The sequence below is a fragment of the Pleurodeles waltl genome, chromosome 6 (genome assembly GCF_031143425.1).
Source record: "Pleurodeles waltl isolate 20211129_DDA chromosome 6, aPleWal1.hap1.20221129, whole genome shotgun sequence".
NCBI classification, from domain to species: domain Eukaryota; kingdom Metazoa; phylum Chordata; class Amphibia; order Caudata; family Salamandridae; genus Pleurodeles; species Pleurodeles waltl.
The window spans coordinates 77106035-77239407 of NC_090445.1; the positions used below are offsets into that span (position 1 = coordinate 77106035).

General features: G+C 46.2%; 1 protein-coding gene across 1 annotated transcript; it reads right to left on the reverse strand.

The window, feature by feature from the left end:
* Positions 1-5351: 5351 nt before the first annotated feature.
* LOC138299239 (E3 ubiquitin-protein ligase TRIM39-like) lies at positions 5352-120429 on the reverse strand. The gene is made up of 8 exons (XM_069237366.1): positions 119924-120429; positions 84500-84595; positions 62022-62252; positions 51599-51621; positions 45890-46002; positions 41944-41970; positions 29422-29994; positions 5352-5517 (listed from the first exon to the last, which is right to left on the reverse strand). The coding sequence occupies exons 1-7, from the start codon at positions 120335-120337 to the stop codon at positions 29450-29452; spliced, it is 1449 nt and encodes a 482-aa protein (XP_069093467.1). The 5' UTR covers positions 120338-120429; the 3' UTR covers positions 5352-5517; positions 29422-29449.
* Between the last annotated feature and the right edge of the window lie 12944 nt (positions 120430-133373).

Sequence of the window (133373 nt, forward strand, 5' to 3'; positions counted from 1 at the left end):
AAAATATACTGCTTGCATAAAGTGTTTAACAGGTCTTCTAAGCCTACTGATGATAGTCATCTCGGATGAGGCATCAGTTGTTACTTTGGTCTGGGATAACGAGCCCTTTCATCCACCAATTTTTATGAAGCCTGTCTCAATTCTCCTGTCTGCTCTAAATTCTAAAAGCTATTGATCAGCTACTGAAGTTTAATGGCTGCAGGTATTTCTTTGATCTTTCCCATGACCCTTACTGAAGTATATATAATGACCTATCCTATTTTGAAAGTGTCCAGAAAGATGAATTTTCTGAGAAAGGCATTGACTGTTTTTACTAGTGACAATTTTGAGATGTAGTGTGATTCCTTCAACTATGAGGATATAATGTTCCTAAGAGGATACTCTTTCTTTTTGACACAGAGGATGTCGTCACGGTGTGTAACTAGGAACATCTTAAAAGAGGGTTGTTTGAATATGTTGGTTTTTGGGCTTGTTGTATGGTGGTCAGTTGTTTTATTTTGTCTTATAGATCTTTAGGAATACATTTGCTTGTACTGTATTTGTAAACACTCAATGCGTTTTTACAACTACTTCTACTGCCACTAGCCTTTTCATTTATTCTATACTATTTCAAGTTTATGTTTGTGTTGCATACGTAATCTGATATGGTATGATACAGTATGATACAAAGGTGAGTACAGATGCCCTTGACTGGTCCAGCAGTTTGACAAGGGAGCAACAGGAGGCAAGAGATCTGGCTATCATGTTGTGAAAGGCTCTTTTCAGGGAGGGCTTGGTTGCCACATCCTGTGTGTTCTGTGTATCTTGTGTGGGTACCATTTACTCTTTGCTATGGCCCCATCCAGGCTTAGAGGGCTATTGTGGCATTTTGTGACACATTACACCTTTGGTGCATCCAGCATTTAGTACTTTCTGTATTTGTATTGTACCCAGGCTAGATTCTTAGGCCCTGATTTATACTTTCTTTGCGCTGCATTAGCATAATTTTTTGACCCAAAAGCGACGTAAACGTACAAAATACAACTGTATTTTGTACGTTTGTGCCACTTTTGCGTCAAAAAATGACGCTAATGCGGCGTAAAAAAAGTTTAAATCAGGGCCTTAGTGCTGGATTTTTCTTCTCTTTTCCCGCATTGTGGAAGGCCGACAGTGCAAACACCCATAACTGCATCTGGTAATCCCGAGAACTTGCAAAATTAAAAAGAGATCCTCGAGTCACGTGGGTGACAGCGGCCATCTTATGTACTGTCCATATAAACCGCACATAAGCCCTCCCTTGTCTTTCTTTCTAGTTAGTGATACAGTGCCTTTGACTGAAGTCCTCCTATCTTGTTGACGACTTCAAGTCAAAGGGCAACAATGCTTTTAAGCAGCATGCACACATATGAGAAAACAAAATTCAAAACCTTTTGTACGTTTTCCCCACAAAACAAAAACCTGTTTTCAGAGGGGAACTCAAGTTTACTGAGACAAACAATATTACAATAATATTGTTTTAAAGAAGATTTGAATAGAAGGTGGACTTCTAAAAACCTAATAGGAGGGCTTAATGTTGTTTAGAATCAAGCTGTTGTGAAATTCAAGTCTCTCAGCTACTCAATACTGTGATATTTAAAATGTCAAGCAAATTAGTAGCTAACAGAAAAGTTAGATGTGATTGTGAATGGTTGAAAATAGTGCGAATTGGACATATTTGATATGTGTCCATATGTAGATATTGCTGAAGTTTGAGCAATCCATTTGTAGAGTTTAAGAGACCAACCCCCATTGTGAAGACAATAAGGCAACAAAGAAGAACTTCACATGAATGAAAGAATGAATGAATGGGAGGACTTTACATCATTCATTACTGACCTTGCAGAGGGATCCTGGCTCTCAGATATTGCACTAGAGAACAGTAGAATGGTTCCTCCCCCCAAAAAAAGTCTCAAAATGAGGCAGGGAATTCTAAATTTTCAGACCAATGGAAGTAAATGATCTGCCACCATCTGTGACCATTTGAAGCATAATATTGTCAATAGATCAGCATCAGATGATTTCAGAGTATGAGATTATCTAAAAGGTTCCAGGCATTCACAAGAGAACATAGGCCATGAAGTAGGCTTTTTGGGATATACATAGGATCTTAAAAGTATTACACTTTGGTATGTGGAGCATATGCAGGGTATTCAAATGTTGAGAAATGCGCTCAAGAAAGGAAGCCCTGATTTCAGGCGAAGAGCCAGATTTTGGATTTGCTGTAGTTGATTGATCGAATATAGAGGAAAACCTATAGGCAGGTTTTGAAGAGAGAGAAGTGCTAGGACTACCAGAATACAACACATCATCGGGAAGCAATGGGTTGCACAAAACAAAAGGAGGCTAATTTAGAGATATGGGACTGAATGGAAAGGCTTTTATCAAACAAAATAACCAATTTGCAAGCCTGGGTGACCACAGAAGGCAGACCTTTCATACAAGTAGGCATAAGGAGATGAATTGCCCTGAAAGCAGTGCTTAATTTGAGCTTGTTGTTCAAATGAGGATCACCAGCACTTATTTTTGAGGGTCGGCACTTATTTTTCTGCCTCAAGGATTTACTACAAGCAAAAGACGCATATGGGAAAGATGGAGGAAGAGAAAAACGAAAAAGCGTCACGTAGGGAGAAAGAAGAAAGCTGCAAGAGTGAGCTGAAGGGGCAGGGAGTGACTTTAAAGGATTAAAGAGGACCCAGATGGCTTCAGGATTACGCTGCTTCAGTATTCTGTGTTCGCACATTTGATTGCAGCAGCCGCATGTTTAAGGGGAGGGCTTTAGGCACTGGCATGTTTTTATTTACAAATGAAGCACTGCCTGAAAGAGGATCTCAGTTGTATCTGATTGGTTCCCAGCTATGGAAAAATATTTGAAATGTATTGGTTGAGGCAAGAGATGAAATGTCCAAGAACTTTCTAAAAGAAAAGAACAGTTGGGAGTCCTTGGCATTATAACTGAAACCCACGCTGCGCTTTCTAACGAGGTAAGTCGGGTGGGGAGGAGCCTAGCTATAAATTAAATAGGGTGGGACTCAAAGTGTATCCCTGTGTGGGATACTATAGGGAACTGGGCAAAAACATTATTTAAAAGGCAGGAAAGCCACTCCTTGAGTTCGTCGTAAAAAAGATATGAACCAATTCAGCGCACATTGTCTCACCCCAACTTGGGAGATGGTGTTGAATTCAGCATACAGTCTCTCATCTTGACATGAGATCAGGTGTTGAATGATGCCTAGAGGTCAAGGTAAAGTAATACTACGGATTTGTCTCTGTTGAGAAGACCATGGAGGTCTTTAGGAGCTGTAAGCAGGATGGATTCAGAGACATTGGTCTGGAATCTACTGTACCAAGCCTAGCAGGTTGTTAATTTCCAATACAGAGGACATTTGTTCTTTTACTGTAGCTTTAGTCTTTTTTAAAAAAAAAATAGAAGGAGTGGATTAGGATGGTAGTTGGTGAGATCTTGAGAGACAGAGGGCCTGATTTAAAGTTTGGGGGATGTGGTTACTCCGTCACCAACGTGACAGATATTGCTTCCGCTGTATTAAGATCCCATTGTATCCTATGGGAATTGTAATACTGCGGAAGGGATATCCGTCATGTTTGTGAATGAGGCCCAGAGTTTCCACCCAGAGGTAACACTGTCACATCTGTTATAGGAATTCTAAATGTTCAAGAAACGGGGGGAAATAATGTTTTTAAATGTCTGAAAATGTTTGGGAAGTCATGGGTTAAGAGGAGAACCGGAAGTGAATAAGGAATTTGTTGCCAAGAGTGCATCCATGCTCAAACTGTGCTATAGTGATTACCACCTTGGAGGACAGAGCGATGGTGGCTTAAATTAAGTTTGCATCCATTGAGGGTTGAATAGAAGTTATAAATGGTTTCGGTTTTACTTGGCTAGCTAATCACACAGAGCAGTGGCTGCAAGGATGACCCCTTGTAGACACTTAGGTTGTAAAAGCTCACTGAATATTCTGTACTTTTCTGTGTTAGTGTTTGAGCAGGAGTGATGCAGTCAGAGTAGAAAGTCAAGTCTAGCTTTTTGAATGGTAACATTATATTGTTTACAATCTGGAACATAAGGCATTCTGTTCCCTGGGATCATGTGGTCCCTTCAATGATATTCTTGTTGTCTACAGATGGGTTTAATACTGGTTGTCTAAGTGATATACCACAGCACCTGTTTTTTTGTCTATTTTCAAGGTTTTCTACTTTCTATTCTATTTGATCTAAAGCTTAACTCCTTTGGCAGGAGATCTTCATCTTCTTAAACTCCCTTATCCCACCAAAGGCTTTTAGCGCCTTGATCGTACGCAGATTTTGACAATGTAGACAAGAAAAGGGTCTGTGAGATTTCACGTCATCTCCACAGCTTCCGGGTCAAGTAGTGCCAGTCAGGGCATTGATATGGGTTAAGGTGGAAGTGCTCTGTAAAGTCAGCAGCTTCTGTGTTTTTTTTTTTTTAATAACACACTTGTATTGGTTTTGTAGATATAATATAATTACAGACCAAAAATACAGAAAATAAGAGTGAGTCATCTTGCCCTCCCACCCCAAAACAAAAAACAAAATGTGTTCCAGCAACAGTCCACAATGAACACATAATTGAGCATTTCTGTAAGAAAGATCCTCACGCTCAAAATTTGTAAACTACAGGGCTGTTCAAAGAGGCTTTTCCACTTCGAACAGTCCATTGATTGACAGATAATGTCATGTAGTATCCTATGCTGTCAGTAAAGCAGATCAAACTGTAACAGGTAGAGGTAAAGTGATGTGATGTGCTCTAATCCTAAACGGGTGTGCAAGTAACCAACCAGCCATTGGCTGGTTGAGGCCCCCTTACCTGCCAAGCGACAGGGTACCCTGCGGGTGATAGTGTGCTCTACAAATACACATAACAGATTCGAGAACAGGTCGAGATGTTGAGAACTTTCAGTATTTCATCTAATCACATTTGTATTAGGAGTTCACTCTTGGTTTTACAACCAGCAGCTCTTGAGCTCTTCTCCAACATTTCAGATCTTACTCAACACTTCTGTAATGCATATAGCTCCAATGCTAATTGAGTGAAATAATATCCTTATTCCAAAATTGGAAATGGAAATTGCTTCTTTCTGACTTCCCCTTTATCACCGATCCCTGGGTGTGATTGTCGAAATCTGATATGGCAAAACTAAGCTGGACACACACTTTTGACAGATTCATCAAAGTTATTAGCAAATCAGACCATTCTTTTAAATGGAAAGTACGAAATAACCATAACCACAGAGTGGTGCACTTATGATTATGAATTTGTTAAAGCAACAGAACACGGGGTACGCTCCAGCCAAATACCTCATTGCTTGGTATTTATTTTCATCAGTGGCAATCATTTATTTATGGAAAAGAGAATCTACAGTCTTTAGCAGATGTACTCTCTTCGGATTGCTCCTCTTTCAGGCGTCTGCTTATGTGCATAGAAGCCTGCCAGTACACACCAGTTCCGATAGATGCCACTTTCTGAAAAATATGAAATACACAGTACACTGAGGTGAGAATCAGTAATGCACTTAATGGAACACAGCTTCTTTTATTTTTGTCCTTATCTTTCTAACATTTAGATAATTTCTACATTCCATTCCAAACTCTCTGCTCAGCATAAAGGGACTTTCTTGTATCATAATGTACTGACTTGTATTAGACCATCAGAATGTTGGGCGCTCCATTAAAGCAGAGAGGACACAACTGGATGTGGATCTGCATTTATTTATATAGATTTATTTAGCGATATTAAAATTAATATCCTACTAAGGCCTGCATTGTGAGTTAAACAGATTTTGGGGTTGGGGAATGTTAAAGCACTAGTGTTCCTGATGCTAGCTCATATTCCCGCACCAAAAGTCGCCACTTAACTTTTTTTACAAGAATGTGTAGCAACCGCACAATCCTGGAGATAGCATCATATTGAGCTGCTGTCAACACCGACTCTATACTCTTCAATGATACTTAGGGGCAGATTTAAGAGTCTGTAGCGCCTCCTTGTGCCACAGTAATGTTCCCCCCGTTAGGGGGGTGGAAAAAATGGCACAAAGAAATCTAAGAGATTTCTTTGCATCATTTTTTTGGGCACTTTTAACGCCTGCTCAGAGCGGGTGTTAAAATCAGGCACACCATTGATTAAAATGGGCCTCAATGGGCTTTGCAGGATTAGTGTCAACATTTTTGACACTAATCCTGCAAAGCTCCGAACTAGCATACATAGCTACCGTCATGGTGTGCTGTATCTTAGATACGGTGCACACATGGTGGCATTAGGGAGGTGCTAAGGGGTTCAAATATATTTTATGGTTTCCACAACACATTTCACAATCATAAGTGAGAATGGAGTATTGTCTGTTTCACTAAGCCTCGGTTAAGATGGGTACCACTGTTAAATCGTGCTGTAAGCTTAGATCTGCCACCCCACCACCGATACACTTGCTGCCCTGTGTTGGTTGGAAATGGAGAGGTAGCTCGACCACAAGGAAACTCCTGGCTATCAGTTGTTCAGCAAGCACTAAGTAACCTACATTTGGACAATGCCTGGAATCTAAATTTTGATTTAGCCACCTTTAAAAGGCGGTCAAACTCCATTCTTGGACCATTGACAATGCAGAAATTGTCCTCAAAAGGGATGGATGGGCAGTGCTTTATTCTTATAACACTTGGAGCAAACAAAGGTACCTTACAAACCATATTGCAGCACCTATCCAACACTCACTCCTTTTATTCTGCACGGGGTCTTTCCATCAAATAATCAGGGGCCAGATGTACAAACCATTTAACTGGCTGCAAACAGCCGATTGGGTCATTTGCAACTGGTAAAATGCATTTTGCCATGCACAAAAGGAAAAATGCGACTTGGTAACTTGTTACCGAATCGCATTTTGCTTTTGCGATTCAGTATTAGAAAGGGCGTGTTTAGAGCGTCCCTTCCTAATACCGACTAGCACTGGCATGTATGAATGTTTTGCGACCGGAATGCGGTTGAAAAGCATTTGTATTTTACCAACTCCGTAGAGGAGGGTGTAACCTATGCGCAAACTGAAGGGATCCCCAAGGGACCCCTTCTCTTTGTGACTGTGGGTGAAAACATTTTTTAAGAGCAGGCAGTGATCCCAGACCTGCCTGCTTTTAAAAATTGAAATGAAAACTTTTCATTTTTCTTTTTGTAATGCATCCCAAAAAAAAATAGTTTTGTTGAAAAAGCAATCACAGACATGCGGCTCAGCAGACTACCATCCCTGTGTTTGTAGCCATTCACAATGGGTTGCAAATTGCGACCTGCCTCACGAATACTGATGGAGCAGGTCCATTTCCTACCCACTGTGAATCGCTAACAGTGTTAACCACACTGCTGTACATCTCAGTCTGTGATTTCCTAATAGCAAATCACTAAAATGTGCTAGTAGGAAAACGCAAATGATATTTTGTACATCTGTCCCCAGGTTCCTGCTTGGAAGCAATTGTGGTTGTACCCCCCCAATGCTGCTTGGAAGCAATCCTGGTCAATTCCCCCAATGCCGGGTATGGGGATACACTTCCTGTGTATTTGTCCTGCTGTAACTCACTTTAGACAGAAATTATGTCCTCACGGCTGGACTGGGAACCTAAAGCAGCCCTGGCAATTTTGTCAGACCAGCCCCAAAATCTGATTTGATGTGGGCAGAGACCTAGAACTTACCCAAATGTGCCTTTTAAGTGGGGGTGACTTCAAAGAAGGGTCTTTAAAGTTCACAAGTATCCTTTCTTCCTCAGCCCTGGGTCCAGACTATCAGTAAGGGTAATCAGCCCTTTGGGGACAGGCAGTGTCTATTCAGATGTGTCATCCCCTCTCGCCCTTCCTCTGCAGGAAGAGCAATCAGAATGCAGATGTGCACTCAGACTCACCTACCCTTCCTGTGTTTGTGGCTGTCTAGAGGGGATACACACAGTGTAGCTGTCACTCACACCAGGTGTATATTGGAGACAGGCTGCAGGCACATTACCAGTAAAGAAGATTTCATTACCATTCCAAAGATATGAAACATGAGACAGCTATTCCTCTGTAATCAGGAATTACAACTTAAACGTGTATTAATGAATTCCTAATGTTAAGCTTTGAGAAGAGTAGGCCTCACTGCAGAGAAAAACAACTTTGGGAGTTTTTCACTACCAGGACATGTAAAACTTAAAAGTCCATGTCCTACCTTTGTAGTTACATAGCACCCTGCCCTATGAGGGGATGTATAATAAAAGGAGAGTTTCAGGGGCAAGGAAGTTATAAATGACAAGTCGAAGTGGCTTTCATACTGCACACAGAGGCTCTACAGTGACAGACCTGAGACATGTTTAAAGGGCTACTTCATTGGGTGGCACAATCATTGCTACAGGCCCACTAGTAGCATTTAATATATAGGCCCTGATTATATGGCACACCAATTTTCAAGGGATGTACAAGAAAATTAAGCATGCTAATTATGTATAAACCAATGTTACCATGTTTAAGGGACATGCACTGTAGCATTGGTCATTAGTTGTAAAGTGCTCAAAGTCCTAAGGCCAACAGAAATAATCAGCAAAGATATGAGGCAAGCAGGCAAAAGGTTTGGGGGAAGTCCCCTCTAAGGATGATAGGTCAAACACGGCCTATAAAACAAAACTGTAAAATAATGCAATATGCTGTTAGGTTCTAAAGAAAACCCAAGATTGGTCAAAAATGCCACTGAAGACATTTAGCAGCTAAATTCTTGTTTGAAAGTCCTCAACATACTTGTTCACTCTTTAACCCTCCTTCCTAAATAAGTAACAGTAGATCAGAATGCCAGGCACATTTTAAGACGTTCATCAAACTTTCTTCAGAGTTTGTGAGGGAAGAGGACCTCTGGGCACCTGAACAGAGTCTCTGTGCTTCAGAAGCAGGATTATTTGTTTTTTCTCAACTGCTTCTGGCAGAGCACATAAAGTGTGTTCTAGCAGCTGCCTGCTTTCCTCGACGCACCTTTTGAGTGGTTCATAAAGAAGAACCAGGCCAAATGCAGAGTTCTTTTATAAGGTTATGGAACTGCAAGGAGGCTTACAATATTTGTATCATGTATGGCAGGGGGTACTTTATTCCTTATAACACATGGTCGCACCATCACCTTTCCCACAAACCACCAAAATCTGTTATGCGTAGCGCTTTTATAGTGTGCAACATGAGGACATAGTTTAAATACACAAAGAAATACACAAAGGTGAGACAGCACACTTGCAAAGATGAAGAATTAAAATAGAATCTCTAGTGAAAAATTAAACACATTCAAAAAGTTTTTTGATATGTTTCACAAAAATATTACAATCAGTTTAATACACGTCAGTTGTTTTTAAGAAAAGGCACAGTTAAACTGAATGTGTAGAAACATGCAGAAGTATTCGAACTGTTCTACAATTATGTAATGAGTGCAAAAAACGAAACATGTTGCCATAACTTTCTCCTTTCTGCTTGTCACTGTACAGTTAAAAATTACAGCAGGAGAAAGAAAAGCTGTGTTTCGTTTCCGTTCTTTAAACTGATGCTTTAATTATGCTGCCTGACCAGTTTTTCCACTCGACTGCTTTTGTGGCAGCAGGCATTTTAACGTCAGGACTTAGGGGGTCATTCTGACCTCGGCGGTAAAAGGCGCTTACCGCCGGTCAGAAGACCGCCATAACACCGCCGCGGTCGCGGTAAACCGCCACGGTCATTCTGACCCGCAACTGGCAAACCGCCAAAAACCCGACATCCACAAAAGTCCGCCACACCAAAGGTCAGCGAAAAAATGGCGATGACCAAACCTCCACCGCCACGCCAACAGCTATACGCCCATGCCATTCCGACCCACGAATCCACGCGGCGGTCTTTCAACCGCGGTATTCCATTGGCGGTACACACCGCTGCGCTCAAAATACACACACCCTTACAAAACACCACCACATTGGACAATTTGAAATACACACACCTGATACACATACACACACCACTCCCACACACCCAATACAATATAAAACACACACCCACCTCACCCACAAACCCTTACGACCACAATTGCGAATCAAGGACAGAGAGAGACTGCACAGCTTAGAGTAGACCATCACACAGAGGCTAATCACAACATCACCCACACAATTACAATGCACAAAACACCATACAACACCGCACACATCACACTCCACAACACATACAACATCCCTCACCTCATCCACACCACCCCATGGCACCCCAAAGACACCCCAGGTTTTCTGACGCATAACTCAGGGTCATGGTGGAGGAAATAGTACGCGTAGAGCCCCAGCTATTCGGGGCACAGGTGCAGCACACCACAATTGCTAGGAAGATGGAGCTATGGCAAAGGATAGTCGACAGGGTCAACGCGGTGGGACAGCATCCACGCAATCGGGACGACATCAGGAAGAGATGGAACGACCTACGGGGGAAGGTGCGTTCCATGGTATCAAGGCACAACATTGCGGTGCAGAAGACTGGCGGCGGACCCCCACCTACTCCCCCAGAATTCACAGCATGGGAGGAGGAAGTCTTGCACATCCTGCATCCTGAGGGCCTCGCAGGAGTAGGCGGAGGAATGGACTCTGGTAAGGCAAATCGTAACTACTACTTCCCACCCCCACCCCACCTGCATGCCAGCACATACCCCCACCCTCACCCCCACCCCATCACACCAACTCCTTGCAAATGTCCCACCATCACAACCCACCGATCCCAACACCTAGACCTGCATGCGGCCACAAAGCATGGACACCCATCACCAAAGCATGCCCACTGCACACACACATCACCCCCACAAGCCACCCTCACAAAAGCCCCCACACGGGAATGCCTGCACTTGGGTACACGGACACCCACCCATCACACGAAATGCCACACACAGAACCAATAACCATACCCTTATACCCCTGCAGGACCCGAACGCCACCACACCGCCACGGAGGGTACAGAGATGTCCATCCCACCCCCAGAAGAGGCCCCCAGCGATGACAGCAGCTCTGTCGACCTGGACCCAGATGACCAGTCCGGCCCATCGGGGACCTCTGGACAGTCGGTTCCCCAAACACAGCCACAGGCTACAGCAGACCTAACCCCCTCTGGGAACACCAGCACAGCTCCCACCCAGCGGGCCCATGCCTCTGTCTCCAGGACACGTCAATCAGCGGTGTGTCCGCCACTACAGGGCACCCAGGTTGACCCACCACCCCAACAACAACAGGGACCTGGGGGCAGTGGTAGTGGGCACACCGTCCAGGGGACAGAGGCCCAGGGAAACAGGGGAACTGGGAGGGCTGCTGTGCGACAGGGGGGGGGACAGGCCCAGGGAACCCACTCTCCAAGAGGCCCTCACCACCATCATGGGAGCATACCACCACTCCCAGGAGACAATGGCGACGGTACTGGCCAGGTTCCAGGAGATCCAGGCACAGCAGGAGGAACGGTACATGGGGTTCAGAGAGGAACTCAGGAACATCGGTTCCGCAATGGGGACCATAGTCCTGGCCCTTAACCAGATAGTCACCACATTGCGGGACCATGTGGCACCCCAAAGGGCCCCCGTCACTAGCCTGGACCAGGAACAGCCTACCACCTCCGCCGGTGCTAGTGGACAGGAGGCCCCCACACAACGACAGGCCACCAGTACCCCACCTCCTGCTGAAGAACAACCACCCCGCAAGCGGAACCTGAGATCACACAAGAAGACAGAGTAGGATTGCAAGACCCCCGCCAGCATAAGATACCCCCTGATGTCATCCCACTGTCCCACATTGTCACCCTGTCCAACCTTAAACTGCCCCTGCTCCATCCTTCCACAGGCATATGGACAATGCACCTGTGCGTCTGAGAACTGGACTCTGCCATGGACATTACTCCACCCCCACCCATCACCGTTTTACTATCATGTACCTATATGTAGCACTTGAAATAAATCACTTATTGCACGTACAATAACAGGAGTCTGCTTATATTTTACTATAATGTATCGCACATAACGGTGCTATGATGTTCTGTGACATTGTGATGACAACATACCAATGACAACAAGGTGTAGTCCATGGGCAAACAAAGCAGAAGTCACGCAGTTGGTCAAACAGCTCTGAAAAGTGAATGGAAAGTCACAATTCAGTTAAAAGGAAATGGTGGGGTACACAGAAAGTAGAGACGCAGGAGGCCTGAAGTAAATGTAAAATGGCGTGGGTGATTCTTACCTGTGTGCTACTGAAAATACTGTTGTATAACTGTGTCCCTGTTGTCCGTGTCGTCCCCGTCGTCTTCCTCCTCTTCAGGCTCCACAGCTGCTACAACACCACCATCTGGACCATCCTCCTGCAGGAAAGGCACCTGGCGTCGCAATGCAAGATTGTGAAGCATACAGCAGGCCACGATGATATGGCACACCTTCTTTGGTGAGTACATTAGGGATCCACCTGTCATATGCAGGCACCTAAACCTGGCCTTCAGGACCCCAAAGGTCCTTTCTATTATCCTCCTAGTTCGCCCATGGGCCTCATTGTACCGTTCCTCTGCCCTGGTCCGGGGATTCCTCACTGGGGTCAGTAGCCACGACAGGTTGGGGTAACCAGAGTCACCTAATAACCACACACGGTGTCTCTGTAGCTGTTCCATCACATAGGGGATGCTGCTATTTCGCATGACATACGCGTCATGCACTGACCCAGGGAACTTGGCATTTACATGGGAGATGTACTGGTCTGCCAAACAGACCACCTGGACATTCATCGAATGATAACTTTTTCTATTTCTGTACACCTGCTCACTGCCTTTGGGGGGTACCAAAGCCACATGGGTCCCATCAATGGCACCAATGATGTTTGGGATATGTCCAAGGGCATAGAAATCACCCTTCACTGTAGCCAATTCATCCTCCTCAGGGAAAACAATGTAGCTCCGCATGTATTTCATCAGGGCAGACAACACTCTGGACAAAACCTTAGAAAACATAGGCTGAGACATCCCTGATGACATGGCCACTGTTGTCTGAAAAGACCCACTTGCCAAAAAATTGAGTACTGACAGAACCTGCACCAGAGGGGGAATCCCTGTGGGTTGGCGGATGGGGGACATCAGGTCTGGCTCCAGCTGGGCACACAGTTCATGTATAGTGGCTCTGTCAAGTCTGTATCGAAGTATAATATGTCGTTCTTCCATTGTCGACAGGTCCACCAGCAGTCGGTACACGGGAGGATTCATCCTTCTCCTCGCAAGTCCCAGCGGACGGTGCCTAGGAAGGACAACATGGAGCACAAAGTCAAGCAACCCACAGGTACGTTCACACAGCTTGCACAGTAATTGAATCGCAATGCAGTGAAAGGCCTGTATGAGTAGCAATGCAAGGCCTAGGCCTGTGTGACGCAGTAGACATTAGGCCATGTGGGCCCTTGAAATGGCGGCTGCCTGACCTGAGAAGTGTGACAGTGGGATGTGAGGTCAATGCGCTGGCGTGGCACACCGTGGCGGTAGGCGGTCAAAGACCGCGGTGCGAAGCCGCATTGGCTAACATTGAACCCTATGGGTATCAGGAGCCAATGACGATGTGCGCCGGCGGTACGCACCGCCGCAGTACGCACCGCCGCGGGCGTGACCGCCATTTTCTAGCTGCTTAATCACTCGAGACCTGATCATCCACAGGAGAGGACCTATACTGCAAGTGCTGCTGTGACCTCGGTCTGGAAGAGACAATGGCTGCTGCGACTGGGGAAAGGGCCCCTGCCTTCACTTCTGAAGAGTTGGAGAAACTTGTGGATGGGGTCCTCCCTCAGTATGCGCTACTCTACGGTCCTCCAGACCATCAGGTAAGTACACTGGGTGCACGTTGAATGGGCTATGCCTGTGTTGAGTGGGGTGGATGTAAGATGGTGGGGAGGGGAGCGAATGAGGAGTGCAACGCACGACAGATGAGAGCATGTGCCACATGGCAAGGTTGGGGAGGGGGGGCCAATCACATCTAACATGCAGAAAAGTGATGATATTTCCTTTCCCACCCTGTACATGTCAAATAGGTCAGCGCCCATCAGAAAGTCGACATTTGGCGTGCCATCGCCAAGGACGTCCGGGCCCTGGGGGTCCACAACAGACGGGGCACCCACTGCCGAAAGAGGTGGGAGGACATCCGCTGAGTCTCTGCTGGGGATGGCCTCCCAACGTAGGAGGGGTGCAAGTCGTACCTTGACCCCCCTGATGTCCCGGATCCTGGCGGTGGCCTACCCCGATTTGGATGGGCGCGTGAGGACATCACGGCAGACACAAGGGGGTGAGTATCAGCACATTCTGCTATCTTTGCGCGCAGTGGAGGTGTCTGGGTTGGGGAGGAGGGCTGTGGGTGACTTTAGGCCAGGGCGCTTTCTGTAGGATAGTCCCCTCCTTTAGGCATGGCCCTGTGCCCCCGGCCGCCACCTTTGTAGGGTGCCAAGTACAGCTATCCATGGTCCAGCATCACCCATGTGTGCATTTGTTGTCCATAGACCTGTAGGCCTAGTCACAAGTACTGAGTAGTGTACCCCGATTGCGCGGCGTAGTGCAGGAGGCTCCTGTGTCTGTCCTCTCCGACAACGGTGTTGACAATGCATGCACTCAACCTGTCTTTATTTCTCCCCCCACCCTTTTTCTTTATCTTCTTGTGCATGTGTGCATTAGCATCATCAGGCGGAGGAGAATTGGCATCGGAGCACGAGGGAGCTGCAACTCACATGGCCCCGGTGGGCCATGCTACAGACACCGAGTACACCAGTGATACGGAGGGCGAGGGGAGCTCCACAACGGGGACCCGTGGAGACGTCAGCGACACCGACACGTCCTCGGAAGGGAGCTCCCTTGCGGTGGCGGCAACATCCGTGCCCACCGCCACAACAGGTACAGCCGCCACCCAGCGCACCAGCCCTGCCCTCCCAGCAGCCCCTCAGCCTTCGCTCCGTGCCCGCTCGCCCAGGAAGGCGGGCATCTCCTTCGCCCCAGGCACCTCAGGCCCTGCCCCAGTTACCCCTGCCTCCCTCAGTGAGGAGGTCATTGACCTCCTGAGGACACTCATTGTTGGGCAGTCTACCCTCTTGAATGCCATCCAGGGTGTAGAAAGGGAGGTGCATCGGAGCAATGCATACCTGGAGGGCATTCATTTGGGTCAGGCTGCCCATCAACGATCGTTCAATGCTCTGGCTTCAGCACTGACGGCAGCCATTGTCCCTGTTTCCTGCCTCCCTCTTCTAACTGCCTCTACCCAGTCCCAGTCTCCTGTTCCTCAGCCTATCCCATCCACACCATCAGACCAGCCTGCACACACCTCAACACCCAAGGGCAGCTCATCCAGACATAAGCACCACAGATCCCACAAGCATTCACCCAAGCAACATCCAGATGCAGACATGGCAACAGTCACTACCACCTCTGTGTCCCCCTCCTCCTCGTCTCCCTCCTCCCTCCCTGTGACGTCTCCACTCACACCTGCATGCACACCACCATCAGCCAGTACTTCCATCACCAGCACACCCTCCAGTACAGTCCGCACACGTGCAGTCACCACCCCCACTGCCATTTACACGTCCCCTGTGTCCTCTCCCACTGTGTCTGTCACCCCCTCTTCCAAAACACACAAACGCAGGCAGCCACCCACCCAACAGCCATCCACCTCACCAAAGCCTACGTCACAAGCACCTGCACCCAAAGACAGCACACCTGACTCTCCTACAACCACATCCTCTTCCTCCACTCCCATAACCACTACACCTACCCGTCCCTGTCTTTCCAAATTGATTTTCCTTTCCAACCTTGACCTCTTTCCAACCACTGACCCACCCCCTCCATCTGGTAAGAGTCCTAAGAGCACCTCAGCCACCACCAGCCCAGCATCGAAGGCGACCATTGTGCACGGGTATTGGAGTCCACCTTTTCCTAGTGCAGATACATCGGCCAGCAGCAAGGGGACAGCCAGCCCATCCCCTGGGTGGAGAGAACCCGAAAAACAAAGGGCCGGCGCGAGAAGGCTGACACGGCTGCCACCAAGGAGCAAAGTCGTGGCCCGTCACCTGCCACAACATCAAGGGGAGGCAAGGGCCGGAGAGCCTCATCGAAGGAGGGCAAGGGCAGCAGGGCGGAGAAGTCAGCCAGCAGGCGCGCGGACCAGGAGGGCCCCACCAGCCCCATACCGGGTGTGACGGAGGACACCCACGGGCCCAGGACTCCATCACAGGAGGGGCCAGCAACCGCACGGTCGGAGGGCGACTAAGCGGGAAGTCCTGGCCAGGTCTGGCTCCCTTGAAAGACAGGACAAGCACCGCTGAACAGGGCCCGCCGTGAAGAGCACCGCTGAACAGGGCCCCGCCGTGAAGACAGGCACCGCTGAACAAAGCCCCGCCGTGAAGACAAGCACCGCTGAACAGGGCCCCGCCGTGAAGACAGGCACCGCTGAACAGGGCCCCGCCGTGAAGACAGGCACCGCTGAACAGGGCCCGCCGTGAAGACAGGCCCCGCTGAACAGGGCCCCGCCGTGAAGGGCACCGCCGAACAGGGCCCCGCCGTGAAGACAGGCACCGCTGAACAGGGCCCCGCCGTGAAGACAAGCACCGCTGAACAGGGCCCCGCCGTGAAGAGCACCGCTGAACAGGGCCCCGCCGTGAAGAGCACCGCTGAACAGGGCCCCGGCGTGAAGACAGGCACCGCTGAACAGGGCCCCGCCGTAAAGACAGGCCCCGCTGAACAGGGCTCCGCCGTGAAGACAGGCACCGCTGAACAGGGCCCCGCCGTGAAGACAGGCACCGCTGAACAGGGCCCCACTGTGAAGACAGGCACCGCTGAACAGGGCCCCGCCGTGAAGAGCACCGCTGAACAGGGCCCCGCCGTGAAGAGCACCGCTGAACAGGGCCCCGCCGTGAAGACAGGCACCGCCGAACAGGGCCTGCCGTGAAGAGCACAGCTGAACAGGGCCCCGCCGTGAAGACAGGCACCGCTGAACAGGGCCCCGCCGTGAAGACAGGCACCGCTGAACAGGGCCCCGCCGTGAAGACAGGCACCGCTGAACAGGGCCCCGCCGTGAAGACAGGCACCGCTGAACAGGGCCCCGCCGTGAAGACAGGCACCGCTGAACAGGGCCCCGCCGTGAAGAGCACCGCTGAACAGGGCCCCGCCGTGAAGACAGGCACCGCCGAACAGGGCCCCGCCGTGAAGACAGGCCCCGCCGAACAGGGCCCCGCCGTGAAGACAGGCACCGCCGAACAGGGCCCCGCCGTGAAGACAGGCACCGCCGAACAGGGCCCCGCCGTGAAGAGAGGCACCGCCGAACAGGGCCCTGCCGTGAACAGCACCGCTGAACAGGGCCCCGCCGTGAAGACAGACACCGCCGAACAGGGTCCCGCCGTGAAGAGCACCGCTGAACAGGGCCCCACCGTGAAGAGCACCGCTGAACAGGGCCCCGCCGTGAAGACAGGCACCGCTGAACAGGGCCCCGCCGTGAAGACGGGCACCGCTGAACAGGGCCCCGCCGTGAAGAGCACCGCTGAACAGGGCCCCGCCGTGAAGACAGGCACCGCTGAACAGAGCCCCGCCGTGAAGACAAGCACCGCTAAACAGGGCCCCGCCGTGAAGACAAGCACCGCTGAACAGGGCCCCGCGTGAAGAGCACCCCTGAACAGGGCCCCGCCGTGAAGAGCACCGCTGAACAGGGCCCCGGCGTGAAGACAGGCACCGCTGAACAGGGCCCTGCCGTAAAGACAGGCACCGCTGAACAGGGCTCCACCGTGAAGACAGGCACCGCTGAACAGGGCCCCGCCGTGAAGACAGGCACCGCTGAACAGGGCCCCACTGTGAAGACAGGCACCGCTGAACAGGGCCCCGCCGTGAAGAGCACCGCTGAACAGGGCCCCGCCGTGAAGACAGGCACCGCCGAACAGGGCCTGCCGTGAAGAGCACAGCTGAACAGGGCCCCGCCGTGAAGACAGGCACCGCTGAACAGGGCCCCGCTGTGAAGACAGGCACCGCTGAACAGGGCCCCGCCGTGAAGACAGGCACCGCTGAACAGGGCCCCGCCGTGAAGAGCACCGCTGAACAGGGCCCCGCCGTGAAGACAGGCACCGCCGAACAGGGCCCCGCCGTGAAGACAGGCACCGCCGAACAGGGCCCCGCCGTGAAGAGAGGCACCGCCGAACAGGGCCCCGCCGTGAAGAGAGGCACCGCCGAACAGGGCCCCGCCGTGAAGAGAGGCACCGCCGAACAGGGCCCCGCCGTGAACAGCACCGCTGAACAGGGCCCCGCCGTGAAGACAGACACCGCCGAACAGGGTCCCTCCGTGAAGAGCACCGCTGAACAGGGCCCCACCGTGAAGAGCACCGCTGAACAGGGCCCCGCCGTGAAGACAGGCACCGCTGAACCGGGCCCTGCCGTGAAGACAGGCACCGCTGAACCGGGCCCCGCCGTGAAGACAGGCACCGCTGAACCGGGCCCCGCCGTGAAGACAGGCACCGCTGAACAGGGCCCCGCCGTGAAGACAGGCACCGCTGAACAGGGCCCCGCCGTGAAGACAGGCACCGCTGAACAGGGCCCCGCCGTGAAGAGCACCGCTGAACAGGGCCCCGCCGTGAAGAGCACCGCTGAACAGGGCCCCGCCGTGAAGACAGGCACCGCTGAACAGAGCCCCGCCGTGAAGACAAGCACCGCTGAACAGGGCCCCGCCGTGAAGACAGGCACCGCTGAACAGGGCCCCGCCGTGAAGACAGGCACCGCTGAACAGGGCCCGCCGTGAAGACAGGCACCGCTGAACAGGGCCCCGCCGTGAAGAGCATCGCCGAACAGGGCCCCGCCGGGAAGACAGGCACCGCTGAACAGGGCCCCGCCGTGAAGACAAGCACCGCTGAACAGGGCCCCGCGTGAAGAGCACCCCTGAACAGGGCCCCGGCCGTGAAGAGCACCCCTGAACAGGGCCCCGCCGTGAAGAGCACCGCTGAACAGGGCCCCGCCGTGAAGACAGGCACCGCTGAACAGGGCCCCGCCGTGAAGACAGGCACCGCTGAACAGGGCCCCGCCGTGAAGAGCACCGCCGAACAGGGCCTGCCGTGAAGACAGGCACCGCTGAACAGGGCCCCGCCGTGAAGACAGGCACCGCTGAACAGGGCCCCGCCGTGAAGAGCACCGCTGAACAGGGCCCCGCCGTGAAGACAGGCACCGCCGAACAGGGCCCCGCCGTGAAGGGCGGCACCGCCGAACAGGGCCCCGCCGTGAAGGGAGGCACCGCCGAACAGGGCCCCGCCGCGAAGAGCACCGCTGAACAGGGCCCCGCCGTGAAGAGCACCGCTGAACAGGGCCCCGCCGTGAAGACAGGCACCGCTGAACAGGGCCCCGCCGTGAAGAGCACCGCTGAACAGGGCCCCGCCGTGAAGAGCACCGCTGAAAAGGGCCCCGCCGTGAAGAGCACCGCCGAACAGGGCCCCGCCGTGAAGAGCACCGCTGAACAGGGCCCCGCCGTGAAGAGCACCGCTGAACAGGGCCCCGCCGTGAAGACAGGCACCGCCGAACAGGGCCCGCCGTGAAGAGCACAGCTGAACAGGGCCCCGCCGTGAAGACAGGCACCGCTGAACAGGGCCCCGCCGTGAAGACAGGCACCGCCGAACAGGGCCCCGCCGTGAAGACAGGCACCGCCGAACAGGGCCCCGCCGTGAAGACAGGCACCGCCGAACAGGGCCCCGCCGCGAAGAGCACTGCTGAACAGGGCCCCGCCGTGAAGAGCACCGCTGAACAGGGCCCCGCCGTGAAGACAGGCACCGCTGAATAGGGCCCCCCCGTGAAGAAAGGCACCGCTGAACAGGGCCCCGCCGTGAAGAGCACCGCTGAACAGGGCCCCGCCGTGAAGACAGGCACCGCCGAACAGGGCCCCGCCGTGAAGAGCACAGCTGAACAGGGCCCCGCCGTGAAGAGCACCGCTGAACAGGGTCCCGCCGTGAAGACAGGCACCGCTGAATAGGGCCCCGCCGTGAAGAGCACCGCTGAACAGGGCCCCGCCGTGAAGACAGGCACTGCTGAACAGGGCCCCGCCGTGAAGAGCACCGCTGAACAGGGCCCCGCCGTGAAGAGCACCGCTGAACAGGGCCCACCGTGAAGACAGGCACCGCCGAACAGGGCCTTGCCGTGAAAAGCACCGCTGAACAGGGCCCCGCCGTGAAGAGCACCGCTGAACAGGGCCCCGCCGTGAAGACAGGCACCGCCGAACAGGGCCCCACCGTGAAGAGCACCGCTGAACAGGGCCCCGCCGTGAAGACAGGCACCGCTGAACAGGGCCCCGCCGTGAAGACAGGCACCGCTGAACAGGGCCCGCCGTGAAGACTGGCACCGCTGAACAGGGCCCCGCCGTCTCAAGCACCGCTCCGCTGGGCCCCGCCGTCTCAAGCACCGCTCCGCTGGGCCCCGCCGTCTCAAGCACCGCTCCGCTGGGCCCCGCCGTCTCAAGCACCGCTCCGCTGGGCCCCGCCGTCTCAAGCACCGCTGCGCTGGGCCCTTCCTGTCAAGTACCGCTCCGCTGGGCCCCGCAGTCTCAAGCACCGCTCCGCTGGGCCCCGCCGTCTCAAGCACCGCTCCGCTGGGCCCCGCCGTCTCAAGCACCGCTCCGCTGGGCCCCGCCGTCTCAAGCACCGCTCCGCTGGGCCCTTCCTGTCAAGCACCGCTCCGCTGGGCCCTACCGTCTCAAGCACCGCTCCGCTGGGCCCTTCCTGTCAAGCACCGCTCCGCTGGGCCCCGCCGTCTCAAGCACCGCTCCGCTCCGCTGGGCCCTTCCTGTCAAGCACCGCTCCGCTGGGCCCTTCCTGTCAAGCACCGCTCCGCTGGGCCCCGCCGTCTCAAGCACCGCTCCGCTGGGCCCTTCCTGTCAAGCACCGCTCCGCTGGGCCCTTCCTGTCAAGCACCGCTCCGCTGGGCCCCGCCGTCTCAAGCACCGCTCCGCTGGGCCCCGCCACCTCAAGCACCGCTGGCCCATTGACAGTGCCGGTTCTGTGTCGAGCTGGTGTTCACGCTGCACTCTGGGCACCCTGCCTCCTCCAATACCAGTGGAGTCGGGTATCCATCTGATGGACTGTGGCTTTGCACTCCCCAGGATGTAACAGTGGGCAACCCACCCACTGTAGAGACTTGTGAGACTGTGGCTTTGCACTCCCCAGGATGGCACAGTGGGCAACCCACCCACTGTAGAGACTTGTGAGACTGTGGCTTTGCACTCCCCAGGATGGCACAGTGGGCAAGCCACCCACTGTAGAGACTTGAGAGACTGTGGCTTTGCACTCCCCAGGATGGTACAGTGGGCATGGAGGCCCCTCGTGGATCTGGCGTCGTGGACTCATGTGGCTGAGGTGCCCCCCCTTCCCTTCCCCCTGAGGTGCCTGTAGTTTTCTCATCTGATGCCCCTGCAGTGTTCTCTCCAACGGAATCTGGTCTCCTGTGTGGGCTTTGCCCATGTGTTTGTGGACATTGGCCCACGGACTGTGGAACTTTGACAAACTGAGCAGGACTTCTTGCCTATGTATATAGATTTCGCACTGTTCAATTTTTTTTTTTTTAATTTCATATACATTATTTTCCATGACTTCAATGAACCTATTTTATACATAAATTTAAATTTTCATTTTAATTATGTCTTTGCATTTTTCCGGGGGGTTTGGGGGATGTCACTCTGAGTTGTTGCTCTGCATTGGTGTGTAGATAGTTGGGGGGGGGGGGGGGGGGTCGCGTATGTGTGTGCCCGTAACCTTTTCTCCTTCCCCCTCCCCTGTGTCGTAGGTGCAGTACTCACCGTTGTCGTCTGCGCCGGCGTTCGTACTCGTGGTAGATGAGCAGGTAGACAATAGCTGGTAGGATGTTCAATTCGGGTTCCATGCTGTCCTCCGTCCTCGTGGAGTGTGTAGAGGTAAGCGTTTTCCCGTTCGTAGTCTGTTTCCGCCGTGTTTTTATCGGCGGGGCTCCCGCCCCGGAAAAGGTGCCGGATTGGTGAGTTGTGATAGGGTGGGCGGTACTTTGTCTGCCGCCTGCCTGTTGGCGGTGACCGCTGCGCTGTTTGTCTGTCCCGCCGTGGCGGTCGGAGTGTTAAAGTGGCGGGCTGTGTTGGCGGTTCCCGCCAGGGTCAGAATTCATTTTTTTTTACCGCCTGCCTGTTGGCGGGTTGGACGCCGCTTTATCACCGACCGCCAGTGTTGGAATCACCCCCTCTGTGTTGAACAGCTAGGTCATTTCTTGCATCACAAGTCGCCTACTGTAAATAAATTGGAGACTGTTTTTTATGTAGGGATTGAAGGGACCTATGCATTATACAGGTGATATAGCAACCCCTTCCATACATTATAAGGATACCGTAAGTCAACAAGGAGTTCCATGACATATTGATTGACCTCTATAAGGTCATAGAACCTGGAGTTGACATGCAACATCATTATAATGTATAGTGGGGAGGGGGCTTATCCCATGTAATACTATGTTTACTTTTTCTCAGAAACCTATTTATTTGTAAAAATTAAGCGTTTCAGATTAGGAGGTGAAAAATAAATATATGTGGTTACTATAGAAACCGTGATAACAACTGCCCCTTTCATTTTATTCATCAATCAATCCTTTGTCTTGGCAAACAGCCACACAACAGTTTCAGATACATGAAAAATAAAATAGCAGTCACTACAGAGAGAAAGCAGTGTTTCTTTAAAAAAAAAAAGTAAAACAGTGTTCTACCACAGGCTTTTCTCTACGTAAATTGTCACGATGCCTAGGGCTCGCCCTTATTTATTAACTCCCCTTTGCATGTCGTGGCCAGAACCATTTCTGTGTCCATGCATATTGTTTTCCAACATAACATCCCTCCCATTAGTAGTACAGTGCGACCCTCCCGGTCTCAACATAGCATTCCTCCTTAACTCCGAGAGAACAAAAAAAAAAAACAATGAAAACGTCCCAGACAAAACAGTATGGAAAAGACGAACAAACAAACATTAAACAGAGAACACAGTGAGGACAGCAAAACAATAGTCACAAAATTCACACTCAGTTCGAGTTGTTGGCTAGCGACAGGTCTTCGGGATCAGTTCAACACGCAGTCCTTGAATCTTGTGGATCTGCTGAATGTGGTCTGAAATGATACCTCGCCGTCCCCTTCCCATGGATCACCAGACTGTTCCAACCCAGCTCTCCCAGTTGTGGGATGGGTGTTTCATCTGCACCCTCACCTACACCACCTCCAGTGCTGTTCTCCTGATGGTTAGGTGACTGGCAGACTGAATCATGAATGTCAGACTTTCTCACCTGCTCTGTGGAACCTTCTGTGGGACGTCTTGGAGAATACAACAATATGTCTTCCTCAAGTCCAGTGTCACACTCCTGGGACTGCAGAGGGTTAACACCCATTGCATGACCTTGTGGCGTGTACGTTTGAAGAAGACCACATTCCTGGTACTGCATCATCACCTTTCCTTGCTGCGATCATCGTCCCGCTGCCTTTCCATTGATCAGCTTCAAATGGTACCTGAAATCTGCTCCATAGATGTCGATCTTGGATGACTACCATCAGGGTCGGCTTTAGCGCTGGTGGTGCCCTGTGCGACAGTCTTTTTTGTGTGCCCCCCACCCTATGACCACCTCCCCAGATCCCTTACTACCACCCTGCAAATGTGCCACTCATCTCTCCATAGCCCCCTTTTCACATACATTCATTTATTTTAGAGTGCTTGTAAAGGCTGGCTTTACTAGTTTACTTAAGCTATCCACACAAAATATAATTCTGTTCTGTGCAGCAGGCATATTAACCCTCTACTCTACTTTATGGTGAGTCAAAGCTGCCGTTAGACAAACTTCCGATCTCTCTCTCTAGCAAGAACATTAATAACAAGAGGTATCTTGACATTATAATTGCTTCATGAAGGCTGGCTGCACAAGAAACATATCAGCAGGTGCTTTTAAATCGCAAGTTTAGTAAGTTATTGCTAAACAGAGTGCCCCCCTGAGGTCAGCACCCGGACCTGACTACCCTCCCGCCCACTAGTAGATTCCTCTGCCGGGCCTTCTGCTTCACAAACATTTTGTAGTTTCAAACATTGCGCTGGTGCAGGGCATTCACCACTCCATACTTAACCGCTGAGGACCCCACGATGTGAGGGACAGAGTCACCACCATCGTGTTCATGCATAATGTGCTGGGATTCACTTTTGTTATGGCATATGGTGTAAGAGTGTATTCTCCCTGGAATGACTACAAGGCACATACCAGATTTTGGTTGTCATCTAACCCAATTCTTATCACTTTATTTAGTGTCCTCATGAAGTGTTCGGCTTCTCCGTTGGCCTTAGGCCACCTTGGACTGATCTTCTGATGGATAATGCTTCAGAATCACAAGTATTCTGCAAACTCCTGATTGGACAACGGCAGCCCTTTGTCAGTACAGCGTTAACTCAACAAGCCATGAGTAGCCATAATCTTTTCCAATCAGAGTACAATCTGGTTGGCACTTAAAGAGTCCAGAATCTCTACTTCAGGATATTTCAAAAGTCATCAATTACAACCAGCATGTGTCGACCATCAGGTAAACTTCCCAAATCAGCGCTTGCTCTGTGCCATGGAAGATGAGCAATATCTTCCGTAATTATGGGTGCAGGTGAATATGCTGGTCCAACTGCCTAGTACAGTGGGCAGTGCTGGACCGTCTGCTCAACCCGGTCATTCATCCCAGGAAACCAAACCTTGCCCAGAAGCCTGGATTTGGCCTTAACCAGACCTTGATTGGCAGTATGAGATAGATCCACTTCTTGTTGCAAATGTCCAGGAATCACCAAACTTGGTCTCTTCAACTTATGATAAACATGATACAATGAGAGCAAAGTCTGCCATTCCTCAGCAGTTTGATGGGACAAATCTTGCGTTAACATCTTCCTATTTGCGAAAGTCACAGTCAATAGGGCCAATAGGAGACATTCATTCGTTCTTGTGGCATCCGCGATGTTTTCCAGGGAAATGTGTAATGGACGGGAATGTTCAACTACAAACTTTACATACTCTTTAATTTCTGCTGCCTCAGATTCCTCACCAGAAGTGACTGGCCTTGCATGATGTGATAGACAGTCCACTGGATTCTGCGCCCCTCGTCGAAAAACAGTATTCGTGGTACAGAAAAACAGTATTCGTGTAACTGGAGAATCAATTTTTTTATTCTTAGAGGCAGCATGGTGGAGGACTGGTGAATAGAGGAATAAGGAGTTTCTGGTTAGTTTGTAACACAAAAGGGTGTCTGTAGAGATAGAAAATGGCAGCACCCCCAATGAATAGCTATGGCCTCCTCAATATGGGAGTAGCGCAGCCCTGTATCCGTCAGAGCACGATTGGCACAGGCTATAGGGGCCCATTCTTCACTGTCTTGTTTTTGAGACAGAACTGCCCCAAGACCAGTGGGGCTGGAATCAACTGATAGTTTTAATTCATGGCGAGGATCGAAATATGCTAAGGTAGTATGTTCAGAAAGGGCCAGTTTAGTTGCTTGAAAAGCCTGTTCTTGGTCAGGGTCCCATGCCCGCACAGCATGTGCTTTTGTCAACTCCCTGAGTGGGCCAGTGACACTGGTGAGGTCCTGGATAAAAACAACCGCAGTAGGTCACCATTCTTAGAAAAAACTGTATTTCTGTGAAATTGGTGGGGGCAGAGGCTGACTGAATATCATTGACTTTCACAAGATCAAGCATGACTCCTTTCTCACTGAAACAGTATGCAAAGACGCATACCTCTTGCTGAAGTTATGCACACTTTTCACAGTGAAGACTGATCTCATTCTCTGACAGCTGCCGGAATGTAGCTTCTCAAGGTGTTCAAGTGTGTGTTCAAGTGTGGAGGTGGCACCAAGATGTCATCGCTGGCATTAAGAACACCCAGAAGTCCTGCTCTCACTCCCTCAATTGTGTCCTGGAATACTTCCTTTGCACTGGATGCCCCAAAGCTGAGGCGTTTACACCTTCACAAACCCACACAGGTGGAAAAAATGGTGATTAAACTGGATTTGGGCGCTAGCATTTGATGATGTTATCCAGCTTTGAGGTCCATGTTGGAGAACCGTATTGATCTAGTAACCTCTGCCATGATATCATCTACCATGGGTGCCAAATGTCTTTCATGTCGGATTGCCCTGTTAGGCAATCGTTTGTCCATGCACATTTTTACCTCACCCGGATGTTGGAGGTTTCTGGGCCACAACTGTCAGGGACATCGATGGAGTACGGCCATCAACCTTCTCAATGATGTTGGCTTGTTCAAGCTTTTGGAGCTCTTCCTCCACCCTGGGGCATAGGTGGAAGGCTACACAGCTGTGTTTCAAGGCGACTGAGTGAGTGTTATTGTCTATGTGAAGATAAATCATGCAATCTTTAAGGCAACCAGTGCCATTAAACAACAGTCCAAACTCATTCACCAGAGCTTCAACGTCGAACGAGTGCACATGAAATGTGAAAGAAACTAGTTAGAAGCGTTCTGCCGTCTGGCAGCTGATCAGCATTCCAGAATCTCCTTTAGTGATGTACACCTTAGATTGTGTTCGTGCCCCAAGGGTAATGTCCATTGTAAACACCCCAGCCAGCGGGACAGGCAGGGTTGAGCCAAAAGCATACCCCTTGGCCGACGTGGGGTTTAGTACAGGTTTTTGCGTGAGCATCTGCAGGACGGTTTGCACCAGGATGTTTATGGACGCACCCAAATCCATCAGAGCCAGACTTGGGTGACCAACAATGGTAAACATGCAGTGAGGTATACACCTTCTGTAAGATTCTGCAGGTTGCATGTCATGTATGAAATGCACTGCACCGTTAAGGTAATCATCGTCCATGTCCTCTTCATCTTCCTGGGGCACCAGAATGTCCATGTCATTCAACGATTTGGACTTCCGCCCTGTTTGGGATGTGGTGGGAGCAGCACAGTTTGGAAAAACGGTTGAGTTTATTGCATGTAGAGCACCTTTTCCCTTTCAATGGACAATCACCTCCATAACAGTGCCACATCTTTGGAGTGGCTGCTGACTTGGGTAGTCTTTTTCTTGTGCAGGCTACCGTTCATGACTGAGTTGACTGGTTCAGATATGGTGGGCTGTTGGAGGGCTGCCTTCACGTGCACAGGATTTCTAGAGCAGCCCTGAATGAATCTTGCCTTGATCTGGTCATATAAATCTGGCAAGGTACAGGTACTGGCCAGGTCTTTTACTTGGGCATAAAATGACTTCATCGGCTTCTCAGGCAGCTGTTTTGCTTTTCATAAAGGAAATAGCACATAATCTGGATTTGAAAGTGGTTCAAAACGGTGTGTTAGGGCTTGTTTTAGGGTAGTGTATGTGAGGATGGGCCAACTTCCACTACTGTTTTTGCAATCTTGTGAAGGCAGCTCCTGTCAGTGGTAGGAGCCTGGGGCATTTTCTGTCATTGTCCAACCCTATTGTGGCAAAATAAGTTTCCAGATGGTCCACCCATGCTTTATATTTACCTGCCTGAGAAGATGGAAACCATTCTACCACAAACAGCTCAAGGGTTAGAATAGATGCCATAGGTACCCCTTATGCCACTCACTAGAGGAGCAACAAGATCTGGCAGCCTGGGCAGGACAGCAGGGGCAAAGAGCCAGTCCAAACACAGTTAAAAATTCACTGCGTAAGCCTGACTACCCACAGGTGCAGAAGGAAACCAAGAAAAGTGATAGAAGTGTAGGCAGCACCATGACTCACTTAATCTCGATGAGCAGGAGTCGCCAGAAAGAGCCTTGTGTGGTGACAACTCCCCCTGACTCTGCTGTAAGGGAAGGAGCCAGCTGCAGCTGGGGTTAGGCTTGGATACACTCGGCCTGAGATCCCCTGGGACTGGCAGAGAAGGGTGGGGCCAGCAGGGGCGGCTCCTCCACAATGGCGGAGGAGTGTCGCCCCACTGGCTAAGAGCCAGCAGCAATACTCGAATATCGTTTTATTTTTCTGCTGCTGGCTCAGCCAGCATGTGAAGAGAGGGGCTGGGCCACGGAAGGTGGGATGAGGAATTGCGTGCACTAAGTGTGCATGTGCGTTTGGACGGCCTAAGACAGCCTTCCAAACACACATGCGCACTTAGGTTTCTCCAGTCCGGCTGTGCACACAGCCGGACTGGAGAACCTGCACAGGCCCCAGTGGTGTGTCTGAGTGGCAGTCACTGCTGCTCAGACCAATCCTGGAGCAGCTTTCATGTTAGCTTTAGCATGAAAGCAGCACAGGGATTGCTGGGGAGCCTGTTCTTGTGTCCCAGCGAATGTCGGGATACCAGAACAGGAAAAAAGGACGAGCGAGGTGGCAGGAGAGGATGGCAGCAACAGCAGAGAAGGGTAAGTCTTTTTTTTTAAATGTATTTCTTCCCCTCCCCCATAGTCATCCCATCCCCCACCCCTCCCCTTGATATTTGCAGCAGCTGGTGCTGGGGGCCAGATGCTGCCAGACCATCGACATGTGGCAACCTACACACAGTGTGGAGGCTGTGGTGGGGTTGGGATGGGCGTCTCCAACTGCCAGCCCGGGGCCGAGATGACATGAGGGGATGGGGCCCTTGCACAGCCTACACATGGGCATATGGCTATTCCACTCGACCCGAGGCTCCATAGTGAGCTCACAAAGGGTGGGCCTAACAGCCAGAGAGCTGTGGAAGCCCAAAACCAATCCTCTGAGCTGAAGAAGTGTGCCCGCACAGCACTGGCATCAGCAGCAGGGTGAGGGAGAGGCCGCAGAGTGAAGATGGAAGTCGAGATGGCCGGGAAGCCAAACAAAAAGCATGTCTGCCCTGACCAGCTGCCATCGCGACAAGGCAGCAGAATGCCGCGGTGTGGTAGGCACAGTGGCCACAGGGATCCAAATACTCCCATCATCGCCAATTTGTTGTGGTCTTGCCCGGCCTGTGGTTAAGGTATGACACAACACGAAATAAACCACACAACTGTCATTGCATGTGTGATGCAAAGACCACGTGGTCTGGGCCTCTCCCTTATTTATTAACTCTTCGCTGCATGTGATGGCCAGAATCACTACCATGTCTGTGCAGTGTGGTTTTCAACAAAACTCCTCTACCATTAGTAGTATAAAGGGACCCTCCCGGTCCCAACATAACAGGGTTCTCGGTCTCTCCGCTTATTTGGGTGAACAAATAGATATTTTTTTAAGCTTTGACGCCTTGTTGTTTTCTTCACAACAGTCAGAAGAAGATGGTGCTGTGCCTACTTCTGGAGGGTGACGTCAGAAGTCGCAGATTAAAAGTTATAACAAGGGACCTCTGATTTTTTTTGTTTATTACAGGTGTGTTCTGATGTCAGAATGCATGTGTACTACAGAAGAGCGGTTCGCTTTATAACGCTACTACAATACAGTATAATGATATTATACACAGTCCTACCTTGTGTTTCAGACAGCCTCTGTTGGTCTCAGTCCCATCCTTTCACAGGCAGTATATGTAGTGCTCCTGCATTTTTCCCTCGATCGTTGAGTCCTGGACTGAAGTAGGGCCGCAGGGTTTGGGGGAAGGAGGCTCCGGAAAAGGTGAAGAGCAGAGACCGGTCATCCACATTGTACACTGAGAGCCTGCCCGCCTCATAGTCCAGAAAGAGACCTACAGTCCTGGGGGCCACACAGAGGGTCAGAAGGGTGGGAGGAGAGGTGCGAGCTTCACATTTACCATGTCTGAGCCAAACTGTCCAGAATCCAAGTTCAGGTGATAGTGGTGGAACGTTTTCTCTGCTAACAGACTCGTCACACACCCCTAGGCTCCAGCCCGTCTTGCACCCGACCTCTACCTCCCAGTAATGCTTCCCTTCACTTAGCTTCTCTTTCCCTAGGACAGCAACAAGAGTTTTAAATCTATTGGGCATTTCTGGAAGATCCTGAGCTCTGTCTCTAGGTCTTACTCTCTTTCCATCTTCAGACAGCGTGAGCCATTGATTCACAGTGTCAGGATCCAGAGTCACCTCGGCTGCAAAACAAAGCGATCACAACTCAGTAAAGAGCCAATAGCAAAGAGTAGTTACACCTCATCCAACCACAGAGCATTCACAACTATTTCTGGGGAGAAAGACTACTAGCAGACTAGCTGTGGTGCTGGACTGTCAGGGTCTGCGATACTTGGTTCTGGGTGCTCGAGTCTAGACCGCCAGTTCTAAGTCATAACATCGGGGGCAGGGCAACCATAACAGAATACTAAATTCAAATAAATGCGAACAGGTCCTCAACATAAACTTCATAAATACAAATACTAATATGTCAGTAAATTTAAGTTTTTTTTCTATTAGAAAAAACATTTTAGTGTTTTTGGATATACATACAGATTTATGTCATACATTTTTATCACACCTTTCTTATCAATGTTCTGTGCATTTCCTTATAACCAACCATATATAATAAAGATCACATTTAATCCCCTTACACCCTGTCAACTGGTGCAAAGACTACTGTTCACTTCTTAGGCTAGCGTTTTGGTCTTTTCTCATTATTATGTTAGTCTTATAATAAGCTTCAAATGTTCTCCCATTTGAAGGAGCATATCAATGTCATTTACATCCAGTTTTCTACATTCATGCAACACTGTAGATTTTGGGCCCAGGGATTCATGGTGGGTACCTTCTTTCCCACACAGTTTCTTGCATTATTTTTTCTGGCCACCATCATTTGCAGGTCACAGAAGATGTGGAGGTACGCGGAAATTGTACAATCTTGTCACATTCCCAACAGTGCCATCTCCACTGGCTTATCAAATTCCATTCCAATAACATTTTGTATTTGCCTTTTGACTCTTTCCCAGAATGCTTGTAACTTAAGGCATCCCCACCAGATGTCCTAGAATGCACCAACCCAATGTCACCCTTTCACCCCTTCACCCAGTTACTATCATGGATTCCACTAAATTTCATCAGTTGTACTCTGGTGTAGTAGGTTGGATGTACTATTTTAAGTTGAACCATTCTAAAACCAGTCATAATGGTCACTTCTAGTTGGTATACGCATGCTTCATTTCGGTCCTCCTCATCCAATATTCCTGTGTCTTTGGCCCACTTTATCCTAATTTGAGAGAGCGATGCTTGCAGGTTGTTCAATAAGGATTTATACAGGTAGGGTAGCACACAACTGTGCAGTGGAGCAGAGGGCACCCTGTAACTAAATGTGGATTTCTCATGCATATAGGTAGTGTTTTTTGCAGCACATGTTTCTTCTGATGAAATTTATACTGTTAGGAATCTGATAATTCATACTCTTCTTTCAGCACATTTAACATTTTGAGGTGTTCCAATCCCCACACATTCTTTAAATTGGACATACCAAACAGGTCTTGTTTTCGAAATCCCTCCAGAGTCCCCGTTTCACCCAGTCCTACAAACAACCATAATGAGTGCTCCCAGGCACGCGCACCTTCCCATTCCATCTTATGATTTGGCAGCCGCAAAACAGTTATCACTGTGGCCCTAAGTTGCAGCTATTTGGAGGGTGACCTCCTATTGTACAGTGCCCTTAACTAGCCTCTCATCCCATTGACCTTGTATCTGCCATTGTCAATAGCTCCTATGGGACACCATAAACCCAATCATTAACAAATACTAGTTGAGAGACCCAGTAATATTTCATAAGCTCTGACAGTGCTATCTCTCACCACAAGCACCTCTCCAAATTGTCATAATACCTGTTCTAGAATGGTTACAGTCCAGGAGTGGGATGCATTGGGCACTGCCTACTTTCTGGAATTATTTTTCTAGTACCATTTATGAGGTGTTATGGGCAACATATAGCGGTTGCATCACCAATATTGTTTTAAAATGGGACACTGTGCCTAAAATGCAGATTGGAAAGGCTGCAAATGGGTTCCACCCATTTAGTCCGTCAAGATGTTTTTGCTTTTGATCATCCGGTTCTTGGACCTTTAATGTGAGTGAGTCTCACTACCCAAGTTTCACTCCCAGTAATTTCACAATAACTGGACTCTGCCTTTTACAATAAGGCTGTTACAGCACAGCTATGGTAAGAGGCATAGGCTGGTTACATATGAACCAGTGTGCACATAAGTGAGCGGATTGCAGGTGAGAGTCTACCGTCACGTGCAACCCAGTATTTGCTCACAGGTATCCTTGCACAGAATGTACTCTGCAAGGACAGGTGCAGTTGACCTGGGGTAGACATTTTAATATTAGTGGGCAGTCATACAGTGGTGGCAAAAAGCATTGGAGGGGCGTAAAGAACACACCAAAAGCTACACATAAATATAATATATTAAATAATATATATACAACTAATATTTTAAAAAATTCACTTACCTTACTGCACATCCTTCGAGGTTGAAGCCTAAAGTCAACTTACTCATCCAATCAAGATGCTGTTTTTATGCAGTTAAGCAGCATGAAAACAGCATCTTGATTGGCTGGAGAGGGATGGCTCCATGCTCCAAAAAGGCACTGTAGGCCTGTGCCTACTCTCCAACTCAGCTGTCCAACACAGCCGGGTTAGAGAGGTTTGAATTGCGCATGTCGGTTTGGCTTTAGCAAGGTAGCAGACCAAACCAACATGAACACTTCAAACAGAAGTGGCCACTCCTCACTGCTACAAGTCAGTGGCAGCAGTGACACACTGGTCCCGCCCTGCTTTGCACTCAGTTTGGTGGCTGAAAGCATCAAAAATAAAATGGTAATAAAATGATTTTATTTTTTATGCTTTCTGCACAGCAGTGTGTGGGGGGGGGGGGGGTGATGCACCTCTGCTGCAACATAGGAACTGACACTACTTTCACACATAGGTCAAGAGGGTTTACTGCTAAACCTGTATTATGCATGCAGGTGAAATATGCCTAAGAGTGCACGTTCACTCTACTTAGGGTTACACAGTCCAGCAGAGTGTCAAACTGGGGTAAACATGCATACATGATGATTTTACCGGTTCCAGGAACGCGCATTAATATCGTATTTGTCGTATTTATCTAGCTCAGCTCCTAATCAGATACCTGGCCATGTCCAACATGGTGGACCAAGTTAATTATACTGCTCAGTAAAAGACGGAACAAAGGCCTCCCCACAGAAACTATCAGTGACTGACCCGTTTCCTGGGAAAGGGAAGGGGCCGCTGTCACACTCCACCTGGTCTGGGTCCGCACAGGCCTACTGAACAAAGGATAAAGCTCAGACATCTGCTGCTGACACAAGAGGGGTTCTCCTTTAAAGTTTTGGTGGGAAGGGATCTGGCAGTGATGTCAGCTATGGGAGGAACCGAGGCCCTCAGAGGAGCTCTTTACAGAGAAATCTTGATGGGTCCATTTTGGATTGTCCCAGAATGCTGTGTAGGAAAGGGGTGGAGGGATGATATGGCATCCTAGGATTGGCCAGGGATGCCTGGCATCCAGAACTTTCCACCCAAATTCATATTCCCCTGCACAAGTGGGAGATAAAGAAAAGGACCCTGGACCTAGAAGTCAACGACAGCAGAATCATGGATAGCAGAAGGAGAAGACACTTGATGCCTGAAAAGATGGACTAAGGACTAGAACAAAAGTTACAACACGGCACAAAGACACAGTAAAAAGAAGCAAAGCAGCTCAGCCAACAATTAAATATGCACAGAAAGGCAGAGGAGATCCTCATAATGCCTGTGTGGGCTTTGGTTTGCCTAGTTTATCTTTTTCTGATGCCCTAAGGAGGGAGAGGGGCACAACCAATGTTTTTGCAATGTCTTGTAGGGGCTGCAGGAGGTGAAGTAGCTTTTCCCTAGGGTTGTCTTGTGAAACTTGGAATAAGGCTATGGGGGTGGGGGTTAAAAGCATAATCCACAGAATAGGTTATTAATCATTTAAGCACGCTGAACCGGAGCTTTGCATTTTAGCTCTGGAGTGCAGGGGGTTTGTGGTTTGTCTTATGGTTACATTATGCAGATTGAGGACTGTGAAAAAAGACTATGATTTAATATTTGAAAAGGTTTTGTTGACATTGATTACTTACGAAAGTGTTGGATCATGCTTGTTGATTTTAATGGGAAATTATAACATGGGATGACTGAAATAGTCATGTGGTAACACATTGACAGATCTAGTAGGGTTGCTTTATATTTTATTGTGGTGACCCCTTAACAAAGCCAATAGGCCTAAGATATTATATATATATATATATATATATATATATATATATATATATATATATATATATATATATATATATATTTTTTTTTGTTGTTGTTGTTATTATTACCTACTGGTGGTCGCTAGTAGGTAGTTATAGTTAGGACCATGTTTCCATAGAAAAAATATTTTTTTACTTGCCTATATCCTTGGCACTTTTTCACAAATCTTAAAGACATTTTTCAAAAAAGGTTGTGCCAGTGATTCTTGTTGCGCACGGAAAGTTTCGGGGTGACCCGTCAAGCGGGGTCCAACAAAAAAACGGGGGGTTGTAAAAAACAACTCTGTTTCCCATGTTAATTACCATAGGACCTTTGAACACGACTACAGCCCGAACCACTTGCCTGAATTACAAAAAAGTTGGCAGAAAGCTAGCTTTCGGTTCGCAGATTGTGCTTGTGGTGTGAATCAGTTCAGTAGTTTTTGAGGTATTAAATGAGAAATACATTTGTATATCTAGGGCCGCAGATCTATTGTAACGTTTTCACCATTATCGCAGCAAATTTGCAAATGCATGCCATAATAAGAATGTTGTGATTTGCTGCCTACAATCTGACCTGACATTTGCGGCTGCTATTTTGAGTAATGGGACACAGACCCCAGGACTAAAAAATAAAATTAAAAGTGACACAAGGTGTCAGGGTGGCAGTACACTGACCCCAGAGATGTGATACAGTGCTGTTTGAGGGGTATACCATGTGTGGTATTTGCCAATATTCAAAAATATTTGCGAACATTCACGAATATTCTCACATATTCGAGGACATTCAAATAATTGCACTTGTTGCTCAGTTTCTTCAACTTTGGCAGAACTTACATTCCCAATTATACTCAACGTATAAAACCACTCTGATTTAATCCGTCCCGATTTTTCAAGCAAACATTGGACAGTAGAACACACATGCATCCTTGAAGGATTGCGGCAAGACATGCTAGAAGCACAACACTTACACACATGTGACAACAAAACAAATTTTGTCATCAGAATAATTGCTGGTGCTATCGGGTTCACCTTTGTCACTTTCAATGAGGGTGACATGGTACAATAGCATACAAATGACATTTGTACTTCAACGTAGAACAACGTTTTGCACCCACAGAAAAAAATCAGACTGCTGTACAGATGGCTATCTTTAAAAAGAGAGCACTTGCCAAAGGGAAACGCATCAAATTTAGCATTTCCAATGCTAAAGCATTACATCCATGCTGGATTGAGTGGGCAACCTCCCTGACTTACATTTTTGATCCAAAATTACAAACACAAGAATTTCTCCAATACGAACAGGAGTACCCTGCACCTACTAACATACTGCCACTTGACAGATATCAATCTGTCATTTACACTAATTGTTCAGCACAACCAGCTGTAGGGACAAAGTACCAATACTAAGCTGTATGCGCAGCTGTGAGTGGTCTGATGAGGGATGGTGTTTTCCCCCCTTCAAATACCTACACGCAAACCCTAGGGGACTGCACATCACAACTGGCCGAGCTTAAAGCTCATATCTTGGCACAGGAACATACGGATGTAGAAGAGCTCACACTAATTGTATGTGATTCATACTACTGTGCCCAGTCCTACAATGATTGTCTAAATCATTGGCGGTTAAACGGGTTCAGATATTCAAAAGGGAACACCATAAAACACAGAACTCTGTGGGGAAGGGTATCTGATCTTAAGGACAGACTACCAGATGCTCGTGTAGTACATACATTGGGCTGTCAACGTGTAGGAGTGCATATTGTAGGAAACACTTTGGCTGATGAAGCTGCCAAATCTGCAGTAGCTACGGCTTCTGTTGCTGCAGTGACTCGTTCTCATACGAGAAAGGATAATGAGACGCTGGCTGCCATGAAAACTTTGGCTGAGGGCAAGCCTCTTCCAAAAGCATACCCTGCAAAATATTCCTATCATATCAGTGCACAAAATGTTGCTTTTGCGACAATTCCAGGGGTGAGTGATCCCCAAACAACATCAGAGATTAGATCTCATCAAAGCAGCGCATGAGGGTGTCGCTTCTGCACATGCTGGTGTGGCGGCCACAACATCACTCTTACAGAAACACTTCTGGTAGCCCGAGCCATACAAACAAACCACGGAATATGTCTTTTGTTGTTATATTTGCCAGCAAATAAAGGGCTGTAATATCAAACACCCTCCGCAGACATCCCTCTCAGTGTCAAACAGGTCACTGCAATGTGTGTACCTGGACCATTGCGGTCCCTTACAACATGATGGTTCATACAAATAAATCTTAGTCGCTGTAGATTTTTGGTCTAGATTCCTATGGGTATGGCCACAGCGGTCGGCTGATGCTCGAACTGTTATTAAAGACTTGCTTATCTTTATCGGTACATATGCGGTTGCAACATTCCATTCAGACCAGAGCCCTGCTTTTTTCCTCTAGGGCATTCAGGGTTACCATGGGAACAATAGGTGTTGAACTCCATTACTCCTCACCGTACCATCCAGAGGGTAACTCTGTTGTGGAGAGGAGGAATCATGATCTAAAGCAATCCTTATCAGCTAGAGTATTAGGTTCAGGCTGCAATTGGCTGCATCACCTAAATGGGGTCCAAACAGCACTGAAGAATCTGCCAAGACGGTCCTTGGAGGACGCACTCCTTATGTCTTCTTTGGGATACCAATGTATGTCCCAGATCTAGATGGCTCTGGTACGGTGGCGGCAGACACACAATTTGACACAAATTAATGTCTTACTGTCTTACAGGAGCTTCAACAATTTCATGATGACCATTCACCCTCCAGTGCTGCCACCTTAGGAATAAGGGATTTATCAACAACATCCACAGGCTGGACTCCTAGAGTTGGGGATCTGGTTTGTGAGAAGATTGCTGTGAAAAAGGAATTCAGAATATCCTACAGAGCACCTGTTAAAGTCCTGGGGATTCAAAGTTCCAGAACTGTCATTCTACCACCGTTGCCAGGTTCCAAAGCAAAAAGATTTGTCTCAATTGACAACATCAAATTGCATCATGTGGCCAATCCTGGATAGTAGACCCTGAGGTCCCTTGGACAGTTCCCGCTCCCCTCTCACTACCCAACAGGATATACCTCATCAAAGAAGAAATGATGCTTCTGAATATACAAGCATGTACAATAACGCTACAAATGCCCCCTCGAGCACGGGGAGGTTAGAAAATGAGAATGGGCGTCTGCTGATTCCTGTCACCACCTCACTGACAAGAACTGTCCAAGATGTGGCTGTTTATTACTCCAGAAGATACCTTCTACTATAAACCTCCATGAGAAATTGATCCATCCACCAGTGCTGCACCGGCTCCTGTGTTTGCACAAACTGCATTAGGTTATTTCATGGACATTGATGACTTCTCTTCGTCATCATCTACATCTTCAACTGAACCTTGTTCAAAGACACGTAAGCCGTATATATGGCTTTAAAATAACGATCTGTTTTTTCCATGGCATTATCTGTGGATTCTACTGACATTGCTTGCCTTTCTGTTATGGACTGGTTTTGTAACTGTTTTCTTTCTACTAATGGTCATTATCTTCCTGAATGCCGTGCCGGTGGATGAAGTCTTAACACCATATCTTTCCTCATATAAGGTCTGAAGAGATTTGTGCCTCGTGAACATTTCAGCAGTCCAGAATCCTGATGGGATTGTTTGGGATAAAGTACCACTTGATATACATGGGCCTACTGAGGTTATCCAAATTCCATACGTATTTAAGATTTCAATGATTGTTGTAATTACACCTAGTGTTGTTTCTGATGACTGGGATGTTAAACCAGTTCTATGCTTGCTGAGCTGCAGAATTACACTGCCTTTGAAAGTGATGATGTGTATATAAACACAGCAAATTAGGGGGAAATGTTCCGTTATCATCACTGGGGACATTACTTTCTGCACCAAGCTGCTAGACCTAGATCAGAATTGAATTACACACAGTGGGAACATTGTTCAACACCACCTGTGGGGAGTTCCAAAACATATGTAGACAAATTTACATATTTCTCTGGGCAATTACCATCTTCCAAATTGAGGAACATTCTGCTAACTGACACAAAATTTATCTATTCAGATTCCTTTGTTTCCCAGCTTGTTGTTGGAAGAGCACTATTGATGTAAAAAGTATGGGGAACACAAGATTGGCAAATTCAGGGAAGGGACGCTTTGTTTAGAGCATGCTTTATTCCTGTACAAATTATATTTTTTAATTTAAAATGGCACAGTTCAACAAACATCCTGCCTTGGGTTAGCAAAAGTAGCCAAATATCGATCGATAGTGTATCAATTATATGATACGACTGACTTCAAGGCAGGCCTAGTCCTCACACTTTGATTCATGTGACCAAGTATTTGTAAGAGACTGATGTCATATCTTAGACCCCACTGGATATTAATCACACAACATCAGATGATTTTGGTTCTAAAATGCAAGCAGTGTACATCTGAGATAGCAAAGCAGAAGTGGAGTGCTTTACTATTAGGTGGTAAATAATCTGGGTTGTGGAGTCCAGAAAAATACAGGACACCTGAATGTAATGGGGTTGCTTCAGCCCATAAGAGAATACACCAATCAGAGGTTGATGCTGTGCTCACACTTGGGGAGCATGTGTAAAGAAAAGCAGGGGGTGCAGGCCTTTAAATGGCATTGAGGACTGTGCAAGGCTGAGGGATGTATAAAGATTACGCTGTGTTCAGCTCAGAATGAGAGATGAGTAGATAGCGAAGAACATGCAACAGTGCAGACAGTTCTGCTGTGTGTAGAGGATCCAGAAGTGTGTTGAGGGCTGTGAAGAATCATTGATGCTGTGTAGAGTGTGGGGCTTGTGCACTGAAGGAGAAGTGTGCAGAGGTTTAAGGACTGGGCAGAATGTACTGCTTTATAAATAGTGAAGGAATGTGCAAAGCGGAAATCTATGCAGAGCGGTGGGTTGGTGGGAGTGCAGAGGACTTTGCAGCTGGCAGAGCAGCACAAAGAGTGAAGGTGTGTGTGTGAGTGGATGCTTCCTATGAAGAAATGAGGATAGCACTACAATCAGAGATATGAAGTGGCTAGGGGATGATACAGAAAACAGACAGCAGTGCCCTGGTTAGAAGATGGTGCAAATTATGCAATGCTAAGTAGAAGTTGTGTCAGGTGAAATGAAGGGCTAGGTACATGCATTAGATTAACAGACCATGAAAAAGTAGGAGAAACTGTGCATGATTCGTAATTTGAACTTGGCAGGTTTTGTGCAGATCCACCAATGGGTCAACCTTTTCAGAGGGGTGGGCTGAGCAGAAAATGTGTGTTGGGGGTGTGGTGCCTCTATGCACATGGAGCGGGGTGATGAGCAAGGAGTTCTGCTGTGCAGAGTTTGAAGGCTGTGCAGTGTAATGGCTCTGCAGAGGGTGGGTGGACGCTCACCGAGCAGGGGAGTTGAAATCTCGGAAAGAGTGTGATATGTGCAGTAAGTTGGGGCTTTGCTCATAGAGAAAGGCTGGAAGAGAGCCATGGTTATGCAGTGAGTGAAGAAAACGCAGGTTGGAAAATGTGCTTCAACTCAAGGGCTGTACAAATAGTAGAGGGTTGAGCCAAAGTGCAGAGACTGGAAGGGTAAGCCAAGTGGAAGACTTTACAGAGCCCACACTCTCGAGACACACATCTCTACAGAGTTGAGGTGTGTGCTGAGTGAAGTGCTGTACAGCAAACTGAGCAAGGGCGACTTGAGTGGTATCGGTGGAGAACTAGACTGAGTGGAGGATTGTGCTTTAGGTGCTGCCCTGTGCAGTGAGTGTGGGCTGTGAAGGATTGTGCAGATGTAGGGGAGCAAGCACCACTTGAAAAGATGAGCACAGAGTGACATACAGTTTGGAGAGTGGAGGTACACCAATAGTGTACAGCTATTTTGGTAGTGAAGTGCTGGATGGAATGTGATATTGCGCAAAGTGCAGCATTACACAGTGGCCGTGTAAAGGTGTGAGCCCTGTGCAGTTGGTGTTCAGGGAGTGGTGGCTTTGCTGGGAGTTGACAGCTATTTAGGGTATATGTTTGTATAAACAGTGTGCTGGGTGTGAAGAGTGTGAACTGTTCTGAAGGTGGTGAGCTGCGTAGAGTTGAGAGCTGTGCAGAGTGGCCTCCACACTAGTGGAGAGAGTTCTGTGGGTGGAGAAGTGCATGGCTGTGTGGAAGGCTGTGCAGAGTGGAAACTATTCTTGTGTTCACATAGTAAAGGCCTCGTCTTCAGTAGACATTGCTGATTAGTGATTGGCTCTACAGAGAAGGAGTGCGGTGGTGGGGTTAAGAGCTGGCTCCGCTGGTCAGTGAAAGGCTGTGCAGATACCACAGGACTGCAACTGTAGAGTGGAGGACCGTGCAGAGAAAGGAGCTCAAGAGGGAGTGTCAAAGTGTAGGACTGAGATGAAAGAGAATCTCTAGACGAATTTAGAGTGGAAGGCTGTGCAGAGAGAAGGGGGCTGTATCTCCTAAAACTAGCTTTGCATATACTAATTTAAGAGCCTCTCTACCACAGGTTTGGGTCGACTGGTGGTTTACATAGTCAAAGATCCGGAGCAACACTATTTTGCTACGTCAGATGGGGGTAAGTACTTGCTTATTAAAAGAACCACTTATGTCGCTTTTTGCTGGAAATATTGCAGTGACTGTTGGCCAATCTAGTAAACAACAGAATAAAGCACATTACCATAAACAAAGCAATTTAACAGAGGAACAATACAACAAAGAAATCAAAGCAGAGTGCAACACAATAAACACTAAACAATACTTTGCATTAATGCAGCACAAAAATAAGAGTAAACAGAACCACCACAACTGAATGCCACATAGCAAATAGTCATACACATTCTTGTCACACATAACCACCTCTAGAATCCTGTTTTTATAATACAGCGGTAAAAGATGTTTGCACCAAACACTGGATTGACTTACCATCAAGGGCATGAAATAGCACCAGTCACAAGGGCTTTGTGACCTACAAAGTAATAGTCTGTGCTTTTACATACACTGCATGGCTGTGTTGGAAGCTTCTAGTCTAGGAGATCAGTTGAAAAGTCACCAAAGACCCAGCAGCACTAGTGACCCCAGCATCAGTGCAGGCCCCAGCAGCACCACTGATCCCTAGCAGTGCAGACATCCGCAGCAGTGAACGCCCCAGAAGGGCTGAAAAGCCGAACAGCACAGCAGACCACAGAAGCACTACAGACTCCAGCAGTTGTGCCGACCCCAGCAGCCATGCAGACATCAGCAGTGCTACTGGACTCAGCAGTGCTGCAAATCCCACTGTTGCTGCAGACATCAGGAGTGCTACAGACTCCAGCATCAATCAGATCCCAGCATCACTGTAGCCGCCAGAAGTAATACAGACTCCATCATCGGTGCAGACTCCAGCAGTGCTGCAGATCCCAGCAACATGTGAAGGCCCCAGCAGTGCATGGACTGCAGCAGGTAACAGCAGTTCCGCAGGCACCAGGAGACACCAGCAACGGTGCAGATCACAACATGCCGCAGACCCCAGCAGTGGGACGGATTGCCCATTCTCTCCCAAAGAACTAAGTTATACTGAGCTCTATTGCCACAGCGTGGAAAATAACAGAAGAGGGAAAAAAGTGCAGCTGACTAACAGCAGTGAGTCTCTGACATGCAGTACATTGTTAATATAGGAACGATATCAAGAGAATGCACATATAGACTTTTGTATGCACCTCACTGCAAATACTCACATAACACAAAGAAATGAATGAGAATTAAGAAGGGAAGGATCAAAAGAAAAGACAAACTTCATTTACCTGCAAATCTGCGGGCCCATCTCCACTCTACAAAAAAATACAGGAAGGGGTAAACATAAAGAGAAAAAACACAAATTTAGATCTACAATCACGATTTACCATTAAAAAGATATATTGTAAGGGAAAATGTTATAAAATTTAATTCGCTGAAAAAGGATTTACCCCGAACCCATAATAAAGCCCCAACTCTAACTGCTTATTATCCCTTATTCAAATCCTAACCCGAATTTATCTGTAACATAGCCTTCTTATAACTCACCCTACACCCAGTATTTACCACAAACGTAACCTCGTCCCTTACGATAACCATCAACTTAAACCATTCCTTGATCTTAACCACAACTCTAGTCTTTAACCCCAACCACTACTCTTACCTCGCCCCGTCCCATAACCTAAAACCAACTCTTCACCTAGCCCATAACATATCCACAGTCCACTGAAAACAGTCACTTGTATTTAATTTTTAGGCCGAGACTATCTAGCAGCGTGAGTTATTTGGTTGCATGAGACATACAGTGGGCGCATCAAGAACAGCATTGGCTGCCTTTATTGTCACTCATTTCAGTGGTTTTCCTTGTCCCAGCTTGTCCATCTGGTGTTTGTCCCTCCCCTCTGCCACATAGCATATTTACCATCTCTCCAAAGGCCTGGCTTCTCTCCCTTCCACTGCTCACTTTTAGGAAACTTTGTTTTGCTTGTTGTTAAGTACTCAAGTGTGTGTATGGTCTTTCCCTCTCTGCCCCATGTGCTGTGGCAGATGCCGGCACGTGCTCCATGTTTCTATTGTACACCCCCCTCATCTCATTTTGTGGCATTTTTGCCCTCATGTGCTGATATATTCACAGAGATGTGGTGCTCCACGCTTACAGGACATTGACAGACCCCTGAATGGTCGGGGCTGTGAGATGATTAGCTCACGAAGCACATGTGGTGCAAAATGCTTTCCACAGGCCAGCAATATTGAACTAAATTTCCCAAGAGATTGGACATGTACCAGAAATTGTCCACGTGGTTTTTGTCATAGCGATACTTGTATGTGAGACATTTCTCCTCCTTTACGCTTCCCTTTGCACTCACTCGCCAAGCTACCAGATTATTAAGCACAGGTTTACTTTGTGACTTTTGTGCTTCACCCTGACAAGGTTTGTGATTGTTACTTGAGTATTATCACCCCCCCACCACCATTAAGCCAATTTCTAACAGCTCTGAAAATCTCTTTTGACCGCGAGAATTAAATGTAACTATGTACTAATTATTTTAGTGAAAGAGTGTCATAATGCTGTGTGTTACTTTTTGGATATGTTACAGCTGACACTGTACATTCCAATCCGAAGGGTGGATCCCATGTCTAATGTTCTTGGAGTGGAACCCTTGGTCTTTGATCATTTCAGTTAGAAACCAAGTCTGGGTAGTTCTGACTGCTAGAGTTTCCTCAATTGTAAATAGTTGGGTTCAGATCTCAAGGAAGGGGGGGAGGGTATTCCACAATCTGATCTCTTGATGACTGTTCAAGGATAAGGTGAGCTGATAACAAGTGGAAGTTTCAGACTGGGGGTGGTATGTGTGACCAATTTATGTAGGTATTCTGGACCTTTGCATGAGCACGTCTTGAGGATAGTGCCTCATTACAGAAGCTTTAACCTTATTGCTTCTCTGAAGAGTGCTCGTAAGTGTATACTACACAGACAAAAAGAAGAAAAAAAAATGAAGTAAATTGTTTTAATGTTGTTCTCAGAGAGGAGGCATATTCCTTAGATATTGTAATGGATTTCCCAAGTGCAGTCCCAGGAGGGCAGGAATAGCCACACAGTGCCTTTGCCCACTACACCGGTGTGTGCAGATACATGTTATTACATTATCTGTCCTAGTCTGGGTGGCATTCAACAATTCACCCCAATGTCAGGATATGCAAGGCAAAGCAGATGCTGCCAGACCTCCATCAGGACAACCCACCACCAACACTGACCTGATGGCATGGAGCCATATAAGGGACATTCAGTGGGTCTGCCCAGATCTTTAACTGAAGGACTTTCAAACTCAAATGCCCATATCATTGTGTCTGTCACTGATGTATTCATTATCCTATGGGTAACGACACAATAAATATGTTGTAAATATATATTACTTACTTAATTACTTATACCTTTTTGTTGTGTATTATGGCTCACTGTACTGCACGTGGGGCATCAACGTTTGATTGTATTTTGATGATCAGTTTATAACCTTGCGATTCATTGTTGAAATGCAAATCAACCATCATCATTTATTGGAGAATTGTCTTTCTACTTGACATACTATCTTATATGTTGAGATTTACCCATTGGAAGACACATTGCTCTAACCAATTCCTGGCAGAACACTTTTACATATGTACTTAAATACCCTTGTTATTGGGAATACAGGGTGCCCCAGTTTTTGGTGTAAATGAAGAGAGAAAGCAAGCAGGCTTCCCATCCAACCCCAGTACTGGCAGGCAGGAAGTCGATCCAGATTGACACATGATAGATTTTTAGTGACCCAAACAGCAGTAGCAGCAAACAAGGAAGAAACTTAACCTGAGTGACACACCCCTGAACAAATGGTTGAGGTCAGTAAATGGATCAAAAGTTAACCAAATGGAACGAAAGCATAATGGAAGGATCAATACAGTTTTGCTGGACCTTTTGTGATTAAGAAGTTTGGAACAATGGAGTGATGGGATTAAATGGAGATGTTTGTAGTACGTCCAGACTGACTAGACGGAATGTGTTGGATACCACTGAATCCAGAATCATCACGAAACTGTTTGATGACCTTGCAGGAGACATTTGGATGAAAGATTACACATGATTACTATTTTTACTATGTTTTTGCAATTTAATTTGTATTTAAAAGTTGTATACTTTTGTAGGTGCAGATGTTCATTCCTCTGCAAATATTATGCTTTCTTTCACTGTTTTTCCTGTTAACTTTCTGGTTATTAGTGTAAGGTGTTCTGGTACAATGTTGGAAATGTTGTGGCTAGGAAATGCTGGGTCACAGAACAGTGTGAGGTTATGAGGGAATATTGGAGGAGCTACGAGTCAGTTGAGAGAAATCAGCTGCCCTGCCCTGCTTGGATCATGGTGTAGGGTTTGCGACCTAAATAAACCTCTTCATTTGATCTCCCTTGTTGTTGCCTCATTAATTACATGAATTAATAAAGCTTTTGCATGTAGAAATAATGTACCAAAGATATGACAAAGCCAATTAAGAACTGAAGACATACAGGCAGATCTGAGAGGGCTAGGTAGGTGTTCCTTAATAACATGATTTGTGTACTGTTATTTATGATTTAAATACAAGTGTTAACATCTGAGCTGTCAGGAAAAACACGGGTGAAATTGGTGTTGGGGGCCTAAAATAGGACTCCATGGGGTCTGACCAAAGGTGTTCCCTACCTAGGTCATAAAAACATTTGAGAGATACAGTACAATGTACTTAATATTTAAAACAACTGATATCACTTGGCATATAAGCCAACATATAACTAACATTGCCTTTTATTATGGATTCATGTCGACTATATAGGTTGGGTTGTAAGATGAAAGCAGAGGGGGTAAAGTCATTCACAGAGTTATCTGTGTTTAACATGTCACCGGTCAAATCACAGCAGGTCCACTCAGCATATTTTTCTTATGATGTTGATGCTATGAACACCACAACATTAGTTGCATAAATATGCAGGTATGTTAGAGAATTTACAAGCTGCAGGTCTGCTATCCAAAGCTGTCTTTAATTACTGCATTAATTTTATTATCAGCTTTGATCCACTGAAACTCTTTTATAGTTTGGGATTTAAGCCTGTTAGAAACAACATACACAAATATGTGCCAACGAAATACTTTTCTGATCTGATAAATGAGGGCATTTACGGTTTACTGGACACTGTTTATAGTAACACTAGGACAAGTTTGTAGTTTCTCACCTAGTGACTCAATTATCTTCATCTGTAAATCCACTTCCTCCTCCTTGTCTGTCTTCTCTTCTTCACCCTTAAATGTATCATAAGCTGCATGCTGATCCTTCATATTTTCATACCTTCAAAAGAAATATAAGGGGATGTTGTCAAATCCCATCTGCTCAGAAGGTAAGCGTGGTTGAGGAATACTGTATTGTCTCACAAAAATGAGAGGAAGAGGAGTAGAGGGCAGGGGGCATCTACTCTGGAATCAACGAGGAATGGACAACTAGTGTATAAACAAAAATGGAGCCTGCACAGTGAGACATCTAACTAATAATATACTTCTCATTGATAAGGAACGGAATGGTATCGCTACTGTGAGATAAGGAATATAAGACTTATGAATACAAGGGATTGGACAAGGGGAGCACCTAGGTAAATAAACAGAGTAATTTCCTAAAGGGAAGTGTTTGACTGGGTATCTGTGTTGTCAAATAAATAAATGTTGCTCACATCAAAGATAGGAATAGGACAAAAAAAACATATACATTGAGGAAAACCAAACTCTCAATTCTACTTTACAATTCAAAATATATGAATTGTTTAAATAATATTATTTACTGTCATGTAATTAAATAAAAAGTACAGTTTTGAAAACTGACTAATATTAAGAACAACTTGTTTTGATAAAGCTCTTTATACCACACTACTACCGTTTCTAAATGTTGTAAATAATTAGCACCATAACCCACTTTGAAGGTATGTTAGTAATCAACATCAGAAGGATACAAGACTAAGGCCCTCATTTCAACCTCGGTGGTCTTTCAGCAAGACCGCCGAGGTACCGGCGTGTTGAAGACGGGCAGTGGAGGCGGTTTTCTGCACAGCACATCATGACTGCTGGCAGCCCTCTGCCCTTTTTTGGACAGAGAACCGCCAGCAGCCACACTGGTGGTCGGCGGGGAAGTGGAGGCAGCTCCACCTCCACTGCCAAGTCATCAGAACACTGCCCACCGAATCATGTCCCATGATTTGGTGTATCGATGTTCTGGTGACGGGGAGCTGGCGGCAGAGCAGCCCCCATGGATCCCGTTCCCTCCCGGAGGATCACCGGGCCAGGTAAGGTGATCGTCCGTTAGGGGAGGAGGGTGTTGTGTGCGTGCATGGGGGTGTGCGTGTGAGTGTGTAGAGGGGGTGTGTGAGTGCGTGTATGCATGCGGGGGGGTGTTGTGTGTTTGGACAATGTGTGCGTGTCTGTGTGCATGTCTGTGTGTATGTCTGTGTGTATGTGTGAGTGTATGTGTAGTTGTAGTGTAAGTGTGCGTGTAGGGGGGTGTGTGTGTGTGCCAATGTGGGGAGGGTGGAGTTGGGGAGGGGGGGTCCTGCCACCTTTGGGGAGTGGTAGGGAGGTCGTGGGTTTGGGGGGAGGACTCTGGGGAGGTGGGGTGGTGGAGACCCCGATCAGTGACAGGGAAGGAATTCCCTGGCACTGATACTGCCTACCGCCATGGATTTCGTGGCAGTACAGAACCCCACGAAATCCATGGCGGTATGCGGGGTCGTGATGCCGCCGGCGGTGTAGTAACGCCCGCCGGGCTGGAGACCGAAGTCTCCAGCCCTGCGGTCTTTACCACCCTGGCGGTCGGAGTGGAGAAGTGACGGTTTTGCATGGCGGTCACTGCCATGCTTGCAATTCCAATGTTTTTACTGCCGGCTTGTTTGCTGTATTACCGCCACTTCTCCACCGACCGCCAGAGTTGTAATGAGGGCCTAAGTCTGGGATCAAACTTGTGACAAATGTTAAATTCAGCTATACTGTGCCAATGAATATAAAAACTGCTTTATAAAATAACATTTGCACATTACGGGCCTTATTACGACCTTGGCGGAGGCGATAACTCCATCCCAAATATGACGGATATCCCTCCCACCGTGCTACAAGTTCCATTATGTCAAATGGAACTTGTAACATGGCGGACGGGATATCCATCCCATTTGGGACGGAGTAATCCCCTTCGGCAAGGTCGTAATCAGGCCCTAAGATGAAAACAGATACCAAGAAAGGGATATTGGCAGAGAGAAAACCAAACGAAATAAAATGTTAAAGAAAAAATCAAAGGGAAATGATAGGCAAGAAACAAATAAAAAGAGAAGGGTAAAAGTAAAGAGCAAAAGAAAATTAAATAACAAACAATATAAACAGGTCCACTGGAATCACATGGCATAAGAGGTCCTAATTATGCACCAAGATTAACTAAACTATGTGACAAGAAAAAGCACATTATATGGCATAATGCACTGTTTCACTTTTTGGGCATTTTTACACACATTAACCATATCTAGGCAAAGGTCTCATGTCATTAGGGCCAGACTGATACCTAAATAAATCAATAAGCAACAGAAATGATGGCCTATCAGACTTTGCACAGGGCCTTCCACTGTGCAGCTACACATGTTCCTTATAGTAGTAATTTTTAATCCAAGAAAGAAACAAATGGATTTGTTAAAATCCACAGATCATGCAGCACGTGATGAATTATGTGGCTAACTGATAATTATGCGTAAAGCGCTGCACAACATCGGCTTGGTAACAACTTAAAATAGGCCCCAACTGTAGTGTTCCCTGCCTGAAGACACTGGGCAGCGGAAAACCTGTTCTTGGTCACTCCAGAAAGTCTTTCAAATTAGTGCACACTGAACGGAGAGAGGACGCATTAAGGCAGGACCATAGCAGCCCACAAATGAAGATCACTGCCAGAGAATAGGGGGGCGGCAATGCTGTGAGAGGAGGAGGCTGTAAACCACAGCTGAGAAGAGCATGTCCGCAATCCCCTCGGCGTAGTTGTGTGTGGCAGGGTAGCCCAAAGAGGCCTGAACTGCGAAGTGAAGTGAGGGAGGGGCACAGTGGAAGCAGTGGTGAGCGATATGGACTCCTTAAATATATTGGGGTGCCAACAAATACTTAGAAGCTTTAAAGAGGTCATGGGTGGTAGACATCAATCCATGGCATAGTGAAGAATAGTGTCACTTGCATTCCCCGATTGAGTACAAGAAGATGTGGACAAATGTGGACAAGAGCGGATATCTTCCATTTTTAATGCTCCTGGAACTCTGCAAAGTGCAAATGAGCCAGAAGCCTTCAAGAGGGAGCAACAGGTACTTAGCCAGCCTGCACAACAGTGGCCCTAACGAAATCTGAACTATTAGACAAACTGCACACCTTTCAACAGGAATCACAAAAGGAACTATGCAGTGATATAGAGAACAGTCTGCAGAAAATGCATTCAGACCTGGGCAAGAAAAATCTGAGAATTAAGGCAGGATGAGTATGTTGTGGGCTGTGTGTTGGATGTAGTTTCGAGAATGGCAACATATGAAATGACACACAAAAACAAGGGAGACGCACTGTGTGGGCCAATCCCAATGGCAACACAACTAAAGGCCAAGGGACATAGTTGAGAATTTCTATTACTTTAGAAAGAAAAAGGAAGTCCTCTTGGAGTCTAAGAAGAGAAAAGAAATTGCATTACAGTGGACTCGTCTGATTTTCAAGCTATCTTTCAGGCTACGTTGCAGCAGCACTGATCTTTTTGTCCCATTTCTGACAAATTGAGAAAAGACAACATCAGGTAGAGACGTACACATCTATTTGTTCTGGCCTTTACAATTCAATGGCAAAGTCCGTCCGGTTTTGGACAGAATGGAAGGGACAAACATCTGGGGGTTGGAATTAAAAGAAAGTGAAGATGCCCCCTAAAAATCACTTCAGAATTACAAATAGCGCTTGGGAAAAGTGAAGGGAAGTCAGGCATGTGTCACACTCTGAGCTGAAGAAAGGGTAAGATTGTGGTGAGAAGATACAGAAGAAAAATGGACAGTTAAGAGTTCCATAAGACTTATTGAAGAGGGTGTGGCACAATGAACAGAAGGTAACAGCGTTTGAGAGGGAAATCTACAAAATTGTAAGACTAACACCTAATACCAGATTGAAGAAGATTGCTGCTCAACTAAATAAAGGGTATCTGACATAATGGACAACAACTAAATGAACTAATAGGCGGGAGATGGGGTAGACCACAAGATACATTTAGGGGTTAGAGAAAGATTTAGTTAAAAGCAGACTTGGCTAAAATAAATGGCAGAGATGGAAGCAAGGGAAGCTGGAGAGGGTGGAGCTGAGATGCGTCACCACAGAAATCAGTGACATCAGATGCCTGAGGACTGATGTGCCCCGGGATACGCAGGAGGGTCGACAGCCATCTCTCTCAAATCCCAGACTGTGGATTTTACTACCCAGAGGGATTGGGTGGGAAAGCAGAGAATGGGTCGATGCCCCATTGAAAAGAGCAGTACGTTCGGAAAATATATACATTTTCTTCAGCCAGACAATATGGGCCTCATTACGCTGTGGTGGCAGTCAGACACCCACAATTATGAGCGTGGCGGTTGCGCCTCAGTCGGACTCACAGCACCGACACTTCTTCTCCGCTGGAGGGGCCCTAATTCGCCAGGGCAGCTCTGCGAGCAGAGCAGCCCTGGGAATTATGACCCCCTCTCTGCCAGCTTTTACATGGTGGTAGCACCGCCATTTAAAGGCTGGCAGAGACGGGGTGCAGGAAGCCTCTTGGGGACCCCTGCACTGCCCATGCGACAGTGAAAAGTGCGACGGGTGACAATGCACTGTACGCAAGGCAACATTGCCGCTGGATCAATTATAAGCCGGTGTCAATATTGTGGGCTGTTTCCCGCTGGGCCAGCGGGCGGAAACTTTGTTTCTGCCCGCTGACCCAGCAGGAATCTCGTAAAAGGGGCTGCGGGAAGGGGACAGCAGTGGTGGAATCCTGACCATGGGACTTCGGCGGACGGCCTTTTCCGTCTCCCAAAGTCTTAATTAGGGCCAATATGTCTCCATGAAACACACTTAAGGAAAATGGATGAAAGATTGAACACACCCTAATACATACTATTCATAATCGTTTATAATATTCAAGTCAACATCAATTAAGAGATGCCACTGGCATTCTAGAAGAGAAATTATGGTGGCAGTCAATTTGACAGTTCTGAATAATAAAACTGAAAGACTGTGAGACTGCTACATATTATTTTCCTCAGTTAAAGAGGACTTGACTAGGTGGGCACAAATGTTTATCTCTCGGCTAGAACGAATAAGTGTCATAAAAATGAATATTTTACTGAGATTCCTGTAACTTTTGTAAACTCTGTCCATTCCATTAGAAAGTGCATTCCTAGAACAAATATAGAAACAACTAACAATGTTCATATGGAACAAAACCGGGATTATTAATTCTACAAAATTGTTGCAACAAGCCAGGCTCAATAGGAGTATGGCACACACTAAGGCATGTACTATGAGGCCACCTAACTCCGGGTGATAACAGAATGGTTGAAGTGGGGCTCAGATACAATTTGGATACACATGGATCACGCAATGACTGATAGAGCCCCTGGCTGCGAAATCACATAGACTAACACTGCCCTCTTTCACTCACATTTAATCTTCTCCACATATCTATAACAAAACAGGCACCTATCCTGGAACCAAGTCTGGAAAAGCTATGCTATAAGCACATTATTAGAAGCTGGTGAACCATCAAAAAACTGGCTCCCCCAAGAGATACAGATAACCAAATAAAACTGTAGTGAGAAATCAGAAAGCATAATGTTTCCTCAGTTTTTTGTATCTGGTGTTCATTTAATGGAAAATATACATACCTTCTCAAGGTGGTCTTCACATCCTGGGGAGAGAAACACAAGCAGATCAAAATGGACTAACTTTATGTTCACAGTAAAATTCATATTTAAAAAAAATAACTCACAAGTACACACATATAAACAAATATGTTCATTAATACACACCTTTTTATCACGGAACGTCATAAGTAAAATATTAGAAACAGATTTACATGATTAAATTATGAATGTGTTAATGTAAAAGGAGTCTACAACCATAAAATATGACATTAACAAAAGTAATGTATATATTTTCTTGATAATACGATTAGTTCCGAAAAAGAAATCATTGTATGGAAGTGAAATAAATTACGCTTGCTGTGTAATGGGCTACTCCCAAGGCCCTTGGGCTCAGCACGGAGTTTTAGGAGCAGTTGCCTACCTCCTTCCTGAGAAACCGTGACCATGCATGCATGATGTCTGTAACCCCTCCAGCACCGCTCCCAGTGGCCCACCAGGGGTCAGCACCCGCCTGCGCATTACTCAGGATTTGTGCTCCACCGGCTAGAAGGGTAAACCACTGAACTATACAAATGGTATATGTGACGGGCACATGAGTAACTCTCAATACATGGGGGGGGGGAGCTTGAGAGTATGAACACCTTTATGGACGCAATTGCGTTACTCTACATGTATATAAAGCCAATATCACCTCTGTAATCAGATCTAGAAGAACACAAGGTAAAATGGCACTCGGCAGTAATCACCAGGTCACAAAATAAACAAAGTATTTAAATGTAACATATGAATGTTACTCTCAGGTATAAGACTAATGGGTTGGCATTTTTAAAAACAGACATCTGGTAGGGGAAGAACAAAATCAATGGAGGGTGAGGGGATTTTTTGTTGGTACCACAAATCTTTTATTAATTAATTAATTATAGCTTCTCAGTTTATGAAAAAAAATATGTACAGAAGCTGGCTTGTATTAATGAATACTTTCACTTTTAAATCTGTGACAGAAAAGGGTGATATTAAGGCCATTAGGCACAAGTGGCCTGACAGGAGTGACTGTCTAGTCTCTGTTCTAGGTCGCTGGCTGCTCTCAGTGATGTGCACGATTGTGCTTGTCCCACATCCACTCAGCATGAAGTATGCAACAATAAGAAGTGCTGCTTGTCTGTGCCCTTCTGATAGATTTTGATGTTGAGGGCTTCCTAGGTCTCAGTCACCACGGAGTCAGACTCACAAGAGCTGCGTGCACTGCTCCTCTGCTTCCGGACATAAAAATCTCTCCTTGTCTTTCTTCTCTCTCACATGGTTCCGTGTGGGCCAACCTCTTTCAACCTAGGATCTTTCTCACTCCTGGAACAACCACAGCACACCATAAAGTGATCGGTTTTTGGCAGATCCAATCATTCGGTCAGGCTCAGGTTGCCTGTTACCCATTCTCATTCCCTGGTTAACACAAGGTAAAATATTCAAATTCCTGGAAGTACCTAATATGACCAACCCACCCTGGAACTATGAAGGGCTAGGGAAATCATCGGCCCAAAAAACTGACATGATTCATGTTCAGACTGTGAAACCTGGAGCTTTGTAATCAACAATTTTTGATGTAGATATATATTTGTTGACATGTCAACTTGGTATTTGTTTTCCTGTTGGAAGAGCCCCACAATCACCAATCGCAATAGTTTTCAACTAAATTCTCAATGCTCTTAGGCATTGTTTCAATCACTGCAGTTGCTGCGATTGGTGCACTCTGTCACAGTCTGATGTCCTTGAGGAAGTAATGTTCCAAAGTAAAAACTGGCTTTTCGCAGGAAAGTACCAATGCAGGTACAAGGCTCAAGCTCTTCCCTTAAGATCTACTTGGAATCCCTGCTCCAGATAGCTTTTAGAGGCCACATCACTAAAGGACTTCACTAATGGAGCCCTTAAATAAGGGGTTCTCCACCTTTGCTTCTTTCTTCTGGAGCTTCATGACTGTTTAGAACTAGATCTACATAAAAGAGCAAAATTGAAAACGGAATATTTTAAAATGTTCTGGAAATGTGCAGGAGGTTGATATTGTAGGTTAAAAATGAAATAGGTATCCCTTTGCTGATTCGTGGGAGTTAAGCAAATATAATAGAATTTAGTATGACAGATTGGTGGCCTTAATTAAAGCAACTGGTGCACTCTGAGCAAGCATTAACAGTAAAATTCATAAAACGATGATCTACAGTTTAGCATATCAGTGCATCTCTTACGAATAAAGGTACATTCTGAAAAGCTTTCATCTCCCTATTAAAATTAATTTTTTGACTTTTGTATAATTCATTGTCAATTAAATACAATATTTTATAATTAGTCTAATGCATACATGTTTCTGTATTTTATATATCGTTTTGAGGTTCGATCCGTAAAAATATCTTAAGCCTGTATCCCCAGTTTCCAGTAGTGATTGTGTGGTAGTACACAAAAGTTGAAAGGTGAAGAACTGCTTCACTAGGTGATTGTCAAGGCTACGGGGGTCAAAGGAGTCTGCTTCAATGCTTAGGATCCAAAAAATGCATAGAACAACTCCTCATTCTAGCAAGTCTGGTTATGATCATGGATACAAGCAACATCAGTTTCCCGTTATAGCGTAGGCAGTGAGAACTTCTGGGTATCACAAAGCTTTCCTTCAGAAATTATTTTTAGTCTAAAACACACATCCTATGCATAAGGCAAGGGCTTTATAACGTACACTTTTTAGTCAGCATGTCATATATAGTTGAATGTCTGCAGTCCTGGTACCATCCTTACTACATAATCCAAACAAATCCAGATCAATTACAATAATCACCCTGCGAGAGGGCACACATCATAATAATGTTTTCATGTGCTTCTTTTGTGATGACTGGCCTTGCCTGCCATTCCCAAGGTGTGAAAGTAGGATGTGGTAACAGCAGTAAGGGGGGTGTCACAGCATACATTTTCATAAATCCACACCTCAGGAGATTTAACCTAGGCTGGGTAGAACAGCCCATTTCCAGCAACGAGACACAAATGGAATTATGCCAGCTTAGTTTATTACTGTGGAAGTGCCAGGTGGAGAAGCAGGGAAGGGCTTCAAGCCCCACTAAACCTGTAGCGAGGAATGTGGGCATTTGAATTGCGCTAGTAGGGCGCTCCAAAAGGTGGAATCTGCAGTGGTATTGAGCAGATACTGGGAGGACGTGGGAGGGGGGTTCTAACCCCTGCATTTTTTCTGGTGACCTAGAAATTATTGCAGACAACACATGGTATACAAGCAAGGATTCTGTGCAATGATCTGCGACAAAAAAGAAGAAAGGCAATATGTGACAGGTAAAACCTGGACTTAGGAAAACACCTTTGGTTACCAAGATGCCAACTAAATCAGCGAATAATACATTGTCAAATGAGAGCCATTTAATTACTGGTTCATCCCAGCAACAAGTCATAAATCCAGCCAGTACAAAAGTTAAGATCTCCAGTGACAAACACATTGAAGGTGTGCTCTAGGCACTGCTTAATCCTGTACTTTCCCTACTTAAGGACATAAAGTCGGTTTTGAAGGAGCTTCTAACAAAGGTATCACATTCAGCTATTGGCTATGCAGGGTCTGAGTGCCCAGGGATAATTCAAGGCTACATTAATAGCAAAGTTGTTACTAGAATTGTATGGGGACAGCAGGGAGCTATAAACAGAACAGAAGGGTGGACTATGCAACTAAACAACTTAAGATAAGATGACCAAAGTTATCAGGGAGAGGGTCTTCCACCCACCCAAGACTTTGAAACGAATTAATTTAGGAATATTAAGCCTGTTTGTGCAAGTGACAGTCAGAGTCCCAATGCCTGGGACTTACCTCCTGAAGCCATACCACTTGTGGTTGTGCTAACAATGTGCCAGTTGTACACCCAAACTAAATAGAGGATAATCTTCGGTTAAGAACAAAGCTACTCATTGGCTCAACGCTCAGGAACCCTATCTTTGATGTTCTCTTTAAAGATATAATTGCCAGTCACCGAGTGTTCTGGGTAGGCTATAGCCTCAAAAGAGACGAAGGGGACTGTTTAGTCATCACTTTTAGAGACTCGCAGTTGCTGGGTTTCTTGTTGCAGATTGTCTTGTTTTGGGTCATCCAACAGTAATAATCAGGCAGTTCCCCTAGGCTACTTCTAGAAGCCAAATCCTGCTGTGTCTCATAATCCTGTTTTACGGATACCTCCCTTGTTAAGACCATTCACCATTCTGACCTATAATAGTTTTTCTCTTTTAGCGCAGGTTGAGTTGGATGTAACAAAGGCCCTCATTATGACATCAGCGGTATTCTTAGAATACTGTCGATGCCACGGCCGCCAGAACACTGCCAGTGCTGGCGGTCTTCCTCCCGCCATATTATGGCAACTGCCGGATTTCCGCCACACTGTGGGTGGAAATCCGGCAGTAGCCATGCTGGCGGGTGGTGGCGTCCTGGCGGTGGTACCACCTGCACACCCCACCAGTAGGACACCGGCAGCCGTATTATGACCTTTAATACGGCTTAGTGGTGTCCTGCTGGTGGGGTGCTGCCGGTGGTAGCAGCGCCCCTTCCCGTTCCCGGCCGGATGAACCCCTCGCCGGACAAGGTAAATCGGGTGTCCGACAGAGGAGGAAGGTTGGAGGGTGGGAGATGTTTTGTGCGAATGCGTGTTGTCTGCGTGTGTGTATGAATGTGTGTGTGAATGTGAGTGTTGTGGTTGTATGCGTGTGAATGAATGAATGTATGAATGTTGAAGTGAGTGCGTGTCCGCATGTCTGTGTGAATGCATGTTTGGATGTCAGTGTGTATGTGTGGTCACTGTGACTGTGGGAGGGTGGGGGTGATGTGAGTGTGTGTGGCTGTGTGCGTGTATGGCTGTGGAGGGTGGGAGCAGTTGTGTGGTGGGTGCATGTCTGCGTGTGTATGAATGGGTGTTGTGACTGAGTGTGTGCGTGTCTACGAGTGCATGCATGTATGGGGACTGGGGGTGTATGTAAATGGATCGGGGTGGGGGTGAATGGATGGGGGGTGGGGGTATGTGTGAATGGATGGGGGGGTGAGGTAGGATCGGGGGGTTAGATGCTTGGGTGGGAAGCCATCTACCGGTGACAGGGATTCCCTGACACCGGTAGGCCCTACCGCCATGGTTTTCGTGGCATTGCTACCGCTGAGGAAACCATGGTGGTAGGCCGGCTCATAATACCACAGATGGTACTCTGTGGGCCACCAGATCGGAGATGAACATCTCCAGACCAGCGGTTCATACCACCATGGCGGTATGAGTGGTGATGTGGCAGGTTGGCAGAGGCCAACCCCCCACACTTAAAATGTGGCAGATACCGCTTATTCCGCCACATTAATCTTGGCGATCAAAAGACTGCCATGGTCAAAATGAGGGCGAAACTATCAGTTGGAGCAGGAAATCGGATACTGAATGCTCTGGATCACAGCGAAAACCGAGAAAGGCTAAAGGGGCCCAGTGGCCATAGTCTCCAATTTTTTGGCAAGCTGCTCCCATACAAAGTTTGGCACAACCTCATGAGGTACTAACCAGTCACCACAGACACAAGACAATATCTACATTGACGATATCAGGAGGACATCTAAAAATTAAATTTGAACTGAACTACAAACCCCTACTCATTCAGACTAGATAGGATTAGCTCGAAGTCCTAAAACATGCACTATGCCCCGTGTCAGATTTCACTTTGCTCTTCTGGAATGTTGTTGGCAGTGAAAGCAAGCTGAACAAAGCTAACTGGATTAACATGATTATAAGTCATGATATCGAATGTCTACAAGGAGACATGGTGCACGTCAACGGATTGTGGAAACACTTCAATAGTGGATTCACTTTATTCAGTGCTTAATATGGTGCTTGACGGCTTAAAGGGGGGGTTTGTTGTAATATGAGGAGCGGATTTTAATTGTCCACTATGTACTACTTCTAATAATGCCATCTGTGTCTTACAGGAGAATGATATTGTGGACTATTTGCATTTTGAACACAACCCATGTGGTAGACAGAACCTGGTTTTTACCTTGGATATAGCCCAGGCTACAGTTACTAACCAAGTTACCTTTACGGGGAAGGGTTCTGGCAGCTTTATTGATTTTATTGCTATATCAAGAAAGTGGGGCAAAAAGGTTCCTAACATGAAAATCGCCCAGAGCTGTCAGAGTGATCACAACCCTTTAGTTTTGGCTTTATCTATAGGTCTCCTTCAACCACAACAAACCTATGTTGTTCCCCCAATTAAGGCTACTAAGATTAGAGGTATCTGCCACAAATGGTCTGATACTGGTCCTGGGGACCTTTTGATAGCCCTGGCTGTTAGAATGGGGACAGTTAATGGCTTGTTTGGAGTACAAATCCTGTTAAGCACCTTGGGGGCTTATAATGAAATCTGTAAACTTGTAACAGTTTTCTTAATGTCATTACAACCTCGTGGGGAGCCAAAGCAAAGAAAATGGTTTGATAGGTCCTGTTTACAAGTGCATGGGGCCTAATTAGTGCCATTCAAAAGCCACCAATGGATCAAAAGGAATTAAGTCTGTCCAGATCACGCTAAAAGAATGCGATCAAGGTGAGGAAAGAAACCATAATACAGGAGGCATAGGAACATCTATGTATGGCAAGCGGCATTAATGATATCTCTTTACTTCGGAGAATTGTAAATTCTTCTTCTTTTGAGAATGCTCATAATACTAGCCTTGATGTGATCACACCACCACATCTATGGGTGATACACTTTACCAAGGTCTATAAATCTAATGCAGTGGCAGATACGGCCAGTAACACAGTGATAAGAATCACAAGTCCAGGGAAAGGAGGCCTCTCACCAATTACCGTAAAAAAGGTTATCTTGGCAATCGAACATAGTCCGAGTAATAAGGCACCTGACCTGACCGAGATAGAGCTCCTATTGATCTCTTTAAAAACAATCTCAATCTCTGCGCCCCACTTTTAATAAACGTATTGCATAGCACAAGAAGTGATGAGTAGAATCTTGATAGATTGATTTGAGTCTTGGGCCATTGAGACTTTATCAGAAGTGCAGTATGGGTTTAGCCAGGGCTTAGGAACCGTAGATCAGTGCTGGAACCTCCACCTCTTTATTAGTAAATATACCAAGACAAAGGGAGGATGACTACATCATGCCTTTAAGGACCTTAGCTCTACGTTTCTTAACGTTGATAAAGGGAAGTTGTTGGTGATAGGAGTGGATCCTCAGATTGTGCACTTACTTATCAAACTCAAAGAGGATTTAAAGGCTTGCATTAGATATGGCCCGAATGGAAAGTGCACTCCTCCCATTAGGATCAGGTCGGACGTTAGACAAGGTTGCGTCCTGGCCCTCTTCCAATTCAGCCTTTATATCAATGATTTTGAGTCATACTTGCTGGAAATAGAGGCAGATGCACTAAAGTTGGGAAACAAGCATTGGGGTACTTAGGTATGCAGATGATTGTATTTTATTATCTAGGACGGGGTTGGGCCTGCAAAACTACTGGACAATTTTGTAGTGATCATGGATTAATCCAAATCATTTACTATGGTTTGCGGCCGGCCATTGAGTAAGTTGAGGACATCCCTTGTTAGTGGCACCAAATTGCTGTGTGTACCGTCTTTTACACCCCTAGGGATACCCTTTGAAAATAAAGGTACCGGGAAACATTTGGTAAGAGTAAGGAGATCTCAATTTGAACAGTCAATGGCTGCAACATTTAAGTTTGCTGCTAGTGAAAGTGATAATTAAAATCTCTAGGTCAAGATGTATATCGGTCGCTACATACGGTGCAGGTATTTGGGGACCCTCTGATATTGCCCAGCTATGGATTGGTGAAAATATATTTTTGTGTAGGCTGTTTTGAGATCCTATGAGTATATCCACCTCCATATGTCACAAGGATTTGGGATTACATTATGTAGAAGATATTATAAAGATTGCACCCTCCATGTTGTGGTTTTTGATTTGGCACGACCAGAAGTGTCACAAGTGGTGACTGGTGACTGCATTAAAAAAGACAAAGCCTCTAACTTATGTGAAGGCCCAATTCTATCTAATAGGACAACTGGAACTCTTTGATAAACCCTAGAGTATCAGTCCATCAGCCAGAGCTTCTGCCAAAATTGTTCTTCTGCCCTTAATGTTGAAAAAAAGAGTAGCATCTGAGTATGACAAGAAAATGCTAATGGCCCACACTCCACCAACTGCTACCAACTATATGAAACCATACTTGTATCCAAGATATTAAAGGTACTATTTGGTAAGGTTCCATCCATCTGCTGGTCTCTTATCCAAAAGAAGCCTACTATGAAAAGGGCATTGGCCTCTGTTCTTGTGACTCAGAATCCACAAAAGCCACTCTGGGGGTTATTCCAACTTTGGAGGAGGTGTTAATCCGTCCCAAAAGTGACGGAAAAGTGACGGATTTACCACCAGCCGTATTACGAGTCCATTATATCCTATGGAACTCGTAATACGGCTGGTGGTATATCCGTCACTTTACCGTCACTTTTGGGACGGATTAACACTCCTCCAAAGTTGGAATAACCCCCTTTATGTCCAAATAGCAAGGTTACATAATGTTGCTATCGGTTGCTGCTTTTGAGTATTTGCACACAGATTGCTGGTAGAATATTTTCATATGTCAAATAGCTTTTCACGGTTTTAACTTTACTGAGACATATATACTGCAGTATTTTACTTGAATGAATTATACTGTATTCTTTCATGGTTTTTTAACCAGATAAAGTTTTATTGGCTGACTGACTTCTGGTTACTGAAAAGGAGCTCGGTTTCTGCCCTTTCATCCCGGAAACGTTGACACCCATTCATCGTTAGATGACAGTGAATGTCATTCAGGCATGAGATAAGATTATCAAGGCGAGAAGGCACATCTTAATCCAGCGAAGTTAGAAGCTGGGTACCAGCCTTGTTCCTTGAAGATCTTAATAAAGGGTTTTGGAGACATCAAAAATCCACTGACTCTACATTTTGTGAGATCACTCCAAGTCTTCAGGGCCAAATAAATTGGTGCATTTCAAAACCTTGTGTCTTTGCCCGGCTCTACTGATTTAAATGGAGTAATGCACCAGTGATAAAGAGATGTTAAAAAAATTGCGAAAACTAAAATAAACTCTTGTTTAGAGTTACCCTGAATGTATGTGATCTGACAATCATGATACTCTATTTCACACTGATATGCCCACTGGCAGAGACAGACAGGGTAGGCAGTGCTGCCTAGGTCATTTTTATTTTAAACCCTGTGAAGAAGTGTAGGGGCCAAAAGGGCAGCGGAGGCAGGTCTGCCTGAGTGTACTGCAGTTTTTTTAAATTGCACCATGCAACTCCACATCCTGCCACTGATACCTTCTCTGTCTTTGTGATCAGGCTGCTAAGTGGCCTAATCTGTTGCCTGCACTGAATTTCTTGCACTCAGAATGCGAAGGTATGATGCTCCAAACTGTCTATTGGCGTAAGCATTCAGAAGCAGGAAAGGCTGGTGGTTTGCAGAGAGTGTTGGCACTGCTTGGAGAGAGGGTTCCCATCGTCTCTGGAGGCAGTACGTGAAACGCAGATGTTCAGTCAAGCAGACTGCATGTCACATGAAGCCACAGGGCCCTCACGTGAATGCAAGGCATGGAGGACATTTTGAAAGCACAAAGTAAAATCTCCTCGTGGTCCAGAGTATCCTTAACAGATAATCAAGATTTGCTGCAAACTGTTATTAACTTTTTTTAACCAACGGAGTAGAAGAAAGACTTAAAGAAACCACTTGTTTTTATCTCGTATTTCCTAACACTATTTCAGAAGTCAACCTTTGAGGATTTTAATTCACATATTGTGCATCTTTTTACATAGGGAGCACAAAGGATCCTCATCTCTTCAGTCTCTGGAAGCTCCCTTGATACTAAGTTACAGTTGGAGTGACAAGTGATTGCTTGCCATCAGGTGAACCCTATAATACTAATGTACATTTATTATGCTACAATTTATGAGCCTGCTTTGAATACATCATAAATCACAATGCATGTTCACATAACACAGAAGGCAGTTGTCTGCAGGGGGAAGCAGAGTTTCATCAACAGTTGGAGATACCAAAGACTCATTTTTTAGGGACATCCTGTACTGTTTTAGAAATCAGGTGCTGTAGTACTATCTATAAAAACACTAAAGACTTTTCTTGTCCTTAGTTGTCAGTGCTCTTCCAGTTGCAAACAGTGTTCAGAATGATGATATCCAGAGTCTCTGTTTTCTCTCTTATCCCATTCCCCTTTCTCGGGGTTTACATTCACCCAACACATTACTTCATGCATAAGTTGCCAAGAGGCGCAGAAGCATACATCGCTCCCAAAGGATCAGGTTTATCAGGTCGGTACTTTGTGATACTAATGACCGTTTGCTGATCTTTCTGTTCTATAGATTTATAACCTTTTCTTACCGTCAGTAACTCCACATCCTGCTGCTGACACTTCAGTTCCATCTTTGTGATCACTCTCCTAAGCACAGATTGCTGTTCTTCTAATTTGGTTACTGCCTCCTTGATGATCTGCAGACGCTTCTTCTTTTCCTCCTCCAGGCTGCTGAGATACCGAGATTTCTCCTTTTCCAAAAACACCTGAAGCTTCTCAAACTCATTATTGATTTGCTCTCGCTGGCTCTTGAACTTCACCTTCAACATAAGAACAAACCACATATTCACATTTCTAATGCCTCAGAAATATGTATTAAAGTCATCCGTTGGTTCTGGGGCGGACCCATTATGAGGCAGATCTTCTAATGAAAGAGGAATGGTTTACATACTTTGAAGTAAATTGGACTACACTTCCTTGATTCAGTGGCGTAGCTTGGGGGGTGCAGGGGGGGCCGGCCGCACCGGGCGCAACATCTGGGGGGGGGGGGCGCGCGCTCGCACTCGCGAGTGCTAAAATCCACGGGTTAGGGGGCGCAAATTACTTGCCTTGCCCCGGGTGCTGACAACCCACGCTACGCCACTGCCTTGATTCACACACTTATTTAACCAGTCATTGAGGTTCATTAAGTTAATTGAGTTCTTTCTAATTGACAGATGCAACTGGACAAATACACACAAACCAAGTTTGTAGTCAAAATGTGGCTCACAGCAGAGCTTGGCCCCGTGTGCTGTCTCACCATGTGCTGGGTAGTGCTAAGTACATTTATTTGTTGTTGAGCAATCTTGTGTTCAATTTATTTGTGTCTCTGCATTAGAGCAATAATCCTTCTGAGCTGCATGTTCGTTGTTTTCCCAAGACTCTTGCTTTCATGGTAGGATTTTCAACATATAGGGCCTGATTAAAACTTTGGAGGAGGGTGTTAATTCATCCCAAATGTGACTGATATACCACCAGCCGTATTACGAGTTCCATAGGATATAATGGACTCGTAATACGTCTGGTGGTATATTTGTCACATTTGGGACGGATTAACACCCTCCTCCAAAGTTGTAATCAGGCCCTAAATCTTGTAACAAAAATGTGCCAACAGATTGGATTTTTCACTTAAACATCCTTCATTCTGCTTCAAGTGACTCTAACCCTTCATCAGGAGGACAGTTTAGGCATTAGGTAAAAACCTACAAATAAGAGGTGAAAGTTATGGAGAAGGGCAGAGAAGAAGAGATGAAGGAAGACAAATGACACACTCGAATTAGAGATTTGGAGAATGGGGAGCGAGAGTGGTGGAAAGAAAGGGGAAAGTGAGGGGTGGAGAAAAGCACAGGGAACAGAACTAAATGGAGAAGGAATGTGTTAGAAATTGGGTCTCTAGTTGGCACAGGTATGCACCATGTCCGAGTAGGGACTACAGTCCTAGTCAGGGTAAGTCACAACACAACCTAAATCATCCTGTGCTCACCCACGAGTAGCTTGGCCCAGAGCAGGTACGCTTAACATAGAAGGCAGTGTGTAATTGATGATGATGAATGATTGTAATTTTATCAATAAATTAAGACGACTAAGACAAAAATCCAATGGTTAGAAGTTGAGATATGAATGTTGAAAAAATAAATGCAAAATAGTGCTTGGAATCAAATAGTGGTCTTAGGGGTTACATTAGGTCACCATGGACCAGGGCAAAGTCAAAGTTCGGGCCAACCACGAGGGAGTGCAGGCCAGCTTCAGGATCGACGCAGACCCCAGGACACAAACCATCTTTCCTGGTCTCAACAGTGAGATGCATGGTGAGATGCATCGAACAGGCCCGTTCAGGCACCTGGATTGATCTGTCCCACACATTTATTGTGATGCTTATGTTTTGAAAACAAGCAGTGGAGCCGAGATGCGTTAGTTCCAAAGTGCGATGCACAGGTTTTCCCACGCAGTTGAGGGATGTGGTGATCTCCGTAGACTGCTGCACTGGCAAAGCACAGTTCCACTGCTTCGGGCTCTCAAGGCAATGTAACACTTCCAAGAGCAATGCAATGCTTTTACTCATGCCACTGAGTTGACGCGCTGGTTCGGTTACTCGCAGATAGGCTATGAGTCGACTTCTGTTTTGCAAGTCTGTGGATCCACTTCCAGGGGAACCAGGCACAGGGGCAGTGGTAGAGACTATTATGTCCCTGAGTCTCAAGCAACAGGAGGCCAGCCGAAAAGCCTTTGGAGATCACTTGTGTGCAAGGCAGGGTCGAACTGTTCCTCAGCACGGTCAGAGAGCAGCAAGGCAGTACAGCAGAAAAGCAGTCCTTACAGGTCAGCAGTCCAGCAGAGTAACAGTCCTTGTTGCAGGCCAGCAGTTCTTCTGAGAGAGTCCAGTTGTAGGTCCACAAGTGTTTGATTTGGTGTGGTCAGAGACCCAGCACTTAAACCTAAATATGCCTTTGAAGTTGGGGAGACTTCAAAGAATGGCTTTGTTGTGCACCGGTATCCCTTTCAACCCAGTCCTGTCTGCCAGGCTGTCTGTAGGGGGTAATCAGTCCTTTGGATGGAATGGACAAAGTATAACTGCCATCCAGCCCAGATGTGTATTTGAGACCGACTGTAAGGCACATAGAGCAGAGAAATGCCCACCTTCTAAAAGTGGCATTCCTAATATATTAATATTAAATCTGACTTTACTGGTAAAGAGTATTTACCATTACCAATCCAACGATATGAAACATGATGCAGCTACTCCTTTCTAATCATGAATTACATCTTAAAAGTAGATTACGGAATTTCCAATTCTGACCTATGAGAGGAGTAGGCCTCACAGTAGTAAAAAATGACTTTGGGAGTTTTTCACTACCAGGACAGATAAAACTTACAACTATATATCTTGCCTTTTACTTAAATAGTACCCTGTCCTATGGGCTACCTAGGGCCTACCTTAGGAGTGACATATATGTAATAAAAGAGGGTTTAAGGCTCAGCAAAAGGTTTTAAATGCCAAGACGAAGTAGCAGTAAAATTGTACACCAGGCTCTGCAATGGCAGGCCTGAGACATTGTTAAGGGGCTACTTATGTGGGTGTGGGTACTTATGTGGGTGGCACAACCAGTGCTGCAGGCCCAGTAGTAGCATATAATCCGCAGGCCTTGGACACACGCAGTGCACTGTACTAGGGACGTATCAGTAAACTAAATATGCCAATTGATTATGAGCCAATATTACAATGTTTAGGGGAGAGAGCACAACCACTTTAGCACTGGCCAGCAGTGTTTAAGTGTGTAGAGTCCAAAAACCAGTAAAAACAAGGTCAGAAAATTGGAGGAAGGCAGGCAAAACGTTGGGGAGATACCACCCTAAGGTTGTCAGGTCTAACAGAATGAATCCGAAGAGATTAAATTAGAATGAGTAAAGGAAGAAAAAAATGATGAAGAGTTGAATGAATGGAGAAGAAAGTATTAGAAGGGTTAAGTAGTGGAGGGTGCGGTGACAGGATATACTCAGCAAAGGAGACAGGGCTAAGGGCTGGGGGAGAAGGATGGGAAGAGAGAAAGGTTAGAGGGAACGTTACAGGGTCAGTATAGATGGTGGGTGAAAAGGAAGGAGTAATGAGGGAAGGGCAATATGGAGAGACTGAACTTGAGGAAGAGGAACCACTCAAGGGACGTGGAGCAAGAAGCTGAACGTGACTGCTCATGGAAGGAGAGTGAGAAGAATGTCTTCCTAAAGAGAACAGCTGGAATACCGTAGAGAGGAAAAGGAGTGGAAAACGAAGGGAGATGAAGAGCTATGAGCAAAAGGATAAAGGTAGGAGGAAAGACTATGAAAGAAAAGGGAAGAAAGAAGTGCATAGAAGCGCCTGGTAGAAGATGAGGACAAGAAGGGCTCAGCCTGGACCACGGTGGGTGAGGGACATAAAATATTGGGAATGGTGAAGAATAGAGTGACCCCCTGATACAATGTCATCAGGGACATTTTATCCTGCCCTGGGCTTCCCTGACACACCTTAATTCATTCTGGTTATTGTAGACATGGTTTACTTCCATTAAACTAGGTAGACAGCATCATCTGTTAGCAATGATTTAGGCTAAAAATCCTAGAACTGGACCATTCCTTGAAGGCATGGAGCAAGGTGGCCTGAATAATAAAGGAAGTGCTGATGTGTGGCTGTATAAGTGGACAGGGGGTAAAAAGCAAGATGAGAACAGGAATAGGCCTTGGTGAAATAAATCAGCTAAAATCACACTGTACAAAACCAGCTCTTTTCAGTCCACTTGCAGAGTGTGATCGGGCTAAGAAAAATTGTCAGGGACTGCTTTATTCAATTTTAGCGATTTCACCATGTACGAGGTTGCTTTTTCTATCTGAACTCATTTTAAAGTGTATGCCACATCACTTGCTCTGACATCATCAAGGTCGGAGATCATGTGACATCACTCCCTGTGATACACCTACAATGCAAATTCATTTTTTCCGGTGATGGTTATGGACCTTCATGTTAACATAAAAAGAGTGTCAGTGTCATGCTTCTGGAATGCATGTAGTACTCGGTAAAAAATTACTTCTGTAGAAACTGAGGAGTGATGTGAACAACGATGAAAGGGCATGACAGCAAGTCCTGGGACAAGTGTGTGTGTTTACTTGAACAAAGGTGTGGCTTATACTATTAAATCAAAAGAATACAATATATAACAATACCATTTTATATGCACAAACATATGTCTACGGATATGAATCTATCACACTTAACGAGAAGGCGGCCTCGTCTGTAAACAGGGTAAGGTAAGACGAGCGTGACCCTGCCGAGATGGGTCCGCTACAGTGCTTAATTTGTGCTTGTTGTTTCCAGTGCGGAGCACTGGCACTTATTTTTGAGGGCCGGCGCTTAGTTTTCTGTCTCAAGCATTTAATGCGAGCAAAAGACACGTGGGAAAGACTGAGGAAGAGAAAAACGAAAAAGCGTTAGAAAGGGGAAAAGCAGGAAGCTGACAGAGTGAGCTGAAGGGGCAGGGAGTGGCTATAAATGGACGGAAAAGGCCCGAGGTGGCTTCAGGATTACGCTGCCTCAGTATTATGTGCTCGCACTTTTAATTGTAGCAGCCGCGTATTTAAGAGGAGAGTTTTGAGCACCGGCACCTTTTTATTTACAAATTAAGCACTGACCCGCTGCCACTGGTTATCACCACGCTACTGCAGCCAGCCAGCGGAACAGTCAGGACAGTTCTTGTAATCTGCCAACAAAGGACAGAATGTGGTATAAAGCCACGCCTACAACAGATCTGCCTTCACATCACTTTGGGTTTATCAGCTTTTATCCTTTGATTTACAGCAGTGCTTTCTGCATCTTCCCTGCCTTCTGCGCCAAAATGTCGAGTCCAGAAACAGGACTGTGGAGCTTTTCAATGAGGCCACAGTTATCTGCATTCTGTGCTACGTGTCCCAGTATAATAAACTTTGAAAATGCCTATAAATAAGTGAAATTTGTGTCAGCTGCTAATACATGCAAAGCATGCAAATGATAAACTGAAGCATGTGCTTACAATCAGAGCTGGACTGGCCTACAGAGCAATCGGAGAGTGCCCAAAGGCTTGCCTGGCAGGTCAGTGTTTGTGCTGTCTTTTAGGCTCTGTTTTTCCTGTTTTTTGGTCTGCTTGGCTATTCCATATCTTGCAAAAAATGTACACAACATTTCAACAGATTCAACAGTGCCTCAATTTTCAAATAATGGACCATTGACTAATTCACTAATCGGGGACAAATTTAGTTTGTTTCCCAGGACTGTTTTCTGTCCCAGTCCAACCCTGTTTACATTATAATAAGGTAAAAATAGAGTATGTGGGAGAAGAACTGAACCCCAATATTCAGGACATCCCGAAATTCCCCTCACCCCTAAGCTGACTTTATATGGTTCTCCCTGGTGTTGATCTCCTACTAAATTGCACCCTCCTCTACATCAATTTAGCGGATGTTAGAAATGGGGTCTTTGGTTGACAGTCAGGTTACCCCCTGTTCAAGCAAGGACCCTCACTCTAGTTAGGATAAAAGAGAATCACCCTCAGCTAACCCCTGCTTACCCCCTTGGTAGCTTGGCAGAGCAGTAGGCTTAACCTCAGAGTGCTGGGCGTAAAGTATTTGTACCAACACACACAGTAACTTAATGAAAACACTACAAAATGACACAACACCAGTTTAGAAAAATAGGAAATATTTATCTAGACAAAACAAGACCAAAACGACAAAAATCCAACATACACAAGTCAAGTTATGATTTTTTAAAGGTTTAAAATAAAAAGAGTCTTTAGGTAGTTGTAACACCACACTAGCGCTGCTAGCGTGAAAATGTACCTGGTTTGCGTCAAAAATAACCCCGCACGGGCGGTGTGCGTCGAAAGTAACCCTGCACGGCTGTGTGCGTCGAAAACAACTCGGCACGGCGGTGCGCGTTGAAAAAGCCAGCCACACGACGATCCGAAAGTCCCGCGGCGCAGGGTGCGATCTCTCAGCCTCCGTCAGCGATGCTGCGCGTCGTTTCTCCTGCTCCGGGCGTCGGTTTTTTCGGTCGCGTTTCCTGCGGCGTCGTTTCTCAGCTGCGGAACCGGCGTCGCGTCGTTTTCTCAGCCGCGATCGGATTCGCGTCGATCTTTTCTCCGCACGGTGCTCGGTGCGTGTATTTTTGTCCTTAGGCTGCCAGCCTCTCCTTTCAGGGTCCCAGGAACTGGAAGGGCACCACAGAGCAGAGTAGGGGTCTCTCCAGAGACTCCAGGTGCTGGCAGGAAGAAGTCTTTGCTATCCCTGAGACTTCAACAACAGGAGGCAAGCTCTACATCAAGCCCTTGGAGATTTCTTCTTCAAGATGGAAGGCACACAAAGTCCAGTCTTTGCCCTCTTACTCTGGCAGAAGCAGCACTGCAGGAAAGCTCCACAAAGCACAGTCACAGGCAGGGCAGCACTTGTTCCTCAGCGATCAGCTCTTCTCCAGGCAGAGGTTCCCCTTGATTCCAGAAGTGTTTCTAAAGTTTGTAAGTTTGGGTGCCCTTCTTATACCCATTTTAGTCTTTGAAGTCACCTTCCTTCAAAGGGGACTCACACCTTCTTGTGAAATCCTGCCTTGCCCAGGCAAGGCCTCAGACACACACCAGGGGGTTGGAGACAGCATTGTCAGAGGCAGGCACAGTCCTTTCAGATGAGAGTGACCACTCCACCCCTCCCTCCTAGCAGAGATGGCTAATCAGGAAATGCAGATTATACCCCAGCTCCCTTTGTGTCACTGTCTGGTGTGAGGTGAAAAACAACCCAACTGTCAAACTGACCCAGACAGGGAATCCACAAACAAGGCAGAGTCACAGAATGGTTTAAGCAAGAAAATGCTCACTTTCTAAAAGTGGCATTTCCAAACTCACAATCTTAAAATCAACTTTACTAAAAGATGTATTTTTAAATTGTGAGTTCAAGGATCCCAAACTCCACATGTCCATCTACTCTCTAGGGGAATCTACACTTTAATCATATTTAAAGGTAGCCCCCATATTATCCTATGAGAGAGAGACAGATCTTGCAACAGTGAAAACGAAATTGGCAGTATTTCACTGTCAGGACATATAAACCACATTACTATATGTCCTACCTTATCCATACACTGCACCCTGCCCTTGGGGCTACCTAGGGCATACCTTAGGGGTGCCTTACATGTAAGGAAAGGGAAGGTTTAGGCCTGGCAAGTGGGTACACTTGCCAAGTCGAATTTACAGTGTAAAAATACACATACAGACACTGCAGTGGCAGGTTTGAGACATGATTACAGAGCTACTTATGTGGGTGGCACAACCAGTGCTGCAGGCCCACTAGTAGCATTTGATTTACAGGCCCTGGCACCTCTAGTGCACATTACTAGGGACTTACTAGTAATTCAAATATGCCAATCATGGATGAACCACTTACATATAATTTAAACAGGAGCACTTGCACTTTAGCACTGGTTAGCAGTGGTAAAGTGCCCAGAGTAACAAAAACAGCAAAATCAGAGTCCAGCACACATCAACAACCTGGGGAACAGAGGCAAAAACTTAAGGGAGACCACGCCAAGGATGAAAAGTCTAACACGTGTCCCCCCCAGCTAAAAGTGGGGAGCAACTACCCAACCTCATGGGAGTTCTCATCACTAAGGCGGAAGAACCTGGACAGACCATCAGCATTGGCGTGTTCTGTACCGGGTCGATGTTCCACCGTAAAGTCCATCCCCTGTAGGGAAATGGACCACCTCAACAGTTTTGGGTTCTCACCCCTCATCTGCATTAACCATCTGAGGGGTCTGTGGTCGGTCTGAACTCGGAAGTGAGTCCCAAACAAGTAGGGTCTTAGCTTCTTCAGTGCCCAGACCACAGCAAACGCTTCACGTTCTATGGCACTCCACCTACGTTCCCTGGGTAGTAACCTCCTGCTAATGAAGGCTACGGGTTGATCTAGGCCCTCTTCATTCAGCTGTGAGAGTACTGCTCCAATACCATGCTCTGAGGCGTCTGTCTGTACAACAAACTCCGTGGAGTAGTCAGGTGCCTTCAGCACAGGTGCTGTGCACATGGCAGCCTTCAGGGCCTCAAAAGCGTTCTGGCAAGCCTCTGTCCAGATCACTTTCTTGGGTTGCTTCTTAGAAGTCAACTCAGTTAAGGGGGTAACAATGGTACCATATCCCTTAACGAACCTCCTATAGTATCCTGTGAGACCTAAAAAGGCTCTCACTTCAGTCTGGGTCTTGGGAGGCTCCCAAGCCAGAATCGTGTCAATCTTAGGCTGTAGGGGTGCCACCTGGCCACTCCCCACCTGGTGTCCTAAGTACACAACAGAACCCTGCCCTATTTGGCACTTGCTCGCCTTAATAGTGAGGCCTGCCTTCTGCAGGGCCTCTAACACTCTCCAGAGGTGTTGCAGATGTTCCTCCCATGTGGAACTAAACACAGCAATGTCATCCAGGTAGGCGGCACTGAACTCATCCAGTCCTGCCAACACCTGGTTGACCAACCTCTGAAAGGTGGCAGGGGCATTCTTCATCCCAAAGGGCATCACATTGAAGTGGAAGTGCCCATCGGGGGTAGAGAATGCTGACCTCTCCTTTGCCCCTTCAGTTAAGGCAATCTGCCAGTACCCAGATGTTAAATCAAACGTACTGAGGTACTTGGCAGCTCCTAACCGATCAATGAGCTCATCAGCTCGGGGGATGGGGTGTGCGTCAGTCTTGCTGACCGCATTGAGACCCCGGTAGTCCACACAGAACCTAAGTTCTGGAGTGGCACCAGGAGCAGTAGCCTTTGGGACCAAGACCACTGGGCTGGCCCAAGGACTGCTGGAGTGCTCAATAACCCTTAGGGCTAACATTTTGGAGACTTCCTCCTTAATGCAAGCCCTCACCCTGTCAGTCACCCTGTAAACCTTATGTTTAACAGGTGTACTGTCCCCAGTGTCCACATCATGTGTGCACAGGTGTGTGACTCCTGGGATCAGGGAAAACAGTGAGGCGAACTGTCCCAGCACGTGGCGACAGTCCCTCTGCTGTTCCTCAGTCAGGGAGGGGGAGAGGATCACTCCCTCCACAGACCCATCTTTCTCTCCTGCAGACAGGAGGTCAGGAAGAGGCTCACTCTCTTCCTCCACCCCGTCATCTGTCGCTAGGAGCATGGATAGCTCAGTTCGCTCAAAGTGGGGTTTGAGGCGGTTGACATGTAGGACCCTCAGGGGGTTCCTGGGGGATTGCAAGTCTACCAGATAGGTGACCTCGCTCTTTCTTTCCACCACCTCAAAAGGCCCAGTCCACTTATCTTGGAGAGCCCTAGGCTCTACTGGTGCCATGACCCACACTTTTTGTCCAGGCTGAAACTCAACCAGAGTGGCATTCTGGTCGTACCACCGTTTCATGTCCTCCTGGCTTGCTTCCAGGTTCTCCTGAGCGAGACGCCTGAAGCGGGCAGTCTGGTTTCTTAGTGCCAGCATGTAGCTAAATACATCCTGGGGTGGTTTACTAGGAGCTTTCTCCAAAGCCTCCTTCACCAGACTGAGCGGTCCCCTCACAGGGTGGCCATAGATGAGCTCAAAGGGGCTAAAGCCAAGTCCCTTTTGAGGCACCTCCCTGTAAGCGAACAGAAGGCATGGCAAGAGGACGTCCCACTTACGCCTCAAGGGCTCTGACAGGCCCTGAATCATGCCTTTCAAGGTGCGGTTGAATCTCTCAACCAGACCATTACTTTGGGGGTGGTAAGGGGTGGTGAACTTGTAGGTTACCCCACACACCTTCCACAGAGACTTCATATAAGTGGATATGAAGTTTGTACCCCTATCAGATACTACCTCCTTGGGGAACCCCATGCGGGTAAAAACCCCCATCAAGGCACGTCCCACCACGGGGGCGGTGACCGTCCTTAGAGGAATAGCTTCTGGGTACCGTGTGGCATGGTCCACCAAGACCAGGATGAACCTGTTGCCCATGGCTGTCTTGCGATCCAGAGGCCCCACAATGTCAATTCCTACCCTTTCAAAGGGAGTACTGACTACCGGTAAAGGTTGGAGGGGAGCTTTGCATTTCCCCCCACTCTTGCCACTTGCCTGACAAGTCTGACAAGATCTACAATAAGCAGCTGACTGCTTGTTCATCAAGGGCCAGTAAAAGTGGGAGACAAGCCTCTTATAGGTCTTGTCCTGCCCTAGATGTCCTGCCAAAGGCACATCATGAGCCAAACCCAGTAGGAAGGTCCTGAAGCCCTGGGGTACCACCAGCATACGAGCTGACCCCGGCTCAGGAACCTTAGGCTCACTATACAGGAGGCCATCCTCCCAATAAATCAGGTGAGTACCTGGCAACCCGCCAGCCGCCTGGGCTGCAGCCTGCTGCCGCAGTCCCTCAAGAGTAGGGCATTCCTTCTGCGCTGTGCAGAATACTTCCCTGGTGGGTCCCCCTTCCTGCTGCCACTGCGACAGCTCAGGGACCTCCCCCAGTTCAGCCACCTGTTCCCCTGTAGGTTCCGGGGCATCACCCTCAGGCTCTGCCTCCTCCCGGACCGTGGGAACTTCTGGGGCGGGTTTCCCGCGCCTCCTGCCTTTCCTCTTCTTGGCGGTCCCCTGGGCCACTGTTTCAGGCTCCAGGGGCTCTTGACTACCCTGATTGGCTGCCATAGACCGGGTGGATACGCATACCCACCCAGGCAGACCCAACATCTCCAAGTGAGACCTGTGTTCCACCTCCTTCCAAGGGGAATCCTCCAGGTCGTTGCCTAGCAAACAATCAACAGGCATGGTTGGACTCACAGCTACTTTCCAGGAACCTGAGACCCCCCCCCATTCAAAGGGAACCTGCGCCACTCTGCAGAGGCGCTCAGAGTTGTCTACTGCAACTACTTGGTGAAGTACCCGGGGATCAATCTGCTCTTCAGACACCAGGTGACTCCTCACTGTAGTCACACTGGCTCCTGTGTCTCTCAGAGCCTCCACCCTCTGTCCATTGATGGTCACCCATTGCTTGTACTTCTTAGTGTTATCAGGCACTAGGTTTCTCTGGACCATCTCACTGTCCCCTAGTGAGACAAGGGTCATTTCTGCTGGTTCCCACCCACCTGAAACCAACTCCTCCCCAAGCGCTACACTGGCCAGACCCTGGGACGGTGCACCAGTGGGTGCCGGTGTATTTTTGGGGCATTTGGGGTCCCCCCTCACATGACCCACCTGGTCACACGAATAGCACTTACGTAGGGGACCACCTGCCATTGGCTTCGCTTTGGAGAACCATGGCCTCTTTTCACTGGGGGGTTGGGAATCCTTACCCTGGGAATCAGTTTGGGGCCCTTTAGAGAACTCATCCTGTTTGCCCTTACCCCCCCCTTTCTTCTGAGAGGGACCCTGCCCACCCTTGGCGTGGTCTCCCCCATACCTCTTTTGGACCCTGGTGCTCTCCCAGCGGTCCGCTTCCTGTGCAAGCTTCCTGGGGTCAGTCAGCTTGCTGTCAATGAGGTGCTGGCGCAGCTCTGGAAAACATAAACTGTACAAGTGCTCCCAAGCAATTAAATTGTAAAGCCCCTCATACGTGTTTACCTTACTGCCCTTCACCCAACCATCCAGTGACCTGCAACAAGAATCAACACATTCCAACCATGTTTGGGATTCCTTTCTCTTGTAGGATCTAAACTTCTCCTTGTACTGCTCAGGGGTGAGACCATACCTGGTAAGTAAGGCCTCCTTCATGGCAGGGTAGGTGAGACTCTGAGCATCCCCTAAGGCCGTCAGTGTGTCCCTCCCCTCTGCCTCAAAATGCTTCCACAGGGCTGCCCCCCAATGAGCTTCAGGGACCAGGTTCATGTGGAGAGCTGACTCATAACCCTTGAACCACAAGTAGATATCATCCTCCCTCTTATAATCCCTCACAAGGTCTTTTGGGATGTGTACCCTTCTCTCAGGCTGCACTGTAGAATTGCTGCCACCATCCCTACTGGACTGACTCCTCTGATCAATCTCTTTTAAACTGAGCTCATGAGCCATGTTTATCTTCCTTTCCTCAAGGGCCAGCTTTCTCTGTTCCACCTCAAGGGTCAGCTTTCTCTGTTCCCCCTCAAGGGTCAGTTTTCTCTGTTCCACCTCTAGACTGAGCCTTTTCAACTCCAACTGGTACTCCCTCTCTGCCTGTCTGTCCTGTAACTCTCCAGGTGTCAGACTCTTGGAGGACACACTGCTACCTGCCCTGGAGATTCTCCCCTGAGACATAGCAGGCCCACCCACTACATCAGTGTGAGTGACTTGCAACTCCTCTTCCCCCTCTGGCTCCTCATCTGTGTGCCCCTCAGCTGCTTTGGCTGTCACCCAGGCCCTCAGCGCCTTTTGCAACTCATCCTTCCTGGATGAGCTCTCAATGGGACAGCCAACATTCCTACAAAACTGCTTCAACTGAGCCACCTTGTAGCTCTCCAATTTCTCCAAATCAAAAGCAGTTTCAGCTAGGGCATCTCCAGACTGAGACATGATGAGAGGTTAAAAAAAATATGCACAGTTCCAAAAACAGAAAAGCAAGTTCTCAAATGAAGTTTCAGCAAAGTCAATCCCGGGATCAGTGAAAAAAAAGAAACTGAATGCAGAGAAAAACAGTCCAAGTAAAAAACAAAAATCACAAGACTAGTAGTATGTGGTCACGTAGTGGTCTGAGATCAAAACAGTAGTGTACACTTAATTACTGTATGTCAAGTACAAATACAAGTCCAAATCCCGACCGCTGGTCACCAATGTTAGAAATGGGGTCTTTGGTTGACAGTCAGGTTACCCCCTGTTCAAGCAAGGACCCTCACTCTAGTTAGGATAAAAGAGAATCACCCTCAGCTAACCCCTGCTTACCCCCTTGGTAGCTTGGCAGAGCAGTAGGCTTAACCTCAGAGTGCTGGGCGTAAAGTATTTGTACCAACACACACAGTAACTTAATGAAAACACTACAAAATGACACAACACCAGTTTAGAAAAATAGGAAATATTTATCTAGACAAAACAAGACCAAAACGACAAAAATCCAACATACACAAGTCAAGTTATGATTTTTTAAAGGTTTAAAATAAAAAGAGTCTTTAGGTAGTTGTAACACCACACTAGCGCTGCTAGCGTGAAAATGTACCTGGTTTGCGTCAAAAATAACCCCGCACGGGCGGTGTGCGTCGAAAGTAACCCTGCACGGCTGTGTGCGTCGAAAACAACTCGGCACGGCGGTGCGCGTTGAAAAAGCCAGCCACACGACGATCCGAAAGTCCCGCGGCGCAGGGTGCGATCTCTTAGCCTCCGTCAGCGATGCTGCGCGTCGTTTCTCCTGCTCCGGGCGTCGGTTTTTTCGGTCGCGTTTCCTGCGGCGTCGTTTCTCAGCTGCGGAACCGGCGTCGCGTCGTTTTCTCAGCCGCGATCGGATTCGCGTCGATCTTTTCTCCGCACGGTGCTCGGTGCGTGTATTTTTGTCCTTAGGCTGCCAGCCTCTCCTTTCAGGGTCCCAGGAACTGGAAGGGCACCACAGAGCAGAGTAGGGGTCTCTCCAGAGACTCCAGGTGCTGGCAGGAAGAAGTCTTTGCTATCCCTGAGACTTCAACAACAGGAGGCAAGCTCTACATCAAGCCCTTGGAGATTTCTTCTTCAAGATGGAAGGCACACAAAGTCCAGTCTTTGCCCTCTTACTCTGGCAGAAGCAGCACTGCAGGAAAGCTCCACAAAGCACAGTCACAGGCAGGGCAGCACTTGTTCCTCAGCGATCAGCTCTTCTCCAGGCAGAGGTTCCCCTTGATTCCAGAAGTGTTTCTAAAGTTTGTAAGTTTGGGTGCCCTTCTTATACCCATTTTAGTCTTTGAAGTCACCTTCCTTCAAAGGGGACTCACACCTTCTTGTGAAATCCTGCCTTGCCCAGGCAAGGCCTCAGACACACACCAGGGGGTTGGAGACAGCATTGTCAGAGGCAGGCACAGTCCTTTCAGATGAGAGTGACCACTCCACCCCTCCCTCCTAGCAGAGATGGCTAATCAGGAAATGCAGATTATACCCCAGCTCCCTTTGTGTCACTGTCTGGTGTGAGGTGAAAAACAACCCAACTGTCAAACTGACCCAGACAGGGAATCCACAAACAAGGCAGAGTCACAGAATGGTTTAAGCAAGAAAATGCTCACTTTCTAAAAGTGGCATTTCCAAACTCACAATCTTAAAATCAACTTTACTAAAAGATGTATTTTTAAATTGTGAGTTCAGGGATCCCAAACTCCACATGTCCATCTACTCTCTAGGGGAATCTACACTTTAATCATATTTAAAGGTAGCCCCCATATTATCCTATGAGAGAGAGACAGATCTTGCAACAGTGAAAACGAAATTGGCAGTATTTCACTGTCAGGACATATAAACCACATTACTATATGTCCTACCTTATCCATACACTGCACCCTGCCCTTGGGGCTACCTAGGGCATACCTTAGGGGTGCCTTACATGTAAGGAAAGGGAAGGTTTAGGCCTGGCAAGTGGGTACACTTGCCAAGTCGAATTTACAGTGTAAAAATACACATACAGACACTGCAGTGGCAGGTTTGAGACATGATTACAGAGCTACTTATGTGGGTGGCACAACCAGTGCTGCAGGCCCACTAGTAGCATTTGATTTACAGGCCCTGGCACCTCTAGTGCACATTACTAGGGACTTACTAGTAATTCAAATATGCCAATCATGGATGAACCACTTACATATAATTTAAACAGGAGCACTTGCACTTTAGCACTGGTTAGCAGTGGTAAAGTGCCCAGAGTAACAAAAACAGCAAAATCAGAGTCCAGCACACATCAACAACCTGGGGAACAGAGGCAAAAAGTTAAGGGAGACCACGCCAAGGATGAAAAGTCTAACAGCGGAGTATAATCATAAGTGTTGGGACATAATTGAGTTATAGATCAGAGAAAAGTGAAAGGGTCTTATTACAAAAAATAAGGCGATACAGAATAAATGCTATGAAGGTGTCAGCGAGACCAAATCCTCAGGGGTTCACGTTATTGCCAATAGGCCCACCTCCTGGCACCTCCTACTGTACTAGCTATAATAGCGCTGAGTCTTAGAATGGCCAAGCGGGGAGAAGGGGATTAGGGAAGGGAACAGCAGGGAAGGAGATCTGTGGAAACAAGAATCATAGACACAAACAGAATATTCAAACATAGACCCTTTTGGTATCTGTATACTATAAATCCTGCAGTTTTTTGGGTAATAGTATATTACTGCTACCTTTAATAGTTCTCAAGGACTGAAGGATTGGCAAGAAATACACCGAATGAAATGTTACCTCACATTTCAAGAAGTTCAACAAACACAATTTCAGTTTGTCTCATTAAATCCTGTTATTCCCGTAAATGCCTTCCGTCACGCTCATAAGCATTATTTAGCACCTTTCAAGGCATTAGAGCAATTTGGAATCGAGCACAATACAATGTGTCTCCCTTTGTTTTTCCACTAATGAGCGATTTCCTGTATAGTACCTGGTTTTCGCTCGACCACTTGTGAGTGGCAACTATGTATCATCAAATGACGGCTAGATATTTCACCCGACCAGTTATAAGCAGCAATTATGTATCAACAGGTGACGGCCAGTGATAATTATGCCACAAACAAATAACACTGTATAACTTCAAGGTAACAAGAGAAACGGATGGTGGGAACTCAAAACCACCATCCATCTTACCGTCCCGAGTTTTACATAAAACTCTGCTTCAGAACCCAAACAAGCAAACCACAGGCGGCTGCAGGAACAGGAAACCGCTTGTCAGGAAAATCCAGCCCGAATCAAGGAGCACCAAACCGGGGCTCCAGGTCCACATGAGCATCCTAGAATAGTGAGTACTGGGAATTGGGTGGGGCTGCTTAAATAGAAGTGCCCCGCCCAAGATGGCCGCCACAAGGATAACTGGGACTTGAAGTCCCTTCCTGATTATATAAATAATACACAGTGCGCGTGAGTCCCTGAATTAAGCCCTAATATTTTATTTATAACGCAGAGAAGGCTCATGCAGAAGGCAATTCCTGATCTTAGGGCAAACTTGCCACCAACACCCTGATATTATGCCATGCATTTTGCCACAACGAGCATCAGATGTTTTAGCGTAATGGCATATGGATGGGCTTTCCCTTTTGCCTAATGATGAGCACCAGGTATTGGCGGGCCCTAGAGCGCGCACCGCTGTGGTGTTGACAGAAGGAAGGAACTTCTTCAAATCACTTCATTCTATTGTTTTTTTAATTACATCCTTAACAAGAGCTTTCAGTGACCCCATTTCTCTAATCTCATCATGTGTCAAGTCTATTTTATAGTTGTGTGTCACATTTTTCATCCTGCTTATTTCCACTTCACATTCATCAGCTTACTTTTCTAATGTATCATGTGCCTCATTTGCACATTTGGCTGCCTCTTTAGACAACAATCCCACTTCATCATCAGTGTATGCCAACAGCGTATTCATATCAATGTTTCCCTGCAGCATTTCACCAAATTCGACTTTTAAGAATGCCAATATAAATTTCTCTCTGAACCTCTTCAACAATCACTGTTCTTACCGGCGGGGTGACTTGAACCTGAGCATCAGGTAGTGTATCACTACTTGTACCAGGCAATGCTGTGATTGCCATCTCAGTTGGTGCACATGGTACCACTGTTATAGATGCATGTATGGCAGAATTATGTCCTTCTGCCCCCCAATCAGGTCTTGAACCAGTACCACGAATCCTTCTTGCTCTAGCTGTATACAGAAGAAGATAATTAAGGAAATTATCCTCATCAGAATCACTAGTCTGCCTCTCTCCCTTTTTTTGTCTTATCTTTATCATTTGTGTCACTAATTATGGCAGGATAGGTTCTTACACCTTCCATCATATCTTCCCTCCAACATTTCTCTTGCTGATCCCACTAGCTTTCTGGGCATTGCTTATATGAGCCTTTCACTTGCTTTGACATTTTCTTTCTCTCCTTCTCTATTGCCATTCAGCCCCATTTATTTAATGCCTCAAACAATGTAGATCTGGACATTGACTTCATGTCAAACGTAATCTGTCTCAAGAAGTCTAGCTTTTTAAAGGTAAACGTGCTCTCTAAAGGAAACTGTACATTTTTGTCAGATGCGTTATATTGATGTCATTCAGAAATCCAGGTGTATGTGTAAAAGACAATATCTGTCATCATTCTGTGTGCAAGCGTTCCATCAGGAGGTAAATGTTGGCCCCTCTGCAGGGACCACCGACACTTTAGCCTTTAATTCTTTTAAATATCCCGTTTATTTCCACTTAAAACAATCCCAAAATTCACAAAAAACGAACATATCAAACCACAAGCAATCTCATTGTGGCTCTGTCAAAGGTCAAACTATCACAGGAAAACTGTTAATTCAGAACACCCTGTCTATGTGTGTGCAGTGCCTTACATTAGACACTACTTTATGCAGACAAATAAACCCACAATATCTCAAGATCTTAGATTTCGATTAATCTAATAACCAAACCTACCAATGTGAGAACAACAAAAGAGCCTCACAAATATGAATAATACATTAACAAAAACGTGATTAATCCACTATTATCTCAGACAGGGCATTAGGGACCAGGAAATGTTTTTGAGGGCCCCTTAAAAGGGCCCCTTAAAAAATTAGGTGCTCTTTAAAAGACAACCATCCTCTGCTTTCAAAAATGACTTTGGTATAAGATCTGTCAAGTTATAAATCCGAGAGCTTTCTGTCATGTAATAATGTGTCAGTATATGTATATATATATATATATATATATATATATATATATATATATATATATATATATGTATATACACACACACACACACACACACACACGCTTTTGAATTATATGTACTTGTGTTTGTTACATACTTTAGACAATTTGTGACTTACAACTTTGGTGATCACCTTAGTTACACCTTGTGGTAGCAGGGGTATGGTCTGCACTATTCTTAATTCAAAGCTGTTCTCAGAGAAATAGAGTTGGCTTATATTGGGGAATCTATGGGTTTCCAACTCTACTGCTACGCTTGTGGGGCCTATTGATATCATGAATTGGGAGGGAGAACAGGGTCTTAATGGGGAGGTTAATTTCATTTTTTGATTTATGCATGTAGTTTACTATTAAGTAAACCTGCCTAAACATCACAATCATTGTGTGAAGTAATTGCTAAAGATATCTATCAAACTTATTTAGTAAAAGAATAGCAAATAATTTATAGAGCGGCAAAACCCCTAATATATGCTAACCAAACTTTTGGCATTGATCAACCATCACACCACTCCTGAAGGAAATAAATCCACGAACTACATTTACAACTGCGAAAAATGTTATTAAATTTCATCCAGGTTTGTTTTTTAAATATTTTGTTCTTGTTCTGTACGGATTGTTTTAAACATTGAAATAGCTAAGAAAAAAGTACACGTAGAGACAGAGAGGGAGATCGTTTGAGATGCAGAGACAGAGATAGAGACATATGACAGAAATAGTGAGGCAGCTAGATACAGGCAGATACAGAGATTGATGAAGTAAGGCAGAGAGACCGAGAAAGACAACGACAGATAAACAGAGAGAGAGAGAGAACTAGAGAAAGAGAGAGACCTAGTTTGACAGAAACTGACAGAGACACAGACACATTATACTTTTTAATAAAAACATAAGGCTGGAAGACAGTCAAAACTAGATATAAGAAGACAAGGACGAGTAAAGTCTTTGACAAGCAATTTTATCAGAGAAGCCGAACAATGTGCTCTTTTTCACTGACAACAGCAATCAATGTAGTTTTGTTGTGCTTGGCCTCTGTGCAGTCTTTGACATGGTCAACCATTCAGCATACTTGCACTCTAACTAAGATTCAAAGGTGTCTTCCTGCCTCTCACGTGAGCCCCTTCCACATAAAATGCTGCATCCCCCAAAGCTCCGGCCAAATCAAAATTAATTTTCATTTCTAAATGGAATCTCTGGAAGTCCTACAGGTAGACAATGTCAGCATCCAATAAGACAAAGATGATATCCAGCTTTACCTACAGGTCTTCATGAACCATAACACTGATGCATGACCACCATCCAGGTCTGGATGTTCAAGACCAATGGCAAGCTGACCTCTCTTCAAGTTGGAATTTTTGCTCATCGTCAGCAGTAACAGAATGAATTAATGAGATTTTGTATTACACAAACAGCTGCCCTGAAACCAAGGCGCTGTGGTGGTGCAGAGACAGGATTTAATAGGCAGTTGGAGATGTTCAGACGTGTGCAAAAGGTAAGTTTATGTGGGGCAGGATGGATGTATGGGGGAGGCAGTTCCAAAGTCTGGCACCTAAATGGGCAAAGGAGTGATTTCAAGCCAGAAGAGGGCAGAGTCATGGCCACAACTTGAAAAGGTGTTCTAAAAGGATGGGTTGGAAACAACATCAAACACGGCAGAGGTCAACTAAGAGAATTGAGAACAGATAAAAAATCTTCAGATCCTGCCAAAAGAGCAGATTCTGTATTGTAGAGTAGTCAGAACCTAGATTGCAGTTGTTAAGCAGGAAGTTGGATTCCAGGAAAACTGGGGAGTTCTGTAGTGCCACAACTTTCCAGGATCTTATGTGCTAAAGAAAGTAAAGAAATATGCCTGAAATGTGAGAGGGCAGTGGTGTCAGCAGAGGGTTCCTTTAGCAGTTCTACACCCTTAGCTTGTTTCCATTGTGAAGGGAGAGAGGCAGAACTGAGAGAAGAGTTCGGAAGTTGGCCAAGGTAGGGAGAGATCAAATCACTGGCTAGTTAGAGAACTTGTGGTGGCCAGGGGTCGTCTGGAGACCCAGGACAGCAAGTGGCAATCAACACAAATGTTGCCACAACAGATATGGGGAAGAAATAACAGAGAGATGGATCTGGCGTAGGCCTGGATGAGAAAAGACAGTCTGTCAAGAGAATGTTGTGGAGTGAAGTTAGAGTATACACAATTTTGATATAAAAGAAAGCGTATCTATTTTTAGCTTCAAGGTTCTAGTCATTTCTCCAGAAGTGTTCTCACTTTTTGCATTTCTTCTTTCACTCTTCCAAGGCTTTAGATTACTAGTGCTAGAAGAAGAACTGTGGTGCAAGTTTCTGGTTACAATAGGGGCTTTAGACTCTAGAGCAGAGGATATGCAATTGTTGAAAATTACCACATTGTCTGATATAAAACCTGTGGAGTAAGAGAAGTAATTAGGAAGTAAGTTTGTAAGGTTTGTAAGGGTGGCTGAGCTAGCCTTTGACAAGGGTCTGGATAACTCAGTTGCAGGTTCTGAGCTTCCACATCAGCAGCAATTTCAGCTTCAAGGCTCACATCAAGCCGGAGGCAAAGACTGCCAAGCACCAGCTGGCCCTGCTTCACAGACAAAACCCTTCATATTGGGATCAGACTTCAGATCTATTGAACAGGTGCCAGTCTTGTCATATCTCTAAGGAGACAAAAACCTATTGCTTACATCCCAAGACCCACCTGACATGCGTAAACACATCCCACGTGCACCAGCAAGCTTACCAAAAGTCTTTAAAATTTGATAGCATATACTATCCCCAAAGAACAGTTTTATTGCAACAGCTGAATATTGACACCTCCATGCCATGAAGACAGATCAGGAACCATTGCGGTCAGCTGGTGTCTTACAAATAGCCACACAAGAACAGTCAGAAAGAGACACCTTAACTCCTAAACTGTCAGAGACCAGAGCAAGAACATCCTTAAGTTCTGGAAACAGAACTCAATCTCCAACAAGGACTTTAAGATTCCAAGCCCGACTTTCAGCCCACATAAAAGACATCTGCCACCTCAATGGATGGCCAACTAGTGAATGAAATATTTTGAGGATATTATTTTGAAATAAGACAAAAAATGTTCAAAAACATTTTCATATTCCTGGTTTTCTGCAGACACAATTAAAACTTAAATTACCTTACTATGAATGCTACAGACTATCTAGAACCCTTAACAATTACACAGGAGCAAATAATAATTTGCATAAATTGAGCATATGTTGTTATTTACAACTTGTACAAAAGCAATCGAGAAGGCAGGCGGAGCAGGATTCAGTATACTTCTCATGCCAAGGAATTAATAAGATGGCTATTGTGCAACTGATCAGAGTTTGGTACATATGTCACTTCTGTTCAATACAGTTCTACACTAAAGGCTGAGTGTTAAAACCATATTCTCCCAGAGCATTAGACACAGTAGATTTGTCTGACAAAGAATGAATAATTGTTTAAAGCAGAATAGTGAAAAAAGACCATTCCTTGTACATAATCTTTTACTTTGCAAAATAGATATGAGCAGATGTCTGATGAATCTGGAAAATCTAACAATAATAGTACACAAGATAGTTTGACATCTTATTTACTGAAAGATCAGGTGACAGAAATATGTCCCGCATGCCAACCATTTTAATAAGATGAAAAAAGCAATATTTGGATTTGGGTTTTTACGATTACCTATCGATCTTCACAAGCACCAATGGGTGGATTTACAACCCAGGATTGAGAAACCATCTCCTAAAGTTCCAGCTCTGTTGCCCATCAAGGACAAGCTTTAAATGCCCTTGTGGTTAAGAATAGCAATGAAAGGAAGTTATAGAGGAAGTTGGAGCAATTCAGGCAGTCCCAGTGACCACCTTCATATTACACGTGCAGGAACACATATCAAATAATGGATGCTGTGGGAGACTGGAGACTACACTTCTAGGATTCCTGAACATGTAACACTCCATTTAAATTATATCCTTGCTATATTCACCCTTTGACTATGTGGTCATCTCCTACAAAAAGGTAGCTATTTATGAATCAGGGATACGGTTAAACAAGGACCATCTTTAAATAATATCCAAACAATAGCTACAGTAACACCTGGATCCTGGGAGTGACACTATGCTTTTTGTAGTCAAGCAAATCGCAGGTGATAGTTTCACGGTCAGGACAACTCTGAGCCAGGTACGCCCAACACCTAACACAAATGCTGTGGTTATGCTGGAAACTGGTAATTGTTCTTCCCTCACCTCTAGATGTTTCGCTTTGGTCTCTTCCTTGCGATGCAGTTCAAGCACATTGTTCAGCTTTGTCTTCAAAGGGTTTAGACAACTCCAAAACTTCTCCTGAAACAATAAATTCTGTATTTTCACATCCATAAAGATATAGTTTTACAGTAACACAGCACAATGTACAAATATCCTACTGAGGCTGAGATACCTACCCTACATTTGTATTTTATTAACATTGTTCTAGTCTGTTACTGTTACTTATTCATTTGGACAGGAATTTTGATGATTAGCATGTTGTCTGCAAAAAGATTATGTTGATGGGTGAGTTGCCAAAGGCACTATGATGCTTGGGTTAGGTACAGAGTTTATGATGCTGTGCATGTTTTTCTAGAATTGGGGTTGTGATGATGTGGAGCACAATAGCTGGTACACCATTTATAACAGACATCTCCAACAAGTAGCTCATCAGCTACCAGTAGCTCTCCGGTGCCCTGTGAGTAGCTCTCCTGTGTGCAGCCCAAGCTACAACTATAGAAGTTTTTGCTTGGTTGAAGTATTATATGTACAAAAACATTTAAAAGCATAAATCCAAATTGTGAATGTGTGTATTGTCAGTACTCCTAAGGTGTTGTTTGGAGAAAAATAGTTAAATATTCAAAATGTATTTGAAATTATTATTTGAGTTGGAGAGATTTATTACTCACATTATTGCCTTGGTGCCAGGAGCGTTGGAGCTATGTCTGTTATGTATTACATTCCATTTAGAGACATTCCAAATTGATAATACTTTTTTACTTTATTGCTGACCAACCCACCTAATGCACTGATGTGATCACTGCTGGCAGTATTGTATGGTGTGGTCACCACTATATCACTAACATTAGTACCTCGAGATGAATTTTATTGAACCTAAGTAGCTCCAGAAAAGGTTGGAGACTCCCGATTTATAATGATAAGCATGTTGTGATAGTCTGGTGATGGCTACTTATTAGTCAGTGGAACTATGATGGACATGTTCTCCAGCACATGGTTTCTGACGATGCTTGGTTTCACTAGGATTCTGTGATGCAGACAGGACAAGTTGTTCACTCCACCTGCACACGGGCAAAGAGGACGTGGCAGCCTTTTGGTATATAAAGGACCAAAATACCATAAGGAATAGTGACTCAACAGACATGATAGAATGGAATAAAATAGGCTGGCCGAATGACTTCAAGTTAGGGGCTATACCAGGCCAGAATGACAAGTAGGCAACTTACTCTACACTACCTACAGGCTATCTCTGCAGTCTGCCTTAACCAGGGTCCCTTGCTTCCATATATGTGGGACATTTTAAGAAGGTGCATCTGCAGGTTGAGCAGGTCAATGTATCAGGCACCTGGCCATCATTCCTTTAATTTATGACTTCATTATTTCTCAGCATTTATGATTATATGACACCACAAGTTTTGATAGTGTAGTTTTAGTTACCATATTATACTTGTATGTTGGATAGTATGCTATGTCATGCAGATGTGTAGACTGCACCATCACCGGTGAGGGTATCCTGGCGCTGAGCAGATTTGAGTCCAGCCCAACCTAGGGCTTACTGGGACTACTCAAAAAGCCAGGTCTTCGGATTTTTGCAGAATCTGAAAAGTCAAGAAGGGGCTCTTTTGTGTAGCAGCAGGTCATTCCATTCTTTAGGTGCAATGTAGGAAAAGGCTCAACTGGCAGAACTGGCTTTCTGTAAGCGTGAGATTTGTGCAAGTAGGAGCCCGGGCGATTGGAGGTTTCTGGAAGGTTTGTTAAAATAGATGTGATTGTTGATTTATATTGGGCCTGTGTTATGTAGTGCCTTGAAAGTGTGAGGGAGGAGTTTGAATTGTGCTCATTTGACTGGGGATCCAGAGGAGCTCCTTCAGGTGTGGTGTGATGCAATTGCAACGTGGGAGTCTGTGAGATTCTGTCCAAGGAGTTGTGAATGTCTGCAGCCTTCTGGTGAGTGTTTTTGTTGATCCTGCAATAGAGAGTGTTCCCATAGTTTAGCTTGCTTGTGACCAGGGCCGTGTGTGACAATAATATCAATTTGTAGTGGGTACCTATGGTACTTACACCTTATACCAGGTCGAGTTATACCTTATTAGTGTAGTGTAGGCAGTGTCTAGAAGCCAGGGTCTCTAGAGGTAGCTGTAGCTGAGCAGCCAAGGCTTATCTAGGAGATGTGCAAAGCTCATGCAATATCACTGTAGTCACACAGTACTCACACACGAAAGACACTCAGTGTTACAAAAATAAAGGTACTTTATTTTGGTGATACAAATACCGAAAATGCCATAGATGCTATACTCCCTTAGGAGGTAAGTAATACACAAATTATATACACCAGTATGCAAAAACAGGTGTAAAAACAGAAAAGTGTGCAATTAGTGAAAATAACAATAGTCAAAATGGGCCTGGGGGAACACAAACCATATACTAAAAAAGTGGAATGTGAAAGTCGGGTTCCCACCTAGGCAAGTGTAGTGTGTAGAGGGGAGCTGGGAGTACTAGAAAACCCTAAAGGTAAGTACTATAACCCGCCCCAGTGCCCAGGAAAGCAGGAATAAATCACAGTAACTTTCCCATAACACACACAGAAACGAGAAAGAAGATTGTGCTTATTTGAGAAAGTGAATGTTGAATTCCATTTTTGGCTCCATGGTGTGGGGTGATCTAAAAAGTGGACAGGTTTGTGGGATGCTGTGGAGGTCTCTGCTGACCAAGACACCTGCTTTTCTTTATTATTTTCCCTTCCGCTTCCAGTAACTGTTGCTCCTTTGGTGGGGGAGTCAGATCATCAATCCTTTATAGTTTCAAGAGCTGCCACAGTAATCCCACTCCTTCCACTTCCTACCTTCATCTGCATCTCTGTAAGATGTGGTCCACTGTCTTAAAACATCGCACCTAGCACAGGAGTGGTACTAGTTGTTGATGGCCACTGAATCAGTTAATCATGCATTTTGTGGTTGGGAGAGTGTCACAGAATGTGAAAGTTACAGGACAGTTGATTAGTTCTCAAGGTAAGTTCTAGCTATTTCGATCAATACTTTGTTACAGGATTTTAGACCAACCAAGGATGGAGCTTGCTGTGGAGGGGAGATGTGAGCGTAAAGCATACAAAAAATTAGGAAGGTAATCCTTGCATAAATCTCAGTCACTAGTGAATTTTCAGGGACACGTCCCAGTCCATTATTATTTTGCGCACCATGCCACCTCAGGTTGGACCCAGCCATATGCAAATCAGCCTTGACCCGACTCCAGTGGTAACAGTCAAGCCCGCACTGCTAGGCTAGGTCCTCCCTGAACTGGACCACAAGCAACCCAGGACAAGTTTCCCCCTAGTTAGGTGCTCATCAGCCAGGTATAGCTGGGTTCCAATGACAGTGTGCACAGGACCCACGTCTGGGCGTACAAGTCTCACTTCCTGTAACACACTAATGTATACAAAAAAGCAATAGCAGGAATGCTTGAATCAATCTCGGCCACTGGTAATTACTCGAGCCCACTTATTCAAGCATTCCACCATCACTTTTTTGTATACTTTAAAGAGGAGAACCTTCCTATCAATCAAGACCAGAAGCCTGAGAAACCTTGTGGGCTTTGATGTGAGCGCTGCGTGTTCCAGGACAGGAGGTAGCCCAGCTGCTGTTCAATCAAAATGTGGATTCAACACCATCTGTCTGTACCTCTTGGGGCTCAGGGAGAAGTTATTGTCTATAGTTTCAAATGGTGAGCCTGCTACATTCCTGACCTCCTCCTTGCTGGAGGCAAATATGTGTGTGTCCCCCTTGCAGTTGCTCTCAAAGCCCTTGGAAATTGCCATGACTTCTAAACCCAGCCTGGTAGGTGGTGGAGCAGCCCTGAATCTAAAACAATTTTACTGAATCCATATCCATCAAGTGACTTAGAGGTATATGCATTTTAACCACAGGTTCTGTGCCTCCAAATCGCCTTTCTGCGCCTCTGGGCCTGTGGGAACCCATGCCCTGTAAAAATGCAATCATGGCTGCTGGTTTCTTGGAAATGTTTGAAGCATTCTGTGCCCTAGCGTGGGGAATCTGGAGTACTAGAACCATCCACAGTCCCCCATAACCACCTAATGGGGTTGAGGTCTGTGCCTGGGGACCAGATGTTTATGTAATTTATACAGTGCATGGTTGCCCTCCCATGGCTTCCCAGCACTAATGAAGAGCCACTGAACAAATCCTGTGCCAAGAACTAGATCTTTAACTGTTTCCTCAAAACTGCTTAGCTTGAGCAATGATCAAGCTGGTGAGGTAGAGGAACTACAGAGCTTACAGGTGAAGAAATTAAAATATTTCCCCCTCAGTCTCGTTCTTCTGAAGGGCAGTATTCATTATCAAGGTGAAAAGTAAGATCACCTACAATAGTTAGGTTTGCAAAATTCAAAGCAAATGGCATCCAACAATGCCTGAAGAAAGAGGGTTTTTAGGTTGGGGTTGGAGTATATACCAGAGAGTGAAATTGTGAGATATCTTAAGAGATCAAAAGACATTTAGTGGTAAATGCAGTTCATAAGGCTTCAGGGGAGTACCTTAATGGGCAGCACTTTTTGACTAGAACATTTTTAGGAAAGATATACCAATATCTCATAAACTTTATAGTATGATTACACAAAAACCTGATAAAGATACTTTGAATAATAGCACAAACCCTCACAGTTTACATAAAGAAATGTCTACCAAATACAAACAAGATGTATGTAAGTATTGAAATTTGGATGGTGTGTCTCTTTGGCCAAAATTAACCTGCTAATGTTGTTGTTGAAGAAAGAGAAAACGTAGATGTTGTATCAACTCGAGTTGGTGGCTGTCTGAACAGTAACAAGTAAAGAACTAAGATTGTACAGTGCTCTATTAGCAACTGTTAATCCAAAGTGACAATTTCAAACTTTGCAAACAACTCCATTGAATATCACTGACCAAAGGCCCTCACAATAAACTTTTTGTATAGCATTTAGGGGCTAAGCGATATAATAACATTTGAAGCTCTATGCGGCCTGAACGGACCTAGAGATCTCTTTCTTTGTTAATCACTAATTTATAACAGTTTTTAGTTTTGGGTGTCCAAAAGGTTTTATTTTTATATAAAGTAAAGTTTTTCTACGTTCTGAACGTTAAACCCTTATCAGTCTCGAGTAAACCATAACCTGCTCTGCTCACTAAGAGTGCCAAGTGCATTAGAGGAATAATTTGTAATTCAGTCTGGAGTTTAATACTATGGTAGGCTCAGGAAACTGTTGGTAAATGACTCCAGTTGTGACAATTGAAGCAAAGTTACCCCGACTGTCCTGTGCTCAAAGAAATCAGGTCTCACTGACTTGTGTACCTTGTTTCCCCCACACCTATTGTGCTGTGCAATTGCTGTTTAGTGGTATCACATGGAGTTGTCCCCTCTTTCACTAGAAAACCTGAATAAATTAAATATATTGTCCTCCTTTGTGCCCTGGCCGTTGTTGAGAAAACAAAAAAAAAAAATATATATATATATATATATATATATCCATATGTATGTACCACATAGATATACTTAAGTTCCTATTCTCTCATGTGTTATCTGAATACCACCAAGGTATCTATTCCTGTCCCTGACCAAGCTGCTTGTTAATGTGCTCCCTCTCATTCACAGAATGGTTCCCCCTCCTTCACATTACTATTTCACCAGGTTTCCCTTCTGACCTCTGACACCTATGCCAGCTGTGCAAACAAACCTCTCCAAGCCATGTTAAGTTTAGCTCTGCCTCACACATTAAGTTCAGCCCATCAGCAACTCACAAACAAAGTCACAGCCCCCTTTTGCCTACTGTCCGCCTGTTGTCTGTTCACTGGTTTTTCCCACACTGCATAATGTATAATTGTACTCTGTGGTCTTACAGCTTGTGTATATGCAGCTTTTTTATTTTGTATATGCTTGCCCATGTTTGGAGTATATCCCCTTTAGGGGTTTTTGCTGTGCCAGCACTTTCTAACACATATAGCTGCATGACAAAAATGACTCAGGGCAGAAGATGCTTGTTTGAAAGGCATAACACTGGAATGTGCTTCTGCCTTTGCCTGTCAATAAACATTGGTACCTCAACAAACATTTAGGTGGTCATTTTGACTTTGGCAGTAAAAAATGGCTACCGCCGCGGTGACAGCTGCCAAAATACCACCACTGCAGCTACCATCCATCTTCCATATTATGAGCGCTGCCGGACTTCCGCCACAAGAAGGGTGGAAATCCGGCAGTGTTCATGGTGGCGGACGATGGTAAGGTGGCGCTGCTACCACCAGCACCGCCACACCAGTAGAACGCTGCCAGCCGTATCATGACCTGTGATACGGCCTAGCAGTGTTCTGCTGGTGGGGTGCTGCTGGCGGTAGCAGCTCCCTTTCCCGTTCCCTGCCGGAAGACCTCCTCGACTAAGGTAAGTTGGGGTTCCCACAGGGGAGGAGGGTGGGAGGGTGGGGGGTGTTGTGTGTGTGTGTGTCGGAGTGTGTGCATGAATGTGTGAGTGAGTGGGTGAATGCGTCTGTGTGTGTTGTGTTGTTTGCGTGGTTGTATGCGTGTGAGTGAATGCGTGTAAGAATGGTGAAGTGAGTGCGTGTCTGCAGGTCAGTGTGGTTGTGTGTAAGAATATGTGCGAGCATGTCTGGAAGTATGAGTGTATGTGTGCGTGTATGCCAGTGTGAGTGATTGGGTGTATGCATGGTGCATGTCTGCGGGTGTGTGTGTGTATGGGGGTTGGGGGGTGAGTGAGAGGATTAGAGGGGTGGGAGGGTGTGTTTGGATCAGGGGGTTGGGGGTGTATGTGAATGTCAGGTGGTGGGGGGCTTAGTGTGTGTATGGCGGTGTGGGTGGGGCTTTGGATGGGGGGAGTCAGGTGTGTGTTGGGAGACTGGGGGAGCTGCCTACCAGTGACAGGGACGGAATTCCCTGTCACCTGTAGGACCTACCGCCATGGTTTTCGTGGCATTGCTAACGCCACGAAAACCATTGTGGTAGGCAGGCTCATAATGCCACCGGCAGCACTGTGCCGGCCGCCGGGCTGGAGATTGATATCTCCGGCCCGGCAGCTGATACCGCCATGGGAGTCTGAGTGGAGAAGTGGCGGATTGGCTGCAGCCAACTCGCCATTCTCATAATGTGGCGGTATGTACCACCAACCTGCTGCCGTTACTACCGCCACATTTACAATCACCACCGGGGTCATAATGACCCCCTTAATCTGTTCTGGTGCCTTGCCTGGTGTTAGTGTTTTCTTTGTGTCACTCTGAGGGGGTTGGAAAAGTTGTTTCCATAACAAATAGGGTCAGAAGTAGGATGCAGGAGATGTCACCACCAGTAAGTGAACTAAATACCTTGCCGTTGTGGCCTTTCAACGCTTACAACATAGCTGGTAGTAAAACTGGGAATTGAGGTATAAATACAAATATAGCTGGCAATTAAACTGGGGACTAAGGAGTAACTAAGTAATCCATATCATTAAGTTAACTGATAGTAGCTGATACTTTCAAAGGATCATACAATCACGAAGGAGAGCCTGAACCAGAGAGAAAATTAGATTTTTGTGTTAAGGGAACTCCAGAGAAAACAAGAAAACTCCTCTGAGGGTGTAGCTTGGGAAACATTTGGTCAGCTGGCACCGGAACACAGGGAAATGATTTTGAAATGTGCACAAACAAATAATCTGTCATTGATCAATGGCTGTATTTGAATTATGTGTTGATTAACTGCAATGTGCCCCTATCTTTCATTGCAATGTTTCTTTGAATTATATGTAAAGTAGAGCATTACTTCATTATAGAAGAAAAACTGTTTATGTGGTGTCTCTAAACTGTCAACTGCTCTTGCTCTTGATTTTCTCTATCTCTCTCTCCCAATGTATAACAATTTGTTTCCTGCTTGACAATTCTTTTGCAGGATACAACTGTTGTGTTTCTCTTTCAGGGTGTAAAATTGTGAGGGAAGGGCACAATGGTCAGTTGCAAGTCTAAAGGAAAAGTTATGGTGGTAAGACCTCGAATGCTGAAAAAAACTAAAACGTTGTTTAAACAGCTGACAGAAGAGAAAGGTTTTAAATGACCACCAGATAGCCCTGTAGCTCAGGTTCTAGAAGATACAAATTGTCTGGTATATGTAACACTTTTCTGCACTCTAGTCTGGTCTTGAAAGAGGAATAACAGGAGGTAGCCTAGATTTGGTTCTCTTGAGAAAGATGATATTGAACACTTAACAGAGTCTATAGAATTACAGGGTGACCCATTATGAAATACACACTATATAAGAGATTGCTTGCAGCAGTAGCTTTCAATCGCTAAAACGAAAGCCCTCCTTTCAAGAAAGAAGGGCCAGGAAAATGTCTCCACGGAGTCCAGAGACTCTGCAGTAGCATTAGTGAACAGAGTGCGAAAAAACTAATAAAAAGGAGCTAGAACTAGCAAAGGATTGGCCCACAACAGATAGCCAATGTTTATTAGAATTAAGTAGCTATGTGCAAAACAGAGCAGCATTTTTTGTCACTATGTAACCACTGTGGCTTGGTGACAGCAGAAGTAGACACAGTTAAAGCAATGCCACTACTTCTAGAAGGGCTGCTGCTCTGCTGTGTATTTGGACTCACCTCTAAGTGTATATTGACATAAATAAACTGAAGAAACTGTTTATAACCTCAATGCCTCAGAGGCCTTTATGTCAAACTAAGGTGAGGGAGCAGACAATGAGCAAATAGCTGGTAGTACATAGTGAATTGAATTCCTGGAGCACAGGTAGAGACAACAATGAGAGCAGTCCCATAACATTGGAACAAAGCATCCATTCTGCAGGGCATGTTCTACCCACACCTCATTTCCCAGCCCCTCCTCAAACAACTTCAATTTACACATCACTTTCAGACCCCTATATACACTGTGAAAGCAATAACACACACAGGCAGGCACTGGGGCCAAAACGAAGCTTACCAAGTGCCCCTTATTTCCATATACCCTAGAAGGTGATTTAACTAGGGTATCTGACATGCCAACTAGTTCCAGAGAAGGTGGCGCCTCAACACTGGTTATGAATAAACACCTATTGTTTTGAGGGGACATACCGCTTGTTTTGAAACCCCTGCTCCAACTTCGTCTTTTTAGTCTAAGGGAGGACTAGGACTGAGTGCAGAAGAGAAAAACAATCAGGAGGAACGCGAGCAGTTAGCTCACCTAAAGAGGGAGGCAGATAACTTCCAGGAGGAGGTGAACACTAAAAGGGAGAGAATGCAATACTCTATTAATAAACTTCAGGATAAGATTGATTACAGAGAACGACTAATACTCACAAACATGGGCACTAAAGGGAAAAGGTGAGAAGTCAGATACACTAAAATGACTCAACACTAAAATGACTGCACCAAAAATAGTGTTAGGGGTACAGCAATGTTAAAACCATGGACCCCCTTGGAGGCAGCTCAGATGACCAAGAATGCCCCAGACCCATTCACAGCCAGTGTGAAATATTATGAATGGCTTCATACAATATGCATTGCCTATACTCCCCTTCCCAGAGACATAGAAATGTTTCTAAAACTAGGATATGGTAGCAGATGGTCTTTGGTGAAGAGTATGTTCCAAATTCCACAGGAAAGAGATTGGACAATACTGACTAAAAATATGGATGTCACAGAAAATAGATTGATGAATTGGTTAGAGTCTGTCAGGGACACAATAAATGGCTTAGCAGTGAAACATGGTGATTTTTCTCAAGTAACAGCCACCTTGCAGAAGTCAGGCAATTCAGTGGCTGATTACATCCGATGCATGGTCATTACATCCGATGCATGAAGCATGGGATAATAGTGCAGGAATGGCATTTAAAATATTGGCGTCAGACACTTTTGAATGGATTATTAGCATCTGTAACCTGTAGCTGCAAACTGTCGCACCCTGACTGGTCTCCATGACTGGTAACTATGGAAAGGGATGGTATTTTCAAAGTAAAGAAGGACTCAGCTAAAACTGACAAAGGGATGATGTTGCAGCAAGTACAAAGAGCACAGGAGCCAGATGGAATGTACTATCAGGGGGCACAGCATTGACAGCATGAAGGACAAGGATATCAGAGAAGAGGCAAGAGTAGGGATCAGTGCTATGTTTGCCAGAGGAACAGGCACTGGGGACAAAATTGTAAAAGTCATAGAGGTAGAAGAGATAGAAATGACAGAAATTACAGGTTTGAGAGAAATGATAGAAATGGGTATGACAGGGATGAGGTCCATCCTTCAGCAGCACCTATGCCTAGAGACATCAAGCAACCACAGCACTCTCTGAGAAACCCTTTTCACGAACAACATGGATCAGCATAGGACCACACGGAGAGAGAGACGACCCAGGCAGCAGAAAACAGGCAAGCACAGTGCCTAATGATGAAGGTATTAGACACAGCTGAGGAGAATCCCATGTTCCACATTATTTAAGGTAGGAGGTAAGGAAATTGATTTCCTTATTGACAGTGGTGCTACTATATCAGCAGTAACATTATACTTTTCAGAAAATGGGATTTACTTAAAAGTACCTGAGGACAGGTTAGAATTGGCTAATAGAGCACTTACTGTTTGAAACTTAAGTGAGAATTATGTGTTATGCACAAACCTTGTCTTGTCTAACATCTACCAATGGACTCCGTTACAGGGAGATTTCTAAAATTACATGTTTCAAGAGCTGTTTAAATACAGCCCTGACATTGAGAGAGACTTGGTTATTAATTTAGTGTAGTTGGCATTAGTAGCAGGGCCGGTACACTGTACTGCAGCGTTTTCTACAGGGCCAGTGCCTGAATGGTATGCCTACATGCTAGACAAATATTTGTACTGGACAATGGAATTACACAAAGACACATTGTATGTAGTCAAAGAAGGGTGTGCCGTGAACATTGAGCTAAGATCACAGAAGAGAGGTTATATCAAGTGCCAGCTTCAGAACCACACGTGTCTATAGCTCATCTCTCGGCAAATCCCTCCCTCCCCTCTCCCCGATGACGCCAACAAAGCAGCATGCAATCCAAATGCATGGATCACCGAATGCGCGCCGACACTCTAGCCCCCCTCCGGCTGACATCAGCCAAATGCGTACCTAAGAAAGGCAGCTGGTTCACCACCGAACTCCAAGAATCAAAACGTACCTGCAGATGTTTAGACAAAAAATTTAAGGAACGGCCAAACCAGCGAAGACCTCGCCTTCTTCAGAGCTGCAACCGCCACCCACCACTGAAACATCAAGAACGCAAGAAAGGACGCACTCCAGGATCGCATTAACTCCTCCACACACAACTATAAGGAACTCTTCTCTGTCATCAATGAGTTTGCAAAACACCCCACCGAAGCCACCAGCATACCCCGTCACAGGACCTCTGCGACAAACTTGCCACCTTTTTCCACTGCAAGATCCAGGACATCTACGACAGCTTCCTCCCAGAAAATCCTGGCATCAGAACCTGCCACCGACGCCCTCCCCCCCCCCAGAACCCACCCAGACTATCCACAGCTGGTCCACGCTCACCACAGAGGAAACAGCCAGCATCATGAACAGCACACACTCTGGAGCTCTGCCCACAACACATATACATCAGAGCCAGTGCATTCATCGCCCCCAAGCTCCGAAACACAATGAACTGCTGATGATCAACACTGGCAACTTCCCCGAGGACTGGAAACCTTCGGCCAACCCATCAGAACTAAAGAATTTCCGGCCCATGTCGCTGCTACCCTACCCCGCCCAAGTACTGGAGAAAGCAATCAATGCACAACTACGGACTTTCATCAAGGCCAACAACTCCCGGGACAGCTCCAAGTCTGGTTTCCGCAACAACCACAGCATGGAGACAGCCCTCCTGGCAGCCATCGATGATATCTGTTTACTCCCAGACTGCGGCCACACCGCAGCACTCATACTCCTCAACCTCTGAGCAGCCTTAGACACTGTCTCCCACAGCACTCTACGCACCATACTCCATGACATAGGAATCCACAGAAGAGCCCTGGAATTCCCATCCGGGAGGACTCAGAGGGTCAGACTCCCACTCTACACATCCAGACCCACAGAAGTAAACTGCGGGGTTCCCCCAAGATACTCACTGAGTCCCACACAGTTCAACGAATGCATGGCCCCTCTTGCAGCCATCATCAGAAGCCACGGTATGAACATCGTGTCATATGCCGATGACACACAACTCATAATTTTCCTCACCGAAGACCCAGACATGGCCAAAAGGAACTCCTACTCAGGAATGGGAGCTGTTGCCACCTGGATCAGGGAGAGCTCCCTCAAGCTGAACTCCGACAAAACTGAGCTCATCATCTTCAGAAACACCACCTCAGCTTGGGACAATTCCTGGTGGCCAACATCCCTCCGCGCCCCCACCTGCACCAACTAAGCACGCCCACAACCTAGGCATCATCCTCGACTCCTCCATATTCGTGACCCGCCAAGTAAACTCAGTCGCCTCCTCCTGCTGGCACACAATCCTACACTCCTCAAACTTCAGAAGATCTGCAGATGGATACCAGCAGACTGCAGGACAGTCACCACTCCTCCACACTTCAAGAAGCTGACAGGGACATTGGGTACTGCACCAGCTTTGGGATGCCTGATTACAAACTGCCCTTCCATCTCTATGTGTCAAAGCAAAATGGCATTGCAAATGGTGTGCTGCTACAACAGCATGGCTCTGGAAAAAGACGTGGCATATAACTCTGTGACTTTGCCTTCAGCAGTGGTACACTGATGGTTCCTCCAGCAGACTAACAGACTGGTCATCCGGCTTGTTTGAGAGCAGTGGGTGCAGCAGCTGCGATGGTAGAGAGGGCGGCTCCCATTGTGATGGACTACCCTTGTATTGTTTATGTGCTGCATTTGGTTCAGGTGTTGTTGTCATCAGCAGCAAAACAGCATTTTTCAGCTGCCAGGTGCACAGAATATGAGGTCACGTTGTTGTCTAACACAATATCACCATTAAATGATGGCCACCTGTTAATTTGGCAACATTATCACCTGCACTAGCTGATTCTGATGAGATCCCTGGCCATGATTGTGTTGTGGTTGTAGAAACATGCACCCACCGAGACCAGATTTACAATAGACACCATTAGAAAAGGCAGACTATGAGTGGTACACTGATGGTTCCTCCAGCAGACTAACAGACACCGATTACTGAGCAGGGTATGCTATAACAACCGTAGACATCATAATAGGAAGTGCAGCTCCGCCCTTGGCACATCTGCCCAGGAAGCTGAGCTTTATGCTGTAACAAAAGCATGCTTCCGAGCTGAGGGGAAAACTGTTAACATTTATACTGACTCACATTATGCATTTGAAGTTGTCCATGATGATGACCAGCTGTGGCAGTATCGTGGTTTCATAATAGCAGCAGGGCGCCCCATTCAATATGGCTTTTTAATAAAGAATGTGTTAAAAGCAATACTACTACCTAACATAGCGGTCATAAAATGCAAGGCCCATACAGGAGCTAATACCAAGATAGCCAGAGGTAACGCCATGGCTGACACAGCAGCGAAAGGGGGAATGTTACAGCCAATACAGATGGTGCCACTAATGGGAAAAAGCATTAAAAAAAAAAAGCTTATTCAGAGACAATTGTTGCTAGCTGATGTGAAGGAAGCAGAATGGTCTGCAAAGCCACTTGAGGAGAGAGTGTGGATTTATGCTGGATGTGAGCAAAATTATGACGGATTGTGGGCCCACCAGGATGGGAGAACTGTGGCTCCACACAGTATGTTCCTCACTCCTACAAGGCTTGCTCATGGACCCGCTCACATGGCATAAGGGAGGATGAATGAGCTAATGAGACAGGAATGGTTTGCACCAGGGATAACAGCCTTCACTGCACAATTCTGCTCCCAATATCTAGTCTGTCCCTAACATGCTAAAGGGTGGTCCCCTGCCAGTACCAGAGGGTCCCTTTACCAAAGTCCAAATAGATTTTGCCTATATGCCCCCAGCGAATGGATTCAAATATTTGCGGGTGTGTGGATCAATTTTTAAAATGGATAGAGGTGTTTCCCTCAAGGAAGGACGATGCGGCAACTGTTGTGAAATGCATGATGAAAGATATCATTCCCCAATTTGGGGTCCCCCAGGGCATAAATAGCGAAAGAGGGGGTGATTTTGTGGCTGCAATTGTGCAAAAGATGTGTGTCTGTTTGGAAATAGAGTGAAAACGACATGCCCCTTACCACCCCCAAAGTTCAGGACAGGAAGAGAGGATGAACTCCACAGTAAAAAATAGATTAGCAAAGACAACTGATGCAACAGGCCTGAAATAGCCTGATGCGCTACTTTTAGTGCTGCATGCCATAAGGGCAACGCCATCTAGAACAACTCTTTTGTCCTCCCATGAGGTACTGAAGGGTCGGTCTATGTCCATGGGGTTGAGGTTGCCTCTCCCAGCATCTCAAGCAGCACTGCTGTGGACAGACGATGAAAACATTTCTGACTATGCTAAAAGCTGTCAACAGTCTTGAGACATCACCATCTTCAGGTGAAGGAAGCTTTGTCCCATCCACCCCCAGAGCCCACACACCCTTTTAAACCTGGAAACATGGTCATGGTGAGAAAAATAAAAATAAAAGATGTTCCTCTTAGTTCTAGGTGGGCTGGTGAAGCGGATGGCGGTGAGGGTGCAGGAACGTCCTGAGTGGATTCACGGCACTAGGTGTAGATCCGCACCAACAGGACAGAGGTGGCTGCAACGGATGAGAACCTGCAACCTGTGTAGCAGAGCAATAAACCAGAAAAAGGGGAGACAGACCTGACCATTCTTAAGAGCCATGCTGAGAGCCCCTCATCAAGTGTCACAGGGATGTGACACCAACTGATGCTGTTGAGTGAAGTACACAATGCAGTCTTGAAGAAAGGTGATGGTCGCACCTCCATAAAAATAGACTGAAGAGGACACAGCAGGGCAGGTCCATGAAAAGGCCCCTGAACAAGATGACTGCCGACCAGGAAGAGAAGCAGAGGACAGCACGCTGTGTGTCATTGCCTTACTGACACTTGGAGAAAGTGGCTTAGAACAGAAAGAAAGACTTCATGTAGGAAAGTACCCTCTTTCTTTGGCATGGTCACCCCCATTTTCTGTCAGTTGTCAGTGTGTTTGTCTGTGTCCACTGGGATCCTGCTAATCAGGACCCCAATGATTATGCTCTCTCCCTTCTAACTTGGTAACTTGTACCATTTTCACTCCACATTTGGCATACTGGTGCCCCATGTAAGTCCCTAGTATATGGCACACAGGCACTCAGGGCACTGGGGTACCAGGGAATCCCCATGGGCTGCAGCATGCATTATGTCACCCATGGGGAGCCCATGCAAGTGTTCTGCAGGCCTGCCATTGAAGCCTGCGTGAAAGGGTGCATGCACCCATTTTCACCATAGGCCACTGCACCAGGTCACTGTAAGTCACCCCTATGGTAGGCCCTCCTAGCCCAGAGGGCAGGTGCAAGTACCTGTGTGTGAGGGCACCACTGCAATAGCAGAGGCACCCCCACAAACTCCAGTGCCATTTTCTTTTTATTTGTGTACTGGACATAGGTCACTACCTTTGTCCAGCTACATAATGGTAACTCCAAACATAGGAATGCTTGGTATCAAACATGTTGGAATCATACCCCAATACTGTTGCCAGTATTGGAAGTCTGATTCCATGCACTCTGGGGGCTCCTTAGAGGACCCCCAGCATTGCACCTGCCAGCCTTCCAGGGTTTTCCATGCATTCCAAGCTGCTGCCACCCTTCAGACAGGTTTCTGCCCTCCTGCTGCTTGAACAGCTCAAGCCCAGGATGGCAGAACAAAGGATTTCCTTTGGGAGAGGGGGGTAGCATCCTCTCCCTTTCAAAACAGGTGTTACATGGCTTAAGAGGGGTAGCCTACCCAAGCCATTGGTATGCTTTGAAGGGCATATTTGGTGCCCTCCGTGCATAAACCAGTCTACATCGGTTCAGGGACCTCCAGTCCCAGCTCTGGCCTTAAGCTGGACAATGAAAAGGGGAGTGACCACTCCCCTGTCGATCACCACCTCAGGGCTGTGTCCAGAGCTCCTCCAGAGGGTCCCTGGGTTCTGACATCTTGAATCCAAGGTTGGCAGGGACCTCTGGAGCATCTGAGCGGCTAGGACAGGCAGGTGACGTCAGAGTCCCTTCCTGATAGGTGGTCACCTGTCTAGGTAACTAATCCCCCTTTCCGGGCTATTTAGGATCTCTCTCTTGGGTGGGTCCTCAGATTTGGGTTGCAAGATTCCAGCAGAACTCCTCTGCAACCTTACTTCGACTTCTACCCACTGGAACCACGACTGGACCCTCCAGGAACCGACAATCTGCATCCATGAAGAAGACTCTTCCTGCAACATTGTTTCCACAGTTCCTTTCAGCTTCTGCAACATTTCCTCGGCTGTGCATCCTCTGAGGGAAGAAAGTCTTCAGTATGCACTAGAAGGAAGAAGGAATCTCCCTTGGCGTAAAGGCGTCACTCCCCTGCATCCACAGGCACCTACTGCAACGAAGACAAGCTGCATGGAGCTCCTCTCATCCTGAGCTGCGTGGATCCTGCATCACAGGTGGTGATTCGGAGTAGTGCTCTTGGTCCTCACTGCCAGCTGTCCAACTTTGGTGAAGGTAAACCCTTGCCTTACCACGTATGACAGTACCCCCAAGCACTGCATCTCTTGCAGCTGCCAAGGCTTGTTTGCATTTCCTCCAAAAGATCTTCAGGCTACGTGTAGCTCCAGTCCCCAGTTCCTGCGACGCACAGCCCTCTGTGTCGTTCTCCTGAGGCATGGGACCTTTTTTCAGTCGTGCTGCGTGGGTTCTTCTGCGACTCCTGTGTCCCCATCCTGTGGGATTCCTGTGGGTGCTGTCTCTGCTCCTGTGGGCTCTCTCTATCGCTGAGGGTCCCCTCTGGCTCCCCCTCCTGGGTTGATCCATCCTGGGCCTTGCTGATCCCCAGCAGCTCCACTTTTCGAAAACGGCGACCTTTGCCAAGGCTTGTTGGTGGAGTTCCTGCACCAACCCCCAACTGCAATTCTTCGTCCTGCATGGGACATCGTCTGCATCCCTCAGGAACTCTTCACCAACTCAAACTGCAGTGCCAACCTTCATATCACGGTCGACCAACTCTGGCATCCACAGCTGGATGGGTAGTAGCTCCTACTCCTCCTGGACTTACAGATTAATTAATTCATACCATTGTCCAGCATCATTAAATCAAGCCAATGAGTCCACACTATGACCCTCATTACAACATTGGCGGTAAAAGCCGCTTACCGCCGTGCAGAAGACCGCCAACACACCGCCGCGGAACTCCTCCACATCTATTATGACCCACAGCACGGAATCCGCCAAAATTGAGACACCCACACAAGTCCGCCACACCAAAGGTCAGTGATAAACTGGCGATAACAAAACCTCCACCGTCACGCCAACAGAAATACGCCCACACTATCACGACACACGAATCCACGCGGCGGTCTTTCAACCACGGTATTCCATTGGCGGTACACACCGCCGCGCTCAAAATACACACACTTGTACAAAACACTACCACATTGGACAATTCGAAACATGCACACCTGATACACATACACAAACCACTCCCACACACCCAATTCAATATAAAACACACACACCCACATCACCCACAAACCCCTACGACCAAAAATCCCGAACGAAGGCCAGAGAGAGAGACACCACAAACAACTACCAAGCATCCACAGGCACACAATACCATCACCCACAGAACTTCCACGCACCTCACACAACACACCACTAAATATCACCCCACCTATCACTACACACACCACCCCACACATCACCCACACCACCCCATGGCACGGCAAAGACACCCCAGGTTCTCTGAGGTTTAGCTCAGGGTCATGGTGGAGGAAATGGTCCGGGTAGAGCCACAGCTATTCGGATCACAGGTGCAGCACACCTCCATAGCTAGGAAGATGGAGCTATGGCGCAGAATCCTGGGCAGGGTCCGCAGTGGGACAGCACCCAAGAAATTAGGATGACATCAGGAAGAGATGGAACGACCTACGGGGGAAGGTGCGTTCCGTGGTCTCAAGACACCACCTTGCAGTTCACCGGACTAGCGGCGGACCCCACCTCCTCTCCCACAACTAACAACATGGGAGGAGCAGGTCCTGGCGTTTCTGCATCCTGAGGGCCTCGCAGAAGTAGATGGAGGAATGGACTCTGGTAAGTCAAATCTTAACTATTACATCCCCCACCCTACCTGCATGCCATCACATACCCCCACCCTCACCACTCCTACTCCTCACAAATATTCCACTATCACAACCCACACATCCCAACACCAAGCCCTGCATGCAACAACAAAGCATGGACACCATCACCAAAGCATGCCCACTGCACATACCCATACACCCACCAAACCATCATCACACAAGGTCCTACACATCCACACTTCCTTCACCACCCCAACAACAACTGAACACCAGGAGGGACACTGTGGCACAACAAGGGGCCCCCTGACGCTAGCATGGACGATGAACTGCCCACCACCTCCGCCGGCGCTAGTGGACAGGAGGCACCGCCACAGGACCACCACACCAGCACCCCACCCCCTGCAGAGGGAGAACCACCCCGCAAACGGTCCCTGAGATCCAGGACAAAGACAGAGAATGATGCCAAGACCCCGCCAAGAAATGAGACCACCCTGAATTTCATCCTTCTGTCCCACGTTGTCACCCTGTCCATCCTTAAACTGCCCCAGCTCCACTTCCTATGCCCATTTGGGCAATGGACATTCCTCCACCATCACCCCTCACCATTTTACAACCCCGTCCAATATTGAGCACTTAAATAAACACCCTTGAAGCACAAAACAATCTGGAGTCAGTCTGTGATTTCGGAATAGTGTATTAGCAATTACTGAGGCAAAATGCTCTTTCAATTGTAATGTCAACATACCTATGTCACACAGCTCTAGTCCATGAGGAATCAAAGCAGATGTCACACAGTGGGACCCACATCTGTGAAATCGTAAGGGAAAGTGACAAATCAGTGACCATACACTGGGTGAAAACGACAGACAGTAGAGAGGTAGTAGTGTTAAAGTACATGTAGTAGGCAGGTTTGTATTCTTACCTGTGTCTCACTGGAAATATTGCAGGATCACCGAGTTCCTGTTGTCCATGTCCTCTTCTTCTGCTTCCTAGTCTTCACTGTCCACAGGCTCCACAGCTGCAACAACACCGCCATCTGGACCATCCTCCTGCAGAAAAGGCACCTGTCGTCGCAAAGCTAAGTTGTGAAGCATACAGCAAGCTACGATGATCTGGCACACCTTCTTTGGTGAGTAGAATAGGGATCAACCTGTCATATGGAGGCACCTGATGATCCACCTGTCATATGGAGGCACCTGAACCTGGCCTTCAAGCGGCCGAAGGTCCGCTCTATTATCCTCCGTGTTCACCCATGGGCCTCATTGTAGCGTTCCTCTGCCCTTGTCCTGGGATTCCTCACTGGGGTCAGTAGCAATGACAGGTTGGGGGTAACAAGAGTCACCTGCAATTGGCGAGGGACAACTGTAAGACACACACTAACCTGGAGTGATATCCCCAGACCCAGACAACCATTCCCACTGACTTCCTTCCAGGTGCTCACCTAATAGCCACACACGGTGCCTCTGGAGTTGACCCATCACATAAGGGATGCTGCTATTCCGCAGGATGTAAGCGTCATGCACTGAGCCGGGAGAACTTGGCATTCACATGGGACATGTACTGGTCTGCCAAACACACCATCATGGAATGATAACTCTTCCGGTTTCTGTACACCTATTCACTCCTGTGGGGGGGACCAAAGCTACATGTGTCCCATCAATGGCACCTATGATGTTGGGGATATGTCCCAGGGCATAGAAGTCTCCTTTCACTGTAGGCAAATCCTCCACCTGAGGGAAAACGATGTAGCTCCGCATGTGTTTCAGCAGGGCAGACAACACTCTGGACAACACGTTGGAAAACATAGGCTGGGACATCCCTGATGCTATGGCCACTGTTTTTTTAAATGACCCACTTGCAAGGAGATGGAGTACTGAGAGCACCTGCACTTGAGGGGGGATTCCTGTGGGATGGCGGATAGCTGACATCAGGTCTGGCTCCAACTGGGCACACAGTTCCTGGATTGTGGCATGGTCAAGCCTGTAGGTGATGATTACATACACAGGACAATAAGAGACATTTGGTCATCAGGGTTATAGCTGGGGCCATTGGTTTTACTTATGTCACATTTAATGAAGGTGAGACAGTCTTGATTGCATACAAATCACACCTGTATTCCGCTGCAGAACAACGTTTTGCACCCACGGAGAAAATTCTCACTGCCGCACAGATGGCTGTAATTAAAGAAAGACCACTTGCCCAAGGAAAACGCATTGTTGTCGTTTCTCCTATTCCGGCCCTAGAGGCTGTTACAAAAGCTAGCGTCCCGAACGCAAAAGCACTTCATCCACGATGGATACAATGGGCTACGTCTTTAACAGTCACTGTTTTAGACTACCTTTTGGACCCAAAGTTACAAACGCAAGAATTTCTACAATATGAAGTAGAATATCCAGTTCCCGCTGACACCTTGCCTATTGATCAATATCATGTAGTCATGTACACCGATGGCTCTGCGCAACCAGCGATTGGCACTAAACATCAATATTCTGCTGCATGTGCGGTCGTGAGCGGCTTATATGGAGGGGGAGAAATTCTGTCCCCAACATACCTATACACAGACCTTAGGGGATTGTACAGCACAATTGGCTGAGCTAAAAGCTCTACTAATGGCACTGGAACATACAGATCCGACACAGTTCACACTGATTGTTTGTGATTCATATTATTGCGTCCAGTCTTTTAATGAATACCTGCATTACTGGCACTTGAATGGGTTCAGAGGTTCAAAAGGTAACACCATAAAACACAGACTACTGTGGGGGAAGGTAGCAGACCTGAAAGAGACGCTACCCAAAGTCCATGTTGTGCACACACTTGGACACCAGCGTGTGGGAATACACATTGCTGGAAATACTTTGACTGATGAAGCCGCAAAGTCGGCAATGGCAGTCGCCACTGCAGCTGCAGTGACTCATTCGAGTTCCAAACCAGACACAAACATTATGGCTGCCATAAAAGCTACGGTTGATGGTACGCCTTATCCTAAAGGATTTCCTAATAAATATCAATACTTGATGTGAAGTATGCTGAACGCTGAAGATAAAATTCCAGGCGTAGGCGTACGGGACATCCCCAATAAAGATGTAAGACCACAATTGATTAAAGCAGCACATGAAGGGGTGGCATCTGCACATGCTGGCGTGGCAGCTACTATTTCACTCTTGCAGGCCCGTTATTGGTGGCCTGGTCTCTATAAAGAAACTAAGCAGTATGTCCTTTGTTGTGCCATCTGTCAACAAATTAAAGTTTCCACAGCTAAGCACCCGCCGCAGACACCCCTCTTAATCGTAAATAGACCATTACAATGTGTGTACTTGGATCATTGCGGTCCATTAACACCTGATAGTGCAGACAAATATATAATAGTCGCTGTTGATTCCTGCTCCAGATTTGTGTGGGTGTGGCCACAACACTCGTCTGATGCTCGGACTGTTATTAAAGATTTGCGAGTCTTTGTCGGTACATATGCAGTTGCTGCATTCCATTAGGACCAGGGCCCTGCCTTTGCCTCAAGGGCAAATTCTGTTGTGGAGCGATTAAACCACGATTTAAACCAATCCTTAATGGCCAGAGTCTTAGGTACGGGTCGTAGTTGGCTAACCCACCTGTATGGAGTTCAGAGAGCACTAAATAACCTGCCTAGAAGGTCCCTGGGGGGTTGTACTTCATATGAGTGCCTGTTCGGAACACTAAAGTTTGTTCCGGATCTTGACGGTCCTGGTGTGGAGGCGGCGGAAACACCTTTTGACATAAATTATTGTGTCACTGTTTTACAGGAATTACAGCAGTTCCGTGAAGATAACTCTTCTAAAAGTGCTGCCTCCATAGGAATTAAGGATGTGCCAGTAACACCTACCGGCTGGATTCCCAGTGTTTGGGATCTTGTGCATGAAAAGGTCGCAGTGAAAAAAATAATTTGGCCCTTCTTATCGAGCACCAGTCCCTGTGTTGGGGATACACGGTACCAGAACTGTTATTCTACCACCGTTGCCAGGTGCCAAAGAAAACTGCTTTGTTTCCATTGACAATGTCAAGCTACAACATGTGGCCGATTCTACAAAGTCAACCAAGAGGAACGTCCAGTAGTTCCCGAATCCCTCTCACTACTGGAGAAGAAGTTCCGCCTCAAGTTGTTTATACCAACACTGATGCCTATCAGAGCTTGGGGAGGGTGGATGATGATGATCTTGCATTGGTTCCACTAACAAAAAGCAACTTAGAAACATTTGATCAAGTCACTATGACTACAAGCCAGACGGATGGTGCTGTCTACTGTGTACCGCCACAGGAAACACCAACACCTCCATTGACTACGGCAACGCCTTTTGCACAAACTGCTTCTGGTTACTTTGCAGACAACAACGACGGTCTATCGGACTCGTTTGCCTCTTCGACTGCTGACCTGTCAAGTACACGTAAGCTGATACATTGGCTTAAAGAAACATACTTCGTTTTTCCATGGAACTATGTATGGCTTTCCTTGACTGTCCTAGCCTTCCTGCTTTGGATTGGTTTTGTCGTTACTTTCTTCTTGTTAATACATGGTCATTTTCTTCCCGAGAGATCAGCGGTTGCACAGGTGGAGGAGGTTCTGAAATCACACTTTCCATCAGATAAGATTAGAAGAGACTTGTCTTTCGTGAACATTTCTGCAGTGCCAATTCCTGATGGGATTGTGTGGGACAAAGTAATGTTTGATATATATGGTCCCACTGAGATTATTCAAATACAGTATGTGTTAAAGTTATCTATGAACGATATAGTTATACCAGGCATTGTATCTGATGATTGGGAAGTGAAAACAGTTGATTCAATGATGACAGAATTGCAATATTATACTGTCTATGAAAATGAAGATGTTTACCAGTTTAAAGAAAATGATGGTGACATGTTTTGCTATAATTATTATGGGCACCACTTCATACATAAAGCGAGCAGTCCAACAATGATATTTGATTATACACAATGGGAACATTGCCCAACTCCCCCGCAAGGGAGTTCAAAAACTTATTTTGAAAAATGTGCGTATTTTTCTGGGCATCATCAAAAAAATGCTGAGTCATATTATTTTAAGGTAACTCTGACTAGGGATAAACATATGTTATTGACACAAAATTTATATATTCTGACTCCTTTGTTTCCTGGTTATCAATTGAGGGTTATGAATATTGGTCAAAGGATGTTGATCTGAAAAGTATTTCAGGAACAAAGAATTGGCAGACTAAGGGTAGAGAAACATTGTTTAGAGCATGTCTCATCCCCGTACAAATGATTTTTAAAAATGAAACAGTACAACAGACAAGTTGTTTGGGCTTAGCAACAATTAGAGAATTAAAGATGCCCAGTATACCTGCCCCTGCAAAATTGAATAACTGGCAAAAACACACGAATGCAACATTTAGTGAACTTAATGAGTGGGTCCAGAATGGTACGTTTAATGCTTCACTGATACGTCCAGGCGGGTGGTTATTGTGGCCAATAGATACCAACTGTGTCATCAACGTTTTGTCACCTCCTCGGGGGGTTTCCGAACGAGTAGGTCAGACCCTCGCTATATCTCACCAGAACATGCTGAAATAATTACAACATATAGGGGGTCATTCTGACCCTGGCGGCCGGTGACCGCCAGGGTCACCGACCACGGGAGCACCGCCAACAGGCTGGCGGTGCTCCCGAGGGCATTCTGGGCGGTTCAGCCGCGGCCAGAAAGGGTAAACCGGCGGTCTCCCGCCCTTGTGAATCCTCCATGGCTGCGGAGCGCGCTCCGCAGCCATGGGGATTCTGACACCCCCTACCGCCATCCTGTTCCTGGCGGGAGGGCCCCGCAAAGTATTTCAGTGTCTGCTAAGCAGACACTGAAATACGCGACGGGTGCAACTGCACCCGTCGCACCCCTGCAACTACGCCGGCTCAATTCTGAGCCGGCGTCCTCGTTGCAGGGGCATTTCCTCTGGGCCGGCGGGCGCTCTTTTGGAGAGCGCCCGCCGGCCCAGAGGAAATGTCTGAATGGCCGCCGCGGTCTTTTGACCGCAGTGCGGTCATTCAGCGGCGGTACCTTGGCGGACGGCCTCCGCCGTCTGCCAAGGTCAAAATGACCCCCATAGTGTAGGAAAATTGTGCCAACGGTGGCTAAAATCATCCTCACTAGATGCAGTTAAGACACATCTCAGTCTCCTGTCTAACGACACTGACTTACAAGATTTTTTGTCATGCCCAAAGATACCACGTAGGAAGTGTTTCTTGTATGAGGTATACAATGAAATATGGAAACTGTCACAGCAAGAGGCTGCAGCCCGGTTAAGGCAGATAGATCAGGAAAATCTGTAAAAGGCATTAGCTGTTGTGGATAATGGGATTCACACCTTGTCCGACCGGATATATACAATTAACAACATTGTTTCTTCTGCTATAGACATTATATGATCTGATATGTCTTCTTTATATCATGGACAGAGTCAGACAAGGTCCATTATGCAGTTGGGTTGGACACTTCAGACATTGAAGGCAGGTCGCGTTCCGTGGCAGCACATCAGTGCCAGGGAAATATATTTTTCCTTTAATTTGACGCGACAACAACAACTAATGGCTAAAAAGGAGGCGACTTATGTCATGCTTAACATTGAAAAGATAGAAAGATTGCCTTTTACCGTGGCCGAGATTCCTTCAGCAGAGTAGTTGATACACGGGGTTATTAATCTGCCTATTTCTACATTACAATTCACTTCTTGTTTGAAACTTGTTCCGGTAGGCAGATATGAAAAGTTGGGAGATAGTTACATCCATGAAGTGTGGGAGCTTCCCTTCTCGTACAAATGCCTCTAGAGCATGAAAGAGGTCTTTCTTAGCGGTACTGAATGCAAGACTTCAGTCAGCCATTCGATGATTTGTAAGCAGCTGTCCTTGCATGGGGCGTGTAATGCCTCTGTTGCGAACTTGGCTTGCTATCTGAAGGGAGTTCCAGTCCCCTTGATTAAACGCACGTTCCAGGTGCTTTCAAACGGCAGCTACGTCCTCCTCAATAGTGATGACTGTTGTGGCATGCGGGCCGGAATAGTTGACGTTGTTTCGGTCACGAAGGTCGTTACATTGTGCGGGAACGTGTTGTTTCCCCTCACTAAATTTAGGGAGGTAGCAGATTACTGGCCTCACATTGCTACTTACAAGGTGAATTTTGACAAGTTAAGTAGATTGAAGGCTTTATTGTTTCAGAAGCATGTGGCCCTTACATCTGCACGCGAGACCTACGCACTCCAGGTGGCAAGGTCATCGGCGGAAATACAGTCCCTGTTAAATACGACCTTTCCGAGACACTTTGGTGAACTCGTGGGACGTATATTTAATGCGTCCAGCACAGCTGGATTAGCAAATTTTTTCAAAGCTGTTGGTATTGGTTTTGTTCACACCTTTTCCTCTATATTCGGTTTAATACCTTTGGCTATTCATTCAATTTTCGAAAGCATTTTTGGGGGATTTCCAATAACTTTGGCTTTATTAGCCGGCATTTTGCTGTTGCTGTTGTTTTTCCGCAATGGCTGTCCTGCCGCAACAAGTACAAATGAAGGCGCTCCCATCAGCACAGCTGTGTCGTGAAAGCATGATGCAGCAATTTGGAGCAACACTCCTGGAACATTTGGGGTGTGATTGGTCTCTGTCATTCAGACCGGTTTTGGATTGTGTGCAGCCCGTGTTTCATGCCGTTGGTGCTCTTTTTAACATGCACTGGAAGTTTGCCTCTCACAGCAACGCCCCTCAGTGATTGATGCTGATCTGTTGATGTTCTTGTTGAGGGTTCATTACCAGACATGCGCGCTACGGCTGCGTTTGCTCAGAGAAGCTGATTACGAGCTACCCTTCCTGGAGGAAGTAACCATTAACCCGTTCATAGGCACTGCACAGGATGCCGCCTTGGTTGACACTGGGGCTATGGAACACACCTGCTCCTTGGTGGTTTTTGGCATGGATTTACCAGTTTTGTCATCTGCCGAAGTGGAGAATCTCCTGCTTTCCATGACTGATGCTTGATTTGGAACTGTCCTAAAGTGACATTTTCTTTGAATTCGGCTTTTGGCTGCATGCTCATTTAAAAAAAAAAAAAAAGCCAAATAGTATGCTTGTGTATCCTCTTGACTTGTTAAAATTAAGTTGGTTTTTACATTTATTTTAGCTTAGGGCATTTTAGCTTTGGCTTAAACCACTTTCTACCGATAAGGGGAGGGTGTAGTGTAGCCGGTTTTAATATAGCTTCATGCACGTTAGTTTAACATACTAGGCCGCTGTGCACTTTGCCCTAGATACATTTTATTCAGCTTTGCACTGTTATTTTACAATAACCAGTTTTTACGGTCTTGTTTTAAATTCTTCTATCACACTGTTTTGCTTAGTTCAGCACTGTGTTCTCAAATAATGCATTCTTGATCGCTCTGTGCTTCAGTCAAGGCTACAGTCTGGTACATTGCCGGTAGACGTGGTAGAAGTTTAGTCTCTAGCATTCGTAGAAAATACACATCCTTACGTAGGGACATTTTCTTAGAACATCTGTGTGCTAGTTATAAAAACACTTCCTAGTCCTAGTGCACATCAAGAGGGAGATTCCAGCCAGGAACCTACAACTAGATGCTGAATGCCCCGTTGCAGGTGCTGATGCAGATTACAGGCCTTTGTTCAGGTATGAGGGTTGATGTCCTCCCGGGGGAACCTGAAAGGCAGGCTTAGAGCTTCACATGCTGTGCTCGAACTATAACTTAGAGAGGAAATAATCTAACTGCACTATGATAGCCTTATTCTTGTGTTTCACTCTCATCGCTACCATTTCAATCTTACTGTGTTGTGCAGTTCTGGTTATTGCAGCTCACGCTTTGCTATCTAAAATGCAGTTGTTTTAAAACTTAAACTGCCTTTGTCATTTATATATCAGACCGCACTGTTTATGAGAGAACCGGTTGTGACCTGAGTGACCACGACTTCCCTGATAAGTACTAAGATGTCATGCGCTCGGCTGCCCAATTGTCTCTTTCATTTGGGAGAGATGAGGAACTGCTAGTTAGCCGGAGCAAAACCCGGATTTAGAGTGACAAGTGTCATCCACTGTGGGTCAGACTCAGTCCCCCATACTGTGAACGATCTTGCCGCTCAAAATCCAGGATAATGAGAGCCTACGCGACAGACTAATTTCTACCTAGGCTATAACAGAGCACTGCATGTTAAGCTCTAGTTTTGCCCTTCATGTTTCCCTGGGAAGACATCAATCCCCATACCTGAGCGAAGGCCCGAAGTCTGCATAAGCAGCTGTAACGAAGCGTTCAGCAATCAGCATACAGTTGTGGTCCTCTGGCTGGAATCTCCCTCTAACACATAAGGGACAAGGAAGTGCTTTTATAATAAAACAGCTGATGTTCTGAAAAAATGTCCCTACGTAAGGATGTGTATTTTTCTATGAATACCAGAGACAAAACTTTTACCACATTCACCGGCAACCTATCTTACTGCAGCGTTGAAAGAAGCACAGAGTGAACAAGAATGTCTTGTTTGAGAACGTAGTGCTGGCCTAAGCAAGAACAGCTAGATAGAGAGAAATAAAACAAGACCGCAAATGTGGCTATTGTTAAAATAATAAACGAAGCTGAATAAAATATATCTAGGTTAAAGTGCACAGCAGCAGGCCGACTGTGCTAAAATAACATGCATGGAGCTATAACTAAAATGGCTACACAACAGGACCTTGGATAGTTCTTTTGTGCGCCCCATCCTAAGGATGCTAGGTAACGATCTCCCGGAGTCCTCTAGGATTCTTTCCCACAGCTTCACTGACACACACCCCTGGATTATTTTACTCCTGATTTCTTCGGTCTCATCCACAAACCCGCACGTGCTGGCTCGTTCTTTAAGCCTCATATAGAATGAGTCTATTGTTTCTTTGGCTCGTTGTCTGGCCTGCCGGAATATGAAACGTTCATAATTTGCGTTAGTCATGGGTTTGCAATGTATGTTTAGGGCCGTTATGAGGGTCTGGTGTGTTTTGGGGGTGGCCTCTGTGAGATTTTTTTTGAGATTTTGTACATGTCTTTTCCACACAGGTGCAGGGTCTTGGCCCTCTTCTGGGTGTTCTCAACTTTAGTGGCATAAAAAAAGAGTAGGACTCCTTCGACCCAGTCTTTCCATCTGGGCACTTGTGCGGACGGGGACCCTTCCATGACAAAAAGCTTGATAGATGGGAAGGTGGACATTTTTGATAAGTGCGAGCTGCGCGTCTTGTAACTTTTCTGTGGCAGGTGTACTGTAATATACAATGTCTCACCTCCCTAGTATGTTCACCAGCAGCAGTGGTGAAGGGATGAGTCCCGATGCGCTTTGTGGTCTCATTTTATTATATATATATATTTTTTTTTTTAGGACCCTTTTTGCCAGTCTCATGTTGCAGGTGGATGAGGTTCACGGAGCTTCTAGTCTGTGATGCCCTCTGTTTTAATTTTTTATTGTATTTAACCGGCAAGTAGGTGCTGCTAGGACAGGTTGTGGAATCTGCTGATTCATGACCAAAAACACCTGCCTGGAGGTGTCAGCACGGTCGTGTTGAGATGAACATGTAGAGAGAGGCTTTTTCACAACAGCTGGCAAGGCAATGGTGGTAAGTGTTACGTTTAGTCATGGACTCAACCATGACGTCCACACTGGAAGGGAGATGTTAGGCACCCTACAGTGTTAGGCACCATTGGTTTAGTCGGTGACGCAACCGACAGTAATAAAAGGGACTCTGGGGTTTTCCCGCCAGTCCGAATCCGTAACCAGTGCGTTCATTATTACCCCCACATGGCCACTCATTTACACCCACCAGAGAACTCAACAGTAAGTACTACTCAAGGAGCCTGTATGCAAGTGCACGCGTTGGGCTGGTCCACTCGGGGCTGATGGACAGCGTCGTCAGTACAGGAAGTGGGCTGCCCAGTTGAGGCCACAGATGTAGGGCGAGGGCCTGGGAGAAGTGGGAGTGCACAGATACGCATGTGATACGAGCACCGCTACAGGGAATGCGGCTGCCACGGCGTGGTGTCAATCTGTGAGTGTCTTCCTACCCCTTGTCACCAATGTAGTGTTGTGGCTCTTTGTTGTGGCACGTGGCTGCAGGCGCGCGCAAATTACACTCGGGACACTTTGCTGTGGTGCACGCGGGCCAGGCAGGCAGATTCGCTCTCTCGCTGGCGCCACGGGAGTGTCCTGCCTGCTGGCACTAGTTAATTTTATAATCTTACCCCATGTGACCTCTGGGCTCCTTACATCATGTATACATACAAGGGGAGGTGGGCTGGCCTCCCCTATGTTGCGTACCGGGTTTAGGCCAGGTGCGCTTCATCAGAGCCTGTCACGGGCTCGGGTGGAAAAATGACACAGGACACAGCCTTGCTTTCACACTCTGCCTGTTGGCGCCAAACCAACCGTTCCTTTTTATTACCTTTGTTACCATGACCTCTGGACGCAACCAAAATATGCCTTGCATCACAGGGTTGTTCTCACCCTGTAACCGGCTGACTTTCCGATCACCCCTCTGTCCTGGTACATCCCATGCTTCCCAACATAACATTCCTCCTCAACTTTAAATGGAAATACAACTTCAAAACCATAGCTTGACACATCAAACCTAGTGTTAGAAAACATCACAAGCACATTTGAATAAACAACGCACATGTGTTGGCAGCACATGGTTCAGAACATTTTCACCTATGAACATACACAGTCTTTCAGTCTCACCGGGGCAGAGGTTCCGGGTTGCAGATTGTAGCTGTCCAGACCTTGTTTGGGTGTGACATCAGAGGCCACAACCTCAGAGGGTTTTTCAAAACCTCTCTCGCCGTCACTCCGATCAGTCTCACTGCTTTGGGCTGCACCCGCTCCATCCTGTACCTCTCTGGTTTGCTGGGCGCTCCTTGGTAGGCAGACATCCCCAGACGAGGAGGGTGTTGTGAGCTCTTCATTTCCCCCCATGCCTGTCTCTGCCATTTCACTCGACTTGTGTGCCTCCCCTTTACAGTGGTATCGTTCGAAACAGGAAATGTTCCTGGTTAACTCCTCAGCATTTCTCCTGACAGTCACAAGGGTGCCGCTCACCCTGACAACTGCCAGCGGATTGGGCTCAAAAAGAGTCTTGAACTTTCCACCTGGATGTCTGTTCTTCAGGAGAACCAAATCTCCCACTTGCAAGTCTGTCACACGAGCTCGTCGGTTTTTCGACATCCGGTCATTCTGTGTTTGTCTATTTCGTAGCCTTACTTCCGCTTGGTCCTGAGTTGTCGTGGAACCAACTATCTGAGGGATGGTGTCTCTCACCTCCCTTCTCATGCAAATTTAACTTGGGGACACTCCGGTCGTGCTGTGTGGCGTCAAACGATATTCTATCAGGAACTCAAAAATGGCACAGTCCACGTTCCTCCCTTGTGCTACTGCAATTCGCAACACTTTGTTTAAAGTCCTCATAAAACGTTCCACTTATCCATTGGCTTGTGGCTACCACGGAGTAAGTTTACGGTGATGAACTGCATGCGAAGCCAGATAGGAGGCAAACTCATGGCTTGAGAATGGGGGGCCATTGTCAGTTCTCAATTCCTGTATAATCCCGTGGGTGGCCATGATCTTTTCCATACATGGTATGACCTTTTCTGTGATGGTGGATGCCAGTAGTTCCACTTCAGGATGCTTCGAAAAATCGTTCATTACGAACAACATATGCCGTCCATCCGGTAAGCTGCCTAGATCCGCGCTGGCTCTCTGACATGGAATGGATGGGATGAGCTCCGTGATGATGGGTGGCGGGGTGTCCGCCGTCCCCACCATTTGGCACACGTGGCACTGCTGTATCGTCTGTTCCACCCTGGCATCCAGATCCGGAAACCACACTTTGTTACACAACCTTGCTTTAGTCTTTACCATGCCTTGATGGGCAGCATGAGCCAACTCCACCGTTCTTTGTCGCAGACTCTCGGGGATGACGATGACCTCGTAGTAGACATTCTTCATAGGACACTGCCAACTCCTTTCGAACGCAGAGTAAGGCCTGCAGGGCAGTACTCTCTTCCACAGTTCTAAGAGACAGATTTTCCTTCAGCCGATGCCATCTCCCATCACTGATGCATGACATAGCCATCTGTAGAACCTCATCATTTCGAGTGGCCTCCTGTATCTCCCTCAATGACATGGGTAGCGGCCTAGACCTCTCCATCACTAACTGTACATAATCCTCGACACTTTCTGCTTCTTCTTCTTCCCGTGCTGTGACAGGCCTGGGACAGACATGGGATTCTGAGTGCCCGGGCGGTATACCACCGAGAACTGATATCCTTGTAACTGCAGAACCCATTTCTCAATTCTGGAGGGGGGCTGTGACGCTGTCTTGTTAAACAACGGTATGAGGGGTTTATGATCCGTACATATCCTGAACGATGACCATAGATGTACAAATGATAGTGACGACATCCCCAGTTTACCGCCAGTGCCTCCTTTTCGATATGGAAATATTGTTGCTCCGTCGTGGTCAATGCTCTGCTCGCATAGGCCATAGGTGCCTTTAGCAGGGTCAAAGTATACCAATGTGGTTTCCGCAGATAGTGTCTGCTTGGTTGCTTGGAACGCCGTCTCCTGTGCCAAATCCCATTCCCACGGAGTGTGTGCCTTCGTGATTTCTCGCAATGGGGCCATGAGAGAGGTTAGGTTTGGAATTAATCTTCCGCAGTATGTCACCATGCTCAGAAAGCTGCGTACGCCTGAAACAGACGTGGGGGTCGGTGCTGATTTTATGTCCGCAACCTTCTCTGGGTCAGGCCTAACACCTTTCTCTGAAAAGTGATATCCAAAAAACGCCATGTCCTGTCTCAGAAACTCACACTTTTCTCTGTGTAGTGTTAGCCCATTCAGGTGCAAGCGTTGGAACACAGCTCGCAGTCTCTTTAAGTGTGTTTCTACCGTGGGAGCGTGCACCAAAATGTCGTCGCTCACATTGATGACACCCTCCAGACCAGCCAAAACACCTCTTATCGTGTCCTGAAACACTTCCGCCGCACTTGCAATGCCGAAACTCAGGCGCCGGTATCTCCTCAGCCCTACATGGGTAGAAAAAGTTGTTATTGCACGTGACTCCGGGGGCCAACATTGGTTGATGATACCCTGCATGCAAGTCCATCTTGGAGAACCACTTCGAGCCGCTGACTTCTGCCACTATGTCGTCCACCGTGGGTGTGAGATGGCGTTCCCTCCTGATGGCCACGTTTGGTAGGCGCATATCCACGCATATGCGTACCTCTCCTGGTTGTTTTGGTTTCCTCGTGACCACGATCGGCGACACCCACTATGTTGGTCCTTCCACTTTCTCAATAATGTCAGCCTCCTCGAGCTTCCTTAATTCCGCCTCCACCTGTGGTCGAAGGTGAAAAGCTATGCGTCTGTGTTTGAGGGCCACCGGTTCGATGGACTTGTCCATATGCAGCTTCACCTAACGATCTTTTAGGCAGCCAATTCCTTTGAATATGTCAGCATACTCTTCGTCGAGGCTCTCCAGTGCCTCTATGTGTATGCTGAATGCAAACACCACTAGTTTTAGCTCTTCAGCAGCACGGCAACTGAGTGGCATCCCAGTTCCTATTTTGGTGTCATATACTTTGGCTTGTGTGGTTGTCTCCTCATGAGTAATAGCTGTCGTAAAGACTCCTGCAAGGGGGAGTGGTGTTGTGGATCCAAACGCAAATACCTGTACTGCTGTGTGGCGAAGGGGGGGGGGGGGGGCGTATGTGGCATTTGATTGAATGTCGATTGAGCAAGTATATTGATCGAGACCCCAGTGTCAATTAGTGCTGTAACTTGATGGCCTGCCACCTTTACTTTGCCTTTGGGAATATTTTTTCTGGTATGGCTGCTGGGTTCTGTGGCATGAATGATGTATACTGTCTCTTCAGGCTCATCGTCATCGTCCATGTCGGGGACTACGTCAGGTTGTTGGATTGCTTTGGCAACATGACTCATCTTTTGCCTGTCCCCCTTGGATCTTGCTGCGGAACGACATACCTTGGCAAAATGATTTAATTTCCGACAGTTTGTGCATTGTTTCCCTATGGCCGGGCATTTGCCTTGATGTGGGAATGTCCCTCCACACATGTAGCATGATCGGTTTGTGTTTGCTGACTTTGTCTTGTCTTTTTTTTCTGTGATCCCTGAAGTGATGGCATTTACCGGCTTTGCCTTAATGGTTTGTGTGAGTGCCAATTCCATATGTGCTGCCCTTACTTTGGAGAGTTCTTTTGACCTTCCCATAGTCAACATATTTGCCATTGTCATGCCGGGCACCTGTAAAATGTGTTCTCTTAGTTTTGTAGAGTGACATCCTTGAATGAATTGCGCTCTTATTTCTTCCTTCGGGTCGGGTAGGGTACATGTGCTGGCTAGCTCTATCAGCCTTGCATAGAATGTGTCGACTGACTCATCCGGTAGTTGCCTAGCTTGCCGGAGGAGGAACCGATCATAGTCTGGGTTCGCCAGAGGTTCAAAATATGCTGTAATTGCGCATTTACGGGTTTGATAAGTGAATGGAGGTTGTTCTTCGGCCACGGACTTGCTGATTCTGTGGAGCATTGCACCACCCATATGCAGGAGCATCGGTCGTTGCCTGTCCGGGTCTAATGCAATAGCCGCAAAATAATTTTCTAGCCTCTCCACCCACGATTTCCATTTTGCGGCTTGAGCTGATGGGGGGCCTTCCATTATAAAAGGTTCTAAGATAGGGAAGGTGGCCATGTCGCTGTATGTATTGATTTTCTCTTTTTTTTATTTGTATTTTTTTAATTAAAGTGTACTGATTTGTCCTCATGTGCCCCACCGCAAAAACAGGAGTATGGGCGTTGCCTGTGCCCTCTCCGTGTTTCCACTCACCGGTGTGCCTGTGGCTGTGTGTACTTTTCTGGCTCTGTCCTGTTTCAGCTGTTTCGATGTCATCCAGGGGGCGGGGCCGCAGCTGTCTTTCAGCTCGCTGCCAAGTCCTCCACGTGCTGGGGACCGGATGCTGGTCGGGGTGGGGCCACGCCTGTTCCCACCTGTAGTGAGCCGGCTGCTCTCCAAAATGCCTCACCGGGCACAGACGCTGCTGCTCGAGCGACCGTAGCGTGAGGCGGCTCGTAGCCTGCCGGCCCTCGATCGCGTGTCGCAACCAGCCGCGTGGGTGCTCCAATGAGCCTCGGCGTCAGGCATCCGCTCTGCCCAGCCACTGCCTCGCAGCTTCGCACGCTGCGTGTTTGGTTACACCATTGCTCGGGGTCACCACCTTCATCGCCAATTTTGTTGCGTACCGGGTTTAGGCCGGGTGCGCTTGATCAAAGCACGTCACGGGCTCGGATGGAAAAATGACACGGGACTCAGCCTTGCTTTCACATTCTGCCTGTTGGCGCCAAACCAACTGGTCCTTTTTATTACCTTTGTTACCATGACCTCTGGACGCAACCAAAATACGCCTTGCGTCACAGGGTTGTTCTCACCCTGTAACCGGCTGACTTTCCGGACACCCCTCTGTCCTGGTACATCCCATGCTTCCCAGCATAACACCCTACACATGGAAACCATTTTATGGTATTGCCTGCGACCAGTTACATCACTGGCGTGACACTACAAAGGGAACAATCTGTGCACGTTACAGGCGCATCCGCCGAGTACAGATAAAAGTGAACAGAAGAAGTTACAAGCCACCAACGCAGATGAAAAGAAGTACTTGGCCATGAGACACTAATAAGAGAAGTATAGAAGGGAGAACAGGAAACAACCAATAGAAACGGAGGAAAAGTAAAGTGGAAAGCACACGGACCAATAAGAAGTGAAGGCAAGAGGTAAGTTACTTTTAAGATACATTAAATACAATGGAGTTCAGAAGCACAGCGTAAGCGCTGCACAGGCGAAACCTAAAACATTACCCAAAAGCAAAGTGGCAAATCACAGTTTAAAGGTTACTGGTTAAGGGCACACCCATTAGGAAGGTACTATTTCATGCAGTTTTTCAGTACATATGATTTTTATGCACTTGGTGAAGATTTCATTATATTATACAATATATATATATATATTACTAAAGTAGCCTAGAGCACCTGAATCTCAACAGACTCTGGAATCGGGAGCAACGTGTAGCCTGACTCCACCCTTAACCCAGCTCTATAGCACACATACCTTGTACTCCTGGGCAGCCTCTTGAATGGGGAGCACCGTGTGAGCCTTGTGATCACGTGACATGCTGCAGACCACACAGATGGGCTCCTGGTCATCCTCACAGAACAGTTTCAGTTTCTCTTCGTGTTCTCGGCACAGATTCGCCTCCTGGGGGGTCGCACTCGGTACCTGAAGCTGTTTGACGATTTCCACCACGTTCGCCAGCTGCCTGTTGGGCCGGAGGGTTTTGTTCTGAGACATCTTTCTGCACTGAGGACAGGGGAAGCCGTTTTGAAGCCCCTCCCAGTACCGAGTGACACAGGACAGACAGAAGGTGTGTCCACACTCCACGGACACGGGGTCTGTGAAATATTCCAGACATACGGAGCAGGTGGCCTCCTCCTTCAGGCTCCGGAGCTGGTTGGACGCAGCCATGTTCTACCTGAGGTGCACACGGTTGATAAAGTTTCCTCTCTCACAGTTTGTGAAGTGGGAGTGGCCGTCCCGCCTTCCTTCAGCCCCCCCCACCCGTGGTCACTGGCTGCTGCATGTGCACAGATCTATCCTGGGAGTGTCTGTAGCTGATCTGGGAGTGCTTTACAGTGGACCTTGAAATGTTTCGGGCCAGCTGCCGCAGAGCACAACAATGTCTGTAGCTGCGCTGGGATCGTGCGAAGCAGAACTGAATGTTCTGCCTCTAACGCTACAGCAGCGCTAATAGTACCCCGAATTTACCTGGGGCGATCAGGCCTATACTGGGGTGTCTGGAGGTGTCCCATTGAACCTGTACTGTGTGTCTACATCTGGGAGTGTCCGAGTCTGTGCCGCGAGTGCCTAAATCAATAAATGGGAGTGGTTGCATCTGAGCAAGTTGAGTCTGAGTACAGGCCGGGAGTAACTAAATATTAACTGTGAATGTCTGCATAATCCCGGCCTAGTTGCTCCTTGTCCTGTGCGACACCTTTTTCCTGTTTTGGCTCTTTAATGAACCGCGCTTTCCGTGCTGGGGCGCAATTGTAAAACCAAAACGACAGGAGCAGTTGACAGTGCCTTGCAGGGCACTGGGTTGTTTGCTGGTCGTGTGAGTGTCGGACTCTGTGGGCTCAGAGCCTGCAGCCTGACCTGGGCGAGGATCGTCCTCATTGCCCTTCAGTGGTCCCTCTGGTTGTCTTTCCTTCAGGAGTCCAGGCGAGCCTGCAGGGGTGAGATACTGAAGTCATGAGCTCCACAGTGCACCCACTGGGGTCTGAAAGCGCTCTCGGGCGTGTCAGAGGTGTGCGACTGCTAGTCTGCAAGGGGTGCTAGAGTCATTCAGATAACCTATGACTGTGCTGCTGTTATTTAGCATGTTTTGCATTTCCACCAGCATTTTTATTTGTGTTTGTCCTGCAGCCATGGCGGAGGACAAGCTCAGTATTCCTTTATCAATGGAGGTATTGTACTCCTGTAGACTGTATTTTTATAGCTCTGTCTGTATGCATAGGACAGTTATGCAGCACAAACAGCCTAAAGGCAGGGAAGCCCTGCACATGGTCAGAGATAAGCATAAAGTCAACGAGAAGAGGAGATGGAGCAGGGTTGAGAGCGCTCAATGTACTGTGATGTAGTGTTCTGTATAGGTGAGTCTTCCACTGTTTCCTAAATTGGACACGTGTTGGGGCTGTTCTGATGGATATGGAGATGTTTACATAGAAAAACCCTAGTGCCTTGTTTTTTCATTTTTGATACTTCTTAGTCTGCAGTCTGATGATGCCCTGGCTGCAGGTGGGCCAACATCCACCAGAGCTGGCGAGTGTGTCTGCAAGATAAGCAGGGGTCATGACAGCTTTATAAATGATACAGCTGGTTTTAAAAATGGTGCAGGCCGGCAAGAGGAACCAATGGAGTTCCACCACAATGGGGGTGATGTGATCATGTTCTTTGAGGCTCTGAATGAGATATGCTACAACATGTAGGATGCCGTTAGAGGCATCTGGGTTGCCATGGAGAAGGGAAATACCACCATCCAGATGTGAGAGTATGAGGTCTTGAACACCAGTTCTGAAATTACTTGTGGAAAAAATAGTATGACTTTCTTTAAAGGAGAGAAACAGTACTTTGATGTGTTTGGCAATGTCTTCTTTGAGGGAGAGGTTGGTGTCCAGGGTGAATCCAACTGATTTGGCATTCTGTGAAAGTTGACATGGACGTTATTTCACTCAGGCTGCAGTGGCAGTCCTGTGTAAGAATTGTCTGAGCTCCCTATGGGTGGCAAAAGAAATGCTGCAGCCCATAGGGATCTCCTGGAACCCCAATACCCTGGGTACCTAGGTACCATATACAAGGGAATTATAAGGGTGTTCCAGTGTGCCAATGAGAATTGGTAAAATTAGTCACTAGCCTGCAGTGACAATTTTAAAAGCAGAGAGAGCATAAACACTGAGGTTCTGGTTAGCAGAGCCTCAGTGATACAGTTAGGCACCACACAGGGAACACATACAGGGCATACATTATGAGCACTGGGGTCCTGGCTAGCAGGATCCCAGTGACACATAGGCAAAAACAAACATACATACAGTGAAAATTGGGGTAACATGCCAGGCAAGATGGTACTTTACTACAGTTCTCCATCCCCCTGGTTTGAGGTGTTGGATGTCTGAAGGAGAGGTGGCTTTCAAGCAGTATTGTGCATCATTGGCATATTGGTGAATCCTGTTGCTGTTATCTGTGAGTAGAGCACCAAGCGGCTCCATCTGTAGGTCAAAGATGACAGGAGACAGTATGGAGCCCTGCAAGACTCTACAGGTGATATAGATATTTTGTGACCTGGACAGCCCATGTGAACAAACCGGTGTCAGTTGGAATGGCAGGAGGAGAACCAGTGAAGGACATTGTTTATAAACCCAATTCGAGACTCCAGGGTACATATGAGGGCGGGTGGGGGGGTCAACTATGTTGAAAGCATCTGAGAGGTTCCAGGGTACATATGAGGGCGGGGGGAGTCAACTATGTTGAAAGCATCTGAGAGGTTCAATAGTATCAGGAAGCAGGGGTCATCTTCTTCTGTGATCAAGATGCTGGAAGATATACCTAGTAGAAACACAGATTGCAAAGTGTTACAATGGCCCTTAATGGCCATCTGCCAACAGCCCGTCAGTAATCCGCTGCAGCTACACTGTTATTTATTTTTGATACATCAGGAAGTAAATCAGAGTTAGCATCTGCTACAATTCCACATGGGCTTTCTACACCAGGGCTGAGACTTGTCACCAAATTCTTATGTTTCATACACAATGAGTAGTCAAAGGTTGTGTGGTAAAGTTTTTTTTATTACAGATCTCTGGAGCTGCACCCCTCTACACACACCCTTTTTATTGACTAAATCGACCACAGACTTTCATGATCTAAAAGAGAATGTAAACAACCAAACACTCCTTGGTGGCATACAGTGACCCCGCAGAGGAATAATAAAGCTACACAGACAAACCACAAAGATGCACTCATTTTTGTGCTCGGAATCCACAGGGAGCGATGCACTTTTCAGTCTCACCACCTCCTCTACTGACCACAAATACAGAGATATGAGTCCCAGTAAGAGAAATGGGAAAAGTGAAATTGGATAAAAGCGAAAACGGAGACATAAGACTTTATCAGTCTGACTCATCACTTCTGTTGATCATTAATATCCGCAGGATATAATGGATACCTGCAAGTATCCTAACTTGTTAAAGGATGTTCTATAATTTAATGTAATGATGAAGATGAGTTGGAGTTACTATTTGACTTCAGTAGAGCTGCAAGGTAACTAATATTTTAATATTCTGTTTCCTATTTTTATCAATTTGTGAGTGCATACTATAACTCCAATACCTTATGCATGAGATTCATTTATAGATTTGCAACGTAGCCTAGTCTAAGAAACATTTCTGGTCCTGATAACTCTAATAAAATGTAACAATCCTCGGTCTTATAATAGTTCATTTAAATGTACAAGAAATTGTTCAGACATCGTTTTCCTCAACAACTCAAGACGCTGTATACTTCTATGTATTATCAATGCCTATCAACAGAAATCCATAGGAAGCTATAAGTCTTAACAAAGAAATCTGAAATATGTATAATGAGATCATGGCTACATCAGCATTGTATCACAATTGACTAGCAAAGACACTGTGGGCCATTAGAGAAGTTATATCGCGATATCTAAGAAGGATGCTGTCTCTCCTGAACACACAAGAGTTCATTGCCAGCTGGAAATTATAGTAACGTGTTCATTGATCGTGCACAGTTTCAGTCGTGAAAGGGCTGACACTCCATGATGACTGCCAGCCTCTCCTCCCCTGAATGAAACTTATAGCAAATAGGTTTGGATTGTAGCTCTCTTGAGTTGGACTCATACTATGCAGTAAGTATCATTTCCAAACCCACTTGCTAACACCTGCACCGAAAGCATCCCAGACACTTGGCTAGACGAGCCCGCCCCTCCTGTCATCTTTGTCAATAAAGCAAGAGTAGGGCTGTTTCCTATTTAAGATGCGATTTGTGTAGTAACCTCCCTATGCGAATCAAAGAAAAAGACATATATGTTTTGTTCTTAGAGCCTTGAAGACCTATTTCATTCAAATTTAATCTAGTTACATATCTCCCTGTTATGTCTGTGTTTCAAGCATAAGCTGGTTACTTAACACAGCGCCAAGATGCCTTTGGGTGTAAGTTGCACTCTACAAATATTCCTTTTTCTTCTTGTCAACTGATGGTCTCTGATTGAAGGCTGACACATCTATAGCAGTATGTTTCTTGCAAATATCAAGCTCTGTCTCTTTACCTAGCTCCGTCCTTTGCAACCCTGTTGCCCCATCAGGCGTATTCTGCAAAAGTACACTCAACCTTCATGCCTAAGTGATGATATCTAGTGTGACATATGTCATGTGACTCAAAACAACATTTTTTCTTTTGAAACTGAAGCTTGGACATTACTTACCAGAGCCCACATGGTCCTCTCCAGGGAGTAGTTGAGATACATCATATTGAGTTACCAAGAGCATGACTTCTGTTACCCTCCCTGCTTTTCCACTCCAAGATGTCATTTTCTAGCTCAAACTATTGTATCAAGTTCTGGGTCCCACTGACACTATACAGGTGCCTGAAAGCTCTCACCTTAACCACAAAGGCTTACTCGCATCAAGGGCTTTGCTTCTGAGTGGAAATAAACACTTTTCATCACCTTCTCATGGATCTTCAAGCCCATGCATCTTTCACGGCTGAAACCTTTATTTGGACTCGGGCACCAACAAGGACATGTACTGCTTTAATAGGTACCCAGACTGGTACCTTCACATCTCCCACACATCACAGGAAGTTGTTCCTTAAACACAGTGAAAGAATAGTGCCACCCCAGACTGCAAATGTGCACCGTCATTTGTCACCAAATAACCATTCATCCATAGCAGTACTAGCCATAATTCTACAGGTTATTTCTATGTATAGTTTCCACAAAATAAGACGCGTGTTCTAGTGTTATGACATAAAGCCATCCATTCAACTTCTTTCCTTGGCATTTGAAGGGGGTACTCACGCCTTTTCCCAAATCCATGCATACACTGTAGTGAGACTGTCTAGCGGACTTCATGCCTAGGCTTCACTTCACTCATTGATTTCCAGGTGCTCCTCGCACGACAGCCCTTCCTACCTAGATTGTACATTGTTTGTGCGTTGCATGGGTCACCCTAGGGATGAATGTGGCACTTACCTGCTTTCTGCTGTTGCTGCTGGCGGCTTATGAGTCCACAAATGCCTCTGACTAATTTCTGCCCTTCCTTCATAGGCATCATACACTTCAGTGTCATTGATTCGGATGTGGGCTCCTCACTACAGAAGCCACCACCTCTGCTGGATTTTCGCACCTTTCAGTGGTGTCATCAGACTTTTTCCAGGATCACCACTGTTTGTGACAGTGAGCTAATTTAATTGCGCTTTTTCCGGTTACGTACATAATTGCACTTTTGCCGATAAGCTTCATTAGGAGTGAAAAGTCCGGTTAGGAGTTTACAACCCTATCAGCTCTAACACGAGCAAACGCAAGACCCGTTGCATTGCAAGTGCTTGTTGCTATTGTTATTGCTTTTGTGTATTGATATTTAATGTTGGCTGTGTGGATATATGACAGTGGTATGTTGGTATAGGATCGTGGATTTGTTGGTGTATTATGGTATATGGTGGCGTATGATGATGGGTGCTTTGTTGTACAATAGTAGGTGTGTTATAGTGGTTATGTCGGCATATAATGTTGGTTATCTGTATGTGTTCTAGTGAGTGTGTGACATATGATGGTGGTTGTGTTGGTGTCTGATGGTGGGCGTGTGGGCCTATGATGTTGGTTGAGTACGTATGATGCTGTGTATGGTATTGTTAGTAAAGCTGTTTGTGATAATGGTTGTAATAATGGTAATAGTGATAATGGTGATGTGGTGGTAGTAATAGTGGGGGTGTTTGTGGTAATGATGGGGTGGTTGTGTAGTTAGATGTATTAATGGTGTTGTTATTAAAGATATCATGGTAATGGCAGTAGTTTTGATAGTCAGTGGTGGTAATGGTGATAGTGCAGCTGGTGTTAATGGTGGTATAATGGTGGTAGTAATAACGGAGGATGTGGTAGTAATGCTGGTGGTTGTGGTAATGCTAAAAGTTGTGGTAATAATGACAGTAATGGTAATGATGGCGATGGAAATGGAGGTAGTAATGATGGTGGTAATGTTAGTGGGTTTCGATAACAGTGCTGGTAATGGTGGCGGAAGTTAACAGTGATATTCTCTGCTGCTGGGAGAGAAAGTGGGGTAGAGGCTTCTAATTGAACCCCTTGCCATTTTATTTTGAAATCTCTTCTGATGATCGCGACAATCAGAAGTGATTTATTTTTCTAATTCGAGCATGGAGCTCAATGTGGTGGTGCTTTCACAAACACTCAATTTCTAAACAAAATATCACAATGTCTGCAAACATTGCAAGAGAAATTAAAAAAGTAGGGGCATTAGAAGTTTCTACACTTCTTGCCCAAGGAAAGGGTGGGGAGTTTTTGATTATTAATACCCCAACATTTACAAGTGAACTTGTATAACTCACTCCCACCTTCCTTTCCAAGGGTGCAGAGCTAACCTGCTCCTCCCTGACTCACAGCATTGTACGGTTCATTAAGGAGTTCTGCCCTTTTTAAAAAGCCTTGCTTACCCTTGGTCACCTGTCATCAAGGAAAACAGTTGTGGTTGCCAGCTGACTCCCCTCCTTGTCCCATCGGCGTGATGGGCCCTAATGTCAATGCAACGGGGGTTGAGGAAAAATCTCCCTCGCCCTTGGCAAAATTAAAGGATGATTGTGTGGAACGACCACTCTCATCCCCTCAGCTTGGGTAACATTGCCTTGGGCACTGCGAGAGGGGTTTTGTAGAAAGGACAACCTTCACTGGGCCTTAGGTAAAGCCGGGGGCGCATCAAATAACTCATCCTTAGACCCCTCCATTCGGCAAGGCGTATCGCCCGAAATCATCCCAGGCCACCAGTGCACATACACACAGTATTGCACATGCGCTATAGCACTTTCTGCTGTTCAAGATCCATTATCAGTAGCTCAGGAACAAAATGAAAACTACACTCCCTCATGTGAATGAAAACTTCACTCCCTCATGTGAAAACATTCAGAGTGAAAGCACTAATAACTAATGACACACTCCTGATTGAATACTCCTGACTATTCAGTGCACACTCCTTCCTAAACGCAAACCTTTGACTAAGTACTCACTCTCAAATACAAACTAATTTCTATACACATGCTCCTGACAACACACTCCTGAATACACATAAGTACTCACTCCTGCCTATTCACACTACCTGACTATACACTACTAGATTTGTGAACACTTGTCAGTAGACACTCTCAGCTAAGTTTGTACACAGTAGACAGGAGATGAGTCTAACAAACTTCATGAACATTTCACACAGTGGCTGAAATAAAATAATTGAAAAAGCGATTTTTAAAGCAAATTGGCAGCCCATAAGAACTTAGGAGAGTTAGAAGAACAGGCGGAAACTGTACAATATAAAACATCAGTTTGTTATGATTCTCCTTTTTGTAAAATCTGGTCTATGTTCATGAACTTCAGCCTAATGCTTTTCAACATTAGAAATCGTTTTTGTAAGAAGGGAAAAATAAATTCGCTTAGTAAGGGTGTAAATGAAAAGGTACCTTTGGATAAGATGGCAAGATTGTATTGAAGGTGGCTTAACAGCATTAGTGACTGCACTGGGGATTGTGCTGCATTGCATTACTTGGCTTGTCGGTGAGATGCGCACCATCTCTGTGAAGCAGCGGAATTGTTGTATTGTATGATGCTACAGTAAATATTGCAACCTAGATAGTCTCATGAATGTACAGTCAAGGGATGCTCCATCTTTGTACGCTGTGGTAAAAGGACACTTTTACATGGCAAGTAAAGAGGCAAAACCTTCTGTCATTAGAAAACAAAGGTGGGAACCAGGGATATGCTCAAGATCATTGCCTCATGCACTGTGATTGTAAATGTATTTATATAGCACTTATCACCCTTGACGAGGCACTGACGTGTTTTTATCAAGAAGTATACCAGAACTCAAGATTAGTAGTCAGTAGGCTAGTACTTTTATTTGTTGTTTTCTTCTTTTTTTCTTGTGCATTGGATATGTTAGGTTTGTGCTCTTGATTTCTTGTGTGTAGTAGAGATTGGACTAGGGTCAGAATGATAGGAATGGATTTGAAAAGGGGAGTTTGGAGTAGGGATAGAAAGATAGGATTTGAAAAAGGGAAGTAGTAAGTAGTTGTGTTCTTGTTAGTTGGGTGGCAAGGCTAAAAAGGAAGGATGAAAGTTTGAGAAGGGTGTAAAAGAATTACAATTGCATGACAGTTAGGAACCCCCTGCTGTCCATATACCGCCAGAAAATCCCACCCACTGTACCTTCACACCATCACAACCCAGTCCATTCCCAAGTCATGCTTTCCACCCTACTGCTATGTCCAGTGTACCCACAGTGGTACTTCTGTACTCTAGGATTCACACCTCAGGAGCACAGTGGTAAGATATCTTAACAGCTCCAGGAACAAGCATTGGCAAAGCCATTAGGTCTTGCCTCTGCGAGAGCTATTTGCTTAGTTTATTTTAGGTATGTTGTACAGCACTGTGGTTGAACACTCTGTTTTAAGTTTTATTCTAAATTGCTGTGAAACATCCATTATCCATTTGTTGTTTATTAATGCGTAAGAAATGGTATGAACTTTGAATTAAAATGTGAAATGGAAAGGAAGTAGCAACACAAACAATGGCTGTTGTAAAAAAGTATTGTGACATAGTGCACTTTTTTGTGGGGTGCTGGAGGTGCTTAATAGAGAGGATGGGATGGGAAGTGGTAGGCAATAAGTAAGGTGAATAATTGGTAGTGTGATAGTGAATACCCATCATGTTTAATGGAAAGGAATATTTCATTTTAATGTATGAAATAATTTAATTTAAATTGATGGAAACTATGCAAATTAATGTGCACATGTGAAAAAGAGGAAGGAAATGTTCCTCGAAACATTGCAAGTGAAGAAAGGTGAGAAGCGCAGTTTGTTATTTCAAAGGAAACGGAATGTGACGGAGTGCGTGTGTATAAGAGGTAAGCAGTTCTTCAAATGTGATAACGTGGGCCTCAGCTAAGAATGAATGATATTTGTTTTTAAAAGTACAGCAAAAGTGTGTCCTTGAATCTCGTTTTTGGCACAGTAAAGTTGAAAATAAGTGTTGACGCTGAAATGCAGTCGCAATTTTTGTTGAAAGTTGTCTAAATTAATTAAAGGCAGCATTGTCCAAGCGGCAATAAAGGTAAAATTAAAGCTGAATGTACATTTTGCCCTCTTAGACCCTTTTTGAACACCTATCAGCTAAAATACGTGAAGGGTAACATTTCCCTGTGTACCTTGCACACATCGTGTGTTTTTGCTGTCTCAACTATTGTTTAAAGTTGTCTGACAAAAGAATTGAAAGGCAGCATTGTTTGAGGGGAATAAAACTTTAGTTGTGGTTCAGGTGCAGTCGCAAATATTGTTTAAAGCTATCTAACTTAACAAATGAAAGGCTGCATCGGTCTCAGTGGGACCAGGGTAAATTTAAAGCTGAATGTGAATGTTGCCTTTTTGGACACCCATAAGCTAAAATAAATGACACATTTTTCTGTTTACCTTGCACACATCCTGTGTTTTAGCATTTACAACTATTGTTTGAAGCTGTTTAACAAAATAATTGTAAGACAGCATTGTTTGAGGGGAATAAAGCTTCGTTTGTAGTTGAGGTGCAGTTGCAAATATTGTTTAAAGCTGCCTATTCTTACAAATGAAACTCAACATCATCCGAGGTGGAATAAAGGTAAATTTAAAGCTGAATGTAATGTTTCCCTCTTGGTCATTTTTTGGATACCCATATACTAAAATAAGGTAATGGGGACATTATCCCATGTACCTTGCATACATCCTGTGATTTTACAGTCACAACTATTGTTTAAAGCTGTCTAAGAAAAGAATTGAAAAGCAGCATTATTTGAGGGGAACAAAACTTAGGATGTGATGCGTTTGCAAATATTGTTTAAAGCTAAGAAAAGTTTCAGTGCTTTTAGGGGTACTGCCGCCACAGAGATCTGTGCCAGGCAGACAGAGAGCTCCAAATATGACTGCAGTCTGCCAGGGCAGCAGTGTGCACCCCTCCACTGCCCAGGAGGAATGGGGTACAGCCTGCCAAATTGTACCTATGCCTCTTAATCTCCCTGCAATGTCTTGTAATTGTGCAATTCAGATATGTAAAGCCCCAACTGATGTACACAAGCCCGCTTTAATGCCTAGCACTCCTCTGCCACACAGCTAGGTTTATGGCATATGATGGTGATGGCAGTGTGGCATCCTTACCTGCACCCCTGTGGAGTTTGCCTACTGGCTCCCTGTGTAAAGTTCATTTCAGTTCCCTAACTTGGGATCCTTTGCTTTCATGATATGTGGGCCATGCAAGGAAGACCTTGTGTGTTTTGATTTATGTGTGTTCCTCGCCCAGTTATTTATGCAGTATATTAGGCTGAAGAGTGTGGGCTGATCCTTCCGGTGGGGTATTCCCATGGGGGAGGGAAAGCGTCTGCATTTACTTGTAAATGAAGAAAGTCTGGAAGCTGGCACTTTCCAGGCTGTCTTTAGTCAATTGCAACAGTGGAAGTGCAACAAAAAACACCCGGGACTGTGATACTGAGTGCCATGGGGCAGGGCCTGTGAATGTGGGGACTGGGGTCAAAGAGGTGGCTAAAAAGTATAAAATAGTTTGCATTTTTTGTTGTTTGCACCTCTACTGCACATAAAATAACATACACATATGTTAACTGAAAAATAAATGTCTAATGGATGGGAAATATGAAACCTTAGTTGGTTTATCTGATCACTACTGATGTCAATGCATGTGAACAGGGAGTCACAGAATTACATCCTCATTGGTGCAATGAGGAATAGTAACATATTTGTTTATAGTGCTGTGAGGTCCGAGCCAGTGGTGAGAAGCACGTGAGTGTCATTATTTTAAAATTGTGTCACAGAATATAAAATAGGCTGCTACAAAATGTAGTTTATGATGAAAGAGGTGCTTTAAAATACACAATTTTGTAGTAAGCAATCGGAGTGTATCTAGTGCAAACATTTTTTTAGTGTCCATTAAAAAGACACTTTACAGTACTCAGCTGATACCACACATATACTTCTCAAAAAGAATAAATATTTCTCACCATGAAGCTTGGAGTGACTCCATCAATTAAAGCCTAAACCGCTTCTAAGCAACATTTATATTTGGTAATTAACCATTTGCACATATTTGCATTTCTTTCAGGTAGCAGGCATCCTGGTGAGAATACATGTGTCTTATCTAGCTCTCTATCCCTCTCGCTGCTTCACAGCACAGGAGCCCCTCCACCCTGATCTACTATGAAAAGGAGTGTGAGGGCCCATTTTGTTTACTAGCATTAGGGTCCAGGTCACCATTGCTGGGTATGGAACAGGAACCAAGCAGCAGGGTGGGAGGGTGGGGGCTAGATTTTTTTCACACAAAGCTGCAGAAAGCCTTTTTTAGGCATCAAGCCTAGAAGCTATGGCCTTGGGAGATCAACTAAGTAGGCAGCCTGCTTCGCAGAGCTGTATGTTTCATTGGTGCTGCAACTGCAGAATTCAGGATGTTTTTCCTATCCTTCCTCTCTTGTGTCAGGGTCCAGTGCATACTCGATGTGCCAGTGATGCTTTGGGCCTTGGAGCAATGGTCCAAGGGAGAGGAATATGAAAACAGAGGTGACACCTTGGTTTGGGCATCAGAGAGATGGCAGCAACGGCCTGCTTCGCAAGGCAGTAGCTATCATTATCGAAGCGTGTGCAGTGGCACCGGGGCCCAGGGATCCGTGGGGACCACTGCACCACATTTATGAATGTCTTAATGTAAAAAAGGGAGAATGCCCGCTCATTTTTCTTGCTAGCATTGGGGTAGCAGGCTCCCTAGCCACAAAAAGAGGGGCAGCATGCAGGAGCTCATTTCTTGCAGAAAGGGGCAGATGTTTCAAGATGTTTCAAGAGTGAAGTGGTGGTCTGTCATGGTGTGGGACGGGTGAAAGAAGAGGAGATAGCCTGCTTCTCAGGGTTGCAGGTATCATTAGTGCAGCAGCTGCATTTGCATTAAGGCCCAGAACTGCAAGGGGCTCACAGCACATTTCTGTCTGTATTTATCCACATTTATTTTTATTTTGAGAGTAAATGGCAAAGTAAAATGGTATATTTACACATTTATTTAACTGATAAAAGTGCACACACACTTTGCTGCCTATCGTGTTTTAGAAAATTAAGCAGCCAAATATACCAAAATACTACACCCACAAGTAAACATCAGCATTATAATACATATATATATGTTAATAATATATGCCTATATTTATGGAAATCTCAGCCTGTTTTCTAACTTCCCTTGCTGTCTATCTGCTCAGCTGCTGTCCTGGAATTCATGAAAGACAGCATAGAGAGTCACTCACAAGAAGCACAATTTTATGTATTTTTCCACATTTAAAAATAAATACAGACAAGAAACACATTGTTTTCTGTCTGTATTTATCTGTAAGAATCAGTAAAGATAGAAAACTGGGAACCTTAATTATGAGCTACAGAAAACCACATCGCCGAAATGATCGCAGAATCCCCATCCCTTGCTATCACAATCCACCATTGTTGTCATAAAGTTTTGGGAGGGGCACGACTTCGAAACATTTTGCATGGGGGGGGACTTAGTGCAAAAATGTTTAAGGACCTCTTGCTTAGAGGCAGCCACTGTCAGCTCTGGCTGCAGACACTATTCAATACAATAACATACTTTATTGATACCACAAGTTGGACAACCGTAGCCTTGTTTACTCCACTAAATAACCAGGACTACAAG

Bases quoted from the DNA above. Each gene is read 5' to 3' on its own strand.
- LOC138299239 (XM_069237366.1), bottom strand. From the start codon at position 120,337: ATGGCTGCGTCCAACCAGCTCCGGAGCCTGAAGGAGGAGGCCACCTGC. The intron at 62,253-84,499 runs GTGAGGGAAGAA...CTTATGTTGAAG, and splicing joins CCAAAGCGAAACATCTAGAG to GTGAAGTTCAAGAGCCAGCG. The intron at 46,003-51,598 runs GTATGTATATTT...TTTCTTTTGAAG, and splicing joins GTGAAGACCACCTTGAGAAG to GTATGAAAATATGAAGGATC.